Source organism: Crocodylus siamensis, chromosome 6, assembly GCF_052110815.1.
Source record: "Crocodylus siamensis isolate JL-2025a chromosome 6, ASM5211081v1, whole genome shotgun sequence".
Taxonomy (NCBI): domain Eukaryota; kingdom Metazoa; phylum Chordata; order Crocodylia; family Crocodylidae; genus Crocodylus; species Crocodylus siamensis.
Window position 1 is genome coordinate 96,696,594 of NC_143400.1, and position 140,521 is coordinate 96,837,114.

The 140,521-nt window shown below is 52.0% G+C and overlaps 3 protein-coding genes across 9 annotated transcripts; 2 read left to right on the top strand and 1 right to left on the bottom strand.

Annotated features, from left to right (window-relative positions):
* Window positions 1-25,846: 25,846 nt before the first annotated feature.
* OSTN (osteocrin) lies at window positions 25,847-45,101 on the top strand. 3 transcript variants are annotated; one of them, XM_090052784.1, is made up of 5 exons: window positions 25,847-25,915; window positions 33,172-33,273; window positions 37,621-37,817; window positions 43,862-43,954; window positions 44,745-45,101. In XM_090052784.1, the coding sequence occupies exons 2-4, from the start codon at window positions 33,172-33,174 to the stop codon at window positions 43,941-43,943; spliced, it is 381 nt and encodes a 126-aa protein (XP_089908910.1). In that variant the 5' UTR covers window positions 25,847-25,915; the 3' UTR covers window positions 43,944-43,954; window positions 44,745-45,101. The 3 variants fall into 3 exon arrangements, with proteins under 3 accessions (XP_089908910.1, XP_089908909.1, XP_089908911.1); XM_090052783.1 differs by having other exon boundaries at window positions 25,884-25,920; XM_090052785.1 differs by lacking the exon at window positions 25,847-25,915 and adding an exon at window positions 26,129-26,180.
* Window positions 45,102-47,781: 2,680 nt separating this feature from the next.
* UTS2B (urotensin 2B) lies at window positions 47,782-63,532 on the bottom strand. Of its 5 annotated transcripts, none has more exons than XM_090056294.1 (7): window positions 63,410-63,532; window positions 62,418-62,492; window positions 56,380-62,233; window positions 53,254-53,355; window positions 50,594-50,631; window positions 49,988-50,081; window positions 47,782-48,405 (listed from the first exon to the last, which is right to left on the bottom strand). In XM_090056294.1, the coding sequence occupies exons 3-7, from the start codon at window positions 56,480-56,482 to the stop codon at window positions 48,380-48,382; spliced, it is 363 nt and encodes a 120-aa protein (XP_089912420.1). In that variant the 5' UTR covers window positions 56,483-62,233; window positions 62,418-62,492; window positions 63,410-63,532; the 3' UTR covers window positions 47,782-48,379. The 5 variants fall into 5 exon arrangements, with proteins under 5 accessions (XP_089912420.1, XP_089912419.1, XP_089912423.1 ...); XM_090056293.1 differs by lacking the exon at window positions 63,410-63,532 and adding an exon at window positions 62,901-63,037; XM_090056297.1 differs by lacking the exon at window positions 63,410-63,532 and having other exon boundaries at window positions 61,929-62,233; window positions 62,418-62,557.
* CCDC50 (coiled-coil domain containing 50) lies at window positions 63,510-114,378 on the top strand. The gene is made up of 12 exons (XM_090056299.1): window positions 63,510-63,644; window positions 83,805-83,867; window positions 85,174-85,303; window positions 86,814-86,904; window positions 92,542-92,653; window positions 96,340-97,044; window positions 102,826-102,941; window positions 105,467-105,511; window positions 106,103-106,210; window positions 107,451-107,518; window positions 108,827-108,921; window positions 109,153-114,378. Exons 1-12 carry the CDS (start codon window positions 63,596-63,598, stop codon window positions 109,170-109,172), a joined length of 1,602 nt encoding a protein of 533 aa, XP_089912425.1. The 5' UTR covers window positions 63,510-63,595; the 3' UTR covers window positions 109,173-114,378.
* The last annotated feature ends 26,143 nt before the right edge of the window (window positions 114,379-140,521 follow it).

Consider the following 140,521-nt stretch of genomic DNA (forward strand, 5'->3'; position numbering starts at 1 on the left):
GAGATTGCCTGGATTAACAAAAACCCAACAAACCCACTGTTTTCACCTATAATTTTTCATTGGTATTCCCAGTTTTTAGCTAGGGCATCTTGATAGAAATGGACTTGTCTGGCCGATTTTGATCTCATTCTGTTTTTACTCCACACAAACTCCCTTGACTTGAATGGACTTACTCCTGGTCTATACCAATGGGCTCAGATCAGGAGTGACAGCAAGTGCTCAGATCTTTTAGTGAGATGCCTGGGCACTGATTTTGCAGTGGACAGTATCTCTTCCCAGCAGGAAAGCAGAGAACGGTTCTCCTGCAGACCAAAATATTTTAAATCCTGCTTCTCTGGCAGAAGCAGTCACGGTGGCAAACATGAGAAGCCTCCCTGGATCAGCGCTCCCCCAATGTCCATTTGTGCATTGACATTTTAGAAACACCAGCATATCCAAAGACCTGACAGTTAATATCAAATATACTTGAGACATCAGCTCTCCCCGCCTCTTCAATGCATGGCTCTGCAATGCAGATTTGTAATTAAAATCTCCACGGGGGAAGAGCAAGAGCATTGCTCAGTTCACGAGGCCTCTCATCTTGCAAAATAGCAAATAGCTTTAATTGGTTTTTTGCAGGCAAGAGGTTATCATTTGTCTCCCCCTTTGTTTAATTGCACCCCACAAAAGTTTTATGTGGGATTGCAATGCTCTGTTAAATTCCTGTAATATTGCAATCCCTGTTATGTGCCCAACACCTACTAAAATAACTCATCTGGCCAGAAAGACTTGTTATTTTCCCTCAACACTGGTGGGGGGTTTTATTGTCAAATTAATGGTCTCGTAGATGAATCTGAGCAGAGTCATTAGATTAAGCACAGATGTTTATTCACCGAGGGGATGTCGCAGAGCTTATACGCGAAACACTTGCACGCTTGTCAGGAGCAGCCCTGAGGATAAAGCATCTTCCCTGTGTAGCTCTTCTTCTGCCATTGCAGCCAAGGCTGCTTCCTATTTAAAAGGCACTGACCGGTCTTCAGACCCCATCCTGCCAGCAGCTGACCTGCCACATTTAGCCCTGGCATCTAGCCCTGACGTGAGGTGTTGTGGATCCTGAGACGCCTTCTGTCGCACACAGTGGAGAGCAGGGAGCAGATGGTTTGGATCTCATCAAGTGTCTTAACTGGATCCATGAACAGTGTAAATCAGCCTGGCTTATTTTAGTCCAGGGGAGTGCAAATCTGCAGCATGGCATAGGCAGCCTCTGTGCATGGCACGTGACAGCATCAAAATGGAGCAGGGAGCACACAGAGAAAGAGAAACAGCAGATCTGGCAGGGAGTACAAGGAAGGGAGAGGACAGCAGAGCAGCAGATCGGGTAGGTGACACAAGGCTGAGAACAGAAAGCAGAGTAGCAGTTCAGGCAAGGGAGAGTGCAAGGTTAACTTGTGGCACACCTGCCAAAAGGTTGGTCCCCACTGCCATAGGCAATGGGTCAGACCCTTTGCAGGTGAGTATCGGTGCAATCCTGTTGAACTGACTTCGATGGAGCTGTGCCAGAGTGCACTGTCTGGGAACCAAGGGACCTGGTTCAATTAGTTATCCCCATCTATTTTCATAGAATCACAGAAAATGAGGGTGGAAGGGACCTCAGGAGGTCACACCTAGTCCAACCCCCTGCTCCAAGCAGGACCAGACCCAACTACATCATCCCAGCCAAGGCTTTGTCTACCCGGGTCTTCAAAACCTCCAAGGATGGGGGTTGCACCACCTCTCTGGGGAGTCTGTTCCCATACTTCACCACCCTCCTCGTGACAAAGTTATTCCTAATATCTAACCTAAACCTCCCTTGCTGCATCTTAAGATCATTGCTCCTTGCTCTGCCATCATCCCGCATTTTTATTTTGGGGGGAGGTGAATAATAACTCAGATATCATTTTTGTATTTTGTTTTTGGTTGTTGTTGTCTCTGCTCTCAGCTTTCCTGGGTAAATGCAAAGTGAACGCTGCTGAAGTCAGTGCAGTTAGGACGCTGAAATAAAACCATGCAGGGTCAGAAACAATCCCCCGTGCTGCTACTGGCTACTCCACCCCACGTCCCAAATGACATATGTGCTATTAAAGCTTAGGGTCAGACTTAGGTTCTGGTTTCCCCAACCTTGTACCTTGTGCTGGCATTTCTAGCTGCTCTCAATGAATGCCAGGAGCTGCTGCTTTGGTCTAACCTGGCTTCATTCTTCAGGGGACTTTTCATCCCATGTTGCCATATCCTTCATCCCATCTCTAGTGCTGGACTCCAGCCATGGCACAGCATGCATTGGCTCTTTTCTCTCAGCTCTCTTATCTGCTGTAAATAACACCGAGTGCTACTGACACGCGAAGTCACGGAGCAGAAGGGCTGGGCTGTGCTGGAAGGCGTTCAGCAGAGTGACGGGAATGGGAAGACAGGAAGAGAGCGATTTTCTGGAAATGATGCTGGACCCGTTTTTCCTCCTTTGAACGCAAGGTCAGATCTGCAGCTGATATAAACCATAGCTCTATGGATTTCACTGGCGGCCCATCTGATTACACCAGCCGAGGGCTTACCCAGCAGCCTGCTCTCATGGGAAAAAGGAATGGGCTGGGATCTCAGATGGCTTAAACCAGCATAGTCTCACTGCAGTCGGGAGATCTGATTCAATGATCGAAAGGTCTGAAAGAGGGTCAGGGCCACAAAGCAAAGGTCTTGTAGTGCCCTTGACAATATCCTCACGTCTTTGTGGGTATTTGCTCCCTGGTAAGGTATTGAATTTTACTCCGCTGTCATTGGGAAAACCTCCACTGAGTTCACAAAATTACTTTGGACTTTTATCAGAGTGTAAACACATGTTACATTTCTCCTGGGAGAGATGTTACATTTCTCCTGGGAGAAAACCTTATGTTCAGGGATCCCACAAACCCATTGTCCAACTTCAAGTACCCATGAAGTAGGGCAGATAAAATGCTCTAACACTTTTTTTTCTCAGGACAATGCTGTGTACTCCCGTAAGGTAATAGCAAGGAGAGAAAGTTAGCCTTGCTAGTCTGAAGTCAAGTAGAAAGCAAAGCAGATTAGTTAATAGCAGCTCATTCAAGTTAATCACCAGTTATTCCAGGGACAAGCGTGTCTGGCTGTGGGCTCTTCCTGGGACTCTTGGAAGGACTGTGTGTAGATGACTCTTTTCATAGATTTCATAGACATCAGGGCTGGAAGGGACCTCAGGAGATCATCGAGTCCAGCCCCCCGCCCAAAGGGCAGGAAGTCAGCTGGGGTCATAGGATCCCAGCAAGCTAAGCATCCAATTTACTCTTGAAGGTGTTCAATGTAGGTGCTTGAACCACCTCCGCTGGCAGGCTGTTCCAGACCTTGGGGGCTCGGACAGGAAAGAAATTCTTCCTTATGTCCAGCCTGAAACGGTCTTGCAGGAGTTTGTGACCGTTCGACCTCGTCATCCCTTGGGGCGCTCTGGTGAACAGACGTTCCCCCAGATCCTGGTGGTCACCCCTGATAAACTTATAGGTGGCCATCAGATCACCCCTGAGCCTGCGCTTTTCCAGACTAAAGAGTCCCAAGGCTCTCAGCCTGTCATCGTAAGGTCTGTTTTCCTGACCTCTGATCATGCGCGTGGCTCTCCTCTGGACTCTCTCAAGCTTCTCCACATCCTTCTTGAATTGTGGAGCCCAAAACTGGACGCAGTACTCCAGCTGCGGCCTCACCAAGGCCGAGTACAAGGGGAGAATGACGTCCCGGGATTTGCTCGAGAAGCACCTATGGATGCACGCCAGCATTTTGGTCGCTTTACTAGCCGCAGCATCGCATTGGAGGCTCATGTTCATCTTGTGGTCAATGATGACCCCCAAGTCTCTTTCTTCTGTAGTGCTAGCCAGCGTAGCACTGCCGAGCCTATAAGGGTGCTGCAGGTTTTTCCTCCCAAGGTGGAGAGCCTTGCATTTTTCGGTGTTAAACACCATGAGGTTCTCGTCTGCCCATTTGCTGAGCTTGTCCAGGTCAGCCTGGATCACCCGCCTGTCTTCTGGCGTGGATGCTTTGCCCCAAAGTTTGGTGTCATCGGCGAACTTGGCCAGTCCACTCCTGACTCCAATGTCCACATCGTTAATGAAGATGTTGAACAGGATGGGTCCAAGGACAGAGGTCCTGGATTTTGACCTGGATCAATGAGGACTGACCTTTGTCTATAGTTTTAGTACTTAGAAGATTGTAAACCATTACCCTTATAAAATTGATGGCTACACTGGCCCACATGGACACAGCTAAGGGGGCTAGATGCAGACAGTGGTGTGAGCAGGGGTATCTTCTGGGAGAAGTCTCAGGGACAGGTTCACCAGCAATGTCATGTGCTACGTAGGTTACATGTGATACTAAAATGACTTGGAAAATCCACAAGCGTGGGGGGTTGAATTCCATGAGTACATGGGATCTGTGTCACACCCATGCCTATGGGGCAGAAAATATCACTGGCAGTGTGAAGTGCATGTGTCTGGGCCAAATCTCCTTGATTCTAGTGCCCCACCAGAACCTATCACCCCATCAATTCGAATGAAGTGATGGGCAATGAAAATGGTTGTGGGGCTGGGGGACAGGACTGGTGAGGAGAGGAGGAGGGAAATGGGCTGATTGAGTCTGCAGAAGAGAAGACCGAGGGGGATTGAATAGCAGCCTTCACCTCCCTGCAGGGGGGCTGCAAGAGGATGGAGCTGGACCGGTCTCAGTGGGGGCAGATGGCAGGACAAGGGGCAATGGGCTCCAGTTGCAGCAAGGAAAGTTTACGTAAGATATTAGGAAAAACTTTCTCACTAGGAGGGTGGTGAAACACTGGAGCAGGTACCCAGAGAGGTGGGGGAGTCTCCATCCTTGAAGGTGTTGAAGACCCAACTAGACAAAGCCTTGGCTGGGATGATGGATTTGGGGCTGGTCCTGCTGAGCAGGGGCTTGGACTAGATGTGACCTCCTGAGCTCCCTTCCAGGCCTCATTGTCTATGAGCCTATGATGCCCGATTTCCCTCCGAGTGAGATGAGCAGGGGCGTGGTGTGAATTGGAAGCAGCTGAGAGCCAGGCCTGCTGGGAGGACAGCTCCACCAGCAGGTACTAAACAATGCTTCCAAGACCTCTGCATACTGGGAGCTGTAGGGGGACTGGGGCAAGGGGTGCATCACTGGGCAGACCCTGCATAAACAATTCTTCCCATAGCATCCTCCCACTGCCCCTGGCAGAAACAGGAGACAGAGTTGGATGGACCTGGTGCATGACCCGTGATGGATCCTCTGTGTGAGCATCCAGCGTGCTCACCCAGAGAAGCCCTGAATGAGAGCAAGTTGCACTGCTTTCCCATTTGCATCCACTGACTTGATGGCATGGCCCCCCCTCCCCCCCATAGACTAGTCCCCCCAGGCTGCCATGTGCACCAAGGTGAATGCAGTTCAGTGCAGCCAGGAGAGCTGTACTGGTCTTCTCTCATAGGGTCATGTTGGACCTGAGCAATGTAATGGAGACCCAAATCAGGTAATACCGGCCCAGTTCAGACTGCACATCACGCGGTGTAAATCAGGAGCATCTCTGTGGATGTCAGTGGAATTCACTGGTGGAAAACCAGGGCAAGCAACAACGGAGTTGAACGGAAATCACCGTAGCTCCACTGAAGTCAGCAGAGGCCGTGCCTCAGCTCATAGAGAGTCCTAGACCAGCGGGGCTGGCAGGGAGCTCCAGAGCTCGCATCCAGTCCGACCCCCTGCCTGAGGCAGGATCAGCCCTGTGCAAACCACCCCAGACAAATCCATCATTTAAATTCTTTGTAAAATGACCATCAGCCCTGACACCGCACCAGACATCGTGCCCAAACCAGCCACAGGTAAAGCAGGGGACCGTGGCAGCCAACGTCCTGCTGCTGTAAAAGTTGTTAATATATGCTTGAGAGGTCCCAGGCAAAGGCCGTGTCCCTGCTGCAGAGGAAGGCAAACCCACCCAGTCCAAACCCACCAATCTGATCAGGGGCTAAAATTTGGATGAAACATTTAGATGATTATTTTGCTGAGACCCTTTGACCCTAGCTGACGTCCTTCCCTTTGGGCGGGGGGCTGGACCCGATCCTGGGAGGTCCCTTCCAGCCGTAATGTCTATGAAATCTATGAAAATACCATCCTGATCCCAAAGCAGCATCAGTCTGACCCTGAGCAGAGGGGCAAGACCCTGTAGCCAGGACCCTCCAGCTTTGGGGTCAGCAGGAGCACAGGCTGGGCTCCAGCCAGCACCCAGTGCCTCTGGAGGAGGCTTAAAACACCCCTGACACATGGAGCAGAAAGTTGGGAAAGTGGAGAACCAGCAACCAGTTGGAAATGAGAAGCTGCACCAATTGATATCAGCTGGGCGTCTCACACCCCCTGTCCTGCCCCCAGTCTTGAGACAGCCCCGTTATCGCTTCTGCAGCCATTTGCAACTTGTGAAGGCCGATGCACGGGTACAACCAGCTGCTGGCATCTGCACCGTGCCCCCGCTCTGCCACACTGTCATTGCACCCACCCCTGCCTGCCATCCAGCGTGTGCATCTCAGCATCCGCCCTGCGGGAGCTGCCACAGGCCCCGCGTTGTTCTCCTGCCCCCCTGCATGTGCGGGGTGTGCTCCTCGGGGCTGAGGCTGACGGGAACGCGTTGATACCCCTGGAACCGGAGCGTGGATTCGTCTTGGCCCCGCTCCTGACAAAGCAGTTTCTGCTTCCAGCCTTTGTGTGATGATCCTCCCTGCACCATTCAACCCTTTCCTTTGCCCCAAACCGGCTGGTGCACAGAGAGAGCATCTGGACTGCAGAGGAGTGAGCCCCTGGCACCAGGCTGCATTTTCCACTGCTGAGCACTGGAGCATGGCTTGACCCTGCATCTCCATCGCTTTGCTTCGCCTTTCCTTCCCCTCTTCCTCCTCCTCCTGGTGGGCTGCAGCAACCCACTTCTCTTGGTTCACTTGTGATGCTTTCATGTGGGTCATTAAATTGGCTCCAGTCATTGCTTCAGAGGTATTTTTAAAACCCCAGAGAGGTCTGGCAGTGGTCTGTTTGGCTCTTGAGGCAAGGTCACCCACCTGAGAGGCTGAAATAAGCTGTCAGATCCTCAGAGCAGCTAGCAGACACCCACGCTGGCTGCTTTGCTGCTTGGACAACAGCTTTCCAGGGAAATTCAAATGGCAAAAGCCTCAGGGTGTCACTCCATCCCTTTTCTACTCTGTCCCTGCTAGGATTATCCTGGTTGCTTCCACCAGGAGGGCTATCCCAGAGCCCAAACACTATGTCTGCAGATTTTGGATGAGGGACAGGGAATTTTGTTACCTCTTTCAGTGCCACCTCTGAAGCCAGAGCCTATGAGCAGTAGTGGGAACAACTGTCAAAGTGCTCCGAGTCGGAGGCACCGGGAGATGCTCTTGATTGCAATGCTGAGTGCTCAGGATCACTCCTTGCATGCTTTTCCCATCTGCTTGCTGGTTCAAGGCTAACATCAGCCAGCGGAGACCAAAAGCTCTCTGTAGGTGCTTAAAGAAGGTGGATTGGAGATCCTGCTCCAGCCTCAATGGGCTGTTGTTTGCATCATGAAGAATAGCAACCTAACTCATGCCTAGGTGAGGCTGGACCCATAAAAATTGTGCATATGATTCATCCAAGTCACCGGAGAGCTTTAATCCAGACACCTGCTCCCATGCAAAGGAGGCATGAACCAGAGGGGCTTTAATAACAGTTTGCAGTCCAGGACTATGCTCAGTCCAGGATCACACCCTAGAATCATTGAATCATCGGAAACGAGGGCTGGGAGGGACCTCAGGAGATTGAATCTGGTCCAACCCCCTGCTCCAAGCAGGAGCAGCCCCAACTGCATCATCCCAGCCAAGGCTTTGTCTACTTGGGTCTTCAAAACCTCCAAGGATGGGGACTCCAGCACCTCTCCAGGGAGCCTGTTTCAGTGCTTCACCACCCTCCTAGTGAGGAAATTGTTCCTAATATCCATCCTCAACTTTCCTTGCTGCAACTTGAGCAGAGGAGAGGACAATTAATGGTGACTGACAAAGAAACCTTGCCATTGGGAACCAGTCCTTCCTGGGAGCCAGCGTCCGGGCATTGCACTGGACTATCTGTGCAAACATAGAATAACTAAGACATAACCATTTTTCTGTGAGGAGCCATCTGGGCTGCAAGGGCCACAAGCAGAGCAGGGCTGCTTCGAAACCACGTCCAGTTTGTAGCAACCAGTTTGCAGAGATTTCGGCAGTTTGGGAACAAGCAAAGTCACTTCACACATGATTGCCTGTCGCAGGAAAGGCAGCTCTCATGGGCTTATGTATGAACCCGCTGTTGCAGGGGGAGTTGGTGTCGAGTCATATCGCAAATGAGAGACGCACCGAAGAACGTAACGTCGACGCGGTCAAGCTGCCAGGGCCCCGCTTGCTGCCAAATATCCTCTCGGCTTGCGCAGATCCCTGCACTCACATGGCACTTGCATTACATTGCTTTAAAGCCCTGGCATTTGGGTAACGTGAGGAGCAGCTGGTGCTCACAGCCCCTATAGCTGTACATCCGTGCCAGCTCCAGGTGTTGAGGTCTCTTGGCTTTCTCATGGAGGCTGCATGTGGCTCGAACGCCCTTCCCCAGCCCCGAGTCTTTCACGGGGCCCAAAGAGGCTCTCAGCCACTGGAGCACTTGTGTGCCAGAGGCTGCAATCAGGTCTGACAATTGTATTTCAGGAGGGCTTTTGCAAGCATGCTTTGAGCCCTGTTGTGGTGGTGGCAGCCCATTCAGAGCAGTGATATCTCATCAAGTCATAGAGAAAGCAGGTCGGACGGGGGGGCACATTTCGTCCACCCCCTGCCTGACACTCTATCAGGACTGAGTGAGTAATTTTGCTGAGAGTTTAGACAATGGGTTTGTCCGGGATGGTTTGGACAGGGCCGACGCTAAGACATTACACCTGATCCTGTCACGGGTGAAGCAGAGGGACCACCGTGAGCAATGTTTGGCTGCTGCAAGAGTGGTTTAAATGCACTTGAGAGACCCCAGGAAGAAAGTCTGGCTTGCACTGAAATCATGTCTGCGAGGCCTGGTGAGTTATTGGAGGCAATGACAGCAAGAGAAAGGGGTGGTGTGCAATGTGTATAGACAAGACAGAAAAGCAAAGGCAAAGGACAGGATTATTGAGGGGGAAGGAGGAATTACTTATACCACAGCAGCCGTGTGTCGTGGCCAGGATGGAGCCGATCGCACTTCACTCCAGGGCCTGCCCTCAAGCCCTTGGTCTCTGTGGTGGCATGTGCTGGGGATGAGCCCAGCGCAGACCCACTGAGCGGCTTCTGGGCTATCACTGGACTTGGATGTGCCCTTTCTGCCCAGTGTAGAGAAGCCCAAGTAAAATGCCCAAGACCACACAGGGATTCAGTAGCAATGGGAAGAGTTGAGCCCATGGCTCCCTGCGCCCAGGTCAGCGTTCTCAACCCCGGAGCATCTTCTTCTGGCACATGCAGAGGAGAGGGGAGCAGGCAGCCGCTCTCATTTACAGGGCTGTGATTTGGGACAAGGATCCTTGGAGTGACTGGGATTCACTCCCCACTGTGAAGGGAGAACTGGTTTTCTCCCGATGCCACCCGGTCCCTGGTGACACAGGTGACAATATTAAAACTTTGGGGAGAAGAAAGACAGAGCCTTGTGAAACCTGCCTTCCCCAAAGAGCTAGCAATCAGAGTTATCACCGGTGTCTGTCTGTGTTACACTCGCCTGAATTGTACATATGTGTTTTACTATTTAGTCACTATTGCCCTCTATTCAGCACCGGAGAGGCCACATCTGAAGTCCTGTGTCCAGTTGTGGGCCCCCCGTGACAGAAAGGACGTGGTCATCACAGGGGACCTGGACTTCCCGGACATCTGCTGGGAAGAGCAGTCGGCCAGGTCTGACCGCTCACGTAGGTTTTTGGCCAGAGCGCAGGACCTCCATCTAACCCAGGAGGTGCGCAGCCCCGCCGGGGAGACGCCTTGTTGGACCTGGTGCTGGCCACGGGGACGGCCTGGTGCGGGGGCTGCGGGGGCTCGACCACCTGGGCGACAGCGATCATCGCCCGCTGGGAGTCACCATCCAGCGCAAGGGGGCAAAGGCATGCAGTAAGGCAGCAACCCTGGACTTCAGGAGGGCAGACTTCAACGAGCTAAGGAGGATAGTCGGGGAGGTGCTGAGGTCCCGGGGGGGAGGGGGGCCGGGTGTCCAAGGAGAGCGGTCGCTCCTCAAGGAGGCGATCCTCCCAGCCCAAAGGGAGGTCATCCCGACACGGATCGAAGGGGGCAGGAGGGCACACAAGCCCCCACGGCTCGCCAAAAGCATCCGGGAACGTCTCCTAGCTAAAAAGGAGGCTACACCCAATGGCGGCGGGGGGCCACCCCCAGGGAGGACTACACTGCGGTGGCTCGGGGCTGCGGGGGGGTCAGGAAGGCCAAGGCGGAGACGGGACTGGGACGAGTGACCCGGATCAGGGACAACAAGAAGTCCTTTTTTAAATACAAAGGGGGCACAAAGAAGGTACCGGGTAACGTGGGGCCCCTGCAGGACACGCTAGGAAATCTGGTCGTCGCACCAGACAACAAAGCCAACATATTTAATGACTTCTTTGCCTCCATTTTCCTGAGCAGGGACCGGGTCACCCCCCACCGGCCCCCCCAGGCCCCAGGGGAGGCGCACCCAGGCCCCGGGTCAGGGCGGACCTAGTCAGGGAGGGTCTGGCGGGACTGGACGTGTTCAAGTCAGCGGGTCCGGACGATCTCCACCCCCGAGTGCTGCGGGAACTGGCTGCGGTCATTGCGGGACCCCGGCACGGCTGCACGAGCACTCGTGGGGCTCTGGTGTGGGGCCGGAGGACGGGAAGAGGCCAATGTGGTTCCCATCTTCAAAAAGGGGAGGAAGGAGGACCCGGGAGCTACAGGCCAGTCAGTCTTACCTCGATCCTGGGCAAGCTTTTTGAGAGCATTATCCTGGCACATGTCCCCGAGGGGCCGGGGGGAGATGATGCTCAGGGGCAACCAGCACGGGTTCATCAGTGGCAGGTCCTGTCAGACCAACCTGGCGGCCTCTACGACCAGGTCACCAAATCCTTAGACGCAGGGGGAGCAGTGGACATCGTCTTCCTGGACTTTCGGAGGCCCTCGACACTGTCTCTCACCCCGTTCTCATTAAGAAACTGGGGGCTGTGGTGTCGACACCCACACAGTCAGACGTGTCGCCGACTGGCGGGAGGGCCGCACCCAGAGAGCGGTGGTGGCGGGGCATGTTCGACCCGGAGGGACGTGGGCAGTGGGGTCCCCCAGGGCTCGGTCCTCGGGCCCGCACTGTTCAACATCTTCATCAGCGATTTGGACGAGGGGGTAAAAAGCACCTGCTCAAATTTGCTGATGACACTGAGATGTGGGGGGATGTGGGCACACTGGCAGGATGCAACAGGCTGCAATCGCCCCTAGACAGGTTACAGGGGTGGGCAGATGAGACCAGGATGGGATTCAACACAGACAAGTGCAAGGTGCTGCACCTGGGGGGGGAGAGCCAGCACCATACCTACAGGCTGGGGAACTCCCTTCTCGTCAGGGCAGAGGCAGAAAAGGATCTGGGGGTCATCATTGACACCAAGATGAATGTGGGCCGGCAGCGTGGGGACGCGGTCAGGAAGGCCGACCGCACCTTGTCCTGCATCCACAGATGCATCTCGAGCAGGGCCAGGGAGGTGATCCTCCCCCTCTGTGCGGCACTGGTCAGGCCACAGCTGGAGTCCTGCGTCCAGGTCTGGGCACCGCACTTCAGGAGGGATGTGGACAGCATGGAGAGGGTCCAGAGGAGGCCACTCACATGATCAGGGGACAGCAGGGCAGGCCCGACGAGGAGAGGCGACGGGACCTGAACCTGTTCAGCCTCCACAAGAGAAGGCTGAGGGGGGTCTAGTGGCCTGTTACAAACTAGTCAGGGGGGACCAGCAGGCACTGGGGGAGTCCTTGTTCCCCCGAGCACCGCCAGGAGTGACCAGGAATAATGGTCACAAGCTGGCAGAGGGGAGATTTAGGCTAGATATCAGGAGGCGCGACTTCACGGACAGGGCGGCTAGGGTCTCGACCCAACTTCCAGGAGAAGTGGTGCAGGCTTCTACCCTGGGGGGCTTTAAGAGGAGGCTGGATGAACACCTTGCCGGGGTTGTTTGACCCCAGTACTCTTTCCTGCCATGGCAGGGGGTCGGACGCGATGACCTGCTCAGGTCCCTTCTGACCCTAGAAACTATGAAACTATGTGGACACATCGGAGAGAGTCCAGTGGAGGGCAGTGAAATGGTTGTGGGGCTGGGGGACAGGACTGGTGAGGAGAGGCTGAGGGAAATGGGCTGATTGAGTCTGCAGAAGAGAAGACCGAGTGGGATTTGATAGCAGCCGTCACCTCCGTGCAGGGGGGCTGCAACGAGGCTGGAGCTGGGCTGGTCTCAGTGGGGGCAGATGACAGAAGGAGCAATGGGCTCAAGCTGCAGGAAGGGAAGCTAAGGCTGGATATTAGGACAAACTTCTTCTCTAGGAGGGTGGTGAAGCACTGGACCAGGCTCCCCAGAGAGGGGGTGCAGTCTCCATCCTTGGAGGTGCTGAAGACCCGGGGAGACAAAGCCTTGGCTGGGATGATGCAGTTGGGGCTGGGCCTGCTTTGGACTGGACGTGACCTCCCGAGGTCCCTTCCAACCTAAACTTTCTCTGAGTCTATGATGTGCAAGGTGCTGAGAGACAGCAAGAGAGAAGCTCCCAACCATGTCGCATTTTAGTCACTCTTGAGGTTGCTACTTTGCTTTAAGGTAGCAAGGCGCAATTCGCAGGCAGCGCCTTGGGGGCCGTATGCTAGGCTGCGTCTGCTCTGCTGCACCGCTCGACACCACGTGATTTAGAGCCCAGTCCTGCACTTCTGCCTCGTACATGCATCCCTTCCTCACAGGAGTCGTCCCCTTGCCGCTGGTCGCTCGAGCGAGGGCTGCAAGGCGGGTACAGGACGCGTCCTCGGCACAGTCCTCTCTCTATTGCATTCCCATGCTCGGTTAGCTGGGTTTAAATATTGTTTGGATGGCCAGTGATCCCAGGGAGAGCCTCCTCGAAGAGCATCCGCAGGGTCATCCGCAGTATTTAAATCACTTCGTTAATGCGACTGAGCTCAAGCGTTGCGAATCATTTTCAGATGCTGTCAGCTTTTTGGGGGGTTTTTTCCTTTTTTTTTTTGCTCTTGTCTCTGTCCTCCAGTGACCATTGCTTGGAGAGCCCTGCACATGCCCGGAGGGTTTTGCTTTTAGGGAAAGGCTCAAATATCAAAGTGGAAAAAAAAAAAGCACTCTGCAACCGAAAAGCTGACCAGAAAGCCCAGCACGTCATTTCAGCAGCAGAACATTATTGTTACTGTGCTGACAAACCCCTTTTTGAGGGCAGCAGAACAGGCCAGCACCGTTTTAGATCTGTCTCGAAGCCGCACGTAACCAAAATAAATATAGGGTTACATAAGAAACGGCATCGCCTGCTCGCTTCTGCTTTCCAAGCCTCATCGTCAAGCGAGCGCCGTTCCAGGCCGGCCGCGCTCACGGATAACGCGGAGCGAGGGCCGCGTCCGTCCCCAGGCTAGCTGAGCTACCGTCATACCTGAGCTGAACGTGGAAGGGGAGGAAGAGGTCGAGCCTCTTAGGGCCTCCTGTGAAACGCGAGTCCCTGCACAAAGATGGACAGGTTGGCAGACACATGCAGTGGCTCCAGGGAGCTGCTAATATATATATCCACTCTGAATAGTTTGGAGGGTCCAGCTCAGTCCGAGTGACTGATGCGCAGGCCGCCTTCCTAATATTCATTTATTCATTTTTCCTGAGCTCTGGTGTTGTGCCAGCTGCTGGGTCTTGCCTGCACAGTGGTGGCTCCAGGACCTCTCATGCTGGTGGCTTAATGCATCTCATTTGAAGCCTGCTGCTAAGGCCTTTGCTAACATTTGGGGCTGAGTTTTGCCCTGCCAAGCGTCTGCCGTGGGCTGGAGGCGGGTGGGCCGTCAGGAGAAGCAGTTTGTCCGTGTCTTCCTGCAAGGGCAGGGATGAGGACTTTGTTCTGCGCGTGTTAGAAAAGAAGCTTATGGAAACAGGTCAGAAATCTCATAGGGTGCATCTACCGTGCAGTCGCACTGGCCGGCACTAACCCTGACGCACCGCTGCTGCGTAGTAGTGACGAGCTGCGCAGTAGTAACGAGCTGTGCAGCACTAACGCCGGTTATGGCACAGACATTTAGGACTTGTGCAAGCTTATTTAGTACTGCTTATGCAAGCGCTAAACGACTGAGCAAGCACAGTCCGCCCTTCATTTAGATGCAGCCCCAGAGGAGCGCGTTAAGGAAGTAGTATTGGGGGCCTTGGACTTGATATTCAACAGGCACTTGCCCTGCAGCTGGGGATGTGGTTTTTATCGTCGCCACAAACCTCTCAAATTTGGTGAATTTATGAGTTTCCGAAAGGGGAAAGAGGCTTTGGGACAGCGGGCAATGGACCAACTGTGAGGGTAGGGAAGGGGCTGATGAGGACGAGGAGATGGACCATGGGGGAGAGAGAGGGACTAGCTTGGGTGTTTTGGAGACTGGATGCCTGCCTTCTTTGCTCTCCATAGCTTGACTAAGGCAGAAGGAGCTGGAGGGGTGTCCGGGCTCTGTGCTATATGGGGTCAGGCTGCATGCTGCCAGGGTCCCTTATGGCTTTAAGCCCTCTGCTAGAGGCAGGGAGAGTGGACACAAGCGTTTAAGCAGGCGGGCACGCTTACACCGTGGCGGTAACACCTCTGTGCCCCCAAGCATGCCTGCACACCAAGGCCAGAAACATGCCAGCCATGGCAGGGGGTCGGACTCGTAATCTGCTCAGGTCCCTTCTGACCCAGAAACTGTGAAACTATCAGGCTGGCCAGAGTCGGGCCCTGCAGCCGCTCCGGAGCGCACGGAGGCCTCTGCAGTGGCACTGCGGTGTGACGGGACCCCGAGTCGGCCGAGGCCGCGAAGGTGCGAACTCCTTCTCCGCTCTCTGGGGCTCACACCAGCAGGCTCCGTGGACTGCAGGGCGGCAGGGGCTCGTGGAGACACGCGCTCGCTGGCTCTCCTGTCCCCACCGGAACAAAACCTTCCACAGAACAAGCCCACTTTCAACAGGGAACACGGAAACGAACACAGCAACCACATAACCGTCCCGGTCGGGTTCATAGCCCGTGGGTGGGAGTGGGGGAGCGGGCGGTGCTCAGGCTGGACCACCCTGCAGACCTGCGGTTCTCAGCCTGGGTGGCAGGGAGACCTCTGAAGGGTGACGCAGGAGGTGTGAAGAGATGAGTAGAAAGCAACCTGCAAAGAGATAAGATACATTCATGTTTTAAATGGGGTGCTGCTCAGTTCACAGTAGTGAGGGGGGGCCTTCTGTCCAAGGAGGGATGCCTTGAGTCTAAAATGGTTGAGGACCCACGGGGGTAGCTGCGCTGTGGGGACGGTCTCCGTCTGCAACCTCCTGGCAGGGACAGCTATCCTTTGGTCATACAAAGCAATCCTACAACGTGCTCTATGGGCTGGAGAAGGGGACCCTGGACCCACAGACTGGCCCCGTACTGGGTTCAGAGTCACTGCCAGGCTGTGCCAGAAGGGACCCAGATTCATAGGATCATGGAAAATGAGGGTTGAAGGGACCGCAGGAGGTCACATCTAGTCCAACTCCCTCCTCCAGGCAGAACCAGCCCCAGCTACATCATCCCAGCCAAGGCTTGGTCTACCCGGGTGTTCAAAACCTCCAAGGATGGAGACTGCACCACCGCTCTGGGTAACCCATTCCAGTACTTCACCACCCTCCTACTGACAAAATTCTTCCTAATATCTAACCTAAACTTCCCTTGCTGCAGCTTGAGCCCATTGCTCCTTCTGTCACCTGCGCCCACTGAGACCAGCCCAGCTCCAGCCTCTTTGCAGCCGCCCGACAGGGAGGTGACAGCTGCTGTTCAATCCCCCTCGGTCTTCTCTTCTGCGGGCTAAATACGCCCAGTTCCCGCAGTCTGTCTTTATACCCTCGTGCCTCCTCTCCCCACCTGCAAACCGGGGTAGCCACGTTCCCGTCTGGAAAGCGGGGCCTGGTGAAACCACGTTCACTCCTGTGTGTGGAGCAGTCGGGTTCTGGGCACCAGGCAGGAGCCCAGGAGGAGGTGAAAGACTGTCCCCTCAGAGGGGCTGCAGGAGCATGGGGTCAGTAAGACACGTGGCCTGCTGAGGGTGAGAGTGGCTAGCAGCGGAGGGTGGTTCCTGGGCATTGCCCTTCCAGTTTTCACCCATTAACCTCAACGCATCTGACCCAGATGAGTATTGCTGTTGTCACATTGCAGGCAGGGAAACTGAGGCACAGGGCTTGGCAGTGATTTAGCATTTAAGTCCCACTTCAGCCACACGAGACCATGAGCTCTGGGAGTGAATTTCACATTGTGTAAAGACCAAGGAAGCTTCTTAGCCTGGAGATTATGTCTGGTAGAAGCAAAGTCCTTTAGCTCGCACCGCTCCGGGAAAGCAATAAGCTGCAGCAGCAAGAGGACGTTGTTAGGTGACTGCACTTTCTGTGCTAGGGCTTTTGCTAGCACAGTTATGCTAATAAACAATTGTCCCCCTATCAGACAGAGCTACATCTGCACACTTGGTGTGTAAATTGCCCTGGCACTTAGGGGAAACAACCCAACACCAGCAATAGCAAATAGCAAGGAGTTCACAACCCATCCGAGGACTGAAGACGTGTTCCCATAAGCTATACACTGGACGGCTGTAATTAGGGAATCAGTCCATCATATTGTAATGCTGCAGACCTCAGGGCTCAATTCACTGACTAATGCATTTGCAATGAATCTGAGACTCACGCATGTGCAGGGGAGTTAATGGACTAGCTAACACTTGTAAAATAATTGAGGATGACAGCAAGGCAAGGTCCTGCTGCTGCTGTTTGCAGCTGGAACCAGCAACTGCTGATGCATCAGGACTCAAGAAACACAGAGAGAAAAGTTCTGGGTCCAGTTGAACCAAGCGAGGAAACGCAGTCGAATCCAGCGTTGGGATGTGGCCGGTGTACCAGGCAGAGCTTAAACGGTGCGTCCTGGGATTGCCCAGCTTCCAAAGGGCTTTGGTGTGAAACCCCACGTCTGCAATTGCAGGTCTATGCTGGAAGTAGTTTTTACGGGTGCAAATCAAGAGTGATTCTAGGGACAGACGTAACAGAACAAAAGACAGTGCACTAAACCAGTTTCAAAATGGTTGAAACTGGTTTAAGATAAAACCTGGACGGATGTAGCATCAGACTTAACTGATTTAGGTCAAAGCAGTTTATGGAATTTCGGTCCCAGCCCCTAAAGGGCCAAGCCAGCATCAATGAGACCAGGGCTTCTTGTGCTAAAGATTGATTCGTTATGGACCCCGAGAGAAACCCTGGTTCATTCTGGCAGGATTAGAGCCCAGTGTTGCACGACTGCAGATTATCAGATACCCTCACCCTCTCCCCCCAGCTCTTTGCCATCTCTTCTGCTGCTTCCTCACTTGCAAGCTGCCATGCCCAGACCCCATTCCTGGCAGCGGACCCTGCTTTATTCCTTCCTTAGTTGTGGAGAGAAAACTGGATGGGGATGCACAGAGCCCAGGCCGGGGAGGCGAGGCACTGCTTGGAACGGCAGCAGCTGCGAGGGCAGCCTGGGGAGCTGATGGCTTTCTTTTTTTTCCCCTTTGCACAGCCACATCTCTTTCATTTTGGCAGCCCAGCGCCACCAAGCTAAACTGGGACCTTGCATTCGATTTCATGCTACTGTCTCCACATTTGTAATTAGCATTAAAGCTAAAGTATAAGTTCCATCGCAGAGGCATATACTTTGCTACACTTTAGCGGTCCAGCAGCTTCTTAATAAGTTGTGGCTGGGTGGGTTGCAAAGAGTTTGTTTCAGGTAATGGGCGACATCAGCACAAATGGGTATTGTGGACAAAAACCAGCTGTTTTTAAAAATGAAAAGGTCTTTTTTCCCCTCCTCTTTTTTTCTTTGCTTTTACCTACCCCATCATTTTTATGTTCAGCCGGTCCAGGTAGCATAGCTTAGAGACCTGGCAGCAGGCCCTGCAAACTTTCATCTTTATGTTGCCCATTTGAGTCCCTACCAGGTGGAGAGCAACTCTAAATTGTTAAGGTTTGATGACAATTAAAAAAATCTGGTGCTGTCTCTCCAATATCCAGCAGACAGCTGTCCAGTTTGCAAATCTCTCATTGCAAGTAGTTACCCTCTGAGAAGTCTAAGGAGGGGGGCAAGGATTTGGCTATGGAGGAGAGATGGTACATTTGGCTCTTAGAAATGTTCTTCTCCATATTATTTTGGTCAATAGGTTAGAAGCTTTCATTGCAAACAATTTTCTTCTTTTTGCAGGGTGGGTTTCAATGGTCTCTTGACTGGGCTTCTATCATAGGCACTTAATTCAGGCGTAACAGATAACGGGTAGATATTTGGCTGGGGTCTTATGACCCCAGCACTCATTCCTGCCCAGGGCAGGATGATCTGTTTAGGCCCCTTCCAACCCTAAGCACTATGAAACTATGAAACAGGCTTTTTAAAAGCTGCAAATGGGGACTCTATTAATAACAACAGAGCCTAAACATTGCTAAGGAATGTATTGCCTTTGATTTTTGGATATTGCCTTTGCTTTGTGGGTTTCGTGTCTCATGATCTATGTAGCTGCAAGGAGTCATTTTAAATAGAAGTGACACTGCAGAAGCTACTTTTGACAACTCGGTTTAGTAGTGAAGACCGTAACCCAGTTCTCTCTCTCCTAAGGAAAAAAAAGATCTTTTTTCGAAAAATTTGTGCGTGTTAAATAATAGTATTTACATTTTCTTGTGTATGCCTATTTGTGTACCTGTAGGGCTAAAAAGACATGCGTATAGTCATGTACCATGTGTACCCACATGAAAAATGTGGGGAATGACATAATTTATTCCCATGCTAGTTAAGTTGGCAATCTGAAAGCATTTCCATTCTTCCAGCTTGGTTTTTCAGGGTTTTATAAACTGAGGCATACAGGTCTGTAATGTATGCCTATAACTGAGAATCAGATGGGACCATTTTAAAAGGCTACATTTGCTCTGGTTTTGAGTTCACCCCATGGGCAACTGTTTCTGGGTCTGCAAAAAAGACAATTTACAATGGTTAAAAATCTAGATTTTGGGAAACAGAAGCAGCAGCATCCTTTATCAAATCCACCCCCCTGCTCAAAGCAGGAGCAGCCCCAGCCAGATCATCCCAGCATACCCCTGCACATGCAAATCGTATGTATGCACAATAGTGTAAGCAAAATGATATTGGATGTTCTTGCACAAATAATAGCATTGGAAAAAGCTATATGAAATCCTGTTTTTAGGCACATTTATGTTATCTGGGGTAATTCTACCCCCTTCTGGATTTCCTCTGGTTTTACACGGCTGCAACTAAGATCAGGATCTGGCCAACTATCTTCAGAGGGGAAAGAAGTACCAATGCCATGAAATAAAAGACCAGGTCACTGGTGGCTGTGAATAATAAGACCCATTTGGCTTCAGGGGATCTACATTGATTGATGCCAGCTGTGTAATTGGCCCACAAAGCTCAGTTCTTTGCCTTAAATAGCTGCCCTGTGCCTTTTTGGTGGGGGGGAAGAAGGTATCATAAATAATGCTCACCAGGGTGCCTCAAAACTGGCCTGATCATGAAAAACTTGACACATTTTGAAATATGACGAAATGTTGTTTCCACAAGAATTTGCAAAATCATTTGTAATAAAATAATTCAATCCTGAGATTATTCGTACTTGAAATGAAAAGGCTTCAGTTTCCAGGGGGAAAAACACCATGTTTTAATTCTCCCCACCTGTCTCCCCATTAGAAAAACCCCATTTGTCATTAAATGTTTATAAAAAAAAAAAAAGGGGGGGATAAAAAAAGTGTTATAGAAAAAATTGCAGGGGACAGAGGTCCGCTGCGACGATGACAGCAGGCCAGGTCCTAGCGTTCTTATCCCATCCCAATGCATGAAGGTTTTAAATCTGAAAAAAAAAATGTTTTATTCCATTGACAAGACCCAGTGGTGATTACCACCCTGCAGCTTCATTTGTATACGGCAGATGTGTTTACATGTTTGAACTTAGGAGCTGACATTGCCTTTAATGCAAAGCGCCCATTGACTTCCATGGAGTTCAGTCCATGGGGTGATAGCTGCAGTTCCCTGTGTGCCTTCACTCCAAAGTGCATCCGCCTCATGAATAAGCACCCCAAGGGTGAAGTAAGAGAGAGACACTTGGGCCCCCCAGCTTTGTTAGGGGCAAGTGCAGGATAGTTGGCTAATTAAGAGTGAAACAGAATCTCCAAAAAAGGCTTATTTGGAGTCAAGTGTCCAAGTACAAGTCAGGTGACCCATAAAGGGGGCCTGTGTGAGAGTTCAGCTCCCTTGAGGTTCAGGTCCTCCTAGGAGCTGACATGGGGAAACAGCCAGGTAAAGGCCTGGGAGGGGTCAAAGGAAGTAGCTTCGGTGGATGAGGGTTGAATGGACATGATCCTTCACCTAACCTAGGGGAACGCTGGCTGCAGCTGGCAGATGACAGAAGGAGCAATGGGCTCAAGTTGCAGCAGGGGAAGTCAAGGTTGGATATCAGGAAAAACTTTCTCACTAGGAGGGTGGTGAAACATTGGACCAGGTTACCCAGAGAGGTGATGGAGTCTCCATCCTTGCAGGTTTTGAAGACCTGGGTAGACAAAGCCTTGGCTGGGGTGATGCATTTGGGGCTGGTGCTGCTTGAAGCAGGAGGTTGGACTAGATGTGACCTCTTGAGGTCCCTTCCACCCTCATTTTCTATGATTTAATGACAGCATATACATATGTGCACCCTTAATGCATCTTAAAAATGGCGGTTTTAGGCTATTTGCACTTAAGTTTGATATAAGTACATCTAGTCCAATCCCTTGCTTAAATCTGAGCAGGGGGTTGGACTAGATGTGACCTCCTGAGGTCCCTTACAACCCTCACTGGCTGTGATTTTAAGCTGGAAGGATGGACGGACAGATGGACCCGCATTGAGATAGAAGCACAGCTGGCAGTTTTATGGCTCTGGGCAGAGATGCCAGAGTTGACGGGGAAAATGCTGCTTCTGTAGCATAGGCTCCCTAGCAGAGAGCAACAAAAATGATGAGAGTCCTGGGAAACCTGATTTACGAGGAAAGGTTGGAAAATCTTCACGTCCATCTTGCTGGGGTCATCCAATCCCAGCAGTCTTTCCTACCCAAGCGCAGGGGGGCTGGACCCGATGATCTGTAAGGTCCCTTCTAGCCCCTCGCATCTGTGAAACTGGGATTACCTTGTCTGGAGAAAGGAAAAGTGGGAGGAGGATTTGATAACAGTCTTCAAATACTCGAAGGATGGTGGTAAAGAAGATGGAGATGGACTCTTTTCTGTAGCCAGAGGAGACGAGGAAGAATGGACTTAAATTGCAACAAGAGAAAATCAAGTTGGCCATTAGGATGAACGCTCTCACGAAGAGGGTAGTTCAGCATTTGAAAGGGCTGCCCAGAGAGGCTGGGAAATCTCTATCCCAGGAGAAGCTGATGAGCAATTTAAGCAGATGCTTGTCCCGGATGGTTTGGACAGGAATGATCTTGCCTTGAGTAGGAGCTGGGACTAGATGCAACTCTCAGCCCTATTTTTCTGTGATTTAGTGCATCAGTGTTGAAGCAAATGTAAGCCCTGGGTGGGTATGCTACTAACTTCTAAGAAGATATAATAGTTGATTAGGAAAACTTAACGTGTCATGTCCCCCATTTTCTTTGAAGAAAAAAGAGAGGACTGTAGAAAGCAGGGCAACACGTATTAAGATGGGGCTTACCCTTGTTCATCTTTCCCAAGACATAACTACACAGGGAGTCAGATCATTGCTGAGTATATCTGTCCACACTATGAAACTTGTCATTTCATGCGGTATTTTATTTGGCTCCCCTTGGCTTCAGTGAACTTTGACTGGGCCTTTTGGCTCCGGGGCTCCTTTGAACATAGGGGTCTGGGACAGACATTGCATAGACCAGTTTGAGCCAAATCAGTTCAGTCTGATACTACATTCAACTGGGTTTATCTTAAACTGGTTTCCACCATTTTAAAACTAGTTTATGTGCACCGAATTTCTGTTCTGTTACAGGTTTAAACCAGTTTCTGATCACTTAAACCGGTTTATGTGTAAGATCTGTCCCTCGCCTAAATCTTTCTACACCCTCTTGAAAAGTGACTTGCAGAGGGTTAATATGTGGGAAACCTCTTAAACAGCCGAAGAAAACTGAATGCATTGCACTGCAGTTTCTCAGACTTTTCTGAGTGGTAATCCCTTAGTAAAAAGCAGAAAGGCATCAGTGATGATAAAGCAACATAACTGAGCCCTGTGCGTGTTCAAGAAGCTGACACAGGATAAATACTTGACCTCAAAGGAGAAGGGTGTGGAGGGAACAGAGAAGTGAGGGTTTGTGGTTTTTTTCCCCTTTCCTTTAGATGCTAATAAAGTTGTAAGTAAGTGCTTGTGCCCCCAGCCTGGTTGAAAAACACCATGTGCATCATGTATGTATTTGCTGTAAGATAATGCCGGTTCCTAGCCAAAGCTACAAATGAAATTATTTGTGCAGTAAATACAATGACACTAAACTTTTGCAATATTGAACTCATCAGTGTCCCAGGGACTCAGGTAGACAGCCACCAAACTTCTGTATCATCTAGGCAGCCTTCCCCCTGCTTTCTTCAGAGACCCTCGGAGACATACCTTTATAGGATGCCCCGATAACCACCGAATTTGAGCTCTGAGCAGGGGGTTGGACTTGATGTAACCTCCTGAGGACCCTCCCAACCCTCATTTTCTATGATTTTATGATTCTATTTCATGCCAGAGAGAAGAGCAAACTTCAGCGTGCGCCAGGGCCCTCGCTGCCAGCCGTTACGAGGTGGGCACCCGGCCGAGCGCTCTGCCCGAGTGCGGCCGTCGCTGCGTTGTGGGCAGGGAGGTGGTGCATGGGATAGGTCAACCCCAGGCCGTTTGGAGGTCATCCAGTGCTGATGGCTGGCAGGGAGTCCCTGTCTCCTGCATCAGCTTCAGTCTCCGAGCAGTTGTAGACTGCAGCACCGCACGCAGCACGGGGCAATAAGCTAACCTGGAGGTAAGAAAGGCCTGGATAATTCTGGCCAGCGCCACACCCAAAAGGAAAGGTTTCAGCCTTGCAGCAGATATGGATAGTGGAAAGCATTAGGGCCTCATGTGCATATTAAACTTCATGGTGGCATGTGAACCCCCTCACTCAAGGGCTCTCCAGGGAGAGGGGTGTTTCCCCTGGGAGCTCTCAACCACAGAAGAGAAGAGATCTGCTGGATTGCAACCAGCCTGGGTCCTTGAGCTACTTGGCAACACCTTGTGGTCAAAGTATTGAAGGCAGAGAGTGGGCTGATAATACTTTGCCACCGTTATACCCCAAGCCATTTTCTGAGGTGCTGCAGCAATGTTCTCTATTGGTCAGTTGAGCGTTTCTTGTGTTTGCGTCGCTAAGTCTCCCCGGACATGCCGGCTGCTTCGTATCGCTGGGCATTGCTTACTCTCTCTGCCTCTGATTCTGTATGCACAGATGTATTGTGGAGGTATATGCAGATGTACAAGTAATGTTAGGGATGAGCCTGAGCTGCAGGGTTTTGAGCTGGATTTCACCCGCAGAGGGGATTCTGATTCAGATAAAGACCTATTTATGTCAGTGGAAATCATGCCATTGACTGGAGTGCAAAGCTCATTTCAATCCCTCATGCCCTGATACGGGCTCCATAGAGCTGCTCATGTGCTTGAAGATAACCGCGTGTATACATGGTTTGCGGGGCTGGGGCATAGGTGTATATCTATCCACAGAAACAGAGGCCTGGGGCAAAGGCTTCATCCATGTAGGAATGATGATGTTGTCACCCAGCGTTTTCAGTGGCAATACATCTGTGGTGTTTTTGCTTTCACAACCAGCCTCTCCTAGGGTACAGGCTTCTTTCCTGCAGCCTTGGGAAATTGTTTCTTTGTTTTGCCAATTCTTCCGATCAGCAAGTTGGGCAAAAAGTATTTGGCAAGAGCTATTTCTGGTGTTCCACTTTGTAAAATGTTTCTGTCCTCACCTGGGAAGCAAGTGATATATTTTTTAAGTAGATTACAATATTGCCCATTTATTTTATAATCACTGTCATGAGAACGGTGGACTTGGGATGTTTTGTGCCTGGGCTTATAAGTTTGCAGGAGAATTTTGAAAGCCAAACACGTGATGCACAGCGGGGTGTGAAGTTCGTTCTGGATGGTAGCAAAGGCTTTCGCAAAGTCACAGTAAAGAGCTATTATGGCATCACACTGTTCCTTCTGGCATAGAAAAGTGTTTTACAAATGATGTGCCCTTGTTGCCAAGAAGGCGAACGGCATCCTGGGCTGCATCGGTAGGAGCGCTGCCAGCAGATCCAGGGCAGTGATTCCTCCCCTCTGTTCAGCACCAGGAGGCCACATCTGGAGTCCTGTGTCCAGCTGTGCCCCCTCACTACAGAAAGGATGTGGACACATTGGAGAGAGTCCAGTGCAGGGCAATGAAAATGGTTGTGGGCTGGGGACAGGACTGGTGAGGAGAGGCTGAGGGAAATGGGCTGATTTAGTCTGCAGAAGAGAAGACCGAGGGGGGTTGAATAGCAGCCGTCACCTCCCTGCAGGGGGGCTGCAGAGAGGATGGAGCTGGACTGGTCTCAGTGGTACAGATGACAGGAGCAATGGGCTCAAGCTGCAGCAAGGGAAGTTGAGGTTGGATATTAGGAAAAACTCTCTCACGAGGAGGGTGTTGAAGCACGGGTACAGGTCACCCAGAGCGGTGGTGCAGTCTCCATCCTTGGAGGTTTTGAAGCCCTGGCTAGACCAAGCCTTGGCTGGGATGATGGAGTTGGGGCTCATCCTGCTTTGAGCAGGGGATTGGACTAGATGTGACCTCCTGAGGTCCCTTCAACCCTCATATGAGTCTGCACAAGTATGATCGAAGCCCTTAAAATTAGCACCTGGTATTGTACAAATCAGTTAGCAAATGGAAGAAGAACAAGAGGTGGCAACACATGACAGCCTCGTACTAGTATTTCAGGCCAACTGAAATAGATGGGGATGATGACGTTGCCTCGGAGACATGGACACCACCGTTGCAGCTGGTTCTCTGCAGCAGTATCAATACCTAGGATAACAGTAAGAGCCTCTAAGAAACTTCATCCCTCGGTTTCTAACCACTACATTCCTATGATAACCCTAGAGAGTCCTCTGCTTTATGACACATTTTAATTTATGGGTAATAAGGGTGCAGAGTGCACTAATTTTGTGTCATCTTAAGGTGCATATTATCCCAGGAAATACATTTCTGCAGTTTCCAGGAATCGCAGCTGCATATTGAAGTTCCAGGACATTTTCTCCCTAGTTGTCTGTAATATTAAGACTTTGAGGGGATATTGTTGCTGCGGAAGATTAGTGCTCTCCAGTGACCGCGTCTGATTCCTTAGAAAAACCCGAGACCTTTAATTATAACCTAATCATCTTGATCAGGACAATAAATATAACAAATGCGAGGCAAGAATGTGTGCGAGTGAGTGAGAGAGAGAGGGAGAAAGGTTTAGGGCAAGGATCAGTGGAAAATCTTTAGAAATGATGTAAGAGAAAGCACGGGCAGGGATTGGAGTTTCTTGCTTACAGCAGAGACTATAAAAACTCTGGAAGAAAGCTGAACATTAGGGATAAGTTAGGGGGGAAAGAGCATAGCAGGATTCATTAAGGTTGAGCTCGTTGTATCCAATGCAAGGTAAGGTGAGCGAGGAAGGAGCTGGGACGGGGGGCTTTTGTGGGTGTCTTTTGCTCTGTTTGCAGGAACTCTTTCCATCTTTGCTTTTGTATTTTAAGCATCTGAGCATTTTGAAAGGAAGCAAGCCCACCCGTGCAGGAGTCCGGTGGGAAAACCACAGTTCCTCTTTGCTGATTACGGGGAAGACAGTAAGACGCGTGCATCACCCAGGATGCAGGGGGTCTAGAGATAAACTAGCAATACAAGCCAAACATTTCTACAGCTGGTGAGTTAGTTTTTAACAGGACATGTCAAACGATGCCTCCCCGCCAAAGAGACTTGTACGGTGCCTAGAAGAGGCAAAGGTCGGTCTAGGCGCTGTGTATTCGTATGCATTGCCCTGGGTTTAGCCTGGTGCCAATTGATGTTGCCTGGAGAATAAATCAAGTGCTTGTTATCTCCCTAAAACTGAAGAGGGGGCCGGTTAAGAACAGGGGATGAGTTGCTTCTGCTTAAATACCAGATTTTTATTTATTTATTTATTTATTTTGTGACCTGCGTGAATGTTTATTACGTGAAATAGGCTCAAAGGCACAAGATGCAGGAATTAGACTGGGGGCAGTTCTTTTCTTGTCTTTTTTGCTCACATGCATCCATCTACCAAAGAGCATCCTAATACTGAATAAGTGGTGGGCCAGATGCTGCGCGCTCCTGCAGCAGTGGAGCGATGCCAGGGTCTTCTGTTCTTTCAGATTTGCACCGGTATGAATGCAAGCAGATGTTGGCCCAGCCAGACTGTCCTGATGCTTGCTTCTTTTGGGTTCAAAATTAACCCCATTCCCTTTTTTTCCCCATCCCTGTCTGGGGTCACTCCAATGACTCCATGTGCACCGCCTCCAGGTGTGCTTGGGCATATAGCGAGTGCTGTCTTTGAGCTTTACCTACTATGGTCCATATCTCTGCAGCTTTGCATGGCTGTTGTGCATGTGATGATTGCTCCTTCTCAGCTGCCTTTTCAAAGTAGAAATGGTGATCCTCCAGGGGTTTATCCAGGTTGTAGCCATATTGGTCTAGAGGCAAAGGGAATCGAAACTCATGGAAGAGGTGATCTCTTTTATTAGACCAACTAGATATTTGCAAACAAATTATTTTATGTATTTACAAGCTTTGAGGCGCACACCCCCTTCATCAGGCATGGGAGAGAGCAGGGATTATAAAAGTTGTCCTAGGTAGAAATGAAAACTCATGTTGCATAGGAGTGTGGCAGGTGTTTGCAATGAACTATTCCACAGAGGAGATTTTACCACACCTTCAGCTCTCCCATGAAATACGAATTTTCATTTCTACCTAGGAGAACTTCTAAAAGCCCTGCTCTCTCCTATGCCTGATGAAGGGGGAGTGTCCCCGAAAGCTTGCAAATAAATGAAATAATTTGTTTGCAAATATCTAGGGGGTTTATTCATCCCTCTGTCACTGAGCTAGAGTGGGAACTTGGGGCAAATCACTTAACTGACCTGTGCCTCAGTTTCCCCATCTAGAAGATGAAGATAATTGCTCTTGATGTTCTCTGGAAAGCAGCTTTGGAGGAAGAAAAAACTCACTGTGAAATAAATAATTTTGTACGTCCAAAGTGTGATTGACTCATGCAAGTCTTCTTTGCCCCTTATAAATACTGGCTCATTGATCTCACTTGAGTGCGGATTTCTTCCCGCAGACTTGGTGTAGATCGCTGCAATCCAGGCTTGTGCTACTCAGCGAATTGAAAACACTCAAGTTTATGAAATGCATCAGACCACTACAATTTCTTGTGATGTATTTGTAATTCCCTTTCATTTTCCTCTTAACTAGTCCAAAAAAACAGGCTACCTACAATTTCCACATGCAGTGATTCCTCCCCCAGCTGTTAACTTTTCAGCTGTGACTGCTTTGTACCCTTGATCATAAGGGTGACCCGCCACACTGGATTAGATCACATGATCTGATCCATTTGTTTGATATTTGCAGTGACCTCTTTTCAGAGCCGTCTCGAGCATTTGAGCTGCCTGACTGTGGAAGACTATTTTAACTGGTCTTTATGGGCTGCACTGGTTGTATAAACTGCTCTTCCCTTAGGAACAGCATTTCCACTTGCGTGCCCCTCTGCTGCTAAGAAAAGATAAATTTGCTGTGTGGGTGTTATAAAAATATCACACAGCTCTCTGTGCAGGGAGCTCCCCATTCTGATTGCTGGTTTAAAGACTTGTTTTCTTTATTTTCAATGCTAGAGACATGCAACCCCAGAACAAAAACAGAAAAGAAAACTGTTAAAAAAAGGCAAATAGTTAAATTATTAGAAACATTTAAAGAAGTCGTCCCATTCAGTTGGTAAATGTATAAATGATTTAGGGGCTGGGAGTTTGTTGGCAATGGATAACAGGCTAGTAAAGTTTTGTTTTCCCTGTGGGATGCACAGAGGTCTGTACCTCCCTCCATGATCTTGCTTAGAAAAGGTGGGAATAGGGTCTTCTGATTAATGGCTCTTTTCTTGTGGGTTGCAAAAATCTGCTTATTTAACTGATAATCCTGAGCCTCTTTGGTGGGTTTTATTGCTCACATCTGTGTCTTCTGTGTCCCAGCTTAACTGCTCTCTGACGAGATGTTTTATTTGGCGCTATAATTTTTTTGTCACAGAGCTGTGCTCAGTTGCAAGTCATTCCTGGTTTTTGCAAGCTGTTCAAATTGTGCAACTCATGCTTATTTCCCAGGAGAAGTTTCCTTATGTGTCTGCCTGGAGAGTTTGATGTTCAGGCAGAAACCACAGCTGATCATTTCCCTGCTCTTGTTCTTGCACCTGTGTCTCTCCAGGGACTTCAGCTGAATTGCTAATCATTTGTCTGGTGTGAGTCCAGAAAATGTTTGCATGGGGGATGCTAGTCTCATAGTGCTGCCCGTGGTATTTTATGTACTCTCTGCAGCATTGATGGGAATGAGGGGTCCAATCCTGCAGCCCATCTTCACTGAAGTACAGTGGTCTACTCCCAGAGATAAAACTGATATATCAGGCCCTCTACGAAAGCAGGACCCTTAGAGAAGGGAAACGAGATTATGGGTCTAGGCTTGTGTCTGGTCTAGACACAGATGATGATACACCTAGACTAGATTAAGCACTGCGTCTAGATTAGTCACAGGCTGGATTATGGGTCTAGCATGTCATAGTGACACATCGATAAATGCAATCCATGAGGGTTTTGCCTGGAGCAATCCTTTACAAAAACATGGTGCCAGTCATATTTTTTTTCCAGGACATTTTAAAACTGATGGAAATAGCAGGAATTCAACAGTAATGCCATTAGCAAGATGGCCAGATATGGGAAGTAATAGCGATCAAGTGTTTTTAGTGGTGGTGTCACAGTGAAGCCACAATTTTTCAAGAGTGAGAGTGGTTTTGAGTGCCTTTCTTAAAGAAGTCGTATTTTCAGCTTCTGCCCTCTGTAAATCACACATTTTTGGAGGTTTCAATGCAGACACCAAAATCACTAGTCACCTGGGAAAACCTTGTCCAACCTTTTAAAAGTTAAAATGTAGCAGGTTGCACTTGGTTGGCATGGCTGATAAAGGGAAGATGTTGCCTTGAGCAAGGGGTTGGAGTAGATATTAGGGTCCTTTCCAGCCCTAATAGTCTATGGCTTGGTGAATGAAACCCATTTTAAGATGGGGGTCTGAAGAGTGAATTCACTAACCGGGTTAATAATAAAGCACGCATGAAATGATTGTAAACCGAAGCTAACTGTGACAGTACTGCATGTATCTGATTAGAGGCCTGGACTTTGATGGCTCAAAAAGCACTTATTCCTGCAAAGATATTGTTAATAACGTAAATTATCTGGCATTTACCACTTGTATTTTTGGAGGACACCTTTTCCCCTTAGTCCCATATGTCATCTGCTTTTTATAATTTACTGCGTTCTACTGAATCTCCCGCATCTCATCCATGCAATGAGAACAAAAGAGCTGATCTAAGCTATTTTTGGACCTGGTAGTTTCTTAAACATTTTTTATTCCTTCCTTTCACACTTTTTTTTTTGACTGGTAGGAACACTTGAGATAAACAAGGCTGGGCAGGAGTTTCTGAAATGACTCCTATTTCTGAGACAGGAGTATCTTGGGCTTTATATGGTAACAGATGCCTGTAGGATTTCTGGCCTCCTCCGATTCAAGTCGTTGGAGGTTTGGCTCTTCCTTGCTCAATGCGAACTGTGTTTTTGCAAAAGCTCTGAGCTATCTGTTGCAATTTTGAGTGCTGCTTTCTTTGTAAAACACTTGGCCACCATCCTCTTAAGGAAAACTGGCTAGATCGTCAGCTGGGCCCTGATCCAGCTTCCAGGGAAGTCAGTGACTCAGAGTGATAAATTCAGCTCGCGCAGGTGACGCCAGATATTTTTTCAGTGGCACTTTTCAGGGTGATGAGCTGGGGAGTGGGCATGTGCACTACGGCACTGTTGGATGGAAACACAAGGGTTGCACCCGCCGTGGGACTCGCCTCCTTGTGAGCCTGGTACGTCGCACGGTAGGCGCTTGTGCTTCCAGAGCAAAAGGATGGGTGTCTCTGGCCACGCCACCATGAAATTCCCAATGTCCATAGTGTGGTCCTTATTCTGCTCTATTCTCCAGCCCTGTTATTAACAGTCTCTGTTAATGTAGAGATCTGCCAGATCCTGCAAGAGCCAGGTCCAAATGCCTCGGTGAGCATGGTACCCTAGTGCCATTGCCGTACGCCTGGGAGAGGAGTCGATGCCCAGTGCCCAGAGAGGGAGGGATCACAGGGCAGCGCCTGATGTCTGGCCTCAGTTCTCTTGCCACCAGTCAGGCCGGGAAAAACAAAGCACATGTGATTTATACTCGCTGAGTAATCTTTGCAGGCCGGTGAAATACGATCGTCTGAATGGAAAAGAACAATGATGCCCGTTAATATTTTTGACAAGGTGCAGGCTCTGAACTCGGTGATGAATTACTCCGTCTGGTTTTCATTCAGCCCGCTTGTCTTGGAGATGTCATTTTGCTTTTTGTTAAAAGAGAAACTTTCTCTCGAGCCCTCGGGTTTGAGGTTGGAGACGTAGCGGTTCGCGTTTGGGCAGGGGTGCTGCTTTGTTGTGGCCTTTCGCTGGGAAGGCGCTCCGGGCAGACTCCAGACCAAAGCTGCGGCTGCTTTCCCCTGCCTTGGTGTGGGAGGAGAACGGTCTCTTTTATCTTTAATTGTGTTTTAATTGGACGCGCAACACAGACTCCGGATGACTGCAGGGATTTAAGTTTTGATGCATTTTGAGCTGAAATAGGGGTAAAACGAACAAGTCTGTCTGGAGCTGCGTTGTAGTCATCGTTCGGCTGGGGCAAAAGATGGGCTTCCGGCCAAGCTCAGATGGCTTTTGCAGGGCAGAGAAGCCAGAAGCTAACACACAGCTGAGATTTAGCATCATCCATCCTTGGGGTGCAAGGGGAAGGTACACCTACAGAGGCCAACTGACAACAGAAGTGAGTGGAAGTGTTTGGGCACCTGGAAGAAGTCAGAAAACAGACGCAACCAGAATCAAAGCTGGTTAAGCGCAGGAAGCACATTCGTGGCTGATACAAGTGACTATAGCAGCCGCTGTTCACCCCCTTCTCCCTCCATAGCCAACGTCCGGCAGGAGAGAGTCCAGCTCAGTGCTCGGGTATTTTTGCCAGTGACTTCAGTGGGAATGGGAGCGGGCCCTCACTTTTGACAGCTTCTGGTTTTAATTTTGCTGGTGTCCCAGCTGGTTAATCAAGTGTTTTTGTGGCTCAGGTGCCTCGTGCTTCTTTTCCTTAGCGTGCCAGCGGCTGTTGCTCGTGGGGATGAGGGAGTACTGGTGCACCCGGATGAAAAGGGGGCATGTAACCTGCCCACTTATTTGTACATCCTCCCACCCTCCAAGTAATCAGGATGTGGTTCCCTGCAAGGCGATGGGCTGCCACTTCTTATTCCAGTGCAGAGCCACGTACAAAAATGTCTGTTGCACAGATTAAAAAACACAGATTACACAGGGCCATGGCTTTGTTTGGTTTGGAAGGAGAGGATCTGGGGCCCAACCTACCCCTCCTTTGACTCAATGGAGGCACTTTGATCAACACCAGGTCAGGGTCTGGCCTGTGATTTTCTGTGCCCTTGGGTCAAATAAAAAGGTACCAGATAGGATACCTGAATCCTGAAAGCATAGGTGGAACTGATGGGAAACTGTAGAAGCAGGCATGAATGCAAGCCTGGCCTTGACCTCCAAATATGAGCCCAGTTTCCCACTTTCGTAGTGTGGGAAAATAAGCAAAGTGTTTTTGCTGGGCATATCCTGCCTGAGCTGATGAGAGCTGCCCAGTGGAGGACAGAACAGCCATCATACATCACCAGGGTATATTTATACTTCCCATCTATTTCTGGCTTCCACCAAGAGAGTCAACAAAGAGTGGCAGCTTCCGAGTTGAATTATACCCTCCCGGGCTGGGCTCGCTAACAGATTAACGAGCAAATTAGCAGACATGAGAAGTCTCCCTCCCACCCACCCTGCTCCTATTAAAATCCACACAGAGGTTCCCATCCAGTTCAATGACAGGGTTTAAATCCCAAATAGCCCCCCACAGCGACCCTCTCACCCTGCACAGCTCGAAACAAAGCTATTTCTGTGCTTTAGCCACTATTTAATGCGTAAAGGCACCCTACTTACTGCCTTTCTTCCATTATCAACTCTAATTTTCTAAGAGTGGCTCCGGCTGCAGGAACAGAGCCCCGGGAGTGCCCTACACGCTAGGCTACAGGTCCCGAGACCTCGTCTTGCTCTTTCTGACCCCATTAATCTTGCGCTCCTGTCTGCAGAGGGGTGCAGCCCTGGCAGCTGTGGGGCACCGGGCCCTGCCCAGCTGATAGCTGCTCTCCTGGGCAGAGTGGGATGTTGGCGTGGGTTTTGAATTGGGTTTCTTGTTCCCTGGGTGAGGGTTGTCATCTTAAGGCAGTGCAATAAGAGGGGAATAGCAAAACCCCTTTGGGAAAGACACCTGAGAGCCCCACGCGGTCCTTCCTGCTACTTGCTATAGGGGAAGGAGTCTGGGAGGAGAGTCTCTAGCTGTAGTAGCTCAGACTCGGGACTCCTGGGTTTTCTTCCTGACTCTGCTACTGACTTGTGGTACAACCCTGGGCAAGTCACTCCCTCCTGCTCCTCTGCGTCCTTCCCTCTCTCTGTCCTAGCTCTCCCTGCTCTGCTTTCCTCGACTCAAGGGCTTGCTCTGCTTTGCAGATGCCGCAGTGTCGACTGGTGGCGGTGGCGCCCTTCGTCCTGGCGGTGACCCTGCTGCAGTGGCACGCCGGCGCGGCGCTCCTCGCTGAAGCTGCTCCAGAGGTACGTGGCTATTCCTGAAGCTGCTGCCCTGAGCTCTAGCAATGCCGCATCCCATGCACGAGGGCAAGGTGGGAGGCAGGCGCACAAGGGCCTGCAGAGATGCAGTGGGGGTGAGGAACCCAGTGTGGAGGAAATGGTGATGAGTGAACCCAGCTTTTCTGCCCGTCCTGTGCAGCTCGCCCTAAGAGGCATGGCTCTGCCCCCAAGAAGCAGGCAACTTGATCCTGCTGGTCCCCCCGGTCACATCCTGTGGACGGGACTGAATCCTGCACAAATCAACCCCTGGGGCCAGAATGGCTTAGCCAACATCTTCAAAGCAACGCATTAAAAGGCATTTGCAGGGACAGCCCCTGCCCTGGATCCAGCATGGTCCAGTGGAAAAAGGGAATGCTATTGCCTTGCAGGCGAGAGGAGACCAGATCCAGTCAATCTCATGGCTCTTCTTCTAGACCTCATAGTAAGAAGTTTGGTATCTCTGGGCCCGGGCTGCTGATGCCGAGTTCAATCTGGGTTGAGTTATTTCTTATAGTTCGTGAAAATGGATCACAGAAAATGAGGGTGGAAGGGAGCTCAGGAGGTCACATCCAGTCCAACCCCCTGCTCCAAGCAGGACCGGCCCCAACTACGTCATCCCAGCCAGGGCTTTGTCCACCCAGGTCTTCAAAACCTCCAAGGAGGGAGACTGCACCCGCTCTCTGGGGAGCCTGTCCCAGTGCTTCACCACCCTCCTCAAGATAAAATTTTTCCTAATATCCAACCTCAACTTCCCTTGCTGCAACTTGAGCCCATTGCTCCTTCTGTCATCTGCCCCCATCGAGGCCAGTCCAGCTCCATCCTCTTTGCAGCCCCCCTGCAGGGAGGTGACGGCTGCTATTCAATCCCCCTCGGTCTTCTCTTCTGCAGACTCAATCAGCCCATTTCCCTCAGCCTCTCCTCACCAGTCCTGTCCCCAGCCCACAACCATTTTCATTGCCCTCCGCTGGACTCTCTCCAACGTGTCCCCATCCTTTCTGTAGTGGGGGGCAGAAATGAAGCGCATGAACCAGTCCCAACTAAACAGTCCTTGTCCCTTTGTGTTCCTGTCACTGTCATCTCAGCCTCTGCCCCTCTCCTCCCATGTGTGTCTTACCTCCATGAACTGGATCCCAGCCTCATTTAGCCATCCAACCTGCAGAGACCCACACGGCCCATCACCACTGCCAGCAAGGAGTCCATTCAACTTCAGCCAGGCTCTGCAAGGGTCCCAGGTTCAGGGTCTTAAATAGCGAGGGCTTTGGGGCAGAGCGAAATCCAGATCCATCGTTGTGCAGCGCACTGTTATGCTTCTCTATTATGAAGTTAGGTCAGATTTACACAATCCCAGAAGCAGCCACTACCATCCACAGCGGGACTTGTGTGAGGAAGAGGAGCATTTGGCTTCCCGTGAGCTTCAGCTGAGTGCTGTGTACCGCCCCACTAGGTACTGCTGTCATATCGGCCTTGTAGGAGGAAGGTTATCCGTGCTGCGATGAAGTAACAAAGAGGACGGTGAGGGTGCCTGAAGGCAAGCATCAAGAACGTGGGCTGTTGCTAGACTTCCTGAGCTGGATGGGAAATGCCATTTCCTAGCCTGCATCTTCCCATAGACCATCCCTGAAGTGCACTGCTGCCCGTGTCAGGAGGTCGCAGCTCTCTTCCTGCATTAAAATCCTAGAAAAGTGGGGCTGGAAGGGATCTCCAGAGGTCATCTAGTCCAACAACCCTGCCTGAGGCAGGACCAGCCCTGTGCAAACCATCCCAGAGAAATCCATCATCTAACCTCTTAGAAAAAACTACCATCAACCCTGCTGCAGCACAAGGCATCACACCTGAATCTGCCACAGACGAAGCCACCATCCTGCTAGAGGTCCCATGTAGGTGCCATACCCCACAGTTAGAGGAAGGCAAAACCTCCACAAGTTGTACCAATCTCACCAGGGGCAAAATTCATTAAGGGACCATTGGAGAGATGGAAAGTCAGGGCCTGATTCGGTTCAGGCTAGGGTGAAGTGTCTAGAGCCACTCTGGTTCTCTAATCAAGGCTCTGCAGGTTCTTCTGCAATCACGAATCTCACAAAAATAATGATTACCCAAGTGTCTGCAGCAATGTTGTTTTAAACCCTCCATCCATCAAGCAACCGCATGCCCTGCGTGGATGGTCACAGAGCAGCTGTGGTGTCTTTGGTGCAAGACTCACACCTGTCTCTCTGGAGCCAGACTCAGGATGGGCGCAGTGAACTCAGCTGCAAGAGGGCCTGGAAGCCGGGGAGTCCCTCCCATGAGAGCCTTTGCTGGGGTGGCTGAACGATGCTAGTTTGGGTGGTTAGGCTCACTGGGCCCTTGCCCTGCTCGTGAAACATGTGGGGGCACATTGCATGTGCATTTGTCAAGCTTTCTTGCCAGCAATGAGAAACCCAATGGCTGCAGTCTGCACCGTGTAGAAACAGTGCTAGATGATGAGGAAGCAAAGGATTTTTGTCAGCAATAACTGTTAGTGGTCTAATAAAAGACCCTGAAGACCTGAAAAAGGAAAGCCCAGCATTTGAAAGTTTGTCTAAATCTATCCCAACCTGCAGTTGGTCCAATTAAGGATATCACCCACAAACTCCAGGCCTCGTGCATGTGTCCTGGGCTATCGTAGCTACGTCACTCCAACACTTCTATGACTCTTTGAGCACAGATATCTCCTGTCAGCTGCTGATAATCAGGATGGCTGCTTTACTGGCATATTCCTGCTTCTGTCAGAGCCTGTGCTGATTCAAAGGTTTTATCTGCACTATATTTTCCAAGCATGATGGAGTTTTTTTTAATAAACTAAGTGAAAACTCCTTTACGTGCATCAAGTATAGCAATCAAGTGCAAAGAGAATGGCTTTCTTGTTTTGCCCCACACTGCTCCAGGGGTTGGGAGATGTCACACGTGAACTCTGTCATTTATTGACTATAAAGTTGATAAGAAGAGATGCTAAGGACATCCCTTTCTTTTGCTTATTAATGAATGGCTCCCTGAATGTAGCACAATTGGAAGAAGGAGCTAGATAAGGCATCTCTGTTTTGCAAATCTAGTGCAGTATTTGGCCCAGATCTTGGCATTCCCACAGCAGCTCCAGAAGAAACTCCTCTACCACCTTGCATTAACATATTGCTTTTGAAACAAAGGTCAAGATACACACCTGACTTTGATCTAACTTCCTTTCCCATTTCAAGAGAAATTGCTCTTCTTTACTTCCACTCCCGGGCAATTAAAGCCCCACCAACCAACAGCCTGCCTCCATAACAGTTTGGGGTGAACCAACCTTGGTACCTTTCTGGTAAAGCATTGTGTATTTGTGCAGGAATTAGGGATGAATTGCTGAGCTAGTCAAACATCAGAATTTGGAAATGTCTCTGGAAATTAATTTGCAAGGGATTTTTAAATTTTGAAAGACTTATTTTAATTTTTTAAAAATCATGGAGTTAATTGGAATGTAAACAAAAATTAGCAATATTCAATAGGGTAGCGTTGAGGTGAGATTATAATTGTGATGGTCCAGGAAGGTTGTGTGGTACCCACAAACTTGTCTGTATCCCTCCCAAATATAGGAGACCTAATAAAAGAGATCACCCACCAAAGCCAAGGCGCTGGAAGGGACCTGCAGAGCTCACATCTAGTCCACCCCCCTGCCTGAGACCAAATCAGTCCTGTGCAAACTATTCATAATCTAAACTCTTTGTAAATCTACCATCAACCCTGACACAACACAAGACCTCATACCAAGCCCTGCCACAGGTAAAGCAGGGAACCACGGCAGCCGACATCCTGGAGGCTATTATTATACCGTCAAGAGATCCCAGGCAAAATTCCCCATCATCCTTGCCTCTCACACAATTAAAAATGTTATTTAACTAGTTAGAGGAAGTTTGCATGCCAAAAGCCCAGACCGCAGGGCATGAAAAGCACTGATAACCACTTTGAAAATGTTTCCAATAGAGGAAAGTTTTGTGTTGAAAAAGCCAGGTCATTTTTCAGGGAAAAAAAGGATAAATATCATGAGACGCTCACAATTTTTCATTGAGAAGTGACTGACCTGCAATGAAAAAAATGGTTTGCACGTGGAAAATGTGCCGCAACTTCAGTCTCTTGCAGTAACGGTGTGTTGTGGGATGGTCCTGACCACTCTCCATCATGGCGGGATGCTGTAGTTGGGGCTGGTCCTGCTCGGAGCAGAGAGTTGGACTAAATGTAACCTCCTGAGATCCCTTCCAGCCCTCGTTTTCTATGAGTCTATGAAGTTTTATTTTTTTGCCTGAAGTTTCAGCCTTAACCAGTGCTGTCCCTCTTCCTTTCCAGCCCATTGACCCCTCACGTCCCACATCCAGCGAGGACAAGTCAGCCACTGACCTGGCCGCTAAGCTGCTGCTTCTGGATGAGCTCGTCTCCCTGGAGAATGACGTGATTGAGACCAAGAAGAAAAGGAGCTTCCCAGGGTTTGGGTCTCCCCTCGACAGGATCTCTGCTACCTCCCTCGACGTGAAAGGCAAGCAGAAGTAAGTTGGGTGGCCGGCCGGGGCCAGGCAAAGGCTGTGTGTGAGATTCGTAGATAGACCTCTGAAAGGCAAGCCACTCATTTCGATTTGGTAGCTGATTTTTTTCGTCAGTGGTGGGGTAGCTCAGAAACTACTTGTTTTGCTATTGCTGCCAGATGCCGAGCTCTCCGGCTGCAGCGAGCAGTACTCCTTGCAGCTGGTTTGTCCTTGCGGCCAAACTCAACCCACGCAGGACATGCAAGGGATGGCAGCCCTCTTCTGCAACCCCATGAGTGACCTGTCTGTTAAACTGCCATTCAGGAAGCAAAATGTGGGGGTTTAAAAGCAAAGGGACAGGGTCTGCTCACCAGAACTGAAAGCTCTGAGATCTCTCTTGCTGCTACTGCTGGTGACGCGCCGCTCCCTCCCAAATTGAAGTCCTGATCCATTAAATGTCTTGATTTGCATTATGATGTCTTTTATTAGACCAACTAATAAAAATATCATGCTATCAACTAATAAAAAATTTGGTTTAATAAAAGATATCAGATTTACCCAAAGAACCTATGTCCTTAGACCTACCCCTCTTAATCACATTATTAAAGTTAGCTGCTAGCTTAACGTATTTTGTTGGATAGGGGCTTTGGTTGCAATAGTTGTTGGTATTGCATTTTTTTTTTCAGCCATCCTTAATAGTTCCTCTTCATTTCTAGGCCCCAGCCAGTAAAAGGCGAAATGCAACATTTTTAAATCATCAGGCAGGATTTTTTACTGATCATTTCAGAATTCATTCCTTTCTGTGCAGAAAAAAAATGCATTGTGCTAAGTGTCTTTATGCAAAGGTGGCTGTTTGGAGCCTTAGTTTGAAAGGAGGTGGCTGACTTTGCACACAAGCATGGGGAAATTGGTTGTTACTCCTGGTCAGCATGTGACAATATCCGTGCAATCAACATTTCCTGGAAAGAAAAGAAATTGCAGAAGGGGAGAAGGAAGCAGGAGTGAAACTGCCCTTGTTTTTCTCCCATCACTCGAATCAAAACAGAGTTTCCTCCAGGACTAGCTGGACTCTGACATGCCACAATACCACAGATGTCCCCTTCCACAGCACATCCAACCCAATTGCTGACCTTCGAGAGCCTGACTCTGTTTGGAGGAGCAGACGAGGTTTTGGCTCCTAGACGGAGCCATTTGAGGTTCCTCGAGCGCTGCGTTTTACACAGCTGCATCTCAGCCCCATCTACCCAGCTGCCAGACCACAGGAACACGATAGGATAATGTGCAGGATCTGTCAGTCGAGGCATCTGCAGATGCAACCGAAACAGGAACCGCTGTGCGAGGAGAGGGGCCCCCGGTGCCCAGCATGGTGCCCACCAAAGCCATCTCCTCCCTTGGGAAACTACACCCCGACGGTGCTCCTCTTCTCAATCGCCGGGATGAGAGGAGTCCACTCGCAGGGGCTCAGCATGGCGAGGCTTATGGGAGATACTCCACAAAGACTGAATTCAACCCTTCTGCCGAAGTGACCACAATGGACGATCGTTTAGGAAGGTCCAAAGAGTGCTAGTATCGGAGAGGACACTTGTATGGTCAAGCAGTTTTCCCTCTTCAAATGGCCTTTTGTTGCCTTCGTGGTTTCCCTTCCACCTGCCGATCCACTTGGGAGGTGCAGATGATCTGAGATGTTAAGGCACCAGTGAAATGACCAAAATACTTGTTATTTCGGGTGATGGCTTGAATCTATTAAGCAAAAAAAGGCAGTGATGTTTTCAATATGCCATCATTTTTTATTTAATACGGTATCTCTGCAGGGATCTCTGGACAAGTGAGAAGCCTCCTGTAGATAAGGCTGGACTGCTTCTGTCGTGGGTTATTTGGCTTTTTCTCCTCCTTTCCTCCCAGTCTTTCCAGCTCCATTTCACGCTGCACCTGGCCTGTTCCCTTCCCCACCATTTCCCCTTCCCCTTTTGTCTTCATTTTCCTGCCTGATTCAATGTCTTCCCCCATGCAAAAAATATTTAAAAATTAGAAATCATAGCAAAAACTGGAGATTTGCTTCCAGGACCCTATTTACTCTGCTTACATGTCCTGCCCCTACCCTACCCTCCACCTGTCTGATCCCTTGCACCCGGAGCTCTTCAAGTGCTGGGTTGTATTTGCACAGTGGGGCCCTGTTCTGGGCCTGATGATGATTAACAGTACTGTTAATAATGAGCCTGATGATGATTAACAGTACTGCTGTCCACAGCAGAAACATTACATCGCTTATATGCCAGGGCAGCTGTTAAACAGTGGCCAAGTGTTTCATGCTTTCCTCTACCCGTGGTCTGCACAGGAGATACTTGCTTCAGTCTTCAGCTAACCGTCTTGCTTCTTTCACTGAAGAAGTTTTTGCTTCTTGGGCCCCTGAGTCCAGAGCTAAAACTTGGACTGTTTTTTATTAGACTAACTCAAATAGTTGGAAAAAAATCTTCTTTGCAAGCTTTCGGGTGCACTTGGTCTGTGCCCTTCCTGGATTTACATCTGTGCTCTTCCTCCATTTACATCTTCACTGACTGGCTTTCTTGCATGCAGACCAGCCTCCAGCTTCTTTACCATTCGGTCCCTCCCAGAAGAGCATGCACACCCACTGCAGATGCTTCCTCAGCCTGCCGAAGGGTGTCTGTACCCAAAAGCTCCCGAAGTAGAATTTGGTCAACTATTTGAGTTGGTCAAATAAAAGATACCAAATTTACCCAAAGAACTTTGTCTTCCCATGTTCGTAGACGGACGTGGCTACAACCAACCTCTACCCCTAAAACTTGGGATAAAGCTTCACCTGCTCATAAGAGAGAAAGTTTTGAAAGCTTGGCTGAAAGCAAGCATGAGTTCCCCCATGCGATGTGAAGAGACAGAAACTCCATCAAGTTTAGCAACAGCCACCCACTCCTTTGTCTTTCCCTGGCAATAGATTCACAGATGTTCAGGTCAGAAGGAACCTGAGCAAATCATCGAGTCCGACCCCCTGCCACGGCAGGAAAGAGCACCGGGGTGAAATACCCCAGCAAGGTGCATGCCCAATGCCTGACCTTTGCAGCTCAGGCACCTCTGTTATAGGGGATGATGCTCTGGGTAGCAAGCTTCAAAAGATGGACAGAGAAGCATGTCATAGCCTCCGTCTGCCGCAAGAGGGACCAGCTCAGCTGTAAAACAGCCTCTGAGTTTTATTTTAGTGCTTTAGGCTCCCACAATGTTATAATAATGTGACTTTTCTGTTATGTTGTATTTTTAATTCCACCCTGTTTTCAGTTGCACCTGGCAATGAGGAAGGGTGCCAGATAGGAGGATATGAGAAATGTATTCCTATTTTTATCGCCCCACACCAGGAAAAACGCAGCTCGAGGGGCAGTCGTGCAAGCTTCTCGACTACTCGCCTACTGAACCTGGAAGTTCATTTTCCGCGTCTCCACTGGATGTGAAAGCTTTTGTAAACGGTGCTGGTTACCCCCTGGAAATTGCCTAGAGAGTTGCAGAATCACCACTTTTTAGCAATAAAGTTGCTATTCCTAAAATCATAGAAAATACAGAGGTCTTCCGGTACTACCTCCTGCCCGAGGTAGCATCATCCCTGTGCAAAGCGTCCCATACAAACCCATTGTCTAACCCAGTGTTTTTCATCTTTTTTAGATTCAAGGCACCCCTTGATTGACTCAAGGCCCTCCTCAGAAAATGCCAGCTCTTTGTTTTCACTTGTTTTCTGCCTATAGAAAAGTCCTAGTGCCATTCTTCACTTGCAAAAGAGCTCAGCAAGCCCACAGCAAGGCAGAAGGTTTTGAACCCTCTGGATTCCTCTTTGAAATCTCTGGGTTTATCTTTTGGATCATGTTTGCCCACCTAACTGTGCGGCACCCCTAGACACCCTTGAAAGGATCTCGAGGCCCCCAGCTGCAAATCCCTGGTCTAACCTATTAGCCACCGGGGAAGCCAGGTCTACTCTAAAAAGCTGAGCCTGGGCTTTCGTCATTATGGGTGAAACAAGGGTGAGAAATGCTCCTTCTTTCCTTCTTTTTGTAGCGGCACAAGCAAGGGTTTCACTAGGAACCTCTTGTCTTCGATTCTCACTCATTTAAAAAACAATTACTTCCAGCTCATGATCATGTTTGCTGCTATGCTCCTCTCTAAAGCAAGGGGGTCAAACTCAAATCGATCGGTGGCCCCTCTCTCCAGCCAGCACTCAGGGGGTTAATACCACCACCTCTGGCAGACTACCTTTAACGCTTTGGTTGAAGTGCTGCATTGCAGAGGACCCACTTCGGACAGGAGAAAACAACCCCCCTCCTAGCTTTCCTCTCGTTCATCCCTCTTGCCCCGGATGATGCTCGTCCCTCACAGTGACTTGTTTGCTTTAGCTCTACACATCCTGCCATCCCGGGCACGTCCCACCATCTGCTTGTACACCGAGCACATGTACAAATCCTCCTAGGCTTAAATCCTCAGTCTGGACTGGTTTAGGATCGACATGCATAGACTGCATTAACCAAGCAGCCACTGTAATATAGCCACCCTGAGGTGGAGGGGGACAAACCCACCTTGGGACAAGAGAACAAGCTCGGGGATGCCTACGCTTTTGCACAGCACAGCATGGAAAATTGTCTGAAAGCAGGAGAGCTTGCCCAGTGCCTGCAGCAAGAAAACAAACGGAGCGACACAAGCCCCATCGACACGGGTTTCTGCAAGGAGCCACGGCCGATAAGCTGAAGAGCCACTTGCCTCCTGGGAGGTGCCGGCCGAGTGCCGCCCTGGCGTGGAGACAGGGGCTGGGCTGCGTCTGCAAACAGGGAAGACGTGGCTCCATGCCACGGCTGAGCAGCCCCGGCTCTGGGCAGCTGCAGGTGCGGACACGTCCCTGACACGAGCGCTGGCCCTGGGGCACTTTGCAGCGCACGGCGCCTTCTCACACCCCTCCGACCGCACGCGTGGGCACAACCCTGCCTCTGCACTGAGGCCTCTTGGAGCAGCCGGGATGATGCCACAATACTGACTAAGGTCCTGGGTCAGAGACCAGTATTAGCCCACTTAGCACAATTATTTTGCACAGCCCAGCCCCCCCCTCCTCTGTTGCCTTCTTCTCGCCTGGCTCAGAGCCCTCGGTCTAAGGAGGGCAGTGACCCGCCGCCATATGGCCTGGCTTACAGTCATTCCCCTGTGCCCTGGACTTAGGCTCTCTATGCTCCCTGCAGGCAAACTCTCCATCTTCAGGCCTCATCCTTAATCCCTATCAGCCCCCTGGACCAGTTGGGTGTTTGCCACCCCATGTGCTGGAGCTTGGGGGGCAAACAGAGCATCTGTCCAAGGGGCTTTAGCAGGAGCTTGCAATGCATGGGTAGTCTCCTGGACTGGCTGAGCTCTCCTCCAACCCGCCCTGGTTCAGAAAGCATTCCCGGGCTGCTCCGGGAAGGGTCACTTTTGGTAGCAAGTGGAGCCCAAAAGGATGCTGCATTGCTTGAGGCTGGGAGAATTCATCTGAGGAGGCTTCAGGGTGCTTCAGCCCCACAAACTTAGCCCTCTGTCAGGGAGAGACCTTGGGCATTTGCAGTGTGGCCCTTTTAACAGTCTCAGCATCCAGGGCAGGCCAAGAACCGCTGGAGTAACATGTGATGCAGGCTACCAAGAGCTTTCCTTCGATATGCCCAATGTCAGGGACATGGCAGGCTTCTCAGACTACAGGGCTTGTAAGTCTAGGGTGTCCAACCCTCAGCGCCCCGTCCAAAAGCTACCTGTGCAGCAGGGGATCGCCTAGAAGAATGGGAAGGTGGCATAATGGTCACAAAAAGGAGCATTTCCAGCCTTTTATTTGTGCTTTTCTAATGTCTCCTGGAAACAGGTAGAGCTCTTTTGCCTGGTTCTGAGTAACCAGGTGTAGCCTCCTACCTCACCAGCCACCCCAATCAAGCCCCATGGCTGAGGGTGGCAGGTCACAAAAGCAGAAGTCAGGGCAGGTAGACACCAGCTGGCATCAAGGTAGCGAAGAGGCAACCTCCGCCTGGCTCTTCCTCTGAACTTGCCCTGCCTGGTTTCTCTTTGTGCAGGAAAGTGGTGGAGCTGCCCAAGAGGCGATTCATCCCCGTAGACCGGATCGGCATGAACCGCCTGGCCAACACCAAGGGTTAGCAGACCGGCAAGTAAGTGGAGCTCAGCAAAGGGAAGTTCAGGAGTGCGGTGGGTTAAAATCACAGGGCCAAGATCTCCTCCTGGTTGCAAGTATGCAATTCAACCTCCCAAGCTGCAAGGTCCTAAAAACACCAGAACTGGCAGCAACGGGGTCAGACCAGGTCCATCTTGCTCAGTCTCCCTTGTTGCACAGCATCTCTCTTCTAAACTGGACAGGCCTGGCCTCATTAGTCTTGCCCCATGTGGAAGCCCCTCCATAGCACTCGTTATCCTTGTTGCCCTTCTCTGGACCTTCTCCACTTCTTCTATCCCCTTCTCCAGGTGTAGGGACCAGAACCAGGCACCATAGTCCAGGTGTGTACACACCATGTATTTATAAAAGGGCATCACAATAGTTTCCATGTTGTTTAAAATTCCCTTAATAATCCTGAACATTAATTTCCCCTTTTGATAGCTGCTGAGCCTTGAGCTGGTATTTTTTTGTGAATGGGCTATAATGATCCCCAGCTCCTATTCCCGTGCAGTAGCGGCCAATGTGGAGCCCATCACAGTGTAGGTGGAGTTTGGGATATTTTTGCCCATGTGTATCACTTGACATTTATCTACATTGAATTGCATGTAGGTCATCTTGTATAATATTTTCTTTCCCTGTGTGCATTTAATTCTAATGCCAGAGGTGAGGGATTTGTAACCTGCATGACAAAGCTACTTCTCCGAGCTTTGTCTTCCCTGGATCATTCTTGAGTTTCATCCTCCAGATCTTTGAGGAGAATTTAAATATCGTTGTTTTTATTTCTACAGAGGCATCTGAAAGATGGATGCGACATTGGGAACGTCGCAGAAACGCGGAGGATGCTTCCAACCGCATCTTGTCATTGATTAACGGTTCGACATTTAAGGAATTGACTTCATGCAAAATCTGTTTCACATTGCCTTTTCCAAGCGGTAACAGATCCAATCATCAGATTAGACCTTCCTCGCAGCTGCTTTCTGTTCCACTGGTAAAGGCAACAGAAAATATGTGTATATAATTTCATTGCATGGCAATTTTTTTTTTTTTAATTTGCACGAGTTCATTATCCCTGCAAGGACTATTAGGATTTTTGGAGAAAAATAAAACTTTTAGAGACACCAAAAGGTGTCCATGAGCAGCTGGCACCTTTTGCTTTGCACGTTTAATTCAACGGGGATGTTTGGTCGGTAGCTTTGGGGCAGCTAAAGGAAAGAGTTAGCCATCCTGGGGACAACGGCGGTTTTTACTCAGGAAAACCTTCTATGGATATGAATAGGAGTTTGCCTGAATAAACGCCATGTAATATCTTAGGGATTGGCTTGTAGTAATCTTTCCTGCCTTGTTCATCTGTTTGGGAGACACTGACCTGCTGCAGGGGTCTTCGCTTCCTATGCCTCTCAGCTGATTATCCTGCTTCCACCCCTCTTGTGCCGTTCGAGGGATGAGGTGGAGATTTGAGGTCCCTGGAGGGCACCCAGCAGGAGCTTTGGGGGAATCAGTGGGCAACGAGGAAAGCCACCCACCCCGTGAAATGTAAACTGGAATAGAGATGAGCCCGCTTCTCGGCTTTGGGGTTGGCATCATGCTCTGGTTGTCCCCAGCGCTCGGCAAGCTTGATTTGGGGAGTCGGGTCTATACTGTATAATCAGTCATTTGAGCAGCTCACACCTGGACCTAGACTCCAGGGGTGGTTTATAATAGTTCCTCAATGGAAATAATGGCATCAATTAATTTGAGAAGGAGGCTGTGTGCATACAGGATCGGAAGGGGCAGGGAATGGCAAAGGTCGTCCCTATGGGAGTTACAGAAATGGGTTGTATCAAAGCACAACATCCAGCTTCAGGCAAGGGGGCTGAAGCCTGGGGGAGGCATGAGTTTGGTACCGGCCTCCCAATCTCCTCAACTGCAAAGAGAGCACAACATGATGCCTGTGAGAGAGCTGAGGGTGAAGGGAGAGCCTGTGGCCAACTGTCTGATTAGGGCCAGGCTGTGGGATATGTGTCCTTGCAGGCCTTGTCCTTCTCCCTGACCCCACCAGGCTGTCACAAGCCGGGTGCACATGAGACGTGTCTGCTGCAAGCTCAGGGACATTTTGGTTTTGTAAAAATTCTCCATTTTGATCACGTCTGAGCATCTCTCCAGCCTGTACCTATCACCCTCCAGGTTGGGTGCTCAGCCACGGGGCTGGCATGCCACACAACTGGGCTGCCCCTGTACCTGCATGCAAGCAGCACTCAAGGGAGATCTGATTTGCCTCTCTGTGGGCATGTCTATACGTGCATTCATGTGCACCTAAACTGAATACGCCTTTGCTTAAGATGTATTAAGAGAATTTAGGCACACGTCTACATGTGGATATGCTAATGAGCATTAAGGCACATTAAATTTAGGCATGAATAGCTAAGTCATATTAGTGCATGTGTAGATGCACTAATGCGCATTAACAGTGCATATCCATTGACACACACCACAATTAATGTGCATTAGCGCCTCTACGCATGCACTAATGTGACTTAGCTATTAGCACCTAATAGCAGGCATCAAATTGAGGCTCAATATAGCCTTAAATTCCCATTATTAAGGTGCATTAAAGGCACACACATGCCCTTAATGCACCTTAATAATGGTGATTTTAGGCTAAGCCTGCTAAAAAGAGGAATGTGTAGATGCATCCCGTGTGTTTCAGAGCAGTAAGGCTCCAGGCTGGAGAGCAGTCACTTGCCCAGAGAGGAAGTCCCTACCTCATGCAAGGGGCTGGTTTATGGTCTTTCTGTTCCCTGTGACCAGCCCTTTCCAAGGGGAAGGGCCAGCCCACAGCTTGCCATTGCAAAAGGGAGACAGAGGGGGGCTTTCTGCCTCTTTAGCTTATGTTTCGCACCCCCACGGTCACCACTGGATAGCCCCCCAAGCCCAAACTCTGTAGGCTGCCCCAGGTGTATAAGGCCATAGGGATTCAAGACACTGCCAGAAAAGAGCCAGCAACAAACTCAGCTGCAGAGACCACAGGCTGAGCTGGCCGGTGACAAAATCCCAATGACCCCTTCCACCCTAAAATCAATAAACTTTGTCACATTTGCCTGCACTCCCCCAGCAACCCCCCCATACGGTCTCTCCAACGCCACCCCATTCATGAAGGCTAATAGTGCAATCGTTACAGCTTCACGTTGCACTTGTGAGTCGTACGGTGCGATAGGAAGCAGATGGGGCACAGCTAGCCTTGCGGACCTCAGCTCAAATCCACTGCTCTGGTCATCAGAGATAATCAGCTTGTTACCCACCAAGCTGGGAACACTGGGTATGGGGTGACGGGCAGAAAAGGCCAAACGCGTTTCCAAGGACCAGAGAGAGCTCCCTGCAGAAAGGGCTGTGTCTGCTGCTGTTGCCATGATAGGAGCTGGCACACAAGGCACATTTACACGTGCACACTGCATGCATATGCATAACCCTGTGAAGCACAGAGAGCTAGCGGCAGGAGTGGCATGTGCTTTGGGAGTGATCAGCTTGCTGCCCGCAGCTCCTTGGCGGCGTGTATCAGATGCAGCATTGTCAGAGGTATAGGTCCCCTGCTGAAGGAGCCTACAGGGGACCTTGCTGCTTCCAGCATGGGCCCGAAGCCAGGGAGTGGAGAGAGGAGAGTAACTGGTGTTTTGGAGGAACGGGTCTTCATGCAGACCACAATCCAAGCCATGAGCAGCGACATGATATGGCTGGCTGGGATCAGCGGCATCTGTTGAGTGAGACCCCCTTGCTGCACCCATAATGAACACCCTCCCCAGTCCCTGCACCTTCTTTGCAAAGAGAAAGGAAACCTCCAGGATGCCCATGCAATAGAAATGGGTCTTTCCTCTTTATTGAGTGATATCCAGCAGCTCCGTTCTGTGCCTTTTCTCCCCATCCCGAGGGAAACACTGAAGGATGCATACAGTGCACACAGACAGGACTCGCACACAGATGCGTCAGGGTTGCCAGCCCGTGGGCCCCCACACCGTGCTCAGCCCACCAGTGCCGGCTCCAGGCCCATCACCCTCCTGGACACGGGTTGCTGCTGTCAGGTGGGGAAGGGGAGCAGGGGTCCCTGACACCACCATGCCCAGCTCTTGCAGAGGGCAGGAGCTGGCCGGGCATCCTCCCAGGGCTCGGAGGGATGGGGGGCATGGGGGTGAAAGGAAGCATGGAGCAGTGCTGGAGGAGGCAGGGAAACCCAGGGAGCACACTAAAAAACAAAGCAAGGCAGAGCTGGGAAGACGGGGTGCAGCAGGGCCCAGAGGGGGAAGCTGGTGCCCGCAGGGTGGGGGCTGCAGTGGTGTAGCTGGACCCCAGCCCATCCTCACTCCACCGGGGAACAGCAGGACGATGAAGCAGCGAGGCCGCAGCCTGGCAGTGTGGGGCTCACCTCCTCTTCCTCCTCCCCTTGGGCCAGGCCTCAGACGCAGTATTTCCAAAAGCAGGCTGCGGAGGGGCAAGAAAGAGAGCTGTGAGCGGGGGCTCTGGGGGTGAGCTCTTCACGCCTCTCCTTCCACCCGGGGAGTGGGATTACAACCCCGGGGAGTTTGGGGGAGCTTGGGGGTCTTCACAACAGGTGGGGCTTTAACCAGTGCCCATAGCCCTGCCATGGTGCCCCTTCTCTGCCCCTGGTGATGCATTGGGGATGCTGTCTGGGCATCCCCACGCAGCTGTGCATGAGAGCAGGGGCAGAAGGACACCCAGGGCACGCAAGACAGGGCCTCTCTCTCCTGACACAGGTAACCCTAAGCTTGCAATTAAAAATTTTTTTTGCAAAAATCTGGTTGGTCTAATAAAAGATATCACACCCGTACCAAGGTGTCCCTAAGAACGCAAACAACCCACCCATCCCCAACCATGGGGTTTTCCAGAAGAAGCAGGCTGGAGAAGACCTGAAATGATGGGATGGGAATACAAATACCCTGCCTCCCACCCCGGCCCCCTTCCTCTGAGCTTCTGGGAACACTGAAAGGAAGATGAGAAGGGGAGAAGGAGCCAAACACTTCTGAGGGTCTCCTTATCGGCTGATTTGGAGGGGCTCTGAGTTCCCAGACGAGCCCCACAGGTCAGGCCTGTATTGGGACTTCTCTATGGTTTGGGGGCTGCTAGGTCCAGGCTAAGGTTCAGAGCACACGGTTGGCTCTGGGTGTGGTAGCAGCAGGTAAAGGGGGATTTACAGCATCTTTGTGCTTTCTGCATACAGGACTGAATTAGAGCAGCCCGAAGGAGGAGCCTCTTCTCTTCCCCGACCTCCTTGCACATGGATGCTAGCCCTATCCTGCTCTGGATACGGCCTCCCTACAGCTCAGGGCGTGTCACCTGCCATCACAGCAGCATGCATGGGCTGGGACAGCCCCTCGACTTTGGTCCAGACCCATTCCCACTGCTGGCTGAGTTAGTGGAGACATCACTGTCTTCAGGGGAGGAGCTGGTGAAATGTATATTTTATCAGCACCAAAGAAACTCAGTGGCCATAGGGTCCCCTGGGTCAAGCACGTGGCTTGAAATGAATTGGGAGAGAGAGCCCTGGAGCCTCAGCGAAGTGGAGAGCATGCAGCCCCCCGCATGCCTCCAGCCCTCACCGAAGCAAAGACAGAGACCACTGAGGCAGGAAATCCAGGAAAAACTCCCTGCTCAGGGCTGAGCGGGGCCTGCCCCGTGCCAAGCTGCAGCTGCACTGATGCCCCTGCATTGCACTGCTGGAAGGCGACAGGCGGATGCAAACCCCTCCCCCTGGATGACAAAAACTGGGGTGGGTTTCACATGGCTGTGGGTGCTTTATCCATCAGGACCCTGCACTGAGCTATTAGGTGCAGGCTGGGGGCTAAGGGGCTCTGGAAATCTCCGGTTTCTCCCCCAAAACAGTCCACACTAGGGTGTGCACTGCAGGGCCAAATGGATGTGGGACCCATCAGCAACCAGGCCAGGTCAGGGAACAGTGTGACCTGGGCCAGCCTTAGTCTGGTTGCTGTAGAGGGGAGGCAGGACATGAACCCAGACCCGGACCCTGACCCCGACCCCGACCCACCACGCTTCTGTGGGTGCGACGCAGCCAGGCTCTCCAGGGCGTAGGCCATCTCAGAGCCCTTGTCCGCCAGCAGCTCCTCCTTCAGCCTCGCCAGCTGGGTGAAGCAAACACAAGCAGGAATCAGCCACCCCCTCTGTGACCAGCCATCGGTCCTCTGTGCTTCTGCTTCTCTGACTCTCTCCACGAGCGCAAGCCTTGTTCAGCACAGGGGGCTACCTCGACACAAGGTGCAACGGTCCCGGGGAGGTTTGCCCTGAGACTCCTGCTGTCCTGTCTCTGGCCTGAACCTGTTATGCCACAGCAATGGCATAAACGCGGAGAAGGAGCAGCCTCTTCCCTTGGCAGGTTTCCCTCTGCTGAGCCTTCCTACCCCCTCTCTGGGCGCTGCAGTATAGGGGATTTTGCAGCTTGCTCACTATGGGCTCTTTGTTTCTTGCTGCTGGGGAGATATTTGCAACCCTGCTTTACTCCACTCTTATTCTCACCGTGAGATAAGCAATGAAAAGCCATTCTGGGTGCATGAGACTGCCCCGCGAACTCCCTGCACTATCTAACCCCAACCAGGGCTGGGCTGAGCCTGCGTCCTTAGGCACGTGCCTCTCTCACCTGCTGAAGCTCCTCATATTTCTTCGCCAGCTCCAAGTCTGGAAGAAATAACAAACGCCGTGTCAGTGCCAGGACCCAAATTAGAAGCTCGAATTAGAAACCTAAATGAGGCCAATTTGCCACTTACGGCCTCAAAATATAGGCTGCAGGAAGGCTGTAATTCTCTGTGAAAACCTACAGGATCTATCCTCCCTGTTGCTTTGGAAAAGCAGCACAGCTGCTGCATTGCCAGCATAACTCCTACGTGGTACCCAGTACAGGTCCAAATGGGCCGGGGTCGACGTGCTCAGGACCTGGTGGACGTTCGTACAGCTGACCACTCTGGTTTTGCTGATGTGACCTTCTGGCCCTGTAACATTGCTTCTCTCTGCTGGGAATGCATCGCCCCCGCGGCCAAGTACTGGAAGGACTTGGCTGTGTCTGGCTCCACCTAGCCACTACCAAGGCTGTATACGCAGACCCTAACATGGTCCTCAAAGGCCTGTCGGTGCCAGACTCCCCCTGGCTCCGAGCAGAAGCCAGGTGCCCCCACACCTTGCAGGAGTGGGTCTCAGTGCAGCCTTTATAAAGGAACAGGATGATGCTCCCAGAGGACCTGACTGCATTCACAAAGGGGAGCATGGCTCCCAGGCCCAGCTGAATACGTCAACAGGAGGCTTAAACAGCAGCATTTGGGCAGGGCCTGATGGAAAAGACAGCACAGGCCGGTGCATGGCCCTGCTCCCAGCTGTGCTGTGCACATTCGGTGTAGCCCTGGCCATGCCCCTGCACACAGCTGTGCCTTGCTCTCCCCGTCCAGGTTGCCCTGAAAGCACACAGAGCTCCAGGGCTGAAGTGCATGAGCCACGAGCTCATCCCCATTGGGTGCCTTTCCCATCCTTCGGCATGTCCAGCACCTAGTGTCTCTCCACACCAGTTGCCCGAATGGTGTGAACTGGGAATAGCAAACTGGGAGGGGAGAGGGGTGGTGCTGGGGCATCAGGAACTAAGCTCCTGCTTTCATGGGAAATATTCCTCTGAAATGAATCCCTTTCTGCCCTAAAACCCACTGCAGTTAGGTGGAGTCCACCCACCTTCATTGGGCTGTGCATGGGCCTCACAGAGAGAGCATTATTTCATGGCTCTACCTGGGGATCAGTCCTTGTGTGCAGTGACAGGAGAAATGCTAGGTCTACACCTTGACACCTGCCCAAATCCCTAGCAAGGCCCTGAGTCCTTAGAGCAGCACTCTGCAGCCCAGTCCTGCTTTCCCATGTCTCTGCCCTGGTCCAGCAGTTACGGAGGGAGGGAGTATTGCACTGGTGCAGGTTGGGGACGACGGGCTGGGCAGCAGCTCTGCAGAAAAGGACCTGGGGGGACAGGGGGCAAGAAGCTGAACAGGAGCCAGCAGTGCGCCCTTAGTGCCAAGAAGGCCACCAGCATCCTGGGCTGCGTCGGTAGGAGCGTTGCCAGCAGACGGAGGGCAGTGATTCTTCCCTCTATTCAGCACCAGGGAGGCCACATCTGGAGTCCTGTGTCCAGCTGTGGGCCCCACTACAGAAAGGATGTGGTCACATTGGACAGAGTCCAGTGGAGGGCAATGAAAATGGTTGGGGGCTGGGGGACAGGCCTGGTGAGGAGAGGCTGAGACAAATGGGCTGATTGAGTCTGCAGAAGAGAAGACCAAGGGGGATTGAATAGCAGCCGTCACCTCCCTGCAGAGGGGCTGCAAAGAGGATGGGGCTGGTCTGGTCTCAGTGATGCAGATGACAGAAGGAGCAATGGGCTCAAGCTGCAGCAAGGGAAGTTGAGGGTGGATATTAAGAATAACTTCCTCACTAGGAGGGTGGTGAAGACTGGAACAGGGTCCTCAGAGAGATGGTGCAGTCTCCATCCTTGGAGGCTTTGAAGACTTAGATAGACAAATCCCTGGCTGGGATGATGTAGCTGGGGCTGGTCCTGCTTGGAGCAGGGGTTGGACTGGATGGGACCTCCTGAGCTCCCTCCCAACCTGAATTTTCTATGCTCCTATATCAGGAAATCTCCCAGCACCTGTTCCTTCCCCAGCTTCAGGTACAGCTCAGGTGCAGACAGGAGCCCCCATGGCTCTTTGCCTGGATGAACCAGCCCGGGCCTCTAACGCAGTGACCCCAGCGCACAACCTCTCTGGTCTCCCAGCTCTTCGATCGTGCTACTCGTAACACACTGACCAGACGCTGAGCTATGAGCACAGAGCATGGGATGCAGCAAAGGGGTGGGGAGACAGCTGGCTCCCCCTTCCCGCTGCCCTGGGGCGGCTCTGGCCTGGTCCAGGTCCCCGGCACAATGCAGAATCCTCCTTCCAGCAGCCACCAGGCTGCAGGGACCCCTCATCAGCACTCCTTATCAAGTGCCAGGGCGGTTGTACCAGATAGAAGGATAATGCAAACCCTTCTGGAGCTATTCAATGTAATGTTGAGCTGTGAAGATGGCTGGATTTGCAGAAGAAAAGCAGCCCCAAAAAACTTGCAGGACCCAGAAGAGCTGGTGCATGGCAGCAGGGTCCCAATCTGGGCCTGTCTAGGCTCACTTAGCAGGTGGTGCCCACTAGCTCTTGAGGCCCAGGCCTATCATACTCCAATACCCCAAGCTCCCTGGTGCCGGAGGGGGTACATCCTGCCCCCCTGCTCCCCACCACATACCGATATTGGCTGGGCGCCTCCAGGCAGGGTTTTTATCAAGGAGCAGAGTCAGCAGAGCATCTCGGTGACCGGCGTCCTGTCTCTCTGGAAACATCTGGTTCTCTGCGACATACAGAAGATGACACTCAGGCCACGCTGCCAGGGGCAATGAGACCCCAGCCCAAGTTCATACATCACAGAATCACTGAGTCGGGAGGGACCTGGACAGATCGAGTCCGACCCCCCGCCATGGGCAGGAGGAGCACTGGGGGTGGCAGGGGTCATAAGACCCCAGCCAGGTGCCTGTCCAGTCTCCTCTTGAAGATCCCCTGGGATCGGTGAGAGCACCACCTCTCTGGGAAGCCTATTCCCGGCTCTGGCCACCCTTACCGTGAAGTCGTTCTTCCTAATATCCAACCTAAACCTCTCCTCCCGCAGCTTGTGGCCACTGTTCCTGGTGACCCCAAGGGGGGCCTGGGGAACAGCGTTCCCCGAGTCCCTGCTGCTGGCCCCCGATAAGGTTGTAGATCCCCCCAGTCAGTCTCCTCTTGCGGAGACTGAAGAGATTCGGGTCCCTCAGCCTCTCCCCATCGGGCTGGCCACGGAGGCCCCAACCGTGCGAGTGGCCTCCTCTGGACCCTCTCCAGGCTCCCCACGTCCCTCCTGAAGTGCGGCGCCCAGGACTGGACACAGGACTCCAGCCGTGGCCTGACCAGTGCTGCATAGGGGGGGAGCAAGACCTCTCCGGACCTGTTAGTGATGCCCTGTTGATGCTCTGCCTATTGCTCCATCGCACTGGTGACTCGTATTCACCCTGGAGTCAGTCCTGACTCCCAGATCCCTCCCTGCCTCTGTGCTGCCGAGAGGGGCAGCCCCTAACCTATAGCCATCATGCTGGTTCCCTCTCCCCAGGTGCAGCACCCTGCACTTGTCCTTGTTGAACCGCACCCTGTTCAAATCCGCCCACTTCTCCAACCTGTCCAGGTCTGCCTGGATGCGGTCCCTGCCTGCCTGTGTATCCACTTTCCCCCACAGCTTGGTGTCATCAGCCAGCTTGAACAGGGTGCTCGCCACACCCTCGTCCAGGTCGCTAATGAAGATGTTGAACAGTGCAGGCCCGAGGACCGAGCCCTGGGGGACTCCGCCGCCCACACCCCCCAGGTCGACATCGACCCGTTCCCGCACGTCGGGTGAGAGACGAAGGCTGGGAGGAAGACGCATGCAGAGGGGTGATGGCTCTGGACAGTGGGGCTCACATGGGGTGTCTGCCCACCCTGGCAGCCCCAGACTGCAGCGCAGTGGCCAGGCTGAATGCAAGGGGCTGGGGGAGCCTCCCCAATCAGCTCAGGGCCTGGGGCTTTTGCATCCAAATTGCCTGTCAGGATGCACCTGCAAGAATCCTGCCAGGGCTGGGAGTGCATCAGACCATCAAGAGCAACCCCCACTGCCAGTTTAGGGCAGCTGCACCCATAATGGACCCACATCACCAGATCCTTGCTAGATCCGAGTTGCACTCAGTGAAGCTGTCCGAGTCTCCCTTCGGTGCCCAGGCACCCTTCCAGCTGCCGGACACAGCAGAGAGCAGGCAGCCCCCAGACATGTCCCCTTTCCCTTAGGAAAGCATCCGACTGGGCCATGCAAGGATCCCCCTATACATAGGGACCCCGCTCCCCCCCCGCCGAACTCAACCTTTCCATTTCCTGCTACCAGAGGGAGTCCAGGGCCTGCTCTGAGATTATCGTGGAGCATGTCCTTCGCATGTGCTGTCTGGGAAGTGGTTGTCCCACCTTGGAAAGATTGACTAAACCCTCTACCCCCTTCCCCATTCACCAGTCTCTGCTGACCATAAGAGACCCTCCATAGGTCCGTGCCCTATGCACAGAGGCATAGGAGATTAGGAGCTGCCAGCTGTGTGCAGTCGGTCTCCTGTATAGGCTAAGGCTGGGGGTAGGGGCTCCCCAGCTGTGTAGGGTTGCATGCAACATGCTGTCTCCATGCCCAAAATGAAGGAGCAGCTTCTACAAAGCCCCAGAAAGAGCAAGGATGATGCTGAAGCAACCGTGCATCCTGCAGGGAGTTGGACCAGAAGGCAGGAAACCTCCTCCTCCTCCTCCCTGATGGGCTTAAGGCCAAGATGAGCCCTCCAACGTGCCGCACGGGTGTTATTATAGGTGACCTGAGAGAGCTGGAGGATGCACCAGAACCTGCCCACTTGGATGTATATTTAGACACCGCTGCATAAGTCTCCAAAGGAGCAATTAAAACAATGCTTGCCACAAAGACTGGGCCAAAACCATCCTGGATGCACTACATCCATTAAAAGGGCCTGACTCTGATCTCACTCACAAGCAGGGATCCAACCCAGAGAGGTCAGCGGGGTTGCACAGGTGCGCACTTCAAGCTATCGTAGACCAGGCATTCACAATGCCTCCAGTCAGTCACATGCTTCAGGAAAAAAATACAAATGTGCAATAAAAAAGAAATAAAAATAAGCGCCAGCTGAATGCAGCTGGAGGGACCTCGGGAATGCTTTGGGGCCACTACAAAAAGGCAAATAGGTTGTACCAGAGGAAAAGTAATTTCCAAAGTGGCATGTGGCTCTCTATTCTATAGACAGCTGTTGTTATTTTCCCTGCATCGGCTCTTGAATAAGGAAGATTAATGACCAGCATTTCCCTACAGGGTCAGTCCTGGAAAAGATGAACTTAAATTAGTGAAGAAGAGCATCTAACAAGCCAGTTCCTCAGTGGGGGGCGGGGAGAAAAGAAAACATTTAACCCCCGTCTACTACTGACTCTTAAAACCTGTCAGACCTAACATGGTACATGCTGAGGCCATAGCTGTCTAACACCGGAGAATTTTTTTTCTCTTGAAGACCAGGAGGGCATAGACCCATCCTGCAGGTTGCTTCTGATCTGATAGTTAAATGCAACATGCTTTAAAACCCAGCAACGGAGCAGAGGGACAAGTCTACCGGTCCCTGGGCAGGTCTCAGGTGTCAGATGGTGAGCCTAGGTCACCTTATGACCTTGCAAAATAATAATCAATGCACTCTGATGGTTGCAAGCAGAAAAGAGAAGCAGATAGATGACCAACAGAGGCGAGCGCCCACCTGTGTGAGCAATGCACGCTGGCCTTTCAGCTTACCTTGCAGTAAAAAAGGCTTCCCGTGTGTGGAAGGGATGTAGACCACAATGGCCAAGACTGCAAGCATCCCAAAGCAGAGCTGGGCTGAACCGATCCTGCCCATGTCCCCACCGCTCAGGAGACTCCTTCTTTTGCATAGGATGGAGGGCTTCAATGTGACCAGCGCTGGCTGAGCTCGCTTTTAAAAGGCAGGGAATGTGCCGCGATTACAAATGGTCTTTGGAGGGAGGGAGAAGGGGGGAGGGAAAAAAAACAAAAAACCCATCTTGAAATATAATTCAACCTGTCAATATGATTCACTCCTTGGGAAATGGACAGATCAACCCCGTCGCGGACGTCAGAGGAACTCGGTCCACATCTTTCCAATCCAGCTGATCCCGGGTGCGCAGCGTTCCCGAATTGTGCATCGCACTCACGTCTGCGCGCACACGCCCGGGCTGCGGCGACAGCGTGTATCCTGTGATGTGTCTTTCCGACGGCCCAGCCCCAGTGACTTTGCATTGTCGTGGAAGTGCTTCTCTCGCGCACACGTTACCGCGTGCCACTAGATCAGGGCCGATCAGGGTAATGGAGTCGGGTCATTTATCATGGCCCTTCCCTGTCTTAATTAGCCTGAGATGTTGTGAGTGCCAGAATGGTGCTGGGGAAGAGATGGACATTCATTTCATTTAACTGATTGCTGGCGTGTGGGGGTCTTCTCCCTCCCCTGACTCCCTCCAGCTCGGCAGGCAGCAGGTTGCAGCCTATTCCAGGCCAGAGAGTCAGCTTGGACATCAGGTCCAAAACTACCCCAGGTGGGGCCAGACCCCCTTGGTTTGCTTGGGGACAGGGGTGGTTCTGCTGATACATTTGATTGCATCAAGCTTGCATTGTATTCAGACAAAACACAGTGCCGTGCAAGGAGCATCATCCCCACCTCTGTTTCAGCGGGTGACTTCATTGTGCTGGACTATTTACGGCCTCCTCATCACAGCAGAGGCAGGACCAGTCATTAATTTGCTGTTATGACTTAATGATACCGAGAGACAAAGCAACGACAACGATAGCCAACTTTGTTCTTGGCTCCTATCTCCTCCCTGGCGTGACGGGAGGGATGAGCTGCAGGGCTGAGTCACTGGCAGTTTGCAAACAGCTGGTCTGTGGATATTGTCTGCTGGGACAGTCACCCCGTTATGCCATATTCCTCCTATAATGCCACCTGATTGCACCTGTGACCTGCTTCGACCAACAGGCATGAGCACTTCAGGGTTAGGTTTTCCAGCTTGTGATCCCCAGTGCTGGCATCTCTTTGAAGATTGTCTCCTGCAAGGTTGAGAAATCCCAGAGCGGACATGTGGCCAAGTGCAACTGGTCAGAGGGTTGCTGCACCCCTACCATCACCCCCAGTGCTCCCGGGATGAGCAAATGCAAGTCAACATCACCTTCTCAACGCACACAAGCTCTTTTCTCCCCAGGTCAGACCATGTTAAGGACCTAGATGGAGGTGCTCAGGGCTGCCATCTCCCTAGACGTCAGGCTGGTATGAAAGGAGGAAGTGGCCAGAAAATTGTGGTGGATCTATGCCTCATTTGCTCACAGCCCCTTGAGAGACTAGGGTCTGAAGCTGTCAAGAGCTGCAGTCTAGCACAGGAGGTCTCCATCAAACTTCTTTGGTCCTAAATCACCTCGGCCTCCTCTTGTGAGCAGATTCCTGGGTATCAAGAAGCCTTGGGCCACGTTGGCTGGATTGCAGCGAGCCCAGGGGAGCTGCTCTGGCTGAGGATGCAATTGCAGCTCTATGTTTCCATTAGGTTATCTAGTTTCCCCGTGCCCCTGGCAGAGGGACAGGCAGACCTATAGGAGTAACCGGGCCTATTTTCATTTATGGGTTTTCTCCAGGCTTCTGGGCTTTGCTGGTTGCCTCTGCCCCCACTTTCTGCTCCATGTGTCAGGGGCTTTTTAAGCCTCCTCCAGGGGTGCTGGGTGCAGCCCGGGCTGGGGATGGGCACTGGACTGTGGCAATGCTCCTGAACTATCCCTCCCACTCCTTCATGCCCCTTGGCCAGGGTTTCTTTCCCTGACTCCACTGCCTCTCCTCCCCGGAGGAACCTAGGTAGAAACCCCAACAGGGAACGACCTGCTTCCCACCCAGCCATAGGCAAAGCCATCGGTGCCCAGAGCCGGGGGTAAGGGATGTAGCTGGGGAGCACCGAGAGGGCACAAGCATCACGCGCGCACAGGCCTGCAGTCGTCTCCGCGGTCTCCTCCCAGGCTTGCCCGTGCTTTCTGGAGAGCAGTGCTTAACGAGCAGGGAGAGGCCGTGGCTGCAAAGCAAGGTAGTCTCGTCCCCGGGGGACAGTTAAAGCCAGTCAATATTTATGAAGCTTTTAGTCTGACTCATGCAATTTATTCTCCACGCCCCACATCATCTACGTGCTGTCTTCTGGCCTCAGCTGCTGCTCAGCCCACGGCGGCTCTGAAGCGAGGCGCTTGGCATGCACTCAATCCTTGCGGGCTCTGCCAGGAGGAGAGGAGGGGGGCCGGTCCCCAACACCATGCCATGCAGTGCCGTAAGGGGGTCTTCACATCCCAGGCTTTACCTGGAGTGGAGCAAGGCCTAGTGCTTATACCAAAGGAGGGGCGGGAAGGGGAGAGGGGTTCTCCTCCTGGTTCCTCAATGAGTCTATGGGTGGATCTAGGATTCTGCAAAGGCTGCATGCACACCTAACCTTGCTAACACTGAGCACCCAGGAAAGGCTCCCAAGGTACCCCAGGGTGCTGGGACATCCCGGCTGAGAATCGCTGCTCACAGGCAAGGCAAGATCTTCCCCCAGGGGCATCTTGTGGTAGAACTGCCAGCAAGATGTGCCATTGCTCACTTGACCATGCATGCCAAGCCTCTCCCCCATCCCCTTTGCACCATGCCAGCCCTTCAAGATCTTTCCTCCCGTTTGCTAATGCCATGTCCTGCCAGCTGCCTTCCCCCCAGCTCAGCTCAGAGGATCTCTGCTGCTGCCCTCAGATTGCTCTAGTCTAACAAACCCTGCTCAGCGTCCCATGGCCAAGGCCAGGTCTGCGCTGCACATCAGAGGGCTCTTTCCAGATGAAATCCCCTGCACGGACCAAGATGTGGGGATGCGCTGGGGGCTACCAGTGCCTCAGCCAGGGATACCTTCAGTGCATTTCATTCCCAGCTGGATTTCTATCTCAACTCTAGAGCAGGAAACGCAAGGTCCAGATCGGCTTATAAACAGTCACACAGGTAGATGCGGAAAGCCCCGAGCCAACATCTCGACCTGAGCGTCTCAACATCTCTGCCCCCAAAATGTGGTCTGTCTTCTCCTGGATGTGGCAATAGGTGACTAGATCTGCAATGGGCCAGCCCCATGACCTGGGCATGAGAGCCCCTGGATCTGAGGCTGTTCTCAACCAGGATGGAGCTGGACTGGTCTCAGTGGTGACAGGACAAGGAGCAATGGGCACAGGTTGCAGCAAGGGAAGTTGAGGTTGGATATTAGGAAAAACTCTCTCACTTGGCAGGTAGTAAAACACTGGAACAGGTTACCCAGAGAGGTGCTGCAGTCTCCATCCTTGGAGGTGTTTAAGGCCCAGGTAGACAAAGCTGTGGCTGGGATGATGTAGCTGGGGCTGGTCCTGCTTGGAGCAGGGGGGTGGACTAGATGTGATCTCCTGGTACCCTTTCAACCCTCGTTTTCTACAATTCTCTGAATCTAAGATGTAGACAGACAATTCAGGCTGAAATACAGTGAGAGCCAGTGAGTAAGTCTGAGGCCGCTGCATGGATTGACGTCCACCTAGACTTGCTATAAAAGACCCAGATTATATTGATGTTTCATCCAGGCCAAGGTAGAGTTTGGAGCCATCTGAGCCAGACCAAATATCACTCCCTATAACCAAATTCAGGTGACGGGCAGGCCATACCCATCTCCCTGGCACCTCAGCGCTTCCCACCAACATCCCTTGCCCCCGGTTTCTGTCCTTCTGCTCCGCAGATGAACCAGCAAGATTCACAGGAGATGAAAGAAGAGAAAATGCAGTCCGTGACAGATGCACCATCTCAATCCCTAGTGCCCATTTCCATTAATAAAGATCATCTTGGCCAGGCATCCAGGTGCTTTTATTAATGAGAAACGTAACCCTTTGAACACTGGGCGTTCCCAGGGGCCTGCTTTAAAAATCAGCCCCAAACCACGTAGGTAGAGCCTTAGACACGATTTTGTAGCTAATTAGCACATGCAGCCTTGATGACGGCCTAGGCAAATGCCTGATTCATATAGGTAAGCACGGTAAGTGCAGCCATGCCTGAGGAGTCAGGGTGTAGGCAAACCCTTCTGCCTTGCCTCCGTCAGGAGTCTGGAAATTATGCTCGTTCTCAAGTTGAACCTTACTTGGTTGCTAGACCGTGTTTTCCTGCTGTCCCTTTCCTGATCATGTACAGCACCGCTTTCCTTCTCGGTTCCCACGTCCTTCCCCCTCGTTGGGCAGTGAGCCTCACACCACGCCTAGATGCCTCCACTTTCACCCTGCACTTTCCTTCTAATGGGCATGTTCTTGCCAGGTGGCCCTTTATCCCTGTGCCACACGACACTGTTAGACACAAGCCACATGGCAGAGAACGTATCTGTTGCAGTTTTGCTTTTAGGCACCTTGGTCACACTTAGCAAGCAGGGCTGGAGTGGGGTCAGCTGGTTGATTCACTGGCTACCAGTGACAACTTTCCCCTTAGTGTCCATCTTTTGGTTTGCTGGGCCCCCCCGAGGCCCTCCTAGCAAATGCTGTGCTGAAACAGCCCTGGCTTTAGGACCATTTCCACTGCTGCTGTTTCCACGTAGCAGAGCGGCCAAACTTCCTGAGTCTTCTAGCCACGAACCGAAGTCTTCACGTGAGCAGGAGTTGCGTGTACCCAGACGCTGAGATGCACATGCCCCCAGAGTCCGTGATCGCTGCGCTGTGCCTCCCTGCTTCTCCTTCAGAACTGTTCGTGAGCTGCCCGGGTTTTATCATGTGGTTGAAACACTTGTGGTCAGCTAAAGGGGAAATGCCATGTGATCCTCCCTCTTCCTGCACGCTGTGACCAAGGATGGGGGATGGAAGTTGCCCTTGGAGAAGCAGGTGCTGTTAGCTGCTCCGTGCTCTCTCATGATGCATCTGCTCCCCACCCTGCTTTGGGTCTCTCCCTGATATCACGAGCCAGCCCACTCCCCCTACACTGGCTGGTTCCTCCATCCCGGCCAGGGGTGTTGCATCCTGTAACTCTGCATTTCCTGGCTTGGCGAAGGTCTCGGCTCTATTGTTTCAGAGCCCTCCCCTGAAATCCTTCTCCTGAGGCTGTCCAGAGGGATCACGGCACACACATTTGGCAAAGGCATGACATTGTTGATCAGGAGTTGGTTTGATAGCTGCTATAATCCTCGGATCCTTGCCTGTAAGACCAGTGGCTTCCCAGCTGTTTCCTTCATTTGCACTGATGCTACCGGTGAGTCCCACAGGGATGCAGGACTTGGCACTTAACCATGCCAAACAGCCCATAGGTTTTTGTTTTCTTTTACCTTTTCTCCCATGTGTTGAGATTATTATAAAGCAGGACTTCAACTCATGACACATCTGGCCGCCCCTGCCAGCACCTGCAGATCTAGCAGCTCTGCTCTCTCTCCCATCAGACAAGCCACTAAGGAAGACGCAGCGTAGCACCAGCCTGAGCACAGACCCCTGATGGAGCCCCGCTCGATGCAGTCTTCCAGCTGGAGTGCTTTGCTGGAAACGGCTCTCAGGGCTGGTTTCCAACCCCTTTTCATAACCATCTGACAGCCGCTTTCTTCTAAATGCTGTTTCCTCTGCTGGCTAGGGGGACGTCCTAGAAGAGAGAGTCGAAGCCTTGCTCAGGTCACAAGGAAACTTCTGTCTCTCCCTCCCAGGAAGCCACACTCCCACTTGGGGCATAAGGACCCGAACACAGGCCTGCTGCATTGATACCCTACCCCCAGCAGCGCACGGTAGCATGCACACAGACATCTGCTGAGCTCGGGGCTGGTACTTACCCCCTGTGGGACCCCATTTGGGCTCCGGGGCAACAGCAAGCTCCCCTGGGCTGTGCAGCTCCTTTACATGCAGATCTGCATGGGGAAACGCAGAACGTGTCTTTGAGGTTTCTTTGCGGGGGTCAAGAGATTCTCTTGCACCCACCACCTGGACCCTACCCCAAGCTTTGTGGCTGTCAAAGCCCATGCATGGAGAAAAGCCTCATCTGCACCCAGCAAGGGATGTCTAGGCCCATGCGTGGGCTTCCCAGCATGGAGAAAAGCCCAGCAAGAGACACCCAGCCTGGGGTGAGGTGCTGCCTTCTCCCCCAGAGCAGCCTCAGGGGCAGATGTAGCACAGGGGGCAAAGGGTGAAGTGCATCATCATCACCTATAAAACAACCCCGAGGCAGGATCAAACCACCACCTACCCTCCCCGTAAAACTACCATCATCCCCCATGCGAGAGAAAGCAGCACGCCCCAGCCTGCCCCAGGTAACGCACGGGGCCGCGGCACCCGATGTCCTGCTATAAACGCTCAAGAGATGGCGGAGGAAGGCACCCCCGAGTCTGAATCGATCTGACCGCGGGGTGAAATTCCCTCCTGACCCCGAATGTGGCCTGGGTCGGGCCCTGAGCAGGAGGCCAGGTGCTCTAGCCAGGGCCCTCCAGGAGCACTGGCACTGCCCCGTCCCCGCCAAACCCCGGCCGCGCGGCAGAAGGGTGGGGGGCCGGCAGTTCCCCTAGACGGACGGCCCGCGACCGGAGCCGGATAACACCACTGGCACGGAGACGCTGCGGCTGCAGCCGATTGCTCTTCTCCCGGCGGGACGGGGACACGGCTGGTGCGATAACGGCCCGGCCCTTCACGCGGCTGGCACGGCCGGCCGCCGCGGGGCGTACGTGAGGCGGGGCGGGGGCCGGCGGCACAGGGACCCCGCATCCGGCGCGGGGCTTCGCGTCCGAGCCGCCGGCAGCGCCGAGACTCCCCGCCCCCGCGGGGGTTTCCTCACGCGCCGCCGCCGCCGCCGCTCCCGGCCGTGTCCCCCGCGGGGGTTTCCTCACACGCCGTCCCCGCGCCGCCCCGGAGGCTGCTCGCGGGCCCGGCCCGGCCCGGCCCCGGGGGCGGGGGGCCCGCGTCCGCCAGCCCGCCCTCACGCCGCTTCCGCTTCCTGGGCGCCGCTCCCCTGCGCCCGGCCATGGCCGAGCCCCGCATCGACCAGTCCAAGCTGCCCGGCGTCAAGGAGGGTGAGCACCCGCGGGGGGGGGGGGGGGGAGTTGTGTGTGTGTGTGTGTGTGTGTGTGTGTGTGTGCGTGCGCGCGCGCGCCCGCGGGACAGGGGTTGTGTGCTGTCCTGTCTGGGTGTGCGCGTGTGTCGTGTGTGTGCTGTGTGCAGTGCGGGTGCGCTGGGTGGGGGTGCATGGGGGCTCTCCTGGATGGGGCTGTGCATGTGCATGTGTGTGCGCGCTGTGTGGAGGGAGTGTGTGCATAGGGGGCTTTCTGTATGGGGAGGTGTGTGCGTGTGTGTGGGGGGCTCTTCTATATGGGGGAGGTGTGTGCATGTGCAGATTTGTGTGTGGTGTATGGGGGGCTCTTCTGCATGGGGGAGGTGTGTGCATGTGCAGATTTGTGGGGGGGGGGCTCTTCGGCATGGGGGAGGTGTGTGCATGTGCAGATATGCGTGTGTGTGTTTTGTGCACGGTGGGGTGTGCGCTGTGGGGGGTGTATGTGCTGTGCACAGTGGGGTGTGTTCTATATGGTGTGGACTGCATGGAAGGTGTGCATGTGTGTGTGCATGGGGACTGTTCTGTATGGGGGGTATGTGTGTGGTCATATATGTATGAGTGTGTGTTCTCTGCACAGCGGGGTGTGTGCTGTGTGGGGAGGGTGTGTGCTATGCACAGTGGGGTGTGCTCTTTATGGTCTCGGGTGCATGGGGGGTGTGCGTGGTGGGCTGTTTTGCAGGTGTGTGCATGTGCAGGTATGTGTGTGTGCGCGGTATGGGTGTGTATGTGCTATGCACAGTGGGATGTGTTCTGTACATTGTGTGCTGCATGCGGTTTGTGTTCTGTGCACGGGGGGTTGCACACAGTACGTGTGTGCATGTGAATGTGTGTGTTCTGTGTATGATGGGTGTTTTTATGGGGGGTGCGTGTGTGTGTTCTGTGCACGGTATGTGTTCTGTACATGGGGGTGTTTGTGTAAAGTGTGCTTGTGTTCTATATTGGAGGGGGGGGTGTGTTCAGTATGCCATGTGTGTGTCTTCTGTGCACACAAGTCTGTTCTGTTTGAGGTGTGCTCTGCCTGGGGTGCGTGTTCTGTGCATGGGGGTGTTCTGTGTGGAGAGAGCGTGTGTGTGTGTGTTGTGTACAGGAAGTGTGCTCTGGGGCGGTGTGCGTGTTCTGAAGGGGGGTATATATGTGCAGTGCACGGGGGGGCCTTGCACATGGAGGTGTATTTGGCATCACGTGTGCACACATGTTGGGGGCACACCACCCATGCTGTGTCCGGACGGTCCGCGTGTGCCCTGCGGAGCCCGTGCATTGCCCGCTGGGCTCGGCAGGCAGGGAGCCACGGGCTAGTGAAGCCACCCCGGCCTCCGCCACAGCCCGGGCGCGCATCCAACCGCAGCGGGATCCGCGGCATTTCGGCACGGCGCAGCCTGCGGCGCGGGTCCTGCCAGGGCTCCGTTTTCTGGGTGACCCGCATCTTTCCACGGCCGCTTGTGCCATGAATCTCTCGTGCTGCACTGTGGGGGAGATGGGCGCCCGTGGAGGGGTGGCGGCTCGGGGACAGCTGCTTTTTTAAGCCTGCCTTTAATCCGCAGCTGTTTTAAATCCTTGCAGATGGGCCTGAGGGATCCTCAAAGGGCTGGGGGTGGAGGGCAGAGATCCGGCTCAGGGGATGCTGTGTGCAACAGGAACTTCCCCGAGCAGGAGGCAGCGGAGGATGCGGTGATTTGCCCTTGTCTCAAATCCCAAGCGGTGGGCTGAGCTCGGGCGCTTTGTTCCTCCTTGCTCCCGAGCCGGGCTCTGCTTTCTGCATTGTTCCCTGGCAAGAGCCGGGGGGGAGGGGAGCCCTGCACATCTGTACATGTCTGCAGTCGAGGTTTGTTTCCGGGGCTGGCTCGCACAATAAGTATCTGGGAGACTATTTCAGCCATTGACATGCAAATATGCTCTTCCCAGCTCTTGCAGGGTTAGGGGCTGAGGGCTAGGTACAGACAGTAGCGTGCGTGTGTGCCTTGCACAGCTCCAGATGGCTCGCGGCTCCTCCTCTGGGCTAGCGACACTGAAAATGCCAGTGCCCGGGGTGGCATTAAAACGCAGCATCAGTGCCATCCAGGCCCTGCGGGCGCATCGCGGTTCATAGGCATGGTCTGTATGGGTGGGAATAGCCCCGCTGTCACCCGGAGTCATTGATCTCGCGTGCATCCTAAACGCTTAGCTGGGCTGCGAGCTTTCTGATGTCTGCGTTCTTCCATAAGGAAAACTGCTGGGCGTGGGGGCGTTCTTGAGCGTTAAAGCCCAAATGCCAATTAAAATCTTAGGACTAACTTGGATGCTGGGAGCAGCCCCTGGCTCAGCCATAAGTTTGCTGGATCTTTCTCCCAGTCTGTGCCTTACTTTCCCCGTCTGTAAGCAGGGACGAGGATGTGTGATGCCTGCCTGCTTCAGCAGCGCTATTTCAGAGTCGGTAGCCTTCAACATACCCAGCTCTCGGGGCAAAAATGGGTACTGAAGGGGGACAGGATTGGTAGCTTTTTCCAGCCATGAAAATGTGTAATAACTTCACCGAAGTCAAGGGAAGTTGTAGGAGTCTTAATACTATGATCACAGTCTAAATCCACGTTGTGGCTCGATCAGGGGTTTTGCAAAGTGAACGCCATGTAGCAGGCATGTACGTGTCTGAACATCCCAGTTGTCTCAACGCTTTTTGAGTAGATGGCATGTGGGGATGAGGGAGCTGGCAGACTTTATGACGTTTTCTTCTGTTGCTTCTGTTGTGTATCGCTTAGGAAGAAAGTCAGTGTTCAGATATCTCAATCTGAGGATGAATCTTGGCCCTGTTTGTTCGGTCGTGCTGGGTTTTCACCCTCCAGTTATGTCTACACATGGGTACCCAAGAATATTAATCTGAATTAATGTCTACAGCAGATTGATTAGACTGATTTAACTCCTGCCTGCGTTCAGACTTGCAGTGGCTTTAATTTATACCAGTTTAATTCGCTTCTAGCTAATTCCAGAGTAAAATAACCTAATGCTACTTAAGCTAAATAAAGGCTGCCTTCATGGGGAATGAGTATCCAGGCAGTTTAGTGCAGTCTAATCAGTCCACCTTAAATTCTCAGCCTGTGTTAATTTGGATCAGTTTTCCTGGGTGTCCCTAGATAGGCAAATTTGGCTGGAAAACCCTTTACACGTGGCTAAAATTTGTGAAGTTGATGGGATCTGAACTGTGTTCTGGACAGCCCCAATTGCCTCTGGTGCTTTGCATGACAGCACATCTAAAGTACTGACCTGCGTTTGGGCCTCCTCGCTTGGACGGGGGATTATCAGCTACTCATCATTTCTGCCCTTAGCAGCTTCACATCCGAGGAGGTAATAGCGCTCCAAATACAGACGATCACTGTTGATCCTTTTAGGGGAGCGTTCACATTCTTTGGTTTTGGGTAAAGGTCATCTTAGTGATTCATTAATGGGTTGAAAATCCTTTCTTCTGCTTCCTTTGGTTTAGTTACTCATAAACTCCCCTGCAGCAGAGGTTCAGTGCTGGGTGCCAACTGAAGATGCCAGGTGCTTTTTGGAGGACAGTGGGTGTTGTCCCGCTGCCTTTCTGCTGCAGCCTTGCAAGGTTTTGCAAGGCCGGCGAAGCGCAGCCTGAGGCTGCGGGAACCTGTGCTGGTTGTTCAAATCAATGCATTTCTTGCTGAGGCCGGGTCTTTAAGCTTTGGGGAGATGTAGTTGGCTGCATTAGTCTGACATCATGTAGAAAGCAGGGTGGATGTACACCTTGTACACTAATGAAAGGAGCTTATATACACACACACTTTGGTTAGTCTCGAAGGTGCAAATCTACCCTTCTACTTAAAACTTTGGGTCAGAGGTGTGGCAGGGCTTTTTAAATGACACTCTTATACCAGTGAAAGCTCCAGTGGGGACACTGGCAAACAAAAAAAAAAAGGCTTTTTCCAATCATTTTCATAGATTTTATAGACGTTAGGGTTGAAAGGGACCTCAAAAATCATCAAGTCCAGGCCCCTGCCCCAGGGGCAGGAAGTCAGCTGGGGTCAAAGGATCCCAGCAAGATAATCAAAGGATCCTAGCAAGATAAAAAGGATCCCAGCAAGATAAGCTCATTTTCATAAGCTCTGCCTGCAAAAGCTTCTTTTTGTGAGAGAGGCGGTCTTTCCACCGGGAGCGTTTGCTGGTCCAGGTCGACCTGCAGAGCTATAGCATCAGACCGGAGCGGGCTTCTGCCGGCTGTTCGAGGCCACTTTGCAGCGGGCCGTGCTGCATCTCGGACGAGAAGCGAAGTGAGCGGTTCTGACCGCTGTGGTCAATCAAGGCTGTGTAATATTTATTCGCGTGAGCCGCAGCCTCCTGGCCAGGTTTCATCTTAAGCAACTCCCTGCCTCTGTCCATATTTGCAGTTGTGAGTGGATGTGGCTTTTCTTCCCTCGCTAGCCGAAGTGGCTGGGAAGAGCCTCTCTGTGCTGTTTGAGAGCTGTCACGCTCCACCCCAGAGGTGGCTGCATTGCAGCAGTGAAAAGAGCCAGAGTGGTGGAACAAGAGCCCTCTGGAAAGGGAAGGCCAATGTTCCTCTTTAGTTATGCAGGAAGGAAGTGAGAGAAAGTGTCTTGGGAGATCAAGACTGATCCAGTCCATTGTGACTTGATAGACTCCGAGGTTAAATTCAGGAGACCGGCAGGGAGACACGGCTATGTCTGCTCTGAGTAGACAGGACCTCATTGTTCCTAGGTCTCTCTGTGCACGGGTGGTGGTGACAATAGCTCCATTCTGGGTTCACGCTCATTGCCATGTCTCATTTGACTTCATTAAACTAACGAGCTGCACTAGTGAAAGCCCTGGTTTCTGCTCGGAGACTGGCTTGACTGGTTCCTCGTGCGTGGTTGTGGCAGACGCAGCTGCGGAGAACAGGAAAGGCTTGTGTTTGTATTTTCCTCCTTGGCACCGGTTTCCCCGGGGCTGGCAGGCTCCCATTCACACTCGTGGGCACCAAGCAGCAGGCTCTGTCTTCCCCTTTTTGCTTCTCTGCAGCTTTGCATAAACATCACGATGACCTCGCTATAAATGCATGGAGAATTTTAACATCGCGGGGGGGGAAATAGGCCTGGTGAGCCTCTTGGGAGGCTGTCTAGGCAGGGTCATCCTTGTCTAAAGCATCCCAGCTAACCTGCTCCTAAAAAACTAAGACCTGTGGAGACTCCACGGCCCGGGTGGGGGACAGGGATGCCGAGGTGCCATCGAGATCTGAATGCCGACTCGTGACCGGTGGGTTACCAGAGGGAATCGGGCAAAACATCGCTGCCGAAATTAATTGATTGCACAATAGGCTTTTCAGTGACTGTCCCATGCTGGCGTGTGTGTGCCTGCAGCTAATGCAGGATGGAGGAAAAGCCCTTGACGGCTGCCTGAATTGCAAAGGGATTATACAAGCTGGCTTGTCGGCACCATGCTCTGTGCAAAGGGGGGGTCTTCTCAGGCCTTGGAGGAAAAAAATAATACCTGCCTGGGTCGTATGATGACTTTCCACTGATGTCCCTACCCTCCAAGCACTTGCTCGATCCTTTTATGCTGCTCAGAGGTGTCAGTCACTCGCCTCCGATATTGCAGCTCGGTCGCTTGCTGCCTGCCCGGGGGACTCATCCTTTCAGTTCTCTGTAGAAGGAGCTCAGCATCCTCCTCCCTTTCTCCCACCCTTGTCTACGTAGCTAGGAGCTGAGTCCCCTGGGCGTGTTTGCACGGAGCCTGCTGTGATCGTTTCTCTCCTGGCCTGCTCCCTGGCCTCCCTGCGCAGCACTGAACCGGGCTGGAAGAGACGCGCTTCAGGGGACCCATCCGAAGCTCAGCGGCGCCTTTCCTCTCCTTTCGGCAGGTGCCGCGTGAGGCCCTGGAAGTGCGATCGAGGATGGCTTGCTTTGCTCGCTAACCCACTGTGCCACCGAGACGCCTCGTCCCCGGCCAAGCCAAACAGTCTTGCTTGACCTTTTTGGCTCCGGCGCACCACGGCCGTGGTTTGGCATCTCTCTTCCCCTGCGGTTGCTGCTGTTCAGGATTGAGAGGGAGCGAGTCGGCTTCCCTTTTCAAGGCTGCAGGGAAAAGCGTGCTCTTTCATGCTGCCTTCCTCCCCCAGTTCTCCCAGCAGCATCCCTGAACTGGGCCCCAGTGATCTAGCTGATAAGGAGTGTTTGGAGCAAAAGGTGGGGATTTCAGCTAAGTCAAGGGTGTCAGAGATAAGGTCCACGGAGCCACGTCATCCCCAGAGCCAAACCAAGCCCCCCCCGCCCTACATGCGCCCACTCCCGCCGGTCCGGGGCCGGCTCTATATACAGCGTGGGTCCGAGGGTGGGGCTGGATTGGGCATACGGAGGGGGACATACCTGGGTCTCCACCGTGCTGGATCTAGTGTGGGCCCAATCCGGTCCTGCATTGTTCTTCTGGCCTGTGGACCATTCCCAGGCCACCCCCGGATGAGCTTCCTAGAAAAATTAGGGTTGGAAGGAGGTCATCTAATCCATCCCCCGGTCGTCTAGTCCAACCCCTGCCTGAGCTAAATGCCAGCAAAGGGGCAGCTCTCTGGAGCATGGGTAAGACTCGGGCATCTGGAGGGTTTGCAAATATCTGGAGCGTGTGAGCAGGAGAGAGCGATAGGAATGGCTTTGCGTGAGGGCCTGAGTGTGTGGGGAAGGATATTAAGGGAAATACCCTGGCAGGAAGGTGCCATCTCCTGCTGAGGTTGGGATGGGCTGGATGTGCTTTGGGTGTCTGAAAGCCAGACTGGGCACCAAACACGTGCCCCCTTGAGCCCATAGGTCTGGGCGAGGGGAGCTGACTGGCCTCACTAACTGGCACCTGCTTTAAGAAAAGTTTTATAAACAAGTCACAACAGGCCATGGCCTATATTAGGGGCCCAATTTTAGGGGGTTTTCAGATTAGATTAGCAAAGATTAAAGAAAACTGCTTTACCCACTCAGACTTGGTGCTCAGTCTGGAAGAGCCCATGCAGCATCTCTGTGATGCTGAGTTTCAGTTTTCAAACTTTGGATTTGTCTCCCCAGAGATCACAGGCAAACAAGGCTGTTTGGGTAGACGTGACATCTTTTATTAAACCAACTAAATAGTTGGAAAAATTGTTCTTTGCAAGCTTTCGGACACATGTGCCCTTCTTCAGGCCTAGGGAGAGTTTGAGATCACATCCTCATTAACAGCACTGTATGGAGATGAGAGGAGAGACCTGATGCCCACCCACCAGCCCTCTGGTCTCTCTGCAAGTTTGCACTCACACAGTCAAGCCCTTCCCTCTGAAAGTGCAAAGTTTCAAGAAGTTAAAGAATAGAGGAGATCAAACAACAAGAATGCATTTTTTAATCAGTGATTAAATCAAGGCTTCCTGACCAGTGATTTAAATCAAATCATGATTTAAATGGAATCCACCCTAGCTCTGGCGTGCATGCCTCTGGCCCTGCATTGGCTTTCCAACGGGCCTTGGGTCGGCTCTGGCTCCAGGTTCTCCTCCTTGGGTGTGCTGCAGGCAGTGGCTTTGCTGGGACTTGTCCCCTGGCATTGCAATTACATGCATGCAAACGGCTTCCCCCCAGGGTGTGAATGCCTGGTTGCACCGACCCCAGATGCTTTCTGGAGCCCGCAGACTGACAGCACCGAAGGAGCAATATAGGGGCAGCATCAGAGCTGCACCACAGCCCTTGGAAAGCAGGCTGCCATCCAAGAGGGCTTGCCTGGAGGGCTGGGGGGACAGATAAGACAGACAGGAGCCTGGTTGGGAGGGAGGCGGAGGGAGCTGAAGGATATCTCTGCCCTGCAGTCAGGCGAGATTGCAGGATGTCTCGACATGCCCCAGCTGGCTTTGATCTAGGGAGCTCTGGCACTGTCCGGGATCCCAGACGGGCTCGCATAGCTGTGCACGAGCACATGCTGCTGCGGCTTCTCTGCTTAGGTACCAAAAGCAACTACGTCGGAGCAGGATCACGTGCGACCACCCCTGTGGAAATCCCAGCTGCAAGGTGCTGGTGTCCTGGCACCCCCAGCAGTCCAGTCCCCTTGCAGCCACCCAAACTGGAGCAGGCAGCGCTGTGCACATTGCATGCACGTAAGGTGGGGTGGAGATGGAAGCCCAGAGGCTGTTTTGGAAAAAGGAGGGTGATTTGCTGAGCTGGACCCCATCACAACTGGGTAAAGTGCTCCTGGGCGGTGGTCTTGTTGTGGCAGCTGTATGCCAGCCACGTGGAGCAGGCCTGGTTTGACTCTCCATGGTCTTGGAAGGACTATGCAAAGGCATATCCAGATAGCAACCCCCAAAAACCAAGCCAGGTGCTTCCTCAGGAGTCCACCCCCAGAGACGTGCATCCTTCTAGGCCACCGTTGCTTTCCTCTGGTACAACACCATGTTCTCACGGATCGGAGCCATGGGTGGATCAAGGATTTTGAAAAGGGGGGTGCCCATGGTGTGGTGCATCATCTCGTATAACACAACACACATTTTTCTCCAGTTAAAAATCACCCAGAGGCTTTACTAACATGCAAAGGGCCTAGGGCTGCATGGCTCAAGATTGAAGCAAAATCGAATAGCGCTTGATTGGAGCGAGTCTGCAGGAGCTTCGTGACCAGGAGCAGCCAACAGACAATGGCGTAACAGAAGAAAGGCGAGCTGGATTGGTGGGACATGGGGCCCATTCAAAAGGAGAGGTGGTCGTTAGCACCTGTGGGATGAAGAGTTTAGCAGGAATCAGGTAGATGCCGATGAGGAAGTCGAGTGCCTCCCACTGCGCTGCCCCACTAGAAATGCAGCTGCCACTTTGGGTGGAGCAGGAATGAAAGGAGGGTGCAGGAGCACCAGTGCACGCCTTGGGAGACGTGGTGCTCAGCGCTTCCCATGAGGGCTCAGCACGTGGCAGGACTCGGGCACGGTGCCATCGGTCACAGGGCTGCTGACGCCATCGGAGCTGCGCTCCCCAGCAGAGGAGCACAGAGGGCCCCTGGATTCACTTCAAACCAAGGGTGGACAATTATTTGGGCCTGGGGGCCACATAGGGAGGTTTGGGGAGCTGTCCCAGGCCGAGCCAGCCTCCCCCATGCAACAGCTCACCAAAACTCCCTAACTGCATCTGCTCTGGGTCGTCCGCGTGCCGTACGAGCCCCTGAGCCAAGGGTGTAGAAACACAGGGGATGCGTCTCCCATCTGTGACGTTGTTGTTGAAGCCTGCTGCCTGGGGGCCTGGCTTTCAGCCCCGCAGCTGGGGAAGGAAGGGCTGGCTCAATGGACTTCATAGATTTCATAGACGTTTGGGCTGGAGGGGACCTCGGAAGCTCATCGGGTCCAGCCCCCTGCCCAAAAGGCTCCTGATGGAGGAGCACAACGCTGGAGACGAGAAGCATCGTCCATCTGGGAGTGTTTGCCTGTGCGCGCGTGGCAGAAGAGCGGATGGGGACGCTCTCGGCTGGATCAAAGCAAGCGCAGCAAATTCCAGCGGGACTAATTTGCCTGGCACCCAGATGTCAGGGGAACGAATCCCCCGAGCGGAGCAAGCGCTCTGCGAAATGCTGGCACGAGGAGCGTGCAGGTGTGTGTGGCTGGGCCCCGATCCCCTTTGTAGTGGGCCGGATTCTGCTCTTGCTTGCACTGGCTTCAGCAAGAATAGAAACATTTGCTTGAGCAGGATCATAGAAAATGAGGGTCGGGAGAGACCTCAGGAGGTCACATCTAGTCCAACCCCCTGTTCAAGGTAGGACCAGCCCCAGCTCCATCATCCCAGCCGAGGCTTTGTCTGCCCGGGTCTTAAGCACCTCCAAGGATGGAGACTGCACCACCTCTCTAGGTAACCTGTTCCAGTGTTTTACTACCTTCATGGTGAGAGAGTTTTTCCTAATATCCAGCCTCAACTTCCCTTGCTGCAGCTTGAGCCCATTGCTCCTTCTGTCATCTGCCCCCACTGAGACCAGACCAGCTCCAGCCTCTTTGCAACCCGCTGCGGGGAGTTTATAGAAACGGGCCCAGGCAGTCTGAGAACTAAGCCACAAACACGGCGTCGCGTGCGTCCCAGATGTGACATAAGAACGGAGACTGAGCCGGTCCCTGGAGCGCGTCTGGAGCCCGGCGCTTTCCCTGCAGCGTGCGACCTGCCCCTTCGCTTGCAGCAGGAGCTGGCCCGCCCTCGGCATCTCTTAGGGGTGCAGCTGAAAGCAGCACCCCTGGCCGGCGCAGGCGCGTGGTGGGCGACTCCTGCTCCCGTTGTGATCTGGGAGTGTCGCACGGCACGCACAGGCAGGTGCGAGCGGCCTCGGGAAGGGCCCGGCAGCAATGCATCGGGCCCTTCCTCTGTGAGCATCTCCGTTCTCTGCCCACCTTGCTGCTTTCGTTGCCTAAGGCAGTGATTCTCAAGCAGGGCCACACAGAGGTGTGCAAACACAATTCGCAAGATAAACCCAGAGGTTTCAGTAGGATCCAGGTTGCTAACGGTGTCCTGACCGGCTTCCTGAGTTCTTTGCAACCAAAAAATCCTTCTATTATTTTTCCCATAGTCAAAAGATGAGGGAAAAACTTAAGAAGTGGCTTTTTCTCAGAGGGGCCTGGTGTCTATTGAAGGTTACCTCCAGGCTGGAAAGATTGAGCAGGAGTGGCCTAAGGCATTAAGAGCTGAATCCTGGTGATACCTTGCTGGAAAGGCCCTGGGCACTGGGGGACTGAGTGCAAGGGTGCTGGGTAGAGCTGCAGGGAGGATATGATACAGGAGGAAATATTTGCCTTAAGGGCTTTAATATGATAATGAGTCAAGCCAAATGGGGTGTGGAGGGGGGTGAGTGCCTGACTGCTGTCTCCTTCCCAGCCACTCTGTATGGAGGACCTCATGCTCCTGGTGCTGTACCCTCCTCTCCTTTTCCATCCCACCCGTGTTTTGCAGCCTCTCCATTGCATTACATACACATGGAAGCATTTGGGGGTGGGAGTCTGTTCCTGCTAGCTGCTGCTGTAGGGCCTGAGAAAGACACGGTAGAGGCATACGGGTGGGTCAGCCTTAGACATGCAGCTGCTTCTGGGGTGGGCAGCCCCAGCTAAACAGCAGGCATGGAGCCTGGCGTTTCAAAAGGGTCTGGTGACTTCAGATTTCAGGGCCCACCTTGAACCCATTGTAAAGGGGCCTGATTTTTATTTTTTTTGCAGCAGGGACTGAGCCCCCAGCCTCTGGACATCCTTCCCTCCCAGGGTTTTGCAAGCTGAGCGAGCCTTTTGCACCCCGGCACCTGGAGTCGCTGGCTGCAAAGTGTTAGGAACAAAGCAGCTGATCTCCTCTCTCATGGGTCAGGCACTATCATGAAAGTATGAAAGCACACCCCCACCCTCACCAGATGCTAATTTAGCCCAGGGCTATTTTTTGTAGCTCCCCACCCAGCCTGGTGACAGAAGTGAGAGTGCAAATCAGCCCTCCCAAGGGAAAGAGGTTTTGCAAAGCGGGCTGGGTCCTGTTTTCATTATGCTAGGGGTTAAAAAACCAGACTTCTGTTCGGCGACAGACTGCTTTTCCTTTTTGAAGTGGTTGTGCTGATGGTGGCAGGCGCCTGCTTGACAGAGTGGCAGATGGAGCAGGACCCTGCCTGTGACCCAAGATCCTGAGCGCTGGGGCAGAGGCAGCTTTTGCCCTCCATAGTCCTGCCTCTCCCCTGCGTCTGCAAGGATGGCCAGGGAGCATGCTGGCCTTGTGCAAGCATGTTTTATTCTGCACCCCGGGGTGTGGTATAGACCCCCGAACTCGGTGTGCGCTGGGAATCGGTAAACATCTTCAGCTCGGGCATCTCCCAGCTGGTCCCCTCCTCCCGGCAGTTTGCAGCTCGGCACGGACTGCACAAGATGAGCGAGGTCTCAGGCATGGTGCGTTTAACCCGGGCCCGTCTCAGCTGTCAGACGATGGCTGCGGGGAAGCTCTGCACGCGCCAAAAGGGCTGGGATTGAAGCTCCCTTCGTAGGGCACGTGCTAACGAGCTGACCGTAGAGGGAGCCCGTTTGTGCCCACCACATGCACTACAAAAACAGTGGTGTTACCCCCTTGCTGGGGCAAAGCGAGTGCAGAAGGGGCGTGCGTGGCACCGCGCTGCTCCAAACGTGCCCAACTGGGGCTGGCGCGAGTCCTGGGACCTCTTCTCCATGCAGCAGGGCAGGAAGTTGGATGCCGCGAGGCCAGAGCCAGGCCCTTACGGCCCATTGTTTTCTCGAGAGAAGGAGGAAGCATCGGCAGGACCCCTGGTTTCCTCTGGAAACATCTGGATCACCCGATATCTCGGAGTGGGTGACTTTGCAGTCAGATTTAACTGTGCGAGTCAAGCCAGCAGCCGGCTTCGCTCGGAGAAGTGACCTAATATGGAGCCAGCTGTTAAGAGCCGGCGCGGAGTTTCGGCTGCTCTCCAGTCGGAGGATTTTAATAACTCAGCATCCTCCCAAGCCTGCTGGGCTGGGGCCAGTGGTACCTGATGCTCCCGGCTACATTGCTCATCCCTTTGACAGCTCGTCAGGGGGCTGTTTTTGTGCGTGCGGCTTGAGCTGGTGAAACTCGTTCATCCACCCCACCTGGAGTATCTGGAAGTGCAGCAGCTCCTGACTCAGACCTTCGGGCTGCTTTTGAACTCCATGTCGTTTGCTTTCCAGATCCTGCAGTGCCCGAGGCTGATGGAGAATGGGAGGTGGGAGCCGGGGAAAACCTGGGGTTTTTGGAGCCTTTCCCAAAGAAACGGTCCAGTTTGTGCCATCCGCCCATTGCTGAAAGGGGCATGGCAGGTGGGGAGCCCAACCCAGGTGGATGTGAATGCAGGGTAAGAGATTGCACAAGCAGCATGTGGAGCGCTGTATAAGCCAGGGTCTGACAGATACTAACACCCCCACCATTTTTTTCCTTAGTCAAATACTATTGAAAATATATTAGCCCTGCACAAAAATTGTGTGCGTCAGGGCTGAACGCACCGCTGGGTTTCAGCAGAGCCTCTTTCTCTGTCAGCAGCGTCTCTTCCCCAGTGAACGTTGCGTGAAGCCTGACCCTGTGAAAGCCCTGGTAGGTGTTGCACAGCCACTGCGGTACGGCCCCTGCTGCCTCCCTTGTTCGTCCTCCAAGGCTGGGGCAGCACGGTCTATCCAAGCCATGAGATAGTTTGCACGCTTCAGAGGCGGGTGTGCAAGTGAAGCAGCACCCCCCATGTGTCAGGCGTGCCAGGACCTGGACATTGGCCTCAAAGTGCCCTTGCACGCTTTGGAGGCAGGTGTGCAAGTGAAGCAGCACCCCCCATGTGTCAGGCTTTTTGCACGGGGTGTCAGGACCTGGACATCGGCTTCCAAGTGCCCGTACCTAAGGGAGCCAGTCATCAACAAGAAAGATGCTGTCTGTGTGCACGGGTCCTTAAGAGGAGAAGCTAAGGGGTATGGGTTTGCCGGACCCTCGGAGCCCACTGCTGGCGTCCAGGGCCTGCCCTGGCCAGGCTCCAGCCTGCTCCAGAAGCACGTGACTCTCACAGAAACTTTGCCTCCGCTTTCTTGGCTGCGATGCAGCAAGATAAGGAGAGCTTGAGCTGTGTGTGCCTCTGTGCTGCTCTGCTCTTGTGGTTAGCTCATTCTCCCTGCCCTGCCTCCATGCTGGAAACGCTGATGGGGGGGCTGTGATAACAGGCAGAGCCCTGCAATGACGAACCAAGTGTTTAAGGCAAAGGGAGTTTCATGCCTTTATTCCCGGCACCCTGGGAAGGCTGAGTGCAGAGGCCTTGCAGCCATCTGCATGTGCTGTGCAAGGCAGCTGGGGCTCCGAGCACCCGCGGGACAGGGGTATAAGCAGGGACCCTGCTGGGCTGCTGCTTTCTTTGCAGAGGTGTCAGAGAGGAAGGAAGTGGCTGGGATGCCAGCAGTGGCGTGGCTTCCTCTCCCGGCTGAGCCCAAGCACACACCCTGCCGTGGCAAGGCAGATTGGCTTAACCACACTGGGCGAAACCTGTTGTTCGTGCTTCGTGAGCCTTGCCAATTATAGCCTCTCTCTGCCTCCACCCGGCTCATAGCCAGGCCGGGAGAGGGGAAGCGAGTCCCTCTTGTGCATTCATCTGTTATCTTTAGCCTCCTCAAGTGCCTGTTTTCAGGGACCCAAACCGCCCGCCTGAGATCCTACTTCATCCGTCAGGCTGCTGGAGCTTGCTGCCTCGCACCGTACAAATCGGCCAAAAGAAAGGAGGTGTTCTGGTGCTTTGCGCAGACTGAGCTCGTTTCCAAGGTCTGCGCGTGGATGGAGAACAAAAACCAGCTGTCATTAGGTTGGTGACAGACACCCTGAGCAAAGAGCGGGCGGCTTTGCCTGGTCCCGTTTCCAGCCGCTGTCTTGTTTGACTGGTTGCCACTTAACACTTGGCCTCATCCTGCCTGCCGTTGCCCTTTAGCTTTGCTAGGAGATGCCAGGTGCTCAGCCTGGCCTGCTGACAAGGCTCCTTCTCTGCTTTGGGACAGTCTCATCTTCGCCCTCGGGGCCTTGCTGCAGCCGGCCAAGAGTCTGGGTTTGCAAAAAGCCCTCCTGATGCCTCACTAGCAGCTCCAAGCGAGCGCTGTGCCCGGGCAGAGGAGCGTGCCTCGGTGTGTGCAGCCATGCGAGTCTCCAGGGCTGCACAGATGCCTCCCAAGCACATCCGAGGCTGGCTCGGGGGATCACCTGAGCTGCTGCAGATCTCCGCAGCATCTCCTTCCGTGACAGATCCCACAAGCCAACTCCCCCCACCCCACTTCCAGCAACCCGGCCCCTAGCCCAGGTCCTGGTTCCTGCTTGCGTCAGCACGTTGGCGGGGCCTGGCAGTCTCCTGTCCCCATGCAGGGGCTCGGATACTGTGGTCGCCTGAGTGGTGGGAGTGCCGAGGGGAAGGGAATGGGGTGGGAGGGCATGCAGCCTAATAGCTCTGTGCCACTGTGTTCCCAGCTGTGCAATGGGTGGAAGAGCAGAAGGATGAGGCGCCAGCTTCCTGGCGGGTGCCAAGTGCTTTGGGATCCTCTGGCAGAAGGCAGAGTGATGTCAGCCACGCCGTGGGCGATGGCTGTGTGTTGTGCACAGGCTGCTGGCGTTGTAGCGCGTGTGGGATCGAGAGGCTCAGCTGGCAGACTTGGGGTAGCTTCCTCCTCCTTGCACAGGCCTGCGTGTGCCACACTTCCTCCTACACACCCAGGCACATGTGAGACACCACTCTTCTGCATGCAGGGCACGTGTGCAAGCACACACACATGCACACAGTCACATGTCCTCCTACATGAACTGGCACATGACACATGCACACACACATGAATGCACACACACACTTCCTCCTACATGCATGGGCATGTGTGAGATGCCACTCTTTTCTGCATGCAGGGTACATGAATAAGCACACACATGTGTACACACATGTCCTACATGCACTGGCATGTGTGACACATGGACACACATGCACACATATGTATGCCTGTGCAGGTAAGTGTGTGTCTGCATGTCATATGCCAATGCATGTAGGAGAGTGTGTGCATGTCACATGCATGCCTGTGCATGTAGGAGAAAGTGTGTATGTGTTTGCACATGTCACACGTGCCCATGCATCTAGGACAGTGTGCAAGTGCATGTCACATGCATGGGCATGCATGTAGGACAAAAGTAGGCATGTGTGCGTGTGTATGTCTGAGATACGCATGCCTGTGTCTGCATGTAGGAGGAAGTATGTCACACATACACATGTGCTCACACACATGCACACTCTCTCTCTTCCTCCTACATGTTCAGGTATGCATGTGACATATGCCCATGCATGTAGGAGTGTGCATGTGTGTGCATTTGAGACCCATGCATATACGCCCACTTTCTTCTACATGCATGGGCATGTGTGACGTGGAAACATACATGCACACTTTCCCCTGCATGCATGGGCATGCATGTGACATGCGCACACGCGCGCACACACTCTCCTACATGCATTGGCTTGTGTGATGTGCAAACACCCCCACCCCCCCGCACACTTTCTCCTACATGCATAGGCATGTGTCTCTCCCCACACACACACAGACGTGTGTGCACATGGACACACACACTTCCTCCTATGCACATGGGCACATGTGTGACACACGCACAGCCCCTGCTCCCCCATACATCCACTGCTGCCTGCAGCTGCACGGTGGTTTTGGTGGCCGAGGCCCAGGCTGGAGGAAGCGTGTAGTCTATTTATAGGTGAGCGCCCAGAAGCAGCAAGTTAACACGGCCCTGTGCTTTTGTGTCCTCTTCCCCCCTGACAGCTCCGAGCAAATGTGTGAGCTGAGACGTCCATGCCTGACGTGAGTCACCATGGGGCTGCCGCTGCCACCTTTGTCCCCACTTTCGCCCCAATGCGTGTCCCTCTTGCTCGGCTCTGCACACAGCAGCAGGGCTCCTCTCATTTCTTCTCTCACGTTACTCTCTTTGGAGCAGGGGCTCTGTTCTCCCGGGTTGTCTGGGAAGCCCCTTTGGTGTTTCCTTCGAGGCAGAACCAAAGAGCAGCTCTTCCACTTGGCTTCTCTGAGCGCTGTGCAGGGGAAGCATCCGGGAGCATCCCCCGCAGGCCTTCCCATACAGGGCGACCTGTCTGCGGCATGGGCGAGCAGGGGAGACAGCACAAGGCAGCTGGGTTTGCTTGTCAGGTGAAGCGTGCAGCCCCATCCCCTCAGAAAACAGCCCTGGATGGATCCCAGGCTGAAATCAGTCACAGAAAACAAATTCCCAGCCAGTCCAACCCCCTGCTCCCAGCAGGACCAGCCCCAAACTCCATCATCCCAGCCAAGGCTTTGTCCACCCGGGTCTTCAACACCTCCAAGGATGGAGACTGCACCACCTCTCTGGGGAGCCTGTTCCAGTGTTTCACCACTCTCCTCAGGAGAGTTTTTCCTAATATCCAGCCTTATCACCCTTAGATTCCTCTTCCTCCGCTAGTAAGATGTTCTTCTCCCTTTGCCCTTTCTCCTCGGGGCAGTTGCAGCACGGGCCGTGAGCGGTCTGCTCCAGAGGAGGAGGCATTTCAGTGCAGGGTGACGCTGGCAGACAGCAACGCTGTGATTTCTTTGCAGTGAAAACCCCCGTGCCCACACGCGAGACCCCTCTCCTGGGTCCCTGGTTGCAGGTTGTTCTCCATCGCGCTGGGAAAAATCGAAGCACGGCGGCAAGTGAGAGAGGAACAATGGAAAACCCCTGGTCAGACCCTGCTCCCATCCATCCTCTGCTCTCTGCCCCCGTGTCACGCAGTCCATGGCAATGCTCGTGTCCTTACGAAGCGCCAGGATCCTCTGCCTGGTTCCCCCGCATGCAGCTCCTGGTACCGTGGCTGGAAGCCCAGTGCCAGCGCGGCTTGCAGGTCTGCTCTGTGCCGCGGAGGGCGAAGGTCCTGGGTTATTTTTAGTTAACGCAGATGTTTTATGTGCACGCTGGAGAAAGAAGGAGCAGACATCCTGCAAGCGTGTGTGTGTGTGCCTGTCCCACATGTGCGTGACTGGGCGTGCGACCGGCTGGCATAACAAGTCAAATATAAACCAGTGTGGAAATAGCTTTGCTCCCAAGCACTGCTCCTTCCAGACGGGAGCATGGGGAGCCTCTTCCTGTGCGGCTTGTCCCGGGGCCATTTCTATTTGGTTTCTTCAAGAATTTATTCTTCCCACTTCCTTATGCTATCGTCATATTTTATCCCAGAAAACGAGGGCTGGAAGGGACCTCAGGAGGTCACATCGAGTCCTACCCCCTGCTCCAAGCAGGGCCAGCCCCACCTCCGTCATCCCAGCCAAATATTTGTCCAGCCAGGTCTTAAACACCTCCGAGGATATAGCTGCCGACGTGATCCCCTACCCCGGGCTGTTTGGTTTTTGCCGAGAGCAGGCCTCGCAGGGTGCAGTGTGGCAAGATGCTGAGTGATGCTGGGGGAGTCAGAAGTGGGTTTTTTTCTTCTGAAAATGTAAAAAAAACAAATAAAACCCCAGAAAAAGCTCACGTGGAGAATTCTGACCACCCCCCACGAGAGTAAAGCCACGGATGAGGGTTGGCCCAAAACCAGTGTTTGCTGCCAAAAGGGGGGTAGATGCTGGAGAATTTCAGCTTCTGATGAGAATCATAACAGGAATAATCATAATGAAGTAAGCTTTTATTTCTCATGGTAATAGAGAAAAGCTTGACTTTGTAACCTGCGGAAATCTGCAGAAGCCAGGAAGAGAGCATGATTTGAGTTAATTTTTAAACTCTCTTGATTTTTTTTTTAAACTTATCTCATGACTTTTGTTTATCTTGCACCTGACTCATGGTTGGTGAACCCGTATCGATGGGGTTGGCTGGGTTGGATGTCATAAGAGGGCAAAAGCTTCAGTCAATAAAGAGTTAAAGGGAGAGAAATGCTAATGAATACCAGCCCTGTAGCCTGCCCACCAACCCGGGCAATCACAGCCATGACTGCTTTAAGATAACTCTGTGGAGGCGAGAGACTTTTGCAGGACTTACCATTAGGTGAAATCCCGGCTAAAACTTCAGTGCCGCATAGTATGGATGAAGTGCACGTTAATGACTAAAAAAAACCCAGTGAATGAGAAATCGTGCAAAGTAGCCATTCATAGGCAGTCCTTAGGAGATGAAGGTGCTTCCCTTGGAGTTTGAAAGGGATTGGTGATAGATAGGCCCATGGGATTTATCAGCAGGAATCCTGGTTTTCTCTGATTTAAAAAAAAAAACAAAACTCCAATTTTGGGTTAAAAGAGTAACCCCAAATCCATATTTTTCCATGGTTAAAATGAAACACCACTATAGATAGATAGATGTCAGTCTGTCTAGACATATATAGTAGATATATATACCTATAGTTATATAGCTATATATATCTATGGATATCTAGATAGATAGATATATAGATCTCTCATCTCTCTCTCTCTCTCTCTATATATATATATATATAGAAACACACGCGCGCGCGCACACACACACACATATATAAAGTGGTTCATTTAAATCACAGAAAAATGTGGATTTGGGGTTACTTTTTTTTTTAACTGGAAAATAGAGATTTTTTTAAACCAGATGAAACCAGGATTCCTATTTATCAGTGACCAGTCCTTAGTATGAAATTGTTGCTGATAAGCCTTTGTGGATATCTAGATAGATAGATAGATAGATATATGAAACGCTATTATCTATCCCTCTCTCTCTCTCTCTCTCTCTATATATATATATATATATATTTATATATGATTTTAAAAAATCTCCATTTTCCAGTTAAAAAAAAAGTAACCCCAAATCCACATTTTTCTGTGATTTAAATGAACCACTTTATATGTGTGTGTGTGTGTGCGTGTGTGTGTCTATATATATATATACAGAGAGAGAGAGAGATCTATATATACCTGTCTCTTTCTCTGGGACAGTGCTGCAAGAGGGAAGGGCTGAGATGCCTGGATGCATAAGCAAAGATGTAGAGAGGTGGCTGTATCTCTGTATGTAGCATGCTTGAGACCAATGGCATTCACATTTTAAAAGGAAAAATGTTGGAAACTTTGGAGAGGTGGCAGAAAATAGCATTTCAGGGCCCATGAAGATGCCTCGCATTTGAAGGGCTTGGCCGCAGCATGTACTTCCCTTCCCTGGGGTGTGGGGGAGGGAAATACCGAGTGGTACCCGACTCTGGGCTGGCAGAGAAGTGCCCAAGAAAAACAGCTGATTGCTTGGACTTTAGAAAATAAGAAACCAAGATTTAAAAATGGGGGGATGGAGCATGAAGCAGATACCAAAGGAAACAGCAGATTTGCCCTGTCTTGGGGTCTTTAGATCGAGACTTTTGTGGCAGATGCCCTCGACACGGGGGAGCGTGGCACCAGGGGAGATGCATGGGAAAGCATGCGGGGCGGAGGTGATGTGAGCAGTGCCTCAGCCTTGAACTCTGCACCGACGGGGTGGCAAAGACGCCGGTGGGGGGAGGACAGGGAAGGGCTGTAGGGGAAAGAAAAGACCGACACATGCATGGCAGCATAGCTGGGTGGGAGCGGGGAGGAAATGATCCGAGAGGCAGCAGATGGTGAAAAAGCCTGTCAGGTTTATTTGCAAATATTTGTTTTCTCCTCTTCCTCTACCCACGGTCTCTTGGCTCCTGCAATTAACCCCCCATGTGCTCTCTGTTTCCACCCATGCAGTGTGCCGAGACTTCGCGGTGCTAGAGGATCACACCCTGGCCCACAGTCTGCAGGAGCAGGAGAGTAAGTCTCTGTCCTCTGCCCACCCCCACCCCCCTAAGTCTGTCTCTGCAGCATCTCAGGGGCAGAGGCAGGAAAGCCAGTGGGGGCAGAAAGGATGCTGGAGCAGCAGTGGTTTTCTCCAAGGACGTTAAACCTTTAAACGGGGTCCCTGCTGCATGGCACTGTCCTAAGGAAAAGGGATACAAATAGGTGCTTTGGGGGCTGTAGTAAAGTGGTCTTCATGGGACTAAACCTAGTGAAGAGGTTTGCCAGCAAAGCTGTGAGCCTGTGGTGCTGGCCACAATTTTTAAACGTGCCTTGTGAGGTTGAACGTGGTAAGTATGAGGCGTCCAGCCTAAAACCCCTGCCTTTTCGGAGCTGCCTGTCCTTTGAAACCCGGGCTGTGTAAGCAGGTGGCTTCCACAGTTGAATTCATAACCAGACCAAACCTTCTGCGGGCCTTAGGAGAGGACTGTGTAGCTCTGGCTTTGCTATAGCACTTCCCTTCTGGGGTCTTAATGCTCTTTATAACTCTATCCTCATTAACCGGTCATCTGTTGCAGCTGCCCCCCGTGTCCCAGGCAGGCACACGGCCATCCTCTGACCACCTGCCGCTCCGTACCAAGCCCTGGAGGGGCTGAGCACTTCTTCACAGGCTCCTTTAAGGTGTTTCTAAGAGGTGCACAAAATCACCGAACCTCTGAGCCCCTTTTTTACCTCCACGATGTCCAGTGGCTTTGGCTGTACTTTAAGGCATACCTGCATTGCAGGCAGGGGCATGAAGCAGTGTTAGTCTTGATAGTTTGGGTACCGACTGGGCCCACAGATGCCTGGGTTGTGCCAGGACCCCCTGACCTCTTGCATTTGTACATGGGCAACGCTAAAGTCTGTTCTGCTTCCACTCCATGGCTATCGGTGCCCCAGCTCCCCAGAATCGGTGTGCACAGAGCAACTTGCTCGAGCTTTGCTCATGATGCAGGAGTGATGCCTTTTAAGATCTTTTGACTCCCCTGTGTAACTCATTATGTCCTGAAAACAAAGAGACTGATCTAGAGAGTGTCACACCGGGGGGAAACCTAGGGTCTGCTGTCTTGCTTTGGAGTTGGACATTGCTAGTTGCTTCAACAGAGATATAAAAGCTCGGTAGCAAATCTCAGTGGTCTCTGCTCGAAGCCATCCCCTTTGTTTCAGTGAGGGTGCTGTGCAGTAAAGCACTCAAGAGCATGGCTGTGCTACCTGCTCCCATCACCTCCGACGGCAACTCCCTCCTTCCCGGCCCTTCGATATCGTGGCTTGATTCTGACCTTCCTCCCGTGTCTCGTTGCAGTCGAGCATCACTTGGCGACGAACGTCCAGCGCAACCGCCTGGTCAAACACGACTTGCAGGTGGCCAAGCAGCTCCAAGAGGAGGAGGACCTGAAAGCACGCGCTCAGATCCAGAAGCACCAGAAAGACATGTGAGTATGGGGTTGGGGCGGGGGAGGGCATGCAACTGCCTGCTTCTGGGTCTCTGCACTCGAGGTGGCTGCTGCTTCTTTCCTATGACAGAGTCCAGGACCAGCCTTTTCATTCCCTGCCTGTATGCGCGTCTCTGTCTGCATCCCTCCCTCTCTCTTCATGGTAGGGGTTACACCTCAGTTGTGCTCCTCTGCTTTGTTCGTTAAGTGACAAGCAACACGGCCTGGATACGCGAGCACAGGCAGGTGATGCTGGCTTTTCCTCTGCCCCTTGCCTTGCTGCCTGACCTCAGGCAAGGCACTTCACACGGTCCCCCAAGTGCAGGGGGACTGTGAGTAACAGCCCAGTGCAGGGAGAGACCTGTGAATGCATAAAGCACTTTATAAAACACCAAGTGTCCTGCCAAAACAGCCACTGGTGCCAGGTTCCCAAGTGAGCAGCCCTCTGTGACCATGTAGCTTATGCAGCTCTGTCACATATGCCTTTGCTTCCTTTGTGCTGCCTCTCTACCCTTCCAGCAGCCCATAGAGGTACCTGCTATTTTGCAGTGCAAAATCGGTGTGGCAGGTTGCAAAGGAGATGCACATTGCACCCACCTGCCCGGACCTTTTGTGTTCAATCTGGTGTCTTCATGTTCCCAAAGAAATGCTCCCTGGGTCTGGACTAACGTAGGCTGCTCTGTGCCAACCATCTATGCTCTTATCCTCTGGTTTTAGAGGGCCCTCTGCAAGGGAGGCAGTAGTATGTTTGCAAGCATATGTGCGAAGCCTCTACTTTGTTATTTTTCAAAGACCTGTGTCCATCGTGGCTCCAGGCCTAAATGTGCTGGTAACTCCCACGTAGGCTAGATTTTGTATTGCATCCTGCAGGGATCCTTATATAGCTGGTTGTCCTCACTCACTGCTGTGAGCCTTTGCAGACTGCAAATCATTTCCCCAACGAGCCAGGCTACCAGCAAAGCTGCTGATGCATCCAGCGAAAGCCTTGAAAAGCAGCATGTCAGCAGCAGTTGGGCTCCTGCTTGCACGTACCTCTGCATGGAGGATGTACCAAGCTCTCCCAGCCTTGCACATCGGGAGCTGCTTGTTCCTTATCCCTCTCCACTCCGGCTGCCTCTTTGATTTCAGGCAGGATTTTGCCACGTCTGCAGAAGGATCCTTTCTGCTGCTGCAGACATGGCTGGGTTGTCTAGGATGATTTGACATTGCAAAACCCCAGGGGATAAGGAAGCAGGATTAGACTGTCTCTAAAGAAATAAGTATGTCAGCCCCCAAGGTTTGTGAGGATTTCCTTAGCAAGGAAGCACTTGGGAGGAGAAAAATGTCATAACAGAAACATTTCCAAATGGATCTTGTTTTTTAAAGATGGCAGTGCAACATCCTGTCTCCTTTGAAACTCGACCACTTCTCTGGACTTCATAATAGCGTCCAAGCTCCTAAATTCCCTCTTAACGCATGTGCCCACACAAGCGAGCTGAGCTGGTATGGAAACTTCATTGCTTCTTTCCAGAGAACGGCAAGATTGCGAGATTGCCCAGGAAATCCAAGTGAAACTGGTCATCGAAGCCGAGCAGCGGCGCAGGCAGGAGGAGAAAGATGAGGTAACCCCCAGAGTCACTGGCTTTGGTCCACCCTTTCCACGCGGGCCTCTTGCAGCCGTTGGTCAAAGAGCATGTTGGCACAGGAGAGAGTGGGATCACGCCTGGCCCAGTGTGGACATACACAATGGGAGGAAGGGTGCAGGGAGACTTCTTGTGAAAGATGAGTTGCACTCCTGATGTCCCAGGACTGCAAGGACCGTGCATGCCTTCTGCCGCTGGTTCCCTGCTTCCCATGTCCCATCGCCCTGTTCAGGTTTGGGTCCAAAAATGGGCACATACTATTGCTCTATATGTAGCTGTAGTGAGATCCTTGTTGGTGCATGGTTTCCCCCTGCATGGGCAAGCCAGTGGGTTGTCTGTAGCCTGAAAGTTTCCTCCACATTTGTACGCTGTTTATGTCATTGGAGCATCCCTGCAGTTGCATGTTAACTTCAGTCTTATTGACCCCTGTTCGAATCATCATAGAGGACAGGTCAGTGGCAGCCACAGGAGTTATCGCAAGGTGCAGAGATCCCTCCCGCTTCAGGAATCATACATGATGTTTTTGGAAGCAGCCCTGGAGGCAGACTGGTCACCCCCCTCATCCAGCGCAGCCACTGACTTTTTAGGAGGAGGGTGGTGAAGCACTGGAACAGGTTACTCAGGGAGGTGGTGCAGTCTCCATCCTTGGAAGCGTTTAAGACCCAGCTAAACAAAGCCTTGGCTGGGATGATGCAGTTGGGGCTGGTCTTGCTCTCAGCAGGGGGTTGGACTAGATGTGACCTCCTGCGGTCCCTTCAACCCTCATTTCCTATGATTTCTATAAGTCTGACTGCAAGTACCCATGCTCCCAGGAGGGTTTCAGTGCAATTCAGTTTATTGCTGCTGGCTTTCTTAGCATCTCTGCCAGGCAGCCAAGGCACCAAGGGACAGCTGGATCAGGAATTGGCAGAATTATTTATCCAGCAAGTTCTTTCTTAGGCCCCTGGCATTACACGTAACACACAATTAACCAACTAATCGCATCTTAAGGAGTAACCCAGCTGCATGTTGAGGCCATTCATGGTGCCACAGAAGAGGGAATAAGCCACAAAGTTTTTGCACAAGATATGTGTATAAAATGTTGTGGTTAGTTCCCACTGTGCTTTAAATTGAGCATGTGGCTAGTGATCTCCTGGGATTGGGACCCTCAGTCAAAGTTTCAGAGACTTCAAGGCCCCAGTGTACCTCTGCAGCCCCCAGTACAGGGGGAGCCTGGGATCATAAGTGTGATTCCAGACTCTCCCTGCACCAGCAACAGGGCATGATTGGGACGTGACCCGCAATCACACCATCATGCCTCCTGCCTTGCACACGTGGTGTGTCACCAGGCACAACAGCTGGGAGTGCAGGTCAGATCCCACTGTGCCTTTAAGTGAACATCTGTCTGTAGGCTAAGACAGGCAGAATGACAAATGAGCCTCTGCTCTTCTGACTTGGGTTGCAAAAGCATCTGATTACTGGCTTATAAATCACTGCAGAGTGAGGACTGTAAAGAGGTGAGAGGTGGTGGCTTTCCTGCATCGGTAGTTGTCCTGCTGCCTTGGACTCTGGCTTGTTTCTAGGAGGGCTTAAGGAATAAAGATCTGCCCCTTATCTTGGACTGCATTGCATGTGCTCCAGCAAGCTCTTGCTCACAAAAGCTTTTGCATCTCTGATTCAGTTAGTCGATAAGGTGTGTCTCTACCCTGCCTTTTACTGTTAGGTTATTGGGGGAGGATCTTGCCACTTTACTGGACTGTAAAGCCTAGTGACGACCCTTGGGGCAAACCCAGCATGCACCGGAAAGCTGGGCTGGCATGCACGTGTGCTTGGATAATGCATCCCTAGCTAAAGGGCTTGTGCATTCAGTGTGGGCTCATGGAGGGGCAGGGCCCTGGGTCTGTCAGTACAGCCATTACATCCTCTCTGTCCTCTTTGCAAGCAAGAGAGCTGACAGCAGCAGCTTTCCAGCTGAGAGGGGGAAGGAAGCACCTGGGAAATGGTCATTGCTGAGAACAAGCTGCCTCTTCAGCAATAAGGAAGCAGCTGAGAGCCCCAGGGTGATTGCTGCAGTGAAGCTGCGTTGCAATTTAAATTACAGCAGGCTCCAAATGCACCAAGATGCATCAAAGATGCTGGGTGGATCTACAGAAATAAATCAGCCAGCTCCCCGCTCTGAGGGAGAGGAGAGGACCTGAGCACCCATGCCATTAACAGAGCACTGGGTCAGCCTGGGGTTCTGGTTGTAAATCAGCCACTCGTCTCCTTGAGCCAGGTTTTAAAGGACAGAGAGAGAGAGAAACCTAAGATACAGCTGAGCAGTGCCTTTGCAGTCCTTGAAAGTGTTCGTCTTGGAGTATTTCTTGCCCTTCCCACTCCAAATCGAAGAGGTCGGAGCTCAGTTGCACGAGGATTTGGCCTTAGGGACTTCTCTTCTGGAAGTGATTCTGATATTTTGGCCCCCGTCCTAAAAACATTAGAGCTGCCATTGACTGGGTTAGACCGAGTCCATCTTGCCCAGTCTCCTGTGTCACACACGCAAGGGCAGAGCAGAGGCTGGAAGGGAGAGTGAACAGGGTCTGAGCAGGGTTTCCCCTGTTCCTCTCTCCCTTGCAGCTTCCAGCACTTAAGGTGCAGGAAAGTCTGATGCAGAGGCCATGCCCTTCACTTCCATGCTCAGTAAAGCAACTGATGCCCCTTTCCTCCAAGCGTGTGTGCAGTCCCTTTTCTGAATCTGGCTAAGCTGTCAGCTTTCACCACATTTGATGGCCACAAGTTCCTACGTGCTGATCCATATGTGCAAAACCCTTCCCGGTGCATGCAGTGCTCCATATAGGATCATGGGAGAATAGGGCTGGAAGGGACCTTACAAGCTCATCTAGTTTAGCCCCTTGCTCAAGGCAGGATCATGCCTGACTCAACTTGCCGTTGAAAACTTCCAAGGATAAAGATCCATTATGTGCTACATGTTCAGTTTATGGCACCAGTGATGTACATGGGGGCTTGGAGCTCTTCACGCAGGATCAGTCCCTAGTTAGCACTTCTGGCGCATCCCGTATCATGAGTGAAGGTTAGGCAAACACCTGCCTGGGCTGGTTTTGATAGGCCTGATCCTGCTGGACTGGATGTGCCCTCCTGAGAGGCCCTGCTGGGCCTGCGCTGCTCTGACTCTGTGAAGTGAATATCCACGTGCCATCCAGCCGGCTTTCACTATTGCAGCTGTGGGGTGTGCCAGAGTCTACTTGCAAGGGTGTATTGTTTGCTAATTGTATCTGGTTTCTCTGGAGCTGATAGTGTCCAGTGACTATTGTCCAATTGCAGCAGGGTTTTTGCTTGTAGCCATGTTGAACTAAGGACACAGGCAGGCACGGTTCTTTGGATAGATGTGATATCTTTTATTAGACTAATATAGTTGGAAAAATTCTTCTTTGCAAGCTTTCAGATGATCACCCCTCTTCAGGCATAAGGAGGCCCACATTGTCCCATTGCAGATGCTCTGTGCCTGGATGGATCCACACAGTCACACAGGGCTTTGCACTGGGTGCTAAGCCTTACCCAGTCAAAACCCACTTTTTAAGCAGTAGCCTATGCCAGTGGCACCTCACCTTCTTGGCCTGCGGGATAGATTTCATAGACATCAGGGCTGGAAGGGACCTCTGGAGATCATCGAGTCCAGCCCCCTGCCCAAAGGGCAGGAAGTCAGCTGGGGTCATAGGATCCCAGCAAGATAAGCATCCAATTTCCTCTTGAAGGTGTTCAATGTAGGTGCTTGAACCACCTCCGCTGGCAGACTGCTCCAGACCTCGGGGGCTCGGACAGGAAAGAAATTCTTCCTTATGTCCAGCCTGAAACGGTCTTGCAGGAGTTTGTGACCGTTCAACCTCGTCGTCCCTTGGGGCGCTCTGGTGAACAGATGTGCCCCCAGATCCTGGCGGTCACCCCTGAGAAACTTATAGGTGGCCATTAGATCACCCCCGAGCCTGCGCTTTTCCAGGCTAAAGAGTCCCATGTCTCTCAGCCTGTCATCGTAAGATCTGTTTTCCTGACCTCTGATCATGCGCGTGGCTCTCCTCTGGACTCTCTCAAGCTTCTCCACATCCTTTTTGAATTGTGGAGCCCAAAACTGGACGCAGTACTCCCGCTGCGGCCTCACCAAGGCCGAGTACAAGGGGAGAATGACGTCCCGGGATTTGCTCGAGAAGCATCTATGGATGCACGCCAGCGTTTTGGTCGCTTTACTAGCCGCAGCATCGCATTGCAGGCTCATGTTCATCTTGTGGTCAATGATGACCCCCAAGTCTCTTTCTTCTGTAGTGCTATCCAACGTAGCACTGCCGAGCCTATAAGGATGCTGCAGGTTTTTCCTCCCAAGGTGGAGAACCTTGCATTTTTCGGTGTTAAACACCATGAGGTTCTCGTCCGCCCATTTGCTGAGCTTGTCCAGGTCAGCCTGGATCACCCGCCTGTCTTCTGGCGTGGATGCTTTGCCCCAAAGTTTGGTGTCATCGGCGAACTTGGCCAGTCCACTCCTAACTCCAATGTCCACATCGTTAACGAAGATGTTGAACAGTATGGGTCCCAGGACAGAGCCTTGGGGGACCCCACTGGTCACAGGGCACCACAATGAGTGACTGCCATCAATCACAACCCTCTGGGTCCGACCACGAAGCCAATTTCCCAGCCAGTGGATCGTGGTGGAGCCAAGGCCACAACTGGGCAGTTTGGCCAAGAGGTGATCATGGGATACCAGATCAAAGGGTTTTTTGAAGTCAAGATATATGACATCAATCTCTTCTCCCTTGTCCAGGTGATAGGTCACCTGGTCATAGAAGGAAATGAGATTGGTCAAACAAGACCTACCTGCAACAAACCCGTGCTGGCTGTCCCTTAGGATGTTAGCCTGGGCCAGTCCCTCAAGGATGGCCTCCTTAATAAACTTTTCTAGGATCTTCCCCAGGATAGAAGTCAGGCTAATGGGCCTGTAGTTAGCTGGATCCACTCTCCTCCGATGGCAGGTCATCAGCAGGCCAGATCCAGTCTGTGGCACCAATCCAGCCATTTGGGGCTTGGAAATTTGGTGGCTGGTAGTATTGATTGCTATCTCCAGCCATCACCCTTGCTCAAACCACGCCTGCAGCAGAACCCAACATCCACTCCATGCAGCTGTCAAAGTTGACCTGTTATTTCCCATTTGGGTATTTCCAAATGCATCAGAGGAGCAAAACAGCATGGCACAGCAAACCATGATTTACTGCTTGTTGTTGCTGGTTTCTGCACTGGGCATTTGAGGGGGACGAGAGTGGTGTCCAGTGCAGAGGAAGGGCAGGCTGAGTCTTTATTAATTGCACACATGCTCAGATCCTTTCCTCTCCCCGGGAAGGAGCTGGTTTATTTATTTCTGTAGATCCACCCAGCATCTCTTGATCTGGTCAGGGAAGGTTGAATGGGGTCTCTCCTCTGATCTTTCTCTGCCCTGCTCCTCCATCATAAAAACTGAGGGTGATGCACTCCCAGAGACATGCAGGGTTTGTAGGTCTTTAGAGTTTGTCCACAGCATCTGTGGCTCATGGCAGTAAGACATAAATAAGAAAAGGGCTTCCTTGGGAAATGTGACTGTTGTGTCTCCTCCTCCACCAGGACATTGCCCGCATCCTGCAGGAGAAGTTGCTGCTGCAAGACAAGAAGCGGAAAAAGCCAGAGTTGCAGGCACACAAGGCTTACGAGGACAGCTACTATGCAGAGAACGGAGGTAACCTTTCCTGTAGTCTGGGACTGATGAGCTTTGTAATACCGATTGTCCAGAGCTAGACAGTGGGAGCATCTGCACATGCACATTTACTGCACAGTAACCTAAAATTACTGAGCAGTATGGGCACGCGTCTACATGTGTGCATCCATACTGCGCAGTATCTATGGTGACTTATGCCAACTTGGGCATAAATTTGATAACGGCATGATGCAGGTATCAAATTTAGACCCAATTAGTTACTGCACAGTAATGCGCTTGTAGATGCCTTATTGTGCAGCAGCTTGTGTTTGTGGACTGACTTGGGACTAACTTTACTCTCAAGACTGCACAGTGTTAATGCTCTTTAACACCTGCACATATAGTTGCTGGCCTATTCCTGTTTACTGCACAGTAAATTTAAGCCGGTGTAAATGTACGTGTAGACGTGCCCAGTTTAAACTTCTGTTGCAAAGCCTGAGTTCTGCACTGGTGTTCTGCTTAAGAGCATGGGCCGTCACCCAGCAGCAGCAAATTGAGTTTTGCCCCTGACTTTAATTGAAGCAGGATCAGTCCCTATGCCAAAAAAACAGGAGATTTCATTCCTCTTTTTTTTTTTTTAATTAGAGTGCCCTAGAAAAGGCCCACGGTGTAGGGCTGGTAGGCCTATTTCAAACCTGCTTCTGGTTACAAAAAGATACATGGCCGGTATTATATGGTTTTAGTTTGCTAATGCACAACATTATGGGCATATTAAAAAGGAGGCAATTGGGGATAAAATGTTAAGGGCAGCATTTCCATTTCTAATCCATGTGGGTGCCTGAAATCTTGGCAGCGGTGTAATTGCAGGACATCCTGGTCCAGGGGATGGCCTTCCCAATAGAGTTATGTACCTTGCATCGGTTTGTATGACTTACTGAATAACGGAGGCATCCTCAAAGAGTGATCACTCTGTGCTGAAAATCATGGTCTGGCTACAATCTTCCAGGAGGTTTTGCTTTCTCCTGGAAACCTGCTTTGTACAATCACACAAACTCCTTCCAGAGCAGGAAGGGAAATCAGGGGGGTGTTTATTGAAGTCGGAGGATCGCTTTGCTTTGGTGCTGGTGGTGGCTCTTTCTGATGCTCTGCTGAGGTTCTGCTTTCCAGTCCAGTCTTTCCGAAGTCCTGCTGAAACTGTATGGTGGGAAAGGCCTTGCTGGTTTTGGTTAAGGGGTCATGGAGAAGAAGGGCAGAGCTCTGAGCAGCCCCGTTTCTGATCGTTAGGCATTTTCTTCTGCATTCCCAAGTCAGATATTTGAAGTCCAGGTGGGAATCTGGTCTAAAGGCAACCAGAAAGTTTTCACTGCAAACAAAGAGCAGCAGCTGAACAGGAGGTTCACAATGCCAAGGTCCACGGTATTGTGGAAGATCCTCTTAGTAAAACCAGTGATGATCTGATCGAATTAGGCTTGGCAAATCACTGGAAAATGCATGGTAGGGAAAGGTCTTGCAGGAGCTGAAGCAGGGGGGATGAAGAAGAACGAACACACAAACCTGAATGCAGCAGATTCTGGCCTGCATTTTGGAGTCTTACAGAGTTTTGAAAAGCAGAGTGATATTTGGTGTCTCCTATAGTCGAAACACTGCAGCTAGGGTAGAAGTCCTTAATGAGCCTGCAGCTGCGGTGTTGCTTTTGGTCCCTGGTTTTAGCGACCAGCTAGCACTGCAGTTTGGAACATGTAGAGCACCCGGGACGTCGGATAAGGATCTGCTCAGGGCTTGAGCACGACCTGAGAGGGTTTCAGCATTTCTGTTTGCATCGTGCCTGTGGGCCCGCACCAGAAAGCTCTGGGATCTGTGCTCAAAGTGCATGTGGATCCAGGGAAAGACCCGTCTCTCCTTTTAAAGGGAAAAATAAAGACAGAGGAAGAAAAACACCCTTTCGGGCCCCATACTTGGAAACAAGCCGCCCTGAACTTCTGTGAAGCCCGATTTCCTGCTCAGGTTGTCTGGCACGACCGCGTTGCCTGCCTCAGCACCGACGCAGCCTTTCCCAGCGCTGCTTCAGCATTTCTCGCCGCGCTTTGCCTTCTCATTACGCTTCTCCCCGTCAGTCTTGGCTGGCCTGTTTTGCTTTTCCTTGCAAAGCTTTGCAGACCAAATTAAAACTAATTACAGGGGAAGCTGGGTCGGAGGTGCCTGTTCCTGTCATGCCAAAGCCCGTCTTTCACTTGGGCTTTGTTTTTCCGTTGCTAATTATTGCTCAATAAGTCATCCAGATGCTTTGAAACAGCTGTTCCTCACAAGTTCAAACTGGCCCTCCTTTCACGGGGAGGGAGGTTCAATGTATATCAACTGCATATATGTTTCCTGGAGTGTTTTTTAGGACACCCTGTTGGGTTTTTTTGCTGGCTCATGAGAGTGTCTTGTAAATCTTTGTTTTGTTTTTATCACCAAACTTGGATAGCAGTTTGGATGGGGCAGAAGACAACCAAGGGGAAGTGAAATCACCTTAGAGATCATGAAGCCGCAGAGAAATCCTGCGCTGCTTCCTTTTATTGCAGTTCTGCGTGCGGCCCGTCGCTTGCCTAGCATGAATTGGTCTTCTCTGAAATCATGGAAAAAACAGGCTGTCGGGGGCCCTCTGGAGGTCACATCTAGTCCAGCCCCCTGCTCATCTCCCTCCCAGACAAGTATTTCCTTAACCTAAATACATGTCTTCACTTGCAAAGCCCCCTATGCTCGAGTGCCAGCACTTCCACGTGCCCTGGAATTGCTTTGAGAAAGTAAACTGATCAGATGTCTGTGAGCCGGCGGACTGGATCCCCCCGCCCCAGTCGCGGCTCTGTACCACTGTGCAGTGGAAACCAAAGGGGATTTCCTCCTGCTTCCCAGAAAGCAGAAAGGAAGCATCCTCTGTGTGCAGGGAGCACGTGGCTGAGGTCGGGGCCCATTCTCTGCAGTCCGCTGGGGTGTGTTGTTTCCTGCCCTGATGTTTCCTCAGCAGCAAATTTAGACACTAGTTTTGAGCCCTCAAGGACCCTGAGGCTTGATCCCTAGAAGGGATATTTCTTAACCTCTGCCCACATCGGAGGAAGTCCTTAGTGACTTTACAAAGAGATCTGGCTCCTCTCCCAGCTGCCTTGTGGAGAGCTGTATCTCCCTGTGCAGGCATGCTTTGGTAGTGCTGATATTTTCCCCCATGGACTGAAACCTAAATCTGGGGCTTGGGAAACCAGTTTCCAATGAGATCAGGACTCATTTTGAGCCTCTGTTCAGAGCGGAGAGCAAAACCAAACCTCTCCCTGATACCTTCTGGCTTCTCATTGCCCCCAGCCAGCTCCCAGGAGCAGGCAAAAGCAAGGGCACGCCACGGAGCGAGCTGTTCCCATGCTATTTGTTTTTCCAAGCAGCAAATCTCCGCAGCTTCCCGGCCTCCCTTTGCAGGCGCACGAAGTCCAGATTCCTGGGCACTTCTTAAAAAACCTGCCATGCATTACCTGCTGGCCCACCACTCAGTCTTACCCCTCCTTGCCCCTAAGGGTGCTGCTCCTTGGGTCACCGTTGAACGGCATTAGCTCTGAGTCCTATCCTGCACCCCCCCATTCCCCTACTGACCCTGCCCATCTTACCCATTGCCTTTGCTGCATGAGCTGGCCCCTGTCTGTTAAAATTGACCTTTGTGTCACTAACCTGCTTCCTTCTTTGTCCCCTCGCTTGCCACCCAGATTGCACACGGGACACCCCCCGAGGGCCGGCCTCCGAGCCCGCGAGGCCCCACAGACCCCACAGTGGCAATAGGCACCAGCACAGAGAGCATCCCAGGGAAACTCAGGCTGTGCCGGGCGCCGGTGCCAAGCTCAGGCATCTGTCCTTGGAGGACTCTCACCCGGGAAGGGCGTGGGACAGCCAGCCGTGCAGCAGAGAGATGCGGGAAAGGAAACCGGGGAGCCAGGAGAGGTCCAGACGACCTCACAGCCCTGGTCAGGACAGAGGGGCTGAATACATAGCCCTGGGGCACAGCAGGAGCTGGGAGCCCCCAGACAGGAAGGGATGCAGGGAGGCGAAGACCTCCAGGCCGTATAGCCTGAACCTGGACGCAGAGGCTGAGCCGCGAGAAAGGAAGCCGTCGCGGCCGGACAGAGAGAAGAGGCTTCCCACCTTCAACATGGACTTGGAAGTGGAGCAGGGAGCGTGGAAACACGGGAGCAAGCATTCCCCGCACCCGGAAAGCCGCCGGGCCCAGCGCCAGGGGCTCCCGGCGCCCGCGGCTCCTCGCGACACGAGGCTCAGCGACTCTGAGGAGTCTCAGCGGCACGATCGCAGGAGGGGCGAGGAGAGGGAGCAGAGGAAAGCTGGGCATAGGCCCAGGGCGTCCCCTTCTCCCCATGCCGAGACCCGGGAGCGGGGTAGAGACCGCTGCCGAGATCCAGGTAAAGCAGGGCAGCACGAGGGGCTGGGGGGTGGCTGCTGAGGGGTCCTGTCATTTATCCTTCACTGTGTCTTTTAAAGCCATGCTTATCGTGCATGCGGCGTCCTCTCCAGACCAGTGGTGGGTTTGCTGGGTCTGATGCAGAAGCTGTGCCCTTTGCTCAATAGCAACTGGATGCTCTTTTTCTCCAAAAATATGGCCAAACCCTTTTGGATCCTGGCTAAGTTGCATCTGGGGGCAGCAAGTCCCACACTTCAGCAACATGCTGGGGGGAAAGAACTGCTTTTTGTTAGTTTTAAACTTTCTACCTGCTAGCTTCATGTTATGACCCCGACCTGACGCATCCACATCTACCACGTGGGTACGGGCAGAGGGGCTGCTGTGAATGGCTCTCCCAGCTTTGTCAGCATTGGCCTTTTGCTGATAGCGGTGTGACAGTCACAGCAGTCGCCTTGCACCCCAGCACAATATGAGCAGGGAGGGAATCTGCACTGAGCAAGACCTCGGTGTCCTCCTTGGGTAGCCTGGGTATAACTGAAGACAGGGTTTGTCCCAGTGCAAGGGGTGATTTCTGTGTAGCACGGTCGAAGCGGCAGTTCCCATTGCTTTCAGACAGCCCCGACTGTTTATGGGAATCTAGCCAGTCCATTTAAGTGTCTGAAAGGGCAGCAGAGATCTTTTTTTATTCATATTCCATCTGCTTGAGTATCTAAATGGGATTTTGCAATGAACTGCCGTGAAACCATGTCCCCTGAAGGTTTTGCCAATGAGAGAGAATTTAGAGATTTCACCGGTATGTGTAATTATATATCACTGTCAATGCATGGACTCGGGATTTTAAAATCCAGATATGCCCTTGGGCTTTACAGTTTGGTCTAATGCAGTGCCTGGCATGCAAGGAGGAACAATAATCTTGTGGTTATAGACTGCAGCTCTAGGAGTTGGGGTCTGTATGCAGGGCTGCCACAGACTGAGATGATCCCAAATAAGTGCTTGCTAAGTGCATCCCCCCACCCATTAAAAAGGAGATGGTAACTGGTGCCTGTCTCACAACTGTAGTTGTGACAATACTCCCATATGTTATTAGACTGGTTTAAATGTAGTTTAAAACTGAGTGGGCAGATGGACAAGACTGTTAAACCAATTTGAAGCTGTCTGAAACAGTTCAGAAGTGGGCCTGGAATTTGGCATCTTTCCATAGGAGACTTTGAAAGTTTTCCACCCACTGTTGTTGAAGTCTATTCACAAGGCCCCTAGCAGAGATGTTCAAGTGCTTCAAGAGGTGTTTACATTTTTAAACAATGTCTCCCAACCTAAGGGAAAGAACTTGGTAAGTGGCTGTTCCTTTTATTTCGTATTGATCTAAGTATGAGAGAGAATATGTGTATAATGCAGTTATTATACAAATAATAACTAGGGTTCAGTTTGTTTATTTGGTGCATTTAGTAGGAGCAGGTATAGAGGTAATCTCACCATTTTTTGGTATATATTCAGTTAGTCGTGTAGTCTTTTTTATTTGTACATGTCTTTGTTATAAGTAACCAGGAGAAGAGATTTAGAATATAAGCATAATAGCACAGGGGGTCTCAGAGTCAAACGTAGTACCCCGAGTGTGCACCTACGTGTGACATTGCTACAGCGCCATGCTATAGTCCTATCTTTTGGAAGCACAGCACACTATGGGCAGTCGCTGCGCCATGCGGCTGTGCACGCTAACGTTTCCCAGCTATGTCGCCATAGTGGCATGCTGTAACTGGGGAGAGCACCGCTATGGCAGCATAGCTGGCGGTCACATGTAGGCCCACATGATCGCTATGTCACTGTAGTGCGCCGCTATGTTGCCGTAGGGCGACGTGTAAATGCACCCTGAGATACCTAAAAGACACTGGGTGCATCTACATGCACATATGCTGCAGGATGGGTGTACTCCAGAGTAATTTACTACTCCAGAGTAATTCACTCTGGAGAAGCCCACCCTGGGCAGGTGTCTACAACATATATGCATTTGGGAGCAGATTTGCTCCCTCTGGGACTTCCCCCTCCCCCACAGCTCTTTCCAAGCTCCACACCTTGATCACCCCATTGGGCATGGGACTGGGAGAAAGCTGCGGGGCTGGGACCTGCCACAGGCAGCTCCCCAGGGGCCAGGAGCAATCTCCCATCCCCTGCTGCCCAGAAGCAAATTTGCTTCCGGGGGGCCATCTACACGTGCCTTACTGCACAATAATTACTCAGCCGTTAAGTTGCTACTTGCATCTGCAGGTAGCAAATTAACTGCTGAGTAGAGCAAATTACTGCTCAGTAAGGGTCTGCACATGTAGACACTGATGCTTACTATACAGTAATCTACTCTACTGCGTAGTAAAGTGTCTCGTGTAGGCATGCCCACTGTGTCTGGGTCCATATCTGTGTGCAGCATCTCTCTCATTGTAGGGTGACTGTACAACAGCTAAATTGATAGCCACGCTGAGGCTGATGCTCTCCTCCTTGTGCGTCTTGACCGTGGCTGGTTCTCCATGCTTCTGGACATCCGGGTAGGCGTAACGTAGAAATGACATAGAAATGAGCCCTAACCCTAACCCTTTTTGGTGTCTGAGCACAGTCAGCCCAGCCAAGTTCCCTGCCACCTTTATGTCAGTGTGTCTGTACATATAGACACCAGCAAGGGACTTCAGGAAATCAAGGCATCTTTGGAAGAGTGATGCCTCTACAAGTGTATCAGTGCCATAAAAAAAGGAACCCATCAGCCGTGGTGGGTTTCACCACCAGCATGTCTGTGACAGCTCATACTGCTCAAGTGTGGAGCCTTAATGGATGTGCAAAACTCTTGGTTCAGAGAGGATACCTTTTATTAGACCAACTAAGAAATTGCACCAAAAAAAATCTTTCTTTGCATGCTTTCGGGCTCACACACCCTTCCTCAAGCTTAGGGAAAATTAAAGATGGTACAAGTCTCCATAGGCAGAAGAATTAACTTCAGCTTGCACAGAGGAATTTGGGTAACGTGGGGCCCTTGCAGGACGCGTTGGAGAATTTGGTCGTCACACCAGACGGCAAAGCTAACATGTTTAACAATTTCTTTGCCTCCGTCTTCCTAAGTAGGGACCAGAACAGCCACCTCCCTGCTGGGCCCCCCCTCGGGCCCCGGGGAGGCACACCTGGGCCACAGGTTAGCATGGAACTAGTTAGGGAGCTTCTGGAGGGGCTGGATGTGTTTAAGTCAGCCGGCCCGGACGATCTCCACCCTAGAGTCCTTAAGGAATTGGCCGAGGTCATTACAGGACCCCTGGCACGGCTCTGTGAGCGCTCATGGTGCTCTGGTGTGGTCCCAGAGGACTGGAAGAGGGCCACCGTGGTTCCAATCTTCAAAAAAAGGCAGGAAGGAGGACCCAGGAAACTATAGGCCAGTCAGTCTTACCTCGATCCCAGGCAAGCTGTTTGAGAAAATTATGCGGGCACACATCCAGGAGGGGCCAGCAGGAGACTGCATGCTTGGGGGCAACCAGCACGGGTTCATCGGTGGCAGGTCCTGTCACACCAACCTGGTGGCCTTTTATGATCAGATCACCAGATCGTTAGACGCAGGGGGAGCAGTGGACATCGTCTTCCTGGACTTCCGGAAGTCCTTCGACACTGTCTCTCACCCCGTCCTCATTAAGAAACTGGGGGGCTGTGGTGTAGACACCCACACAGTCAAATGGGTCGCCAACTGGCGGGAGGGCCGCACCCAGAGAGCGGTGGTGGACGGGGCATGTTTGATCCGGAGGGACGTGGGCAGTGGGGTCCCCCAGGGCTCGGTCCTCGGGCCCGCACTGTTCAACATCTTCATCAGCGACTTGGACGAGGGGGTAAAAAGCACCCTGTTCAAATTTGCTGATGACACTAAGATGTGGGGGGACGTGGGCACACTGGAAGGATGCAACAGGCTACAATCGGACCTGGACAGGTTACAGGGGTGGGCGGACGAGAATAGGATGGGATTCAACACTGACAAGTGCAAGGTGCTGCACCTGGGGAGGAACAACCGGCACCATACCTACACGCTGGGGAACTCCCCTCTTGTCAGCACGGAGGCGGAAAGGGATCTGGGGGTCATCATTGACTCCAAGCTGAACATGGGCCGGCAGTGTGGGAACACGGTCAGGAAGGCCGACCGCACCTTGTCCTGCATCCACGAATGCATCTCAAGCAGGTCCGGGGAGGTGATCCTCCCCCTCTGTGCGGCACTGGTCAGGCCGCAGCTGGAGGACTGCGTCCAGGTCTGGGCGCCGCACGTCAGGAGGGATGTGGACAGCACGGAGAGGGTCCAGAGGAGGCCACTTGCATGGTCGGGGGCAGCAGGGCAGGCCCTACAAGGAGAGGCGACGGGACCCGAACCTGTTCAGCCTCCACAAGAGAAGGCCGAGGGGGATCTTGTGGCCTGTTATAAACTAGTCAGGGGGGACCAGCAGGCACTGGGGGAGTCCCTGTTCCCCCGAGCACCGCCAGGAGTGACCAGGAATAACGGGCACAAGCTGGCAGAGGTAGATTCAGGCTAGACATCAGGAGGCGCAACTTCACGGTCAGGGCGGCTAGGGTCTGGAACCAGCTTCCAAGAGAAGTGGTGCAGGCTCCTACCCTGGGGGGGCTTTAAGAGGAGGTTAGATGAACACCTTGCTGGGGTCGTTTGACCCCAGTACTCTTTCCTGCCATGGCAGGGGGTCGGACTAGATGATCTGCTCAGGTCCCTTCTGACCCGACCAACTATGAAGATGGATATCTGTTTTTCTGGGTCCATGAGAGTCCCTTTGTCCCTCTTAGGTTCACTTAGCATTAATTAACACCTATGCCAAGCTAGTCTGGGGACTCTCCAGTCCCTCCTTCCAGGCTGCCATCGCCTTGCAGTCCTCCTTATGCAGGTCTCTTTGGTTTTCCTGAAATCAGCCTTTACAAAAGCGGTAACCACTTTGGAGTTTATCGGGTCATGAATTCACACCACTGTAAGCAACAGCTTGAAGCAAGTGGCCCAGTTGTGTGTTTGTGTTTAGGTGCATCTCCGGCCTGCTGTAGTTTGGAGCATCTCTGCGTGGTGTTTGGTACTTGCTCAGTCCCTACCTCCCCTTGCTGCTCAGCCCTATGTGATTAAGGAAAGCTGCAATGTGGCTTATTTAGCACCCTCTTCCAAAGGCCGTAAGCCATTTAGGTGGGAGGATATTTAATTTTTGGAACACAGCCTCGCTGCTGGATTAAGGGTAGAGGGAAATGATCTCAGTGGCAGATTATCTCCACGGCTCAGAGGATCAGGATCGCCGTGTAAAGGAATTGCTTCCGTGCAACCCGCTTATCTCCTCTAATGTAACCCGCTTATCTCCTCTAATGTGTCCACAGAGAATCCACAGGGCTCCTCATCCCCCAGCACAGACGAAATCTCAACTGGGTCTAGAAATACGCCAATAAGGGACAGTTGGATTAAACACACAGACCGCCCCCCATCCCCTCCCGAAAGCAAGAGCAGAGCCTCAAGGGAGCTGCAGGATTTTGGCTTGCCTCACTGCTCCCTGTGTGAAAGCTGATCCTGCTGAATCAGAAAGTGCCAGACATCTCACAGGGTCCTCATGGCTTTATACAGCATTCACAATATCTGCCTTTCCTGCAGCAGATCTCCAGCCCACTTGGGGCAGAGCATCTTCTGTAGCGGGTGGAGGGTCTGCACGCTCAGAAAAGGATGGGGTTTCCTTCCCAAAGCACATGGCCAAAGAGGAGGCTGATTTTTTTTTTTTCCCCCTCCTCTTCTCTCATGTAGGAATGAAGCCAAGAGGGACGAAACAGGCAACCTACGACAAGCCCCGGCTGGATCCCAGGGAACAGGAGCTGTACGATGCCGAGATCGCGAGGAAGCTGCAAGAAGAGGAACTCCTGGTAAGTCGAGACAGTAGAAGCTGATGGTACAAGCAGAGCTGGGGGTGGGTATTAACCAGCGGTGGTTTCTGCCCAGAGCCCATTGCAGGTAGTTGGGCTCCAAACTGTCTGCTGTGATTGAATCGTCACCGTCTCTGCCTGCACTGGGGCCACAGAGAGTGCTCAGTAAACGCAGCTGTATTCTGCAGAGCTTATTGCGCAGAACATCTGGCAGCATCGACAGCGGATCATCCAAAGGGAGAGGGATGAGACAGGATCAGCAGGGGAGCCGATGAGAGACCCATGCAAGAAGCTGGGCAGCTGCAAGCAGTGGGGCAGGCTTGCAGTCATGGGGAAGGGACATGGGCACGGGTGGGATGGGAAGAGCTGAGAGAACAGGCTGGAGCAACAGAGGGTTTTAAAAACAAGTGAAAAAAAGGGTCTGAGTGATGCTTTGAGGGCTTGGGAAGACCCCCTGGAGGAACCCTGCCACATGGGGTTAATTAGATCCAGTAAAAATAGCATGCAACAAGCAGCGTGGACACACTGAAAGCTCCAAGGAGGGGACAACTGGGCATGGGCAGCGTACCCAGCCCAGCCTGCCTTCCTTATGTACTTAAGTCATTGGCTTTGCTAGGGTCTGGAGCAGCGATTCTCAGCTGGGGAGATGAGGCTACTTGGGGTGCCTTGAGATCCTTTCAAGCCTGCCATACAATGCTGGTACTGCTAGGTGTGCAGATGCGGTGCACCAGATAAACCCAGAGATCTCCCATAGGAATCCAGAGCATCACACACGTCTGCCCTGATGCAGGCTGGCTGAGTGTTTTGCAACAGAAGACTTGCTCTGCTGTGTTTCCGTAGTCAAAAAAAGTAGGACAAGTAAGAGCCGGGATTTTTCCAGGGAGGCCTCAAGCTAAATGAGGGGTGCCTGGAGTCTGAAAAGGTTGGTCTAGAAACTAAAGGCGTCTTTTAAAGGTCTTTATACTTTTCTCCAGGACGTGAAATGTAACGACCCATCACCCCATGGTCCAGATCTCTGCTAGGTGCAACCCCCCTTTCTTTCAAGGAACCACATGTCTCTTTGAGACTAGTTTCTCTAGTATCCACCTCTGTACCGGGCCCTGCCATACCCTCAGCAAGGTCAAGGCCACTGAGACCACCACACTCCTCCCACACCTGTGGGCAGCCCACAGGGACCTCATGTCTTTTCAGCCCCTCCTCCAAATGCAATTCCCAAAACACGCTGACAGCTCCAGGGTCAGCCCTGCAGTGTCTGCCGGGGCATCATCAGGGTCTATCTTTACACCTATGAGGGTCCTTGCTCCTACGATGTGGTTCAGGAGCCCATTTCACTCCTGACAGATAAGAACCTCCTTCTCATTCCCCTCCTATGTGTATTCCTGGTCCAGTTTATACCCAATTGCTCCTGCAGCAACATCATCCTTAAATTAAACAGTTCTTCCCCCCCCGGCTCTGATCCCCCTAGATGTATTTGAGGAAATTATAGCGGAATGGTCTTAGCCATCTTAGCTTTCTTTTTGGCAGGTGGAGACAGTCTTTTATATTCTTCTTTCCCAACATAGATTCTCCGTTCCCCTAATTATCTTAGGAGCCCATCTCTGCAGTGGTTCCAGTATATAGGATCATAGACCACGAGGGGTGGAAGTGCCTCAGGAGGTCACATCTAGTCCAATCCCTGCTGAAATTTAAGCAAGGGGTTGGACTAGATGCACTTAAATCAAACTTAAGTGCAAATAGCCTAAAATCACCATTTTTAAGGTGCATTAAGAATGAGCATGTGTAGACACGGTCATCAAATCATAGAAAATGAAGGTTGAAGGGACCTCAGGAGGTCACATCTAATCCAGCCCCCTGCTCAAAGCAGGACCAGGCCCAAATCCATCATCCCAGCCAAGGCTTTGTTTACCTGGATCTTGAAAACCTCCAAGGATGGAGAGTCCACAACCCTTCTAGGTAACCTGTTTCAGTCTTTTACTGCCCTCCTGTGAGAGAGTTTTTCCTAATATCCAACCTCCACTTCTCCTACTGCAGCTTGAGCCCATTGCTCCTTCTGTCATCTGCCCCCACTGAGAACAGATGATGAATCGTTATCTTCATCCTGAATCTGAATTTCCCCAGAGGCTTGTATCTCAAATGCCTGGTTCAAACCTAAACTGATTAAGTTCCCTTATCTAAATAGATGCTTGTCTCTTCCAGGAGAGGTGTTAAGTTAGCTTGATGAGATCTACAGTTAATGAAGCCACGGTGGAGCTTATCCTGGTTTTTGCTTACCTTCGTGTTTGGAAATCCTTCTTCCTGCAAAGGCTGTTCTGATGCGTTATACAGCGCGGAGGCCAAAGAAATGTCGGCGTCGTTGTCCAGGTCACCCCTGCTGACTACGGTGCTGTGCTTGGTCTGTGGGCACAGGATGCTGCTCGTGCATTGAGGGATTCGTCAAAAGTTTCACGTGCCAGTCCTTTCAGCAAGTTTTGTGCCGCTGTGGGATTGAATGTAGACCTCTCAAATGTAACTCTCCTTCTTTCCAGGCCAACCGGGTGGATCAGAGGGCAGCGCAAGTAGCCCAAGATGAGGTGAGTAAGGTAAAGGTTTGAATGCTTAGAGGGGCGAGCCTTGGGGAACCAGAGTGTGGGAGACCTGTTTAACCCTCCCGCTCTGGGGCCTGCACCGTGCCACTCCCCTGCCTTGCAAAGGCAATGCAGAGACTTGTCCAGTTTGCTTTCAGGTCTTTTCACTCTCTCCAAGGCCTCAGAGCAGTCTGTTGCAAGCCAGCTGATGGAAGGAGGTGGCTTTTCCATAGGCTTCTTCTTCCATTGCCAGCTGTGGACAACAGCTGTATGTCAGTAAAATTAACAGAAACCAGAGGCTTGGCCATGGGCTGTGCCTGGCTCTGTTCCCAGCTAAATCTGGGTGTTAGAAGACCAAGGAGATGGGTGAGCTAATGAAGCGTAGGGGGAAACCTCCAAACCCATGGGCTTTGGATCTATGTTCTTCTGCAGCCATTTGATGGCAATAAATGGGCTCCCGGTGACACATATATAACAGTATGAGCAGTCTCGAGCCCAGACTCTCGGATTGGTGCATTGGGAAGGCACTGGTGTGCCTTTGAACTGCAGTAGCCCAGATGCTCTCAGAGACCGGCTGCAATGTCTTTTTCCTGCTAGGAAATCGCCCGTCTGCTGATGGCTGAGGAGAAGAAGAAGGTCTACAGGAAATCAAGGGAGAGAGAGAAACCCTCTTACGAGAAGAAGAGGCAGGACCAAGACTGGAAGGTAAGTTCAACCTGCAGTCGCCCCTACCTGCTAAGAAGGTGTCATCACCGCCCCTTTCCCAGGTGGGGAAACTGAGGCACACAGCAATGAAAGGAGCATTGTTAGGACTGATATATCCTGATGGCTCGAGGGGCTGCAGAGGCCTGGATCCAGAGGGGTGAAATAGGGGGATATAGGTAGGGGTGAAATAAAAGACCTGATCCTGGAAGTGGCCAAGCATGAGTTAGCAGCTTGCTGAGCTGTCCCTGAGTGCAGACCTGAGCACCTCGTTTAGGATCAGGTCCCGGGGCCCTGAGGAGATCCTTCAGGGTGTCGCCAGGCTCCTGCAAAGATTCATGGCCCTTCTTGGCATCAGCACCAGCCACGAGACTCTTCTGGCCACTGCTGTGAGATGGGGACTCTGCCCTTTCCACCACATGAGCAGAAGGGGCGCAGGGGGGGTGTCAGGAACTGGTTAATGCCCAAGATCATCAACTCTCTGAGCATATCGCAGTCTGGCCCAGGGGGTCTGCAGAGCTGGGGATTAGTCTGGCCTCCCCTGTTTGTTGGCACTGAACTGGACCACCACGAGCCGTGTGCTGCTTCTGCTGCGTTCCTGAGCCAGTTTACAGGCAGATGGCTGGGGATGTGCAGCAATGGTGTTGTGCCCACAGTGACACAGCTCCTAAGAAGATATAGCTGAAGAGATTTGGAAAGTGGAGCTGCAGTCATGCTAGGCAGGAGAGAAGGCATAACTGCATTTGGTCTGTGCAAAAACCAACCCTTGCTGAGGGCGGGCAGAAGCTTTCCCCCATTAGCGTAGGCGTTGCAGGGTGGCATCGCATAGCAAACACCCCTGTTCTGGGATCAATGGCCCAAGGTAGGCGGCAAGTCGCATAGTGCTAGCACCTCTGTATCACAAGCTGCCAGACAGAAATCCTGTCTGTAAAGCACTTACAGCTTCAGATAGTGTCCTTTGCTAGGCCTGGCAACTGGAACAACCTGCCCAGGTTTACAGGAAAGGGGGTTTGGCGCAGGGAGCCTGGGGATGGGTGCTGGAGACCCTGGATGCACATCTCTACTAAATTTCTGTGCACCAAGGGTAGTGCACAACTTAGATTTCAGCCAGCAAGATGGTATGAGCATGAGAAATGCTCAGCCCACCAGTCCAGGGTCCCGTCTCTTGCAGTAGGTGCAAAGGGAAGAGTATTTATGCTGGGCCGCTCCAGTGACTGGCTCCCTCTCTTCTTCCCCTCAACAGGATCCCAGTGAATCTGTGCGGCCAAGGTCGAGAGAGGGCCACGAACCCCAGAGGCACAAGAATGCACGGTAAGCTCCATGCGGAGTCGGGGGAACAGGCAGAAAACCCCATTTGAAGTGCCCCCAGGGAGCACACGCATGAAGCCCAGGAGTCAGGACTCTACCTGGAGCCTACCAGCCCATCCACCACGTCAGCTAAGGCATGAGTAGCCAGCAGCCCATGGCCAACATCATCTGGGCTGAGCCGTGGTGAGCAGACAGGCGTTTGTAGCTGGGTCTCCTGGTTGGATGTACATAGAGGCTTGAGCTCACTCTCTGGATCTTTACAGAGAGACTTTAGCCACTGTAGGACCAGACTGGGGAGCACCGAGGTGGGTGCAAGGCCATGCAAGGTGCTTGCTTAAATGAACCCGGGACATATTACCTCATAGTGATGTCAATGATGATCCTGCTCCAGATGCATCCTTTGGAGCTCCCTTCCAGCCCCACTTCTCTATGACTCTGGTTCTGTGAGTTGGTGTTGTTAAAGCAGCCTTGAGGGCCAAAATCTCCCAGGGTTGGGTTCACTGCTTGCAAGTGACTAACTCCAGCAGTAACCCAAGAGCTGGTAAACTGAGGCACATGCACGCTAGCACCTCCTTCCATTCCCCCCTGCTCATACTCTCTCTACGAGTCCTGAATCCTTTGCATCGGAGGGTATCGCACTGCTTGTCTGCACTCTCCAGCCATCCTAGGCCTTGATCCCTCACAGATGGAAAGGCCAGTTTGGAGATGAGTTTGGTGGCTCTCCCACCATTGGTGCTGGGAGTCTTATCAAGACTTGTTAAGAAGGCTGAGTTGGCCACGGTCAGGGGAAACCATTGGTATTGTAAGGTTCAGACTTCGAAGAGCTGATTTTTCATGAGAAGATTTCTGTCTGGTTTGTTTTTCATCCAACTTCTGAAGCGAAACGTCTTGTTCACCAGCAAGTGTTTAGAACTGTGATTCAGCAAACAGATTCAATAAAAAAAATACACCCCAGAAATCAAAAATCTTTTCTTGAATTTTATCCCATTGGCTTTTTTTGGTGACACGTTTAGAGTGTGAGGGATGGTGATGGGATCTCTCCGCCCAGAAGCTTTGCCCAGGCCCCCTCCAAGGAGACAGTGTTGGTGTGAAGAGTGAAAGCTGGGCTCTGCAGCCCAGTCCACGCCTGGCAAACTCTGGCTCCCACATACTTTGTGGGCTGCTTTTAGCTCCTTTCCAGAAGTAAAACTATTGCCTGTTCCATGGAGTCTTAAAAAAGAACATTTATAACATGCTCCTTGCAAAGGACACCGACACGCTCGTCATGCCCAGCCCTTTGACCTGTTATTTCTTTCTCTCTGTGCTTGGCAGGCCCCCACCTCCCCTGGAGGACTTCGACCAGGCTTGTTTCCCAAGCCAACCCAGCGCCGGGTATCAGCTTTGCAAACCCGAACAGTCTCATAAAGGTAGGGGAGGTTGCAGCAGCTGCTTCTGCACTCAGCTTGGCATAGGTGACTTGGCATGGACCCAGTTTTGTCTTTCTGTAACCATTCACTGCCCCCAGTAAAGCACTTTCCAGCTCCAGCGTTTGTGCCCCAGCCAGCTCCAGGAAGCATCCCCCGGGCCTGGCGGGTGGCTGTCATTCGAGCACTCCTCGCTTTGCTCCCGAGTGACCGGCTGTCCTGTTTGTTTTGCAGGTCCCCATCACAGGCAGTGACGAGCAAGACTTCGCATTGGTACCGGTTTCCTTCTGCAGCAAGCATGGCTGGAGTCCCAGGAGGCTGCCCTAGAGCTCTGTCCCCAGGATCCCTCCGTCTCACGGGTCATCACATTAGTATCTCGCGTCTCTCCCTGCCGGGCTCCCAGCTGCAGCACCGCAGCACAATGTAGTCACTACCCCGCGGACCGGCAATTCGTGCTGTGCTTAGCCAGCCAACCTGCTAGCTCTCTAGAGTCTCTCATGTCCCTCGTTACATGAAGCTGCTGCTCTTGCAGGTCTCTCTTTCTGAGACAAATGCAACTGGGGAAAGATCCCAGATGCAAGGCGGGTTACGACAATGCAGGAGTGCCACCAGATGGGAGCCCTTTAGATACGTGTGCAAGGCAAAGATAACCTTTAGCTTTCTCTTCTGAGAGGCAGTGATCATCTCTCTGTGCCCTGCATGAGAAACCCAGGCCAGACCTGTATAAAGCAAGTTAAATTGTCCATATGCATTGGCAGGAAGGAGAGCAGGTCTTTGTAAATGCACCAGCAGGAAGCTTGGGCTTGAGCCTTTTGAGGAGACCCCAGTTTTATGTTCAAGGTCCCGGCTCTGCTCTTGCCTCTGGACGCCCTAAGCTCTGTTCAGGTGAAGCGCACAACGTCGTATCAGGTCTAAGAGCAATGCCTGTGTATGAGGTGGTATCTGTAAGCCTCATTCACACTGCATTGAAGGGCCTCCCCATTTCTGGGTGCAGATGTGAGCAGCAGAGCTGGAAAGGTGGTGCCTTTGTAGCTACGAAGGTGATCATCTAGTCTGACCCCTGCACAGAGCGGGCCAGTCATTGTCACCCATCACAGGGGCAGTTGTTCATTCTCGCTAGGGCACTTGAGCCCAGCTGGACCCAAACATGTGTCCAGAGAGATGCCCCATCTCTGAAAGACTGCAAGAGATATTGCAGGCTTCTCTTGCCGGGGTTAGACGTGTCTTGTGTAGATCTAAGGCACCCGTGAAGACACCGTCCTTATCGAGACTTGCTTTTCCCCCTGCCTATGAAGCCCCTGAAAGGAGTGTGCTTTCCTGTCCTCTCCTTACACACCTGTGTTTTCACCAGTGGTTTTTCAGTGAGCAGAAAGCTTGAGACTTCTGTGGGCGAAGTCTACTTTTGGACCCACTGCAGGATTGGCGTAGGTTTGGACAGGCTTTCAAATGCAGTGCCTTCAAAAGGACTGTTTTGAATGGGCCGTGGCAGCGACAACATCCCTCGGAAGCTGAGCAGAGGTGCTCGGCGCTGCTTCGGACCCTGGCCAGCCTTCGGGGTCTTACAGGCAGCCCAGCCATTGCAGGCAGCTGCGCAGCTGGAGGAGGAGGGTCCTGGTGTTATGGTTCAAGGCAGGGGCACTGTGCACCAAACCCCTCCCAGCAGCATTGCCCGACAGCCAGTGTAACGGGGCGCATCAAGGAAGCAGAGTCTAGGCTCAATTCACTCCCCACATCCTCCCGCTCGCCCGCCTGAGTGGTGGAGCACACAGGAGCTCTGCCAAGCCGGCTCCCCTATGCCCCTAGCTAGGCCGTGGGGAAAGACGTAATTATGGCTCTTCCGTTGCACCTTGGCCCCCAGGCCGCACCTTCCCTGTGGAAAAAACTGCATGAATTCAAGGTAGCTGATAGATACGGGAGAGCTACAGGCTGCCTTTGCCTCCACTGGGGTGTCCCCACCTGCAGCTCATGAGAAAACGTAACTCGTCCCCTCGTAGCATCACACCGTGGGGTTTTCTGCATTGTCGGTATCCCGTGTGCAAGGGAGTCGCGGATGCGTGCCTCCAGGGCAACCCCGCCCCCCGGGGGGGACTCTGAAGTATATGAGCTCTTTCTTGCTTTCTTTTTCTCAGGAGATCTCCCAGCCCATGGCTCAGTTTTACTGCCCTGGCTTCATCCTCTTGAATTTCCCCAGGTCTGTCCATCCAGCAGCATCCATGTTATTTTACAGGGGGTGAGGGGAGGGATCCCAAGATGCACAGTCCGTTTTAATTTGAGCCTTTGTGCCAGCATGCCGGCGTCCTTTGCAAGGAGCGTGTTAGAAATGTTTATTTTTATACTTCGTGGAACAGGCAACAGTTTTACTTCTGGAAAGGCCATTTCTGCTGCCTTTTTGTTTCCATGCATAATCCGTCCGGCTGTGAGATGGACCTGGAGAGGGGGAAGCTGTGTCCTGTGCCTCAGCTGATGCTGGAACTTTATCTCATCCCGATTAGGAAAGGCTCAGAGGGACTGAAGCTGCTCAGAGGCAAAGACCCAAATTACCAGACTTTCTTTGAATGGGCCCAGATATAATACACATGCCTTGTTTTTAAAAGGCAGAACGAAGAGAAAAAGATTTTTCCAGGAGTTATAGCTGCCTAGAGCAAGGGCAGAGCCTCATCTTTGGCTGATCCACCCTCCTTTTCCAGCTTAACTAAAGCTGAATCCCTAGCTGCTGTTGAAGACCGGTCTCCATGCATGGATCTATGATTCCTGAAAAAAGCTAATAAATCTGAACTAAAGAGGCTGTGATTTAGACCGGGAGCAGGTAGCGGGCAGCAAATTGCCCCGGGAATGGTTATCTCAATCCGTGGAACATCGAGAACGTTAAAAAGGAAGTGCTGGTCATTAATAACTTCTGTCGAGTGGAGAACAATGGGGCCATCAACTCCATTGACTTCCTCCATTGTCCAAATAGTAATGCCACAACTGCTGCACTGTGGAGCAGGATCTAATCCAGGTGCTTCCAGCCCTGGGGCAGAAAATCAGCTTTCCTGCTTAATACACGCAGCCCAGTTTTGGAGGGAGCGTGATTTCTTGTGTGGGGAAAGTGTGATATATGAGAAAATACAACATACAGCTGGGCGCTCCGGCACGTGGGCAAGTCCCAACGGCCTCCAGTGGGGCTTTGGCCTGATCTACACCGCATTTTGCCTGCCCCACTCAGCGTGTCCATGCCCAAAGCTGTCTTCACATGGGCTCAGTGTCAAGTGTCAAAGTCCTTCCCACCTTCCTCCTCCTTCCAGCTCGAGTCGGGGCTGCCTGAGGTCCGAGGACCCGGCCCTGCTCCCGCTGACGTCCGTAGGAGTTGGGTAGGTCCTGATTTCACGGTGCAGCAAGGCTTTCCTTTGCTGTGGGACTCAGCATCCTGGCGCTGGTGCCAACAGAGCAGACAACACAGATGCCAGAGGCAATGTGAGCACCTAGCATTAAAGATCCGAGTGTGCAAGTTTAGGGGGTTTTATTATTATTAATTTTTAAACGATTTCAAAAAGATGTACCCAGAGCAGTGTGCCATCAGATGCCCTTTTCTCTCACCCAGCCGGAGCCGCTCAGCTTGTGGCTTGCTCAGGATTGAAGCGTACCAACCAGTGCCCCCTTCGAAAAAGCCAATGACTCTTGGTTCCCGCCTCTGGGCCACGACCTGGCAGCAGCCAGCACACCAGGAGCCCGTCGCCGACCTGCGTTCCCCGTGCTGCCCACGACTGCTGTTCACAGGGCTCGCACCGTGATGCTCTCTCCATCTCCCATCCGAAGCACGGCAGTCCCAGCGCGCTCCGAGGGAGGAACTGTGCCTTAAACCCAGGGGTCCTCCATTTCCTTCCACCGTCCGGTCCGAGTTGCCTCCCTGGGAAACGCATCGGATCTGCCATCTCGAACCACGGGCTGCACAGCTGCCAGGAGCAGAGGGAACCGAGGATGTCGGCAGGAGAGGGGACCTGTGGGTTTAACCTCACGGCTTTTAAAGGACTTTCGGGGGGGGAGGGTGTCTTTTTAACGGCTCGGTTCTTCTCTTATCACTGGATTTCTCTCCTGGGGAAGGAAGAAGTGGCAGGTGCTGCCATTTGCTTGCTTAGTGCTCTCAAAGGACCTCGTACTACAGTATTTTTTCCATTGCCGCTTTCCTGCCTTGGCACTGGATCCGGGTAAATCCTTCACTTTTCATAGGAAAAAGCGAATGACTTTTTTTTTTTACCGACTGAGACCTTGGTGAATTTTGTTTTGTGCCAAACAAGACCAGCAGTTACAGCACAGGACATGCGTCTTGCTGCTGCTGTTACTTGTATTATTATTTTATTAAGGGTTTAATGCATAGCGAAGCCTACCCTGCAGGCAGCCGAATCGAGGATTGCAGATCACTGGCTTGCAAGAAGGGCCACCTCCGCGTGCGGTGCAACCCCCGGGCACCGGCAGAGCCAGTGCAGCTGTATAGCAGAGGACGGCCTGGATTAGGTGGAGGGCCTCATTCTGTTTTGGTCCTCAGTCCTCGGGCCCTGCGTGCCAGTGGCTCTCTCTCCAAGCAGAGTTGCCAGGGACAGGTTTCCACATTGCTGGGGATGGGCCCCGCTTTGCCCAGAGCTGCAAGCTCCCCGGGGCATCCAGCGTGCAACGGCTCTTGCTCTCTCTGAATGTCGCTGCTGCGGAAGGAGATGTGTGGGGCAGCACTGATGGGTTTTATTCTTTCATGGGAGGTTCAAGACTGGGCAGCCAGGTGCTCGCAAGAGGTGTTTTTAATCCCCAGGGCATCGGGGGGGGTTTTGCAGAGATACCACCCCAGGTGCGTGGCTTTCTGGTCCCTTCACCAGCAATGGTCCAACAGGCCTAGGACACAGCTGCTCATGCCCTGCCCTGGCTTTCAAGGTGTTCCTGTTCACTACCATACAGCACCCAGTTCAGGTTAATCCAGCAAGGCACAACCAGCTCGCTCACTCGTATTTTGTACTTCACGCTAAAGGCGAGTTTTCACTGTATCAGTGTTCACTATAAGTAGACTCCTCCGCGTGTGTCCGACTGTACCCGTGCACTGCAATACAGCCGACCCTTCCAGGAAATACCGGGGGGTCTCATGTAGCCCTGCCAGGGTCAGCTTCCAGCCTGGTGCATGGGGGGATGAGCCGTGCCACGGGGGTTGCTCCATCCCGTGTCCAGCTTCCTCTGAGCTGCAAGGCTCCCCTGCGCTGCAGCAGCTAGCTGTACATTGCACACTGATTGTGGTCCCTCTATGCAAGCCTGTTCTGTTTTGACTGTTCATCCTGTCATGTTAATCAGGTTTAACATAGGACTTTGGGAGGATGTGTAACCAAAGCGTCCTCTGTGTGTGTGTAGAGTCTGCTTTGCTTTATCTTGAATCCATTGAATGTAAAGGGAGCACCGCCTCGCCCGCCTTGTTCAATAAACCATAGTCGTTCGTTATCCACCTCATCCGCCTGCCTCTCCATCCTAGCTCAGTTCATCCTCATCTTTTAATGTAATTTTTTTTGGGGGGTGCTTAGCTCATTATATCAATAATGACGTTCTTCCAATTCTACTAGATGTAGCAAAAGAGCGGTTTATATTTTAACTCAATTGTACCACGTCCAGACAGAGCTGTGACACGTCCTGGAAGAAATCTGGACGATTTTCACTTCCTGAGACGTGCTCCTGACAAATAAAAGGGTGCAATTATTTGCAAGGGGGGATGCTTCTCTTTCTCACTCGCTCTCTCTGTGGCTCTTTTTTCCCCCCTTTCTTTCCTTTGTTGCAGTTTATAGTTTGCCAGTCGTCTAATTGAAACTTCCCAAGGGCCGTGCCCCATCTATAGCTGGGTAGAAACCAGCTATAGAGTTGTTACCCATTTTCCAGCACTGGCTTTGTAGCTAGTTGGCTCTTTGTATAGTGGGATGGACATTTTGATGGCGTGATCATTGCTCTGCACATGTGACTGGTTTAAATGTATTGCACGATTAACCAGTTACTTACATGATATTTGTAAAGTGTGGCGGAGGCCCGAGCCCAAGAACGCCTCCCGGTAGGGAAAAGGTAGCAGAGAAGGGAGGAAGGAGGCTTGAGAGTGCCAGGTGATGGCTCAACCTCCTGGACAGCCCCAAGGAGGATGGTGCAAACCAGGGCAGCTCGGGCACAGCCGGTTCTGCAGCTGAAATGCTCAAGGTTGCGTTGCACTGGAAACCTTCTCTTAAGCTTTGTTTCTCTGGGCAGTTCCCTCCTGCCCCATGTTTTCCTGACACTGCTGCTACAGGAATCGGAGCCGGAGGGTCTTGGGTAGTCACCAGTCTCATTGGTAGGATGGCTCATTAGTTCACATGGTGTAGACCACAGGTTCCCAAACTGGTATGCATGTCCCTCGGTATACGCAAGACATCTCTGGGGAGAAATTGTGTAACGGCAGATTTAATTTTCTGTGTAATAATAAATGGCCGTTATGGGGTGCAAATATAAAACATTTGCTGGTGGGGGTATGCGGGCAGCTGGGAAATCTGGAAGTGGGCATGCAATAAGAAAAAGTTTGGTGTAGACCATCAGCACCTTCAAAAGAGAGCTATAGGAAATCATAGGAAAACTATAAAACTAAACTAAAATCATAGGAAAATATAAAACTAAACTAAAATCGTAGGGAAACTATAGAAAAAACACCTTTTCTTACAGCTACGAAGTGTCCTGACCCCCTGGCAAGTGACTGCTGTGATCGGTCCACTCTTCTTCTCCTCACCATCCTTGGGCACTTGCCTACAAACCGGCTTGTGCTGGGTAGCAAAATTGCGAACACATGGACCAGAGCTGGAGTCCAGGTGCAGACACAGCAGAGGCAGCCTGCTGAGACACGGTGTGTGCGAAGGGATTATCCTGAGAAGTCATGGGAGAATGACCCCAGACCCCATTCAGGCTTGAGATTGCACTCCTATCCCTTTTACATGAGCGAGTAGGTGGCATTACTGTGTGCTAGGACACAGGGCATGGGGTGGGTGTAGGTGGTCCGTGCTGCGTGGACGCACCGTCTGCAGCCGGCACCAAACTGAGCCTGTCTGGCACGTGTCTTGCCTGGACCTCGGGCAGAGGCAGGGAGAAGCTCTTCAGGCGTCGCACGTATCAGCAGGAATTGTTTTCTGCCAGCGCGGCTCCATCCCCAGCCGGCACTAGCATAACCGTTCGTAGGGGGGGAACCTGCATGTGGTGATGGGATTGTCTTTATCAGTGTATTTCTATACAGAATAGCTTATCCTCCCTCCAGCACGGTGCTAACTGCGCAGGTACGGCGCGTTCCCATGTAGCCGAGTCCGTGTCAGACTGCTGGCCCCTCCAGTATCATTAAAGTGTTATGGCTTCTGGATGGAGATGAAACCAAATACCCTTTTGCTCATCTGTGTCTTCCAGCTGTCGCTAGACGTCCTCCCAATACACTGAGAGCGCAGGCCTGTGCGTGTCGGGATGGTTCCCTGCAGTTTCCATGCAGTCCCTCTGCTACATGTTCAAACTGCAGCTGGGTAAAAACTAGTGATAGAGTTGTTACGCATGTTCAAGCACTAACTTTGTAGCTGCGTGGCTCTTTTTAATAGCTGGACAGTCATTTTGTGTCATAATTACTTGGCAAGTGTGGCTGGTCTAAATTTAATGCAATTGTGTCATATACAGAACATGGAGCAGGAGTCATTGTGGCACCTGGGAGGCATGAGGGACAGCAGCTATGGGGAGAGGGGTGACCCGTGGGTTGGACCGCCAGAAGGCAGGACAGGCAGTGGCTGGAGGCTGTCCCCTGGGGTGAGCCGGGGACAGCAGCAGCACCAGGTGTAGCTGAGACCCACCAGAGGCAAGAGAAATCGTGGGGCCCCAGGCTAGCAGCGGGCCAAATTTTCCTGCCTTTTATGCCTCTACAAGTCTGGGCTGACTCCCCCGATATCAGTGGAGATACTCTGACTTTTGAGGGTGTAACAGAGGGCATGCATCCAACAGGAGCTGAGCACAAGAGTAGCAGAGGAGAGGAAAGGGGACCTCTGGCTGAGCCCCTGCTGCTCGTGGCAGGGGAGAGACGGCAGGTCCAGCTGCCTTCTGGATCCGAGGACCCCCGGTCTCCTCCAAAACATGCACACAAATAGCATCCCAGGGTTTCCACTTTGTGGCCTTGTCTAAACTAGGAGATCCAGTGCTCTGTGCATTGCACCTGGGTCTCTTGAGCTGGCTCAAGTCAACCAAAAACCTGGTGTAACAGTAATGTAGACACAGGTGCCGTATACTAAGCAAGCTGGGCACAGGAATCAGAGCTTTCATTTCCCAGCTGGACCAAGAGCTCAGGAAAGACCGCCCAAATCATTCATTTAGTTGAAAAAGGAAGTCACCTCCTGCAGGGCCTCACACCCTCGGCGGTCACTAGTTATTCTAGCGCAAGCACTTGCAGGAAGGGCATTGCAATTTTTAAGTCCCTGGGTCCAAGCTGCACCCACCCCGCCAGAGCACAGGGCACCAGCATCAAAGCTGGATCCGTACCCTGCCTCTATGCAGGGGTGTCTGGGGAGCACACTTGCCTGCCCTGCTGTGTTGGCAGCACTGAGTTTCCCAAGCCAGCTAACACCCCCAGGCTAAACCTGCAAGAGGAAACACCGGCTGTCCCAGGAAAAGCTGGACATGCAGCACGTGAGACTTAAAGCACGTTCAAATGCATGGCTGTATTTCTGAACCCTGCAAGCTTTCTTACACCCAGGTCCCTAGAAACCTAACTCACCCAAACTGGAGGTCTTACTGCCTTATAAAAACCTTTCCCAGCGTGCTCTGCTAGTAGCTGGCCCTTTAAATGTGGGGTAGAGAGGTCAGCCCTCCAGGTGTTCCCATGTCTCTTGATCCCTGCGGCTGCTTCCTTCCAGCCAGGGGTGAGTACTTTTCCCTCTGCCAGTTGCTCCCTTTTCCTCTCCTCTCAGAGGCTGGAAGGCATGCCCGTGGGTGCGCAAAGCTGGCCCTGCATCGTAATGTGCCATATCTGTCTCAGCAGTGTGCCTGGGTGTGGAAGGGGATGGTCTGGATGCTTGGGAAAGGGAGAAGCAAAGGCAAGGTGGGTTTGAGGTGGGAAGTGACTTGTCTTGGGAAATGGTTGCAGCGTGGACCTGGTCCTAGAGGTCTGGGGGGAACACGGTCCTCTCTCCAGCCTCGTCCCACAAAGAACTTTTCATTCTTAGATCTCTGTTCCCTATTGAGCTCTGCTTATTGCTCAGAAAAGAAGGCAGGAAGGGGGGTGCAGGGCATGGCGGGAGCCTGTGCCAGCTAATAGCCTATGGGGAAAAGTTTCTCTCCAGGCTGTGCAATGAGACGGGTGACACTAGCACACATTAGCAGCTTGTCTTCTTCACGTGGAGGCCAGGTGTGAGCATGGCATGGGCACGATCCTTTCTCTGAATGCTTTTTTTTTTCTTTTTTTTTTCTTTTTTTTAATTAAAAACATTTTATTAGAAAAACTGACACTATCAAACACATTAAGAAAAACAACAAGTAAACGAAACCCACCTGAGGTTTCACAAAGTTAATACAAACTCACTTAGGCAACGAATTGCTCTGGTTGCTGCACGGGGGCACTGGGTATTCCTGCTTCGCCTCCTCTGCAGCGGTGCTGGCTTTCCTGCCCCCGTGCTCAGGTGAGCACAGGGTACCTGCCTTCCCTCCTAGCCCTGTGAAGCTTGATGCTTTGTGCCCTGTTGGTACCTGGAGAGCGCCTAGCAGACCTCTCTGGCACACTGAGCGGGTGCAGTGAGAGGGTAAATCTCCCGTGGGGTGAGGGCAGTTCCAAGGGGGTGGCGGGGCTTTTCCAAGCCGCGTTTGGGATGCCCGAGCGACACGAGCTGGGCTCCGCCTGGTGTGACGCAGCAATGCAGAGATGCCCCTGCCCTCCTGCTACATTGTCAGGACCAGTCTGAAATACTCTGGGTGCACTCTCTCCACCATTTTCTCCCTGAAAACCCCGAAGCGTGAGATGGGGTGCCCTCCCCGGCTGCAGCCTGGGGCTGTGCGTTGGTGCTGGACCGGCTGTGGTATCCAAAGCTCTTCTGTTGAGCCGCGCCGTGGGAATGACTCTCACCCTCTTGAAGATGAATATTTATGGGCATCGCGTCGGGACCGGGGCCTGGGGTGAGAATGCAGAGCACGAACACTGCCCCCCTCCCTGTTGCTCGCAGTCTCCGCAAAAGACAAGCATAGATGGATGGGGGGGGTCCCAGGTACCCAGGGGCCGGACGGTACCACCTGCCAGAGAGCAGGGGGCATGTGGCTCCCACAACCTCTGCCGGCATTTGCATGCTACCCTGCCTAAAGGCTGGTGCAACTACTGCAGCACTGCAAGCGCCCGTGGGCCACGTTCCTGTCTCCGGACTGTGGCGCGGAGAGTGCACAGCTAGGCCCTTGCGTGGGTAGCTCTTCCACAGCGTGCTAGTGGCAGGGTGAGAGCCACTGCTTCCCTTGGCGAGTTTCTCTTTCCTTCCCCCCACCCCACAAGTACTTGCCCGCTGTGACTTGTTTAGATGTTGCATTACTGCAAGCTGTCTGCAACTTCGAGAGGTTAGCGGAGGGTCCCCGTTGAAATCTTCATTCCCCGTGCGTTCCTGCACGGTCTAAAGTGGATGGGACTCAAACTGTGCCCTAAACGCACTCTAAAACACCCATGCAGTGATCACTTAATGGCTCTCTCAGCAAGTCGTGGGTTTGCCGGCTCCGTGGCCCTGAATTTTTCATACGCGACAGCAATCCAAACACCCCTGGTTAAAGGGATTTCCTTGTAAGCAGCAGCATTAGCATCCAGGCATGTTCCTTCTGGGCGGCTGGAGGTGCCAAAGTGCATCGTGCGCTGGCGAGTGTAACCGGGACCGCACTGCTGGGAGGTACATGGGAGGCGAGCCATCGAGCTCTTCCTGATTCATTCGTGCTGTGCTGTGTTAAACACACCACCTCTCCGCAAAATGTACCGGCATAAGGGGAAAGGAGAGCCCGGGGGCTTCAGCGGGAAAGAGGCTTGTAGCATCGTTGCTGTGTGCTTGACGAAGCCACTAAGCGGAGCAGTCTCAGAGCAGCGTTTGCTGTGTTACACCCTCACTAGTTCAGCTGTCTTCTCTGCAGGACGGAGTTGTGGCTGCAGCCGCTGGGTGGTGACACCGCCGCAGCAATGCGCTGCAAAGACCTGTGTGTGTGTGTGACTGCAACGACACTGGGGGGGGGGGTCTGTGATTGCAAAGACACCAGGGTGTATGTGCATACATGTGTGTGGTTGCAAATACACTGGGGGGGTGCAAGCGCCAGACAGGACCGTCGTGCCTCGACTTTAAAACACGGTTTATTTCCCCAAATATCTCTCTGCCGGTTTTTCTCTCCCCCCTGCCCTGCCCTGCGTCGGGGGCAGAAGTCAGCCCCGCATGGAGGACCAGGACACGGCCGAGGCCAGTGCCCAGCAACCTGCGCAAGCCATGGTCCGAAGCACCCTGACTGGAGGTGCGGGCAGGGCAGCTGCAAGGGCAGACGGGGACAGCTGCGCTGGGGCGAGGCTGCTTGACTGCAGCGGAGGTGGAGGGAGCAGGGGCTCCCCGGCTGGGATGGGGCAGAAGCAGCCGCAGCGCGAGCACAGCTGCGAGTCGCCGGGCCGTGGTGCAACTCCGTGCTGTTTAGCTCTGGTGAGGGCCTGGGCTGGATCCAGTGGCCCTGTGGGCTGGATCCGGTCCACCGCATGTTGCTGATCGCCGACCGAGGCAATAAGTCTCATCCATGGTACAACTGGCCTCTGCAGATGGCCGAATATCTCTTTGCATGATTTATACAAGGGAGAACATCACGGTGATGAGCAGGTATCCATCGGTGCTCTGCCCCCGGAGGCAAAAAAGTTCCCGGGTCTGGGGGACAAGTGTATCCGTGTCCTTCTCGCCCAAGGGAGAGGAAAAGAAGCATTTCCAAAGAAATGTCCGTGTACGTCCTTTATACCGGCTCTTCCCTGCACAGAGTTCGTTCCTGTAAGACCGCAAACTTGACTTTTCCTGGGAGAGGTTTTGGACTCCGCGGTCTTTTCGAGGCTTGGTTCCCCAAATGACAACTGAAACAGTGCTCTAGAAACCCAGTGATTGCGCTCGGGTAAGCCAGGGGCCTGGACCCTGGAGCACGAGAGGCTCTTCTGTTGGGAGAAGGAGTTAAGGGAGAGGTCGCCTGATTTATCTGTACTCTTAGAACTGCTTTTAAAAGCTCTTGTCATCTGCTTGCCCCTGACTGTCCCTCAGGCGGTTTTGTTCTGTGCAGAAATGAGCTATTATTAACCTAGTTTTTACTCCGAGACATCAATCAGACCAGCTTTGCTTGGGAGGTCTGGGAGACAAACGTGCCAGCAAAGCTGCCGGAGCGGAGACATGAATCCCTCCTGTTTCCAGTTTGTGGACAGTGGGAGAGCTCGGTGCAGTCCCCAGGCACCGACTTCCCGTGCCACCTTGGGCCAGTTACTTAGCACGGAGTCCCCCAAATCCTTTGCTGCTCTTGCTCAAATGCTGCGGGCACCTAAGTTTTGAGGTGCCTGCTCCCAGAGGGGTGCAGAGATTGCCTGTGCAGGGCAGGAGTAGAAGTAGAGCCACAACCCAACAGGGCATCAAGAGCCCCCTGAGCACATGGACAGACATCCCTCCCATGGCCAGCTCGGGGATTTCTACTCTCTTTGCTCCTAAAAGTTATTTTATTCCATCTCAGAAAACTGATGCTCGCCCAGTGCCAGCCAGAGCCGTGTGAATGAGATGATGCATTCATGCAGGAGTCCTAGGAAGACCAGCCAAAGTTATGAATGCCAAAAATTGTACTGGGATCGGCAGTTTTGGAGGTTGCCTGGTAGTTGCAGCCCTGGCCCTGCCATGTCTGGAATGAAACCTTACGGCACACAGGTTGAACGTGAAGATGAATTATCCCCAGTCCTTATTCTCAGCATCCTCTGAGTGTCATGGGTCCATCTAGGTTTGATATTCACCAAATTAAAGCAGCGACACAAAGACATGCTCGAGCAAGGCCGTGTCCCCTAGTGCGTCCATCGGAGGCAGGAGTGATTGGAGGGGGGTCTCTTCTGCCCCGTTACACTCAGAGCTGGTGCCTGAATCGGAGAAGGGAAAGCTCCTTGGAACGACTGCTTCATGCCCTCTCAAAGGAGCATGCTGGTGGTTTTGGGGAATGAAGCCTTCGGCGCTCTGTTTGTTCCCCAAAGTCCCTTCCTTTGCAGTTCTCTTGCAGGTCAAGACGAGCCTTGGCGGGGGAAGCCAGTGGCTGCTCCTGGGTCACTGGGCTCTCACCTCAAGGATGTAAATGGGAAGGCAACGTCTAGAGTCCCCCGGGGCTCTTAGCCAGAGGTCCAAGTCGGGCAGTCCCGAATCACACTGCCTGTCCTACCCCCAAACTCCTGCTAGCACAGCATGCAGAGGCAGTCAGTACTATGGGGTGGAAATCTCACCTTCGGACCAGGCTGGGAAGCCCTTAATGCCAGATGAATAATTCATGGTAAGGCTAAATAACACCGCTTATTCTGAAGGGTTTGGGAAGCAAATGTCCCAGCCGGGGAAAAAACAACCTTAATGCAAGTGTGTGCTTGTGTTTCCTTCTGCCTGAGCATCACCTGTCTGGGCAGGTTCAATCAACTTTACACTTACATTTTTCATTAGATTAAGCCTTTTCAAAATGCCTAACCTTTGGTTCCCCCCTTCCTGCTTGCTTAAGGGTCATTTGTAGGTTAACTTTGTCAAAGGCCTCTAAAGAGAAAATCCAAAAACCAAGACTTGCAGCACGTTCGCCGCAAGGCCAGGCAGAACAAGCAATGGCCTAGATGAGAAGATGAACCTTTGCCTTTTTTCTAAACTGGCTAATGGGCATTTATTACAAGAATTCAAACTATTACATTCAATATGACACCCTGCTCCCTGGAGCTGGCAGGCAGTGACTAACTGGTGTGACCGTGCCGTACTGGTGAGCAGGGAGCAATTACTCATAACAGCTATATCTTCTGGCATGTGCATCTGTTTGTTTGTTTGGTTTTTTTAGGATTTACGGATGTCTTCGCAGGGGGTCCAGCTGATGAGAGCCTTGTTAAATCCACAGATGGCTCCTGCGGAGTAGATTGGCTTTGGACCAGATCCCAGGGCAGTGCATGGCAGATAGACAGACAGGATTCCTGGGTTCAGTTCCTGCCCCTAGCTGCTGCATGACCTCTGCTAGCTCGCCCCTGGATGCCTGGTCTTCAAGCCCCGCACTCAAGTCAGGCTTTTCCAGCTCGGGTCTCCCAGCAGTCTAATGTTTGCTCTGGTTTGAGCAGAATTTGCACTACCCTGCACGTATGTTCAGAGGCAAAAGGTGAAAACACATCTCCTAAATCCAAAACAATTGGATTCATCTATCAGTAACTCTTCTACTTGTGTATGGCACCACCCAGGTTTGCAATAGGAGTCTCGATAGGGTGTCAAGTTATTTGAGATCTTAGGTGCATAGGAAGTTGTTCATTTCCTATTGCAAATGAAGCCAGGAGGTAAGGACTCTTTGCCTGTCCTGTTTTTGTTAAGGGAGATGTATAGACTCATCAAAAACGAGGGCTGGAAGGGCCCGCAGGAGGTCACATCCAGTCCAACCCCCTGCTCCAAGTAGGACCAGCCCCAACTACATCATCCCAGCCAAGGCTTTGTCTAGTTAGGTCTTCAAAACCTCCACGGATGGAGAGTCCACCACCTCCCTGGGTAACCTGCTCCACTGTTTTCCTATTCTTCTAATGAGAAGTTTTCCTAATACCTAGCCTAAACTTCTCTTGCTGCAACTTGAGACCATAGGTTTATCTTCAGATGCAGTTGGTCTGGTAGCCCAACATGTAAAGGATATTGCTGAGGTGCAGGAACAACATGGGCTGCCATCCTCCAAAGGGGGAACATTAGTCTCTTTGCAAACCATGCACACGTACTGTATTTCACTGTGTATAAGTCGACTTCCCCACCTAGTTTTCTGCTGCAAAAAGTTGGGATCTTCATAGGCACGGTGTATCAGCTGGGGCTGGGTTTGGCACTCAGTTGGCATGGCCTCATCCCCTGAAAGAGCTGCTGCCTGGGCTGCGCCAGGTGAGCACCGAGCCTGGCCTCATCCCCTGCAAGTGGTGCTGGGCTCGGTGCTGGGCCACGCTGCTCCCAGCAGACAGGGCCAGGCTTGGTGCTGGGCTGGTGCAGCCCCAGCCTGGCACCCCTCGCAGGGGATGGGCTGTGCCAGCCGAGTGCCAAGCCTGGCCCAGTCCCCATCCCCATCCAGCCAGGCTTGCAATAACCGATGGGCTCTGGCTGGAGCAGGCCGAGGACAGAATGAGCTGCAGCAGCCTGGCCAGGTGTGAGCGCTGGCTCAAACTCTCTTGCCACTTCCCCTGACAATGACAGTGAAAATAAACCATCTCCTGAATCACGCTCCGTCACACAGACTAAGTTTGGCAAGTCAGTCAATTGACTGGTCTAACGATGTCAATTGACTGCCTGTTTAGTTGTCCACGGTCAAAAATTATCAAATATTGCATGAAGCTAAGAATACCCTTCTGTGGGTGGCAGCTCCCTTGTTTTTATTGCATCATATTGTCCTCCATTAGCAAGGACAGGAGGACAGTATGCTTTGCCCCTCAATTCTGCAGGAGTCGGGGAAACGTGTGGACACACAGACACACGCACACAGGTTCTCCTACTAGCCATCACCTGTGACTGCAGGAAACTCCAAAAAGAAGCAGCAAAATGCTTGCAAAGTTGGCTTGCTGCCTACATAGCATGACTGTAGGGTTGTTGGTTGTAGCCGTGTCGGTCTAAGGGCACAGGCTTCCAACATAACCACCATGAAGAAGGGTGTTTGGGCCCAAAAGCTTACAAAGATTAATTTTTTTTCCACAACTCTGTAGTTGGTCTAATAAAAGATATTTCATCTACTCAAAGAACCTTGTCTATATAGCATGACTGCATTTTAAAACCTGACTTTGTCTGTCTTTCATGGTTGCTCTGTGTGTGTGTTGTTTCTGTTTCTTTTTCTTTTCTTTTAATGCTGTAACAGTTTGGGCAGACAGAAGAGCTGCTCAGTCTTGACTATCATGCGCATCCACCTTCCCCTTGCACCGATAGCTGTCAATAGTCATTCAGTGTTTTTTAGAATTTAATTTATTTTGCAATAACAGCTAACTCGTTGACTTGTAATCGGCATCAGGGAAGATTCAAGTCTCTCTGCAGTGTTCTAACAAATTTTATGCTTAAAACAGATTTGATCATTATGTGGCAATACTTGATCATTATTTGACGAGTCAATTGACCAAATATTTTTGGCTAGAAATGCTCATGGTGGGGTTGGGCCTCTCAGCGAAGCTGCAGACACTCGGCCACACGGTGGCAATATCTGCATTGGGATATTGGCCTTCAGAGCAATCACTCAGGATCAACACAAACCTGCTTCAGGTCCTGGTGAAGCGATGGAGATTTCAGCTGGTTCATCCCCGCGCTCTCCTGTCCCTTCGTGGCTGACTCTGGATGGAGCATGGAAAAGTTTTACCCCCAGGGGATGCTTTATGTGCAACAAGCTGGATCTGGGCGCCCGAGGGTAGGACTGTACCCCGAAGAGTCCTTCTAAGCCCGTGATTCTCAAGCGTGTGCCATGCCTCCCCTGGGGTGCCTCGAAACTCGGCACTGTGACATGTGCAAACATGATTTGTGTGACGACAAACCTAGACATTTCAAAGAGAAACTCATAGCTGTCATCTTCCTGAGGTTTTTTTTGCTTACAGAAAAATAGTTTCTGTTGCAAAGAAGAGTTTAAATTAAGAGTGGGCACTTTGCCATGGGAGTCTTGGGTCTATCCCATGTGCCTTGAGCCTAAAAAAGGTGGGGAACCACCGTTTTAAGCCACGCTGCCTGCATCCCAGCGTTCAACTGGGGTGTATGGGGAGGGAGGTGGGATACATACCCCCAGGTTTTGTCTTCTCCCAGCTGGTGGGCAGGCCTTTTCCTTGCAAGAGTGGTGGTAGGGGTAGAGCAGGGTGCTCAAAGTAGCAGAAGGTGGAGGACATGGCAAGGGTGGCTTGGTAGCGAGCGATCTGAGTTAGTTGCTCTCCTTCATCCTCAGCTAGGTTTGAAGTCGCTGTAGCTGTAGGGCGCGACGGCTAGGACCATAACAGCTCTCTGGTTAGCATGCTGCCTACTAGGGCTGTGAGATTTTATTTTGCCCGGCGTTTCGTTCTGATGCGTTTCGAGCTCGAAACAGCAACATCGAAACGAGACAAAAGCCTTTGAAGCAGCTACGAAATGAAACAAGGGAACTCGAAACATTTTGAAACATTTCGAGTTTTGAAGCCAGGTCCCAGCCGGCAGCACCCGCCTCCTGTCATCCCGCTGGCAGACCGGGGGGGCACCCGCACCCCCAGGAGGGCTGCGGGAGCTGTACCGGAGTCCTCCCAGGGCTGCGAGCCCCCGGTCTGCCTGCCTGCTGCATTTTATGTTTTCCCATAATAACCTATGGGCAAAACATCAAAACATTTTCAATGAAAGGGAACGGAGCAGTGCTTTCGAAACTAAATGAAACTCGAAACGCTGTTCCACCGAGTCGGACCGATGCTGTTTTGCACAGCCCTGCTGCCCTTTCACTCCCGCTTCATTTTCCTCCAGGGCTGTAGCTTTGTCTGGTTTTGCCTCATGCATGAGGAGCAGGCACTGGAGAGCTGGGGCATGGTGCTGTGGGAACAGTGGGTCAGGGTCTAGACATGCTTCACTGGGAAAAGCTTTCCATAGCAGCCCAGGGAGCAGCATCTTCACCTGTTATGCAGAGGCAAAAGTCCAAGGTTCATGTGCTGCTTGGGAGGCCCCTGTATTTCCAGAGGCAGTTGGGTACTGCCTCTTGCTCCTTTGTACCCTCCCCTGCTCTACTTCTGGCTTAGGCAAGGGTTAATTCGCCAGCGCCCATCCACTCCTCTCTCTTCTTGAAGAGGCTAATAAATGCAGGTGGAGCTTGGCACTGCAAACACCGGTTGGCTCCCAGCTGGGCTTTGACATCTTCCAGCTCACTGTTTTTGGGTCTTTGGAAGGAGGCAGCTCAGCTGGCTAAACCCTGTATGAAATGCTGTCCTCCCTGTGCGGCACGGAGGAGGTTGTGGCGAAGCCTGGCTGGCAGAGGCGCCAGAGTCCTTCCCCAGCACAGGTTCAGTGCTCATGGGACCATGCTGGGGGAGAAGCAACAGGTACTGCCAAAACCATGCTGGCCAGCAGCATCTTTTCCAAGTCCTCTCCCAGCCCCTGCCCCTGCAGCGAGTGCCTCAGCTGGTGTATAGGCAGACATGGTTTTTGGGGTAGATGTGACATCTTTTTATTAGACCAACTAAATAGGAATTTTTTTTCTTTGCAAGCTTTTGGGCACAAACACCCTTTTTTAGGCATAGGGAGAGTCTGTTGGTGTCTGGTGCAAGCATTCAGGTGCCCAGATAACACTCCTCAAAGCCAGGGATTTTGACCGGGCTGTGGCAATGCTCCTGCTGGGACTCAAACCCAGAGGTTCCCGACCCTCCATTCAGGGTCAAACAAATGCCACATTTGGGGTCAGGAAGGAATCTTACCCCTGGTCAGATTGGCATGGACTGGGAGGGTTTTGCCATCCTCTTGTCCTGAGAGCACAGCCTCTGCCTGGGAACTCTCAGCTGTTTGCAGCAGCAGGACATTGGCTGCCGTGGTCCCTTGCTGTACCGGTGGCAGGTTCAGGTATGATATCTTGTGTTGTGTCGGGGGTGATGGTAGTTCTGCTATTAGTTCAGGTTATGGATGTGTCTGGGCTGGTTTGCACAGGGCTGATCCTGCTTCAGGCAGGGGTTGGACTGGATGGGACTCTGGAGCCCCCTGCCAGCCCCACGGCTCTAGGACTGTATGAAATGCTGCTGGCACGGCACTGTTGGTCACTGATTGCACCCTGACACCCTGGGCTGGTTGAAGTTCAGCCTCCATATGAAGTGGTGCTGCCAGGAGGGGAGTGATGGAGGAGGCCCAGCAGTGTCCAGCTTCAGGGACAAGTGTGCACACCCTGTCGAGCCGCAGAGTAGGGCTGTGCAAAGCTTCGCCAGTTGTTTCATTTTGATGCTGTTTCGACTCGCTTTGAGCTCGAAACGGTGAAACTGGAGCAAAACGAAGGGCTTCGAAACAGCCTCAAAACGAAACAATGCCAGTTGAAATGTTTCAACAATTTTGAAACGTTTTGAATTTCGAAGCAGCCCGGTGCGGGGAGGTAGGAGAGAGCCAGGGCTGAGCTCTGAGCGGCTCCGTAGCCTTGGCTCTCCCCACCTCCTTGCATCAGCTCTGGTGCAGGGCCCAGGGCAAATCCTGGGGCAGGGGCGGGTCCCAGCACAAGCACAAATCCCCAGGCAGCAGCACCAGTCTCCTGTGATCCGGGAGGCAGATCGGAGCCCACAGCCCCCGCAGCCCTCCCAGAGGTGCAGGGGCTGCTGGATCACAGGAGGCTGGTGTTGCCAAATGTGCCCAGCTTCACTGGGAAGATTGGTGCTGCCGCTGGCCCCAGCCGGCCGCACCAGTCTCCTGTCATCCGGCAGGCAGATCGGGGGCTCGCCCGTGCCCCCGGGACAGCTGCGGGGGCTGTTCTGGGCTGCTTCCAGGGGTGCAGGCCCCCCGATCTTCCTCCTAGATCACAGGAGGCTGGTGCTACCGCTGGCCCCAATCTTCCCAGCATGGCTGGCTATAGGCAAAATGTCGAAACGGCCAAAGACTCTTGACAAAACGAAACAGAACAGTGCTTTCGAAACTAAAGGAAACTCAAAATGAAACCATGTTCTGTCGAAGCAGAATGATGTTGTTTTGCACAGCCCAACTGCAGAGCTGGGACTTGGTGCATCCTTGCTGTTTGGACAAACCTGGGAGCAGGGATGGGAGCCCTGGACTCCTCCCCAGAGGCAGACTCTGCAAGCGCGTCCTTGGGTAGATGCTGGAGGTGTTCTTCTCTCACTCCAGCCAGGCGGCTCTCCAGAAACAGCCTGGCCACGCAGGGATTGGCATGGTCTGGGCTAACATAAGACAAGGAGGGGGTTTGCTATAAGGCAGTGCAGTGCGACAGGTCTGCTGCAGGAGCTGAGCACTTCCAGCCCCCCACATACCCTAGGGCTGCTCTTCTGAGCCAAGAGGTGCATCCAGTACTGGAGGAGGCCCTTCACGTGCGGCTTCCCTTCTTTGGCACTGTTCAGAAGCTGTTCCAGGTCTCGATCCCCATCTCCATGACATTAAGCCTGTGACTTCCAGGAGAGTTTATCAACCCTGTACTGTTTTCTTTCACCCCAAAGACTCGCACGTGCATCCACACATGGGGAGTTGGCCAACACTTGCCCTGCCATCCCACCCCAAGATCCCAAAGCCATCTATGCTGCCGTCACCACAGCCTCTTGTTGACACCACCTTAAGGGGGGATTTTACAGGTGGCGCTTGTGTTTTGGGAACATGTCTGGGAGACAGGATGTGTCTGGCTAACTTCATTTTATACATGGGGAGACTGCAGCACAGAGTAGCTAAGGCCTGACGTTCAAACATGCCCATGGACTCATGGGTGCTTCACCCCAAGCCCCTGAGCTTGTGCTTTGAGGTACTGAGTACCTCAGCACCTGTTGAAGTATATTATGGTCTTACCCAAGCCAGCTAGCTCTGGTTTTGCTGTAGCTACTCAGAGCCCAGCACTAGTTGGTCATCTCTCCTGAGTGGAAACACTCGGTTTTAGCCCAGGCTGAACTCGGACAGCTATGGGCATCCGGCTAGCAATTTCTGAGCTAGGCAGGCTGCATCTGCTGCTGTGCTGTAATGCAGATAACTTCAGAGATTCACAGCCGGGGCACCCACAACCCAAGTCACCTGATGTCTGTGGACCTAATGTATTTGGCCTCACGGACCTACCTGGTGCTGTGACCCAGCAAAGAGCAGAGCACGCAGGGTCTGAGCTCCAACCCCATGTTCATGCACCAGTGCAGCCTGCATCCCTTGCACAAGTATAAGCTGGATGGCATTCTGGGCCCAGGACTTGGGTTTTTGGTCAGGCTTCACACAGGCCAGCTCCTGTGTAGCGCAACACTGGACTGCAGGGTTCGGCTTATTAGGGTGAAGTTACTCTTAGCCCATGCTGAATTTGTGGCGTGTTCAACTAGAACGTGCTGTGAGCAGTTGCGTGTTAAGGGTTAATTCTGTTTCTTGCCTGCACCGCTCTGACTTGCCACTAGGCTCTATCCCTGCTTTGGGGAGTTTGGGAGCAGTGCATCCTGGGACGCTGGAGGACTGCAAATTGCTCATTTTATCTCTGTGGAGCAAAGTGAAGTTATTCTGACATGAGCTAGGTAGCTTGGCCCAGAGTTAGCCCTCACTTGAAGTGTCCTAACTTCAAGACACTCAAAGTGCACTTAGCACAAGTTAATGAGTTTTAACAGGAGGACACTCATGTTTTAAGTGCCCTTAATATGGTCTCAGTGTAAGGTGTAACTTCACCCTTGTAAAGTAACAGCAACAAAACTCCTGGCAAACCTGCTGCTTAAAGGAAGTGCGCTTGCTCCCTTACCATACTAACCTGCTAGATACAAAAGTGGGTACAATATTCAATGCCAATTAATTAGCTGTGTAATCAATATCAAGCATCTCTTCATTTGTTCCCAGTAACAGTAATAAGAAGCCTTAATACTTGTATGGTGCATTACATTTTTCAAAGCACTTTGCAAACATTAGCAAATTAATCTTCACAGCTCTCTCTACATATGCTTTAATTAATCAGCTCTCGTTTACTTAACTCATACAGTCTCATTAAATATAAATTAAATGTATGTTTGGGAACCTTAACGAGAAGCATTACCAGGAATTTATACAAAGCATGAATGCAAGATATGTTAATGGTGGCTGGAGGCAGCAAAACTCAAATACCAAGATATTTAGCAAAAAATATGGTGCTGTGTTGGTGATCATTAAGCAGAGAGGTAGACAATTAGCTGCTTCTATAAAATGCATATGTTGTCATGGCCTTCAAGAAATCAAAGTCGCTGTGTGGTGTTGCCATGGTGATCCTAGGTTTTTTTTGCCCCTATCATAGCTATGTGTAGTCTTGACACTGTTCACTTTATTTTGCAAACTTACAGCTCAGAAGTTTTCTTTGCTGCTGGAAGGTGGCTGTGAGTAGTGCAAAGATAGGAGTTGTGATCAAATTACTTCTATATGTGCAACCCAGAGGCTCCTGCTTCCCAAGCCACCCTGCCAAGTATCAGTAAGGCTTGTCCCTGGCTTCGGGAATGGCTCAGCAGACAAAAGTACTTATCCAGTTGCCCGAATGATGTTCTTGGATTCGGAAGTAAGGCTTTTCCACCTTCTGTGGAAACTTTCCAAAAGGGCATGGCATTGAGGTCCAGGTTGCTTGTGGCCTTTTAAAAGTTTCTGGCAAGCTGTGAAGTCCTGACCAGCTACTGAACCAAGGACCCCCGACCTATACCGACGGCTCCATCTAGACATTTGCATGATGGAAAAATATTGTGCGTTTCTCAATCTTTGGGCAAAGAGTTGATTGAGAAACTTGGAATTTCCCTGTTGTCATCCATCAATGTCAGTCAGGCGGCATGATGCACCATTAAATCCCAGCCCTGCTTGGTATTGCAGTAGGACCCCAGACTCTCACAAGGAACCAGAAAAGTCCTTGCTTTTTCCATGTCTTCCATGCAAAGAAATATTTGCTATACTAATTAATCAAGGATAGACATTTCATGCCGTTACATACCAGACACATAGGAACCTGCTGAAAATCGTCATGGATATAGTAAGATAAGCTGGAAGTGATGCCTCATTATTTCTTTTCAGAAGGTCCAGCCACAAACTTGCATCCTCTGGCACTATACAGTTTTCATCAGCATTTTGTATTGTAACTTTTGTAAGCTGGCCCAGCTCAGCTTGAGCTTCACAGTCCCCAGATATTTGACATATATATATTTAATAATATTTCCCAGGACATTTCAACAAATACTAAAAGCTAAAGTCTCTCTCTCTCTCTCATTTTATTCAGAAAAACCATTGGGATTTTGGTTAAGTAAAAATGTCAGTTTCTGGGTTTTTCGTACCAAAAAAAGTACGTACATATGTGCGTGTGTATAGATAGATATAATATGCATGTATAGATGTGTGTGTATATTTAGTGTGTGTGTGTGTATATTACACACACACACAAAATATATATATATATATATATATATATATATATATATATATATATAAAATCCCAAATGATTTTTCTTCCAGATTTCCCCCCCCACCATGTTCAGCAAAGAAGCCATTCTTGGTGTATGCTATAGTTAGAGATGCTCTGGCTGACTCTGGCAGTCATCCCAGGATGAAGGGGTGAGTGGGGCCGGCGAAGATGTGGACCCATGACTTGAGTTACTCCATGTGCCAGGGCTGATAGTTTGGGGGTGGTTGTGAGAGTGAAGACTGAATTCCTGGGATCCTGAAGGTGACCAGGCTGCATGTGAGATGGCTTTGACGAAGGGTCATTTAAAAGCGATGGCAGAAGATAGGGCAGGGTGGTACTTTAGAGACTAATGTCTTCAGAGAGGCATAAGTGTGTGTGGGCAACAGCCAACCGCATCAGCGGCTAAGAGATGAAGAGGGCAAGGAATGAAGCAGAGGTGACTCAAGGACAGTTTCCCACTTCAAGTAAAGGTTTTGCTTTTCGGGAGGCAAAGCATCACTCCCTTTGCTGCAGAAACAGGAGGGAGAGGACCAGGCCACCAGAACGGACTGCGCTGGTTGCTGCAGGGCTGCAGCACGGGGCTGGGAGAGACGAGGGGGAGCGCATGGGATGTAGGAGGAATTACTGGTGGTTTTAGTTTTCACATTGAATGCCAGGAGCCATTTGTTTTTCTGGGGCCGGGAGCGTGCCAGTAATGAAAACAGCCTGGGCAAAGTGCTGAATTACAAACTCCTAGACAATGACACAGAGTGGCGAGCACCAAATGCATCACCACCGGCTCCTCGAAGATGCATGTTGTTTGCAGACTGTAAATCAATAGCTGCTTGTCCCCGTCTCTGGCAATATATCAGGTTTATTCCTTGTGATTCATGGGTTCATTATAAAATTTACGGTATCGGGCGGATTATTCAATCCTCTTGGCTGAAGTTGCTACTGTGCTGTCTCGGGGACTCGGTGTCTCCGTTCGACAGCATGTCATTCATACTGGACGGGTATAGCAGAACATGGCCCTACAGGGAGCTTTGCAAATGGGTTCCTCTGCAAATCATCTTTTTTATAAGCTGCTTTTTATGCAATGTGGTTTTTATTAGGAAACAGGGGAGAAGAGACTGGTGGCTGGAGCATTGCATGCTTCCTTGGGAGTCTGTATAGGGTAAAGTTCCTCCCTCTGTATGCATGGCCAAAGTAAAGGCATGTTCTGCAATTATATCATCCCTTGAAGACCTCAGTGAGGCTTCAAGGATGAAAAACTTCATGACTCAAGGGGAAGTGTTTTCTGTTTGAGCCTGGCTTAATTCAAGGCTCTCATCGCCCGTGACTCCATCCCATGTCACAGCCCTGGAAATCTGAACCTGCTGCTAGTGGTACCCAAGGAAGGGGGTTGCAGTCCCAAGGAGAATAGCACTCTGTATGGGGTGCTGAGGCCAAAGGGGAATTGCTGGCCAGGTGAGACCAGCTGGCTGGAAGTGGGGTCTGGAGCCTGACAGTGGAAGAGTTTGGGAACAGCTGTTGTAAGGAAGGCACCTTGGTTTTGTGAAATAGGTAATGCATGTCTTGGGGGTGCTGTGTGGTTTAGCTAACCGGCATCCGTGAAGCACTCTGAGCTTACAGGATGAAAGGCACTGAGGAAGCACACAGCCTGGCAATGTTCCCTGCAGCGCTTACAGTGAGCAAACAGCAGCGCAAACAAGGATGAGCTTGCGGCACACTGCAGCAGCCGGCACCATCCGTCCCAGTAAACATAACGGCGGCAGAGCAGGCTGTGCAGAAGAGCAGAAGCCGTGCAGCTCGGCCCATTTATGGGATGGGCGCCTGGCCATAGAGGAGGGAGCAGTAAGCAGAGCTGCTCCCCAGCAGGATCCAGCTACTGCTTGCCTTTTCATGTCCTGAAGTCCTTGCCATTGGAGGTTTTCTCTTGGCATTTCTACAAGGTAGTGATGCTCAACCTTTTTAAACTCAAGCCCCACCCCCATAACTTTCCTGAACTGAGAAGCATCCCATTAAAAATATATATCTACATCTATATATCTATATATAGATATATAGATATATAATTGCTTCCTGCCTTGCAAAGACTTGGGGTGGGCAGGGGAACAGCCCGGCAGCGACCGAGCTTCAGCCTGTGCTTAGCACCTGGTTTCTCTCCTCATGCCTTACAATGCCCTTCAAAGGCTCTTGTGGCACCCTGGGGTGCCCCAGTACCCTGCTTGTCTATACCAGCAATTCTCGATCTGAGGGAGGAAGGGCTAGGTGAGTGCCCTGACCCCGGGGCTGATAAGTCCCTGGCTCCATAACTAATCATTTGTACAAAATGGGACCGCTCCAGCAGGAGAGACTGAGAGCTGCGTCCCACAACACCCTATAGCTCGATGGCCAGGGCATTGCCTGAGACAGAGGTTCAAGTCTCTGCTGCAAAGAAGGCAGGGCAGGAATAATACAAGCATTAATTCAGAAGGCAGTGATGACTTGCTGCGCTCAGACGTGTGCTGGCACACTCATGTCCCGGGCAGGATCTAGGCTTGTGTGTGTGTGACCCCTTCCCACCAGCTAATCACTTCTTAAATTGTAACCTGGCCACATGCTAAAGCAATGAATGGCATCATAAAACACAGAGTAAGCCACAAAGTTGTTCCACAAAAAATGTGAGATCTTCATGGCTCCTTGCTCCCATGCTGTTACTTGAATGTGTAGCCGTGTGCACCCCCAGGGCTGGGAGCCCATAACTAAGGGGCTCCCGGCTGCAGGAGTTTGCTACGTGCCAGTGCTCGAGGAGTCCAGGATCATGATCCCAGGCTCCCCCTGCACTAGCAATAAGGTGTGATGGGATCTGGTGCATGATTATGTGAATTGTACATCAGATCCCATTGCACCTTTCCCTGCACATCTGGCAGGGACCTGTGTGTGCTATTGAGGGCAGGATGAGGCCCATGTGGTTCAATAAAGTGCAGTGCATTTGCATCGGTATAACTTAGAGCAAATTTACCCCTTGCATTTGGAGTACCCTGCATTTGCCCTTTTGGGATCCTATGACCCCAGCTGACTTCCTGCCCTTTGGGCAGGGGGCTGGACTCGATGATCTCCCAAGGTCCCTTCCAGCCCCGATGTCTATGAAATCATTACCTGGCAGCAGGTTATTTTCCCTTTCTCTTCCTGAGCAGCTGTGACTGGGGCTGACTGAGTCGCTACAAGTTCAAGTTCATTCTCCTTTTTTTTTTCAAATGCATGTTGTGGCCATAAAAAGAGCTAATGGTTGGTGCAATTTTAACTTTCCTGTTGAGCTAATGCCGTCCCGATGTTGTGAATGAGCAGCTGCTGATGTGAAATGAAAGAGGCATCACAGCACCATTCTTGCAGCTACCCTGACCAAACCCCAAGCAAATTAAATCAGCCCCCAAGTCCTTCCCCTGGAGCTGTGCAGCACAAAACTGTTAGCTAATGAAGCACGTGGGACATGCACTTAAGTATTATTCCCCTTCCCAACACAAAATCTGCTTCTGGGACATCCCTGGAAGTTTGACCCCAGAGCTGGGAGTTGCTAACGGGGCCAGGAGGGCGGGGGAATTTGGACGCCCGGAGCACTAGCCCTCCTGGCACGTGGCTCCTGTAGCCCAAGGGGCAGCCCCTTCCCCTGCTCGCTGAGTTTCATGCTAGTGCAGCTACACTGGCTCCCATGTCCTTTAGTCCGGGCACTGATGAGAACAAAATGGGACCAAGCCGCCATCCACACAAGTTAGCAGCTCTTTCCAAGCCAGGGAAGCCACCTATTTCCTCTGCCTCCCTCCCATACAGGCCTCAATCTCCCCACATCTCCCCTGAAATTCAAGGGGCCCTATAATGGCTGCTAACCCAGCCACCAGGCTTGTCCTCTTCTGCTTGGACTTCCCTTCTCCGACCAAACCTTGCTAAGGGATGATCTTGCCATCTCGGGCTGCTCATGGAGGGACCCTTCGCAGGCAGCTGTGCTCCTGCCTGCTCAGCCAGTGGTGCTATCACAGCCCTGGTCCCAGAGGCAACAGGACAGCAGCTGGCCAGATGTGGCAGGGTGAATGCTGTCCACGACCTGCCTAGATCCCCTGTGGGAATCGCAGAAGTGGCCGAGAACCAAGAAGAGCAGGGCGTAAGTGTGCATGGATCTAAGGTTTTGTAAGGTGGAGTGTGGATGATTTGGCACATCATTGCATGTTTTTCTCCAGTCAAAGAGAAACTACATGCTCTGCTAAAATGCTAGTGGGCTAGTGCTCAATGATTAAGTTTTAAGATCAAAGCCAAAGCAAATGTAACTATTGGAATGTGCGCTCATTAGCTAGATCGTACATGCATTTAAAAAAAACTCATGACAAACCAGGCAAAAAAAAAATAGTCCAAAGATGTCATTAGTCCTGTAGTCACTACATGTATGCTACAGGATATGAAATGTAGTTAAATGTATGTCTCTTACTCATAAAACCAACTCTATCCCTCTTGACAGTATCACCAATACTTCACTGCCAGTCATTTCAAAATCTGAGTCTGTATCACCACATGGGAGTTACGCTTTGTAACTAGGGGTAAAAGCAGTCTGCAGGGCTGTGAGAGACTCATAGAAAAGGAGGGTTGAAGGGATGTCAGGAGGTCACATCTTGTCCAACACCTGCTCCAAGCAGGACCAGCCCCAACTCCATCATCCCAGCCAAAGCTTTGTCTCCCCAGGTCTTCAACACCTCCAGGGATGGAGATCCCACCACCTCTCTGGGTAACCTGCTCCAGTGCTTCACCACCCTCCTCGTGACAAAGTTTTTCCTAATATCCAACTTCCCTTGCTGCAACTTGAGCCCATTGCTCCTTCTGTCATCTGCCCCCACTGAGACCAGTCCAGCTCCATCCTCTTTGCAGCCCCCCGGCAGGGAGGTGACGGCTGCTATTCAATCCCCCTCGGTCTTCTCTTCTGTAGGCTCAGTCAGCCCATTTCCCTCCTCGTCTCCTCACCAGGCCTGTCCCCCAGCCCCACAACCATTTTCATTGCCCTCCGCTGGACTCTCTCCAATGTGTCCACATCCTTTCTGCAGTGGGGGCCCACAGCTGGACACAGGACTCCAGATGTGGCCTCCCCAGTGCTGAATAAAGGGGAAAAATCACTGCCCTGGATCTGCTGGCACCGCTCCTACCGATGCCGCCCAGGATGACGGTAGCCTTCCTGGCACACTGCTGGCTTCTGCCCAGCTTCTTGTCCCCTGTCCCCCCAGGTCCTTTTCTGCAGAGCTGCTGCCCAGCCTGCCCCCCCAGCCTGCCCCGGTGCAGGGGATCGCTCCCTCCTCAGTGCAGGACTTCGCACTTGTTGAACCTCATCAGATTCATTTTGGCCCAAGCCTCCAATGTGTCCAGTCACTCTGGATCCTAGCCCTGCCCTCCAGTACATCTACTACTAGGATCTACTGGGGTTGTTCTGGCCTAAATGCAGGACTTTGCACTTAAAATGAGAGGCATTTCCAGGAATGGCTTCCAGACAGCAGAACAAAGGATAGTTTGAAGAGTGGGACATAAAGAGCATTAAAAGAGAGAAAGGTTTGTTAACACCTGGGGAGCGGAGAGAGATTAACAGGAATCGGGAAGATCATAATGAGTCTTGAAGTCAATTGATTCTCCCTGCACAGCCTGAATAAAAATGTTGATCCCCCTCCTACGCAGTTGGTTTTAATATTGGTTGGAACAGGAATCAAAGAGGGGATCGTTGGCTCGAGCAGGGGCTGGACCAGATTTGCTTGTGAGGTCTCTTCCAGCCCAATTTTCCTATGATCCTATCGTGGGGTGAGAGCCCCAGCTACTGCAGGGCAGCCATGAGTACCAAATAAGCAAGAGTCCTCCGCTTCATCCTTCTCTCTCCATCTGCAGCTGGTCAGGCTTGGTCTATCTGGCTACCATTGTTTGAGCCAGTCTCTGTAGTACCAAAGCTGTTGTGGGCACTTCTGCATTGTAAAACATACCAGGCTCCAGGTCACTAAATTTTTAGGTTGCTTTTGATACTTCCAGGAGCTGAGCAAACTAGTACTGCTCCAGTGCAGAGGCCTTGAGGGTTATGCTGTTGCCAAGCCTCATGGCGCTCCAGGTCTTTTAAGCGGAAGACTTATTTAAACTGCTCCCTGGGGCATTTGAAGTGTGCTTGGCATGCTGACCCTTGGGTCGGTGGGACCTGGTAGCCCAGAGAAGCAACCGGGAAATGCAGAAGCTTTTACCCACCATGGCAGGTGCCAGGACTTGGACATTCATGCCTGCAGACATGGGTGGACAAGGTTCTTTGGGTGAATCTGATATCTTTTATTAGACCAACTTAAATAGTTGGAAACATTTTTCTTAGCACCGGTTCCACCAACCAACACCAAAAAGAATCTGCTCAATATAAACCTCCTGTGGAGGACATATAACCTACTACAGGAATAGATTAGTGCAGTTTTTTCCCCCCGGAGCATGCTCCATCCACTCCATGCATTGACCTGGTATTGCAGTGTTTCCAGGACCGGAGCAAAACAAAAAAAAAAAAAACAAAAAAACATTTTTCTTAGCAAGCTTTGGGGTTTAAAAACCCTTCGTCAGGCTGAGGAACCATCTGCAGTTGGGGTGTGTGCTCTTCTGCAGACATGGGGTCAGGCCATGAGGAAATAATGCACCCTGTTGAGCAGGGTGTCATTCAGGCTGGGGCTTCTTACCCTTCCTCATCCAGAAACGGTTTCCATGTTGAGCCGGTTAGGAGCACAGGGCAGTTCTTGGACCTTGCTCAGGGCCAGGCTGGAAGGCGCCTGCAGATATGACCGTTTTTTACAAGCCAGCCCATTTAGACCTTGCTGATCTAGGACTGGGGGTTATAACACCCATGGGGAATTGCCAGGTCCTGACAGCCTTGTTGCTTCATTTACTATCTGGGGGAAGCTGCTGCTTGCAAAAAAAGATGATGCCATGCAAAAGCTTGGTGCCTCCCGACAAGGGAGAGTATTTGATTGAACGGGGGAGGTGGAAGGTGACACCACGTGTAGTTTGGGTCTGTGTTCAGGCACGACTCTAATCTATGTGGCAGCAATGGGAGGGAGGGATACATTTCCCATCTGTTAGTCATGTAGAAGGGGGTGGGAAAAGTCCCTGTTTATCCCCACATGGAGACGATCCGGGATTTTGATATGTTAAAAGCAGTTTCCTATGCAGCTATGTTGCCAAAGGGCTACAGGGCTCCTCTTAGCTGCTGCTCCAGCAAATTGTGGGGTGTGTTGGATGGGAAAGCACTGATGGGGTGGCTGTAAGCCGTATGTGGCACTGTGGCTACCGTTCCTCAGCCAATCTGGCCTGGATCCCTCAGCAGCTAACACCCCAGATACCCTGGCCTGCATTCAGTGACTGGGTCTCTACAATGTGCTCAGTCTACCGATAGAAGCTGTACTTTAAAGACACACTGTTGTTTAGACAACAGAGGTTAAGACTTGGGAGATGGTCCCTCAGTTAAGTTACAGGCAGACAAAGGGAGGGCAGAGGTTGCCTACTGCTCCACAAATAAATATTAGTGCTAGTTCTTCTCGTTCATTGTCTGCCTGTGTTTCCTGAACCCAGAGATCGCTATACCCGCCGTATCATCTTCTTTTCGTGTGCCTCTCAAACGAGTTACTATTAGGAAAAAGCCGTTAGCCTCAGTCAGTGCTCCCAGTGCCTTGCACATATTCGTTTGTCCTCCTTTGAGGTAGGTGTTTGCAGTTCTACCTCTGCTTCCCCTCTTGCAACATAGGCAATGTGGATAGTCATCTCTCCCCATGCTTGTACTGAGTCCTGGCCTCTTGCACGTGCATACACAGTGTGCCATTGCCCTGGGATGTGCATCTTCCAGCTGCGCACCTGACAGCTTTCCAAGGCTCTCGGGATCAGCACTGATATGCACGGGGACAGGAGCCCTTGTGCAAAGGGCACAGATTCTGCTAGGGCCATGCTTTTCTTTCTGAGCTCTGTCTGTGCTACAGGACAAGTTTTTAACTAGTATAAATAGTCTTGTGATGTTGAGGAGTACTCTGGTTTGCACTGGGTCCTCCTCTTCCATCCTCACCAGACAGTCCATTGACAACATCACAGTGCCTGACTTCGGTCATGCTGTAGCTTAGGTTGGCTTTGCTCACAAGCCACACCGAGCGGTGCAGTGAATCATGTCTGATGGTCCTCCCATAACTGCAAGATGTGTGATTAAATGCTAAACCAAGCAAAGAGAAGCAAATTTAGCCTATTTAAAACATGTTTACTATACCCAAGTCTGCGTGGCTCTTGTTTTATAGCCTATACCTTGCAAATGAAGTACCTGAGGAGCCCATTAAATGAATAATCATCAAGTACCACCGTGAGAACGTACAGTAGCCACCAG

What these genes read in the sequence shown, in the direction of transcription:
- OSTN (XM_090052783.1), top strand. An exon ending in TCGCTGAAGCTGCTCCAGAG is followed by an intron (nt 33,274 to 37,620) that starts GTACGTGGCTAT and finishes CTTCCTTTCCAG; the next exon opens with CCCATTGACCCCTCACGTCC. An exon ending in GACGTGAAAGGCAAGCAGAA is followed by an intron (nt 37,818 to 43,861) that starts GTAAGTTGGGTG and finishes CTCTTTGTGCAG; the next exon opens with GAAAGTGGTGGAGCTGCCCA.
- UTS2B (XM_090056295.1), bottom strand. Translation starts at nt 62,604, where the DNA reads ATGGGCTTTGACAGCCACAAAGCTTGGGGTAGGGTCCAGGTGGTGGGT. An exon ending in CAAATGGGGTCCCACAGGGG is followed by an intron (nt 53,356 to 62,417) that starts GTAAGTACCAGC and finishes TGTATGTCGCAG; the next exon opens with AGAACCAGATGTTTCCAGAG. An exon ending in GTCGCACCCACAGAAGCGTG is followed by an intron (nt 48,406 to 49,987) that starts GTGGGTCGGGGT and finishes GCCCCTCCGCAG; the next exon opens with CCTGCTTTTGGAAATACTGC.
- CCDC50 (XM_090056299.1), top strand. Translation starts at nt 63,596, where the DNA reads ATGGCCGAGCCCCGCATCGACCAGTCCAAGCTGCCCGGCGTCAAGGAG. An exon ending in CTACTATGCAGAGAACGGAG is followed by an intron (nt 92,654 to 96,339) that starts GTAACCTTTCCT and finishes CTTGCCACCCAG; the next exon opens with ATTGCACACGGGACACCCCC. An exon ending in CAGAGGCACAAGAATGCACG is followed by an intron (nt 107,519 to 108,826) that starts GTAAGCTCCATG and finishes TGTGCTTGGCAG; the next exon opens with GCCCCCACCTCCCCTGGAGG.